Raw genomic sequence first — 134,998 nt, 5'->3', positions numbered from 1 at the left:
CCTGGATGGAATGTTGGGGGGGGGGTAGTGGACTATAGCGGGGGCCTCTTTGGCCCTCCCTGCCTGTGTTTTGTAGTCCCATTTCCAACACCTCTGGCTAAATACTGTACAAATAGGCCAAGTCTATGTCTATTGCTCCCGAGTGGCACAGGGGTCTAAGGCACTGCATCTCAGTGCTATAGGCGTCACTACAGACCCTAGTTTGATTCCAGGCAGTATCACAACCGGCCATGATTGGGAATCCCAAAGGGCGGCACACAATTGGCCCAGCATCGTCCGGGTTAGGGTTTGGCTGTGGTAGGCCGTCATTATAAATAAGTATTCTTTAAATAAATAAAAAATCGAATTGTATGTGTCCTAAGGGTTTTGAGCTGTAAATTAGTATATAGTATCAACATGTGGAGGAGATCTATCAATGGTTTACAGTTAGTTGCTGATCAGACTGAAAATGCACATGACAGATTTACATTCTAAGCATTAGAAGCATTCAAGTTCAATGTCCAATTGACTGTATGGACTGGAATCAGTGCCCAACATTGTCTTTACTAGTATTACTGGCACACAATGCTCATCATTCTATCAATGCTTTATTTAATTTGAATTTACAGAACCAAAGGGCTAATCTTAATGCTTTATTTTTTAATCTGAACAAATAAACATCTTTAAACCGGTTTATTAATAAAGATATCCCAGAACCATCAAAGAGGTAACTCCAGGTATTGTGAAATGGGATTATCAACTTTGTGATACCTAAGTAAATGTCTAAAATCCCATCATGTCATCTGTGCTGCCAATATTGTATGACTTCATGATGGCAGTTCAACTCACACTGAGTCACTCAATGATACACAGAGCACATGGAGTGTTCCCATATGCACTAGCCTATATGCTGGTACTGACATAGAGGTGGTGTACATTGTGCATATATGAAGGTGTACATCAGGTGAAACATACTATTTCCATTGACAGGACCCTACTGACTACTAGGTAACGTGTCCTTATACGTATGTAAACATATGTGAACCTGTCTGTCTCTTCCTGTCCGAATGGCTGTCTGTCTGGGCCTCCGTGTCAATAACAAGACATATTCATCTTTATCCCTCAGAGGTTTGAAATAGTCATTGAAATAAATATTTCTGTCTGTAAAATATTACATTCAATGAAGATGATATCTTGATAGTACGTTTATGGAGGTCTGTACAACTCATGGGGTCATGTCTAATAGTAGACCATTTGACAATGATAATTGATAGTCATAAGTATTTTACAGCACAGTAAAGAATGAATGCAGGATATGGATGAGGGACAATGGGATTTATAAAAATACTAACTCATGCACGTTTGGACTCCTATTTTCCCCACTAGATGGCAACACTTGACCGGTTAAGTTACCAGTAAAATAAATCTGTAACTTTTGTGCTTTATGCTTTTTAGCCGAGTCATTTTATGAAATTTCATGGAAAACATAATTGAACAGTCACACACCCACATGTCTGTGGACACTAGTCTATTCCACTGTAAAAGTTATTCCATATCCACATTCTTCCACCTTGGAAGGAAGAGTAATTCCATTGGAGAGAAAAGGGTTACACTCCATAACTAGTTAAATATATGGTTGATAGACTCCATAACTAGTTAAATATATGGTTGATAGACTCCATAACTAGTTAAATATATGGTTGATAGACTCCATAACTAGTTAAATATATGGTTGATAGACTCCATAACTAGTTAAATATATGGTTGATAGACTCCATAACTAGTTCAATATATGGTTGATAGACTCCATAACTAGTTAAATATATGGTTGATAGACTCCATAACTAGTTCAATATATGGTTGATAGACTCCATAACTAGTTCAATATATGGTTGATAGACTCCATAACTAGTTAAATATATGGTTGATAGACTCCATAACTAGTTAAATATATGGTTGATAGACTCCATAACTAGTTCAATATATGGTTGATAGACTCCATAACTAGTTCAATATATGGTTGATAGACTCCATAACTAGTTCAATATATGGTTGATAGACTCCATAACTAGTTAAATATATGGTTGATAGACTCCATAACTAGTTCAATATATGGTTGATAGACTCCATAACTAGTTAAATATATGGTTGATAGACTCCATAACTAGTTAAATATATGGTTGATAGACTCCATAACTAGTTCAATATATGGTTGATAGACTCCATAACTAGCTCAATATATGGTTGATAGACTCCATAACTGGTTAAATATATGGTTGATAGACTCCATAACTAGTTCAATATATGGTTGATAGACTCCATAACTAGTTCAATATATGGTTGATAGACTCCATAACTAGCTCAATATATGGTTGATAGACTCCATAACTAGTTAAATATATGGTTGATAGACTCCATAACTAGTTAAATATATGGTTGATAGACTCCATAACTAGTTCAATATATGGTTGATAGACTCCATAACTAGTTCAATATATGGTTGATAGACTCCATAACTAGTTAAATATATGGTTGATAGACTCCATAACTAGTTAAATATATGGTTGATAGACTCCATATGTAGTTAAATATATGGTTGATAGACTCCATAACTAGTTAAATATATGGTTGATAGACTCCATAACTAGTTAAATATATGGTTGATAGACTCCATAACTAGTTCAATATATGGTTGATAGACTCCATAACTAGTTCAATATATGGTTGATAGACTCCATAACTAGTTCAATATATGGTTGATAGACTCCATAACTAGTTCAATATATGGTTGATAGACTCCATAACTAGTTCAATATATGGTTGATAGACTCCATAACTAGTTCAATATATGGTTGATAGACTCCATAACTAGTTAAATATATGGTTGATAGACTCCATAACTAGTTAAATATATGGTTGATAGACTCCATAACTAGTTAAATATATGGTTGATAGACTCCATAACTAGTTCAATATATGGTTGATAGACTCCATAACTAGTTAAATATATGGTTGATAGACTCCATAACTAGTTAAATATATGGTTGATAGACTCCATAACTAGTTAAATATATGGTTGATAGACTCCATAACTAGTTAAATATATGGTTGATAGACTCCATAACTAGTTAAATATATGGTTGATAGACTCCATAACTAGTTCAATATATGGTTGATAGACTCCATAACTAGTTCAATATATGGTTGATAGACTCCATAACTAGTTCAATATATGGTTGATAGACTCCATAACTAGTTCAATATATGGTTGATAGACTCCATAACTAGTTCAATATATGGTTGATAGACTCCATAACTAGTTCAATATATGGTTGATAGACTCCATAACTAGTTCAATATATGGTTGATAGACTCCATAACTAGTTAAATACATGGTTGATAGACTCCATAACTAGTTAAATATATGGTTGATAGACTCCATAACTAGTTCAATATATGGTTGATAGACTCCATAACTAGTTCAATATATGGTTGATAGACTCCATAACTAGTTCAATATATGGTTGATAGACTCCATAACTAGTTCAATATATGGTTGATAGACTCCATAACTAGTTCAATATATGGTTGATAGACTCCATAACTAGTTAAATACATGGTTGATAGACTCCATAACTAGTTAAATATATGGTTGATAGACTCCATAACTAGTTCAATATATGGTTGATAGACTCCATAACTAGTTAAATATATGGTTGATAGACTCCATAACTAGTTAAATATATGGTTGATAGACTCCATAACTAGTTAAATATATGGTTGATAGACTCCATAACTAGTTAAATATATGGTTGATAGACTCCATAACTAGTTCAATATATGGTTGATAGACTCCATAACTAGTTCAATATATGGTTGATAGACTCCATAACTAGTTCAATATATGGTTGATAGACTCCATAACTAGTTCAATATATGGTTGATAGACTCCATAACTAGTTCAATATATGGTTGATAGACTCCATAACTAGTTCAATATATGGTTGATAGACTCCATAACTAGTTCAATATATGGTTGATAGACTCCATAACTAGTTCAATATATGGTTGATAGACTCCATAACTAGTTAAATACATGGTTGATAGACTCCATAACTAGTTCAATATATGGTTGATAGACTCCATAACTAGTTCAATATATGGTTGATAGACTCCATAACTAGTTAAATATATGGTTGATAGACTCCATAACTAGTTAAATATATGGTTGATAGACTCCGTAACTAGTTCAATATATGGTTGATAGACTCCATAACTAGTTCAATATATGGTTGATAGACTCCATAACCAGTTCAATATATGGTTGATAGACTCCTAATGCTTTTTGCTCTACTTCTATGGATTTCTATTTATTGGAGCATAAGGCATAGACTGAAATTCAGAAAACCTGAAAGTTAAAATATCATCGGTAAGAACAAGAAAAATTACAAATGAGGGTAATAATATTATTTTGTAGTTTCTTAAAATAAAATATTCACTTGATACAGTCAAATTACAGGGGTTTAGAAAACGTTCAAATAAATTAGTGGATAAGTTGTCTAATTACAGTACTAATAATAGTAGGTACAATAAAACTTTCCATATGAGGAAGGAAGGAAAGGGGGATATTTAGTCAGTTGTACAACTGAATGCATTCAGTTAAATGTCTTCCGCATTTAACCCAACCTCTCTGAATCAAAGAGGTGCGGAGGGCTGCTTTAATCGACACCCACGTTGTCTTCCCAGATGACTGTATCAGGAACCACAGAATGACACAAAGTTCCTTGGAATTACTGGTATGTTCGCATTTCCTCAATGCAATGTTATTGGTTATAGAGGTGTAGCAAGCAGTGTGTTCCAAACAAGCCTCAACTAAAATGTCAATAGAAAAACACAAGAGGCACTTCATAAAAAATAATTTTGCTCTCATCTTGCTCCCAAACTCCAAACAAACGAACTCAAATAAAACAAATTATTAAATGAATCCATGTTCCAAAAGTGATAGAATCTCCTCAAACATTGACATAGGACTTATGCTCTGCAGGTGAGGCCAAAACGTACATGTCGACCATCCAGTGTTTACTGACCAGTTAGAAAAGGGCCGAAGGTTAAGAAGAAGAGAGTACCCAGGCAAAGTCAACACAACAGACTGTGAAAGAGTCCAGCCGGGCTCAAAACACTGTTGTGAGAGAACGCAACCAAGCTCAACACCCTTCACACTGTCCACCACACCAGCTTTTCGACCTTTGGACCATTTCACATAAAGACAGGGAATGGACTAGTGCTTCTGTAACAACATACACAGTTCTATTTTGCACTTATTTTCTCATTTGAGATAGAGATGCTACAATGTGAAAGTTTCTGGGGACAAGTTTCAACAAGTTTCGACTCTCTTTCATAACCCTGTATGAAAATGAGACGAAACAGCAAAGAATTTAATCAATGTGCTCTGAGTTTTTAACACTGGACAAAGGATATTCAGGAAATTCTGCCACTTTTCATCCTCTTATTATCTCCAGCACCAACTCAGTGTCTACATACTGTACAATGCCTTCAGAAACCCCTTGACTTTTTCCACATTGTTGTGTTACAGACAACATTTTAAATGGGTTAAAAGTACAATATTTGTTGTCACTGGCCTACACACAATACCCCATAATGTCAAAGTAGAATTAGGTTTTTGGAAATGTTTACCAAAATGAAAAGCTGAAATGTCTTGAGTCAATAAGTATTCAATCCCTTTGTTATGGCAAGCCTAAATTATTTCAGTAGTAAAAATGTGCTTAACAAGTCACATGATAAGTTGCATCTCTGTACCCCTCACATAAAATTATCTGTAAGGTCCCTCAGTCAAGCAGTGGATTTCAAACACATATTCAACCACAAAGACCAGGGAGGTTTTCCAATGCCTTGCAAAGAAGGACACCTATTGGTAGACATTGAATATCCCTTTGAGCATGGTGAAGTAATTCATTACACTTTGGATGGTGTATCAATACACCCAGTCACTACAAAGATAAAGGCGTCCTTCCTAACTCAGTTGCCGGAGAGGAAGGATACCACTCAGGGATTTCCCCATGAGGCCAATGATGACGTTAAAATAGTTACAGAGTTTAATGGCTGTGCTAGAAGAAAACTGAGGATGGATCAACAACATTGTAGTTAATCCACAATACTAACTTAATTGGCAGAGTGAAAATAAGGAAGCCTGTACAGAATATAAAATATTCCAAAACATGCATCCTGTCTGCAACAAGGCACTAAAGTAATAATGCTAAAAATGTGTCAAAGCAATTAACTTTTTGTCCTGAATACAAAGTGTTATGTTTGGGGCAAATCCAATACAACACATTACTGAGTACCACTCTCCATATTTTCAAGCACAGTGGTGGCTGCATCATGTTATGGGTATCCTGGGGAGTTTTTCAGGATAAAAAATAAATGTAATGGAGCTAAGCACAGGCAAAATGCTAGAGGAAAACCTGGTTCATTCTGCTTCCACCAGACACTGGGAGATGAATTCACCTTTCAGCAGGACAATAACCTAAAACACAAGGCCAACTATATACTGGATTTGCTTACCAAGAAGACAGTGAATGTTCCTGAGTGGCCGAGTGTCAGGTTTTGACTTACATTTACTTGAAAATCTATGGCAAGACATAACCATTATCAACAACCAATTTGATAGAACTTGAAGAATAAAAAAATAAAAAAATGGGCAAGTGTTGCACAATCCAAGTGTGGAAAACTCTGAGAGACTTACCCAGAAAAACTCACAGCTGTTAATCACTGCCATAGCTTATTTTAGAAAGTAGCGATTGACTCAGGGGTTGAAGACTTATGTATATGAGATATTTCTGTATTTCATTTTCAATAAATTTGCTCAAATTTATGAAAATATGTTTTCACTTTGTCATTATGGGGTATTGTGTGTAGATGAGTGAGAAAAAAACATATAGTTAATCAATTTTGAATTCCGGCTGTAACACAACAAATGGTGGAATAAGTAAAGGGGTATGAATACTTTCTGAAGGCACTATATGTGAAAAAAGCATGTTTCCCTGATCTGTGGTTAAAAATATAAGAAAAAAGGTCCTAAGAAATGCTTCTCTGCAAGAATTCAACCTTTGTGAAGGAATTGTGCAGGCGTCCTGCAGGATTTGTCCCTAATGCTCCAGCAGGACTCCTGTAAGAGTATTGCTTGTCCAGCAGAAATGTTGAAAATCCTGCACAAACATGACAATTCCTGCAGGACTACTGCAGGACCGAACCCTGCAGGATTTTGATATTCCTGCAGGATATGGCAATACCTGCAGGACCAAGTAAATTGCTACAGGAATCCTGCAGGACAAAAACCTGCAGGATTTTGATATTCCTGAAGGATATGGCAATTCCTGCAGGACCAAGTAGATTCCTGCAGAATTCATGCAGGACTGAAACCTTTAGGATTTTGATAATTGTACAGGATATGGAAATACCTGCAGGACCAAGTACATTCCTGCAGTATGTGGCAATTTCAAGTTAACTAGAGGATTTGAGATACAGTATGTTGTGATAAAAGAGAAAATATACTTTTGAAATATAGTGCAATGTCAGACATTTCAACTCAGCAGATGAGAAATGTAATAAATGACAATGTCCACATGCAATAAATATAATGAATGTTATTTTTATTTGATAGATATCAACACAATTGGTAATGCTTTCAGTAGGCCCACAGTTCAGTCAATGTAATAATGTATTTATATACAGAGCATCTGGAAAGTATTCAGACCCCTTGACTTTTTCCAGATTTTGTTATGTTACAGCCTTTTTCTAAAATTGTGTCACAACGTCTACAGAAGGTGGCGCCTCTCCCCGTTCCGGCGGCGCTCGGCGGTCGTCGTCGCCGGCCTACTAGCTGCCACCGATCTCCTTTTCATTTTCATTTGGTAATGTCTGTTTAGGTTAGCACCTGTTTTGAGTTAGTTATTAGTGGGGGTATTTAGTCTGTCGGTTTTGGTTTGGGAGTGTGCGGGATTATTTGTGTCATTGTATTGTAGGGTGGGAATTTGAGTTTTTACTCTGCTGTTCGGTTTGAGGCACACGGGTTGGTTGGGCTGCGTCCCGACTCCGTTTAGGGTTCTTGCCTGTTGCTTGATTTTTACCCTGCCTTGTATTTACGGCACTCTTGGACTGTGTTTATTAAAACGTGTTTTTCCCCACGTACCTTAGTCTCCTGCGCCTGACTTCACCCCTCCTGCATGTTAGAGTCGCATGCCAAATTGATTAAGTAAAAAATGTTCCTCATCAATCTACAATACCACATAATGACAAAGCGAAACAGGTTTTTAGCTATTTTTGCAAATGTATAAAAAAATTTAAACACTTATTTACATTAGTATTCAAACCCTTTGCTATGAGACTCGAAATTGAACTCGGGTGCATCCTGTTCCCATGAATCATCCTTGAGATGTTTGCACAGTGCATGTCAGAGCAAAAACCAAGCCGTGAGGTCGAAGGAATTGCCGTAGAGTTCTGAGACAGGATTGTGTCGAGACACAGATCTGGGGAAGGGTACCAAAACAATTCTGCAGCATTGAAGGTCCCCAAGAACAGTATGAAATTAAGGTGGTATGAAATGAATCATTAGGTTAGCAGTTGTTAGGTCTTTCTGATATTGTTAACATGTTGTGGAAGCCATCTAATGTGTTTCCAGCTCTGGGCATCAATAATTCACTTATAGCTTGTCAATGAAAGATTACTTTCAAAATAAAAAAAAACAAAGAAATTGTTATTTTGTGTGTGCTTGATCTTGTGTGTTTTGAACTATGTAACTCCTATCTTTGGATGATTTCCTCATAATCTCCCAGGTGTCCTCTTTACAAATATAAGTTTTGCCATGTCAGAATCATGTAATTAATGAATATCAGTTACTTTGGGTGTCTTTTTAGGCGGAAATCTACATTTTGCCATTACATCTAAGAGGTTAAGAAAAAATACTTTAAAGTACTACTTAAGTATTTACTTTTGTATCTGTACTTTAATTTACTATTTCTAATTTTGACAACTTTTACTTTTACTTCACTACATTCCTAAATACAATTATTTTTACTCCATACATTTTCCCTGACACCCAAAAGTACTAGTTACATACAGTCCAATTCACGCACTTATTAAGAGAACATCCCTACTGCCGCTGATCTGGCCGACTCACTAAACACATGCTTGTTTGTAAATTATGTCTGAGTGTTGGCTATCCGTAAATTTAAATAATTAGAAAATGGTGCCGTCTGGTTTGCTTAATATAAGGAATTTTAAATGATTTGTACTTTTTCTTTTGATACTTAAGTAGATTTTAGCAATTACATTTACTTTTGATACTTAAGTAGATTTAGACTTTTACTAAAGCAGTATTTTACTGGATGACTTTTACTTGAGTCATTTTCTATTAAGGTATCTCTACTTTTACTCAAGTATGACAATTGGGTACTTTTTCCACCGCTGGCAGATACACTCTAGTGAACTCATTACCCTTTTCTACTACTTCTCATTTGTGATAGCCCAAACCACAGCCCCACAAGAATGATGTGCTTTGCTCTTAGGTTTGGGGGAAGTTAATTAACTATGACTTTTAGGAGCCAGATGTGAAAGGGAGAGGACTTGAATATTGGAATGCCTTCCACATTCCATGAGAGTGAAAAGTTCATTAAATCAGTGCCATTAAGGGCGTATTTTGACTTGTATAGTGCACCACCAAAAATGTAATCTATACTATCTGGGCTGCTTTTGGACCAAGAATACTTATATTCTAATGCATTGCAGAATTTGGGATCTGATAACCTTTCCTCTAGTTGTTTTTTGACTGACAATTCCATAAACACTGACCTACTCTTGACAAGAGATGGCACATCCCCAGGGAGGCAAGCACATGATGTGCAAAGATCTGGCACTTCACTGCCAAAGAAATACTGGCATGTTGGACAAATATACTGCATTTCAAAAGTGTCATTATGGTCAAAATACTTCTTAACACCCGCCAGCATAACCCGGAAGCCAGCTGCACCACTGTGTCAGAGGAAACACTGTTCAACTGGCGACCGGGGTCAGCCCGCAGGCACCCGGCCCGTCACAAGGAGTCGTTAGAGCGTGATGAGCCAAGTAAAGCTCCACCGGCCAAACCCTCCCCTAACCCGGACGACGCTGGGCCAATTGTGCGCTGTCCTATGGGACTCCATGCCACGGACGATTGTGGCACAGCCCGGGAAATTAACCTGGGTCTGTAGTAACGCCTCTAGCACTGCATGCGATGCAGTGCCTTAGACCGCTGCGCTACTCGGGAGGCCCCCACCAATCAGGGCTTTATGGTAGAGTGGCGTGACGGAAGCCTCTCCTCAGTAAAAGGCACATGACAGCCCGCTTGGAGTTTGCCAAAAGGCACCTAAAGTACTCAGAACAGGAGAAACAAGATTCTCTGGTCTGATGAAACAAGATTGAACTCTTTGGCCTGATGCCAAGTGTCACATCTGGAGGAAACCTGGCACCATCTCTACAGTGAAGCACGGTGGTGGCAGCATCATGCTGTGGGGATGTTTTTCAGAAGCAGGGACTGGGAGACTAGTCAGGATTGAGGGAAAGATGAACGGAGCAAAGTACAAAGTTCCTTGAGGAAAACCTGCTCCAGTGCGCTCAGAACCTCAGACTGAGGGGAAGGTTCACCTTCCAACAACACAATGACCCTAAGCACACAGCCAAGACAACGCAGAAGTGGCTTCGGGACAAGTCTCTGAATGTCCTTGAGTGATCCAGTCAGAGTCCGGACTTGAACCCGATCGAACATCTCTGGAGAGACCTGAAAATCACTGTGCAACAACACCCCCCATCCAACCTGACAGAGCTTGAGAGGATCTGCAGAGAAGAATGGGAGAAACTCCCCAAGTACAGGTGTGCCAAGCTTGTAGCGTCATACCCAAGAAGACTTGATGCTGTAATCCCTGCCAAAGGTGCTTCAACAAAGTACTGAGTAAAGGGTGTGAATACTTATGTAAATGTGATATTTCATTTTTTTATTTTTATACATTTGCTAAAAATACTATGAACCTGTTTTTGCTTTGTCATTATGGGGTATTGTGTGTAGATTGAGGGGGCATTTAAAAAAAATCAATTTTAGAATGAGGCTGTAAAGTAACAATGTAGAAAAAGTCAAGGGGTCTGAATACTTTCCGAATGCACTGTATATTCTGCAGGATTCCTGCTGGATTGTTTTTGTGAAGGGCTACCTGCATAATTCCTACATACAGGAATTGTCTTACAGGAAAGTTGCCCCGAAAATCCTGTGGGATATCCTGCAGGACTTCCCTTACAAAGAATTCTGCAGGAATCCTGCAGAATATATGTCCTGCAGGATTCCTAATCACAACGGCTATAATGGAAACAAGAAATGTGGTGGGATCTTTTTGTGTCAGTAAAATAAATTGTGATGGAAACGATTTATTGCGCAATTGTTGATAGAATAACCATCATGTTGAGGTAAATGTGCTGTCACGCGATGCTATGTTGTATGGTCCTCCCACTACGACTTTAATAAAGCATTTTATTAAGCTACAGATTAAATAAATTATGACTTTCACAGGATGGTAAGTGCATGGTGATGAGCTTGATGCTCCTTTCCAATAAATATTGAGGGTCTTAATTTGTATAATAGTGACATGATGATCAGTCCTTAGCTGCAAATGAGTAAATAAGAATAATCTTGCTCTTTCTTATCCATCTCATCATATAACCTAACCCCATACTCCACTGGCGGACCGTGATCCGGACCCAGAACGGAGTTAATACCGACCATAGGCCAATAAATATATATATATATATACACACACAGGACCAGTCAACAGTTTGGACACACCTACTCATTAGCCAGCTAATTTGCGATTAGCATTAGCAGCTAACAAGAGTTAGGGTCAACTTGCTAAGAAAAGACAAACTAGCTGTTTGCAGATGTAAGAAACACAAAGTAATGGTGTAATTATAGAACGCTAGTGGATTTATATTAAGAAGCATGTTGCATGTGCTGCATTGAGCATGTAGACTGAAGGCAAGTGTCTCATGGTCGAGGAACAACAAATGTGCTCCTTGAGTGACGGGGCGGGGTGGGGCTATGTCTGAGAGCGGAGATAGATGACTCCAGTAGCAAAGTAAACTATAAAAAATGTATGTTACACACAGCGTATCACATTTAACAAACCAAACATTCAAAAACCGTTATAGAAGGTAAAGTAAAAACCCAAACCGGTCCGTGCATCAATACCGGTATGATTGTATGTATGCATGTAAACTACCGGTCAAAAGTTTTAGAACACCTACTCATCCAAGGGTTTTTCTTTATTTGTACTATTTTCTACATTGTAGAATAATAGTGAAGACATCAAAACAATGAAATAACACATATGGAATCATGTAGTAACCAAAAAACTGTTAAACAGAGATTCTTCAAAGTAGCCACCCTTTGCCTCGACAGCTTTGCACACTCATTGCATTCTCTCAACAAGCTTAATGAGGGATGCTTTTCCAACCGTCTTGAAAGAGTTCCCACATATGCTGAGCACTGGTTGGCTGCTTTTCCTTCACTCTGCATTCCAACTCATCCCAAACCATCTCAATTGGGTTGAGGTCGGGTGATTGTGGAGGCCAGGTCATCTGATGCATTACCATCACTCTCCTTCTTGGTCAAATAGCCTTTACACAGCATGAAGGTGGGTTTTGGGTCATTGTCCTGTTGAAAAACAAATAATTGTTCCACTAAGCGCAAACCAGATGGGATGGCATATCTCTGCAGAATGCTGTGGTAGCCATGCTGGTTAAGTGCCTTGAATTAAAAATAAATCACTAACCGTGTCACCAGCAAAGCACCCCCACACCATCACACCTCCTCCTCCATGCTTCAGGGTGGGAACCACACATGCAGAGATCATCCGTTCACCTACTCTGCATCTCACAAAGACACGGCGATTGGAACCAAAAATCTCCAATTTGGATTCATCAGACCAAAGGACAGATTTCCAACGGTTTAAGGTCCATTGCTCGTGATTCTTGGCCCAAGCAAGTCTCTTCTTATTTGTGTCCTTTAGTAGTGGTTTCTTTGCAGCAATTTGACCACGAAGGCCTGATTCACGCAGTCTCCTCCTACTTGAACTCTGTGAAACATTTATTTGGGCTGCAATCTGAGGTAGTTAACTCTAATGAACTTATCCTCTGCAGCAGAGGTAACTCTGGGTCTTCCTTTCCTGTGGTGGTCCTCATGAGAGGCCAGTTTTATCATAGCGCTTGATGGTTTTTGCGACTGCACTTGAAATGTTCCAGATTGACTGACCTTCATGTCTTAAAGTAATGCTGGACTGTCGTTTCTCTTTTCTCATTTGAGCTGTTCTTGCCACCATATTATAGACTTGGTATTTTACCAAATAGGGCTGTCTTCTGTATTCCACCCATACCTTGTCACAACACAACTGATTGGCACAAACGCATTAAGAAGGAAATAAATTCCACAAATTACATTTTAACAAGGCACAGCTGTTAATTTAAATCATGAAGCTGGTTGAGAGAATGCCAAGAGTGTGCAAAGCTGTCATCAAGGCAAAGGGTGGCTACTTTGAAGAATCTCAAATATAAAATGTATTTTGAATTGTGTAATACTTTTTTGGTACTCAGTAATTCCATATGTGTATTTCATAGTTTTGATGTATTCACTATTATTCTACAATGTAGAAAATAGTAAAAATAAAGAAAAACCCTGTAATGAGTGTGTTGACTGGTACTGTGTATATATACAGTATATTTTGTTTCCTCTGTCGGACTTCGACCCCTTGTAGTGGTATCATATACACACACACAAGACATGGAAGAAATGTGTACAAGTGCAAGAAATTTGCTTTAAAATAGAAACATTTCTCTCCGCCAACAAGACGGGTGTGAACAGTTTGGGGTCGCATGGGTTGGGAGGTGTTTTTTTTTAAAACTCTGCTGATAAATGACATCCATCCAGACCTTTGCCACCTAGGAAATTTGTGTGACTGGACCTTCTCAAATAGTACTTGAGTTCCCCTGACACCCATCCACTTCATCAGCAAACTAGAGAGCATGCGCTTAAACCAGATTGGACAAGTTTGGCATTCATCACAAGATTGTGTGACAAAACAAAACCATGCATAGAGTGGAAAATGCAATGCAAATACATTGACTTTTAAAAAAAAAAATCTGATACATGAGATCTTCAGCGCAAAAGTGTGTTTTTTATGTGCACTACGTCATCACGGACAGCCTTTTCTCTGCAACAAATCTGTTTTGATGGAAACAAACCTTTGGTGGGAAAATGTGCATATTTGTTTAATACAGATTTTATAATATTTGCATGAACATCTCTTGCAAATTGGATGGAAACCTAGCTTGTGACATCACAGGGTAGAGTAAAAAGTGTATTTCAAAACTTGTAAAGTATTTCTAGCCAGAGGGAGGGTATTTTCATGCTCCCCACGTCACTGCGGATCTCAGATTGTAATCGGCTAGAACTTTATATTTTCTTTCTACAAAATGTAGAAATGTGCCGTTTTCACATGTAGACACTGGTATTGTGCTGAAGATAATGTAAATGAGGTTGAAAAGTGGTGGAATTGACCTTTAATCTTCATAATTAAAACACCAATTATAGTATAAAAATACAAGTCTCTAATACAGTAGACATTCACAAAATTGAACAAATAGCTAAAACATACATCTTTAAGCTTGGTCTTAGTTATAACACATTATGGTAACAGACAGTTGGCTGTATACTGCTAATATACTTTAAAACCCATAAAACAGGAGATAGAGAAAAGTAGTCTAGGTCTAATTCCAAACACAATGTACTCAACTCTTTTGAGCACTTGGTCCTACCATCATCAACTGACAAACTTAACCAGGAAACTGGTAGTAAACTTGCATATAATCTTGGACCTCGAGGGCTGAAGTTGTGCACCTCATCCACTTCAGAAGGATGCTACGAGTTGTGTCGTTGTTGGTTGGTCATTGAGATGCACTCTGGGATGTGTAGTCCATTTGGAGTCAGGAGCTGTAGGCTGTCAGGATCAGGTTCTGTCTCTGGGTCTGGGGTGACCTCATCTCCTGCAGGGCAGGTGGAGAGCTGGGTGAGGCGTTCCTCAGACTGCAGGATGTGGGAGGTCCACTCCTGACACACCTCCTCCATGGAGGGGCCACTGCCCCCGTACTCCTGTGGGAGGATGTCTTTGGAGAAGAAGCCACTCAGAGTCTCTTTGAAGTTACTGCCGTGCATGTGGATCTAGGAGTAAGAGAAGGGAATTGACATGAATTAGTATCACAGTTGTCATGATCAACATTGTAATTGTTGTCATTATTATCATCAGAGGCAGCATTATCCTCATTATCATAATGGGTTATAAGCACCTGCTCTAAACAACATCTTGAGGTCACTATCATCATCTCCATCACTCCTGTTGACAATGTATGAAAGTTGTATCCAGGTGAAGCAAAAGTCATAGTGCAAGAACATAAGAATGGTGACTGACCCGCTGTTTGATCTTATCAGTCAGGAATGGACGGATCATGGCGAAGACGGGTCTGAAGAATATGGGCTCATTGATCAGATGGATCCCTCGCACCTTCAGAGGAAACGAGTCCTGACAAGATCACATTTACACAGAGGCTTATTACAGTATTATTATTATTACAGGCGTATTCACAGTATAGCTATTGAGTATGTAGCTATATTCTGTAAGAGTAACATGAGATATCTGCAATACAGACAACTCTGGATCAAGACCTAACCCTAACCTTCAAAAGTATTGATCATTCTAAGATTATTTCTGAAAGCAGTGGAGGGGCCCTTTAAAAACAGTAATACTGGGTTCTGTTCATTAGGCACCAAACTAAAGATAACAGACTGAAACAGGGAGGGACTACCTGCAATGGTTCAATAGGAAACTATTTTTGTTTTCAGTTGCAAAACTTTTAAAAACATTTTTCATTGGGTGTCCTAATGAACACAACCAAGTTCAACTTATAACCTACCGTGAGCACAGAGGACATCATCTTTGCCAGGGAGGAGTTGATCTGTAGGGCATGAGCGAAGCACCATCCCTGCATGTCGAAGATGGCCTTCAGTCCATTCCTCTGGGTCTCTGTCTCCTGGACGATCAGCTCAGATGTGATCAGACTGACACGGAACACCTCGTAAGCTGTGAAGTCTTTAGGGTTCCACTGACCTGAGGAGACAAGCCAACACATTGCAAATGACATCTAAAAATGACAACTTCTCAAATGACCCAGTAGAACAGGGTCCTCCAACCCTGTCCCTGGAGAGCTACCGTCCTGTAAGTTTTCACTCCAACCCTAATCTAGCACACTTGATTCTAACAATTAGCTGGTTGATAAACTGAATAAGGTTAGTTACAACTGGGGTTGGAGCATAACCTACAGGAGGGTAGCTCTCCAGGAACAGGGTTGGAGAGCCCTGCTGTAGAGTACATCAATTCTAATGTTGACATCGAAGCCAGTTCAACTGCTTTTTATAAATTCTTCCCTTCTATTCAGGGACTGATTTAGACCTGAGACACCAGATGGGTGCAATTAATGATCAGGTAGAACAGAAAACTAGCAGTGCTCTGGATCTCGTAGGGTAAGATTTGAATACACCTACTATAGAGTATACTATATTAAACCAAATACAGTAGGTATGCCACCTCACATAGCCCTGTGCCATGGGCCGATGTATCAAAATGAATAATGTTCAAAGTACATTTCAAGGTTGCTGCGTTGACGTTAGGGGGACATAGCAGGAGGGAAACTTCGGCGCAATTCCATACGATTCAAGAGATTACGTAACCCCAGGATACACATTGTGGGCGGTAACTGTAGATGACAAGGTATCTTTATTCATGTCAGGGGAATTTAGTGAATTAAGGTAGCTTTATTCACGTCAGGGGAATTTGGTGAAGTGCAGACCGAAACTCCATACAATTGAAGGTTGCTGCATTCACATCAGGGGAACACAGAAGGGGTGAACTTACGTACAACTGTCACGTCCTGACCAGTAAAGGGGTTATTTGTTATTGTAGTTTGGTCAGGACGTGGCAGGGGGTGTTTGTTTTATGTGGTTCGGGGTTTGTTGGGCTATGTACTTATGTAAGAGGGGTGTTTGTTTTATGTGTTCCGTTTTTTTTTGTTGGGCTATGTTCTATGTTAGTGTATTTCTATGTTCAGTCTAGTCTATCTATTTCTATGTTTAGTTCATTGGATTGACCTTCAATTGGAGGCAGCTGTTCCTCGTTGCCTCTGATTGAAGGTCCTATGTATAGGGGTGTTTTTGTAATGGGATTTGTGGGTAGTCTTTTCCTCTTTTGTGTCTGTGCACCTGACAGGACTGTTTAGTGTCGTTCTTTGTTTTGTATACGTGATATGTTTGTTTTTCCTTCTTTTGATTTAATAAAGAAGATGAGTATACACGTTCCCGCTGCACCTTGGTCCAATCCTTACGACGCCCGTTACAGCAACTCCATACGAAATGATATGTGGCAGGGGAGATGAGGAGTTAACGACTTTGGTGAAACTCCACATGATTATTGCGTTTTCGTGTGTTACATTTGTGTTCAGTAGCATCTATGAGTCACATGATTATGAACCAATGACACAGATTGTTCCTGATGTTGTGAAATGCTCTCTACAGAACTGGTGCTGTGAGATTAGGATATCAGGATTCAAGGATGCTGTGAGATTAGGATATCAGGATTCAAGGATGCTGTGAGATTAGGATATCTGGACCTGCTTAAACAAAGCAATTGTAACAGTAGGATTGCAATACATGAAAAAATGAATGGCTGCAGTATTGCCGTTATGAGTACATGATGCATGGAATGCTAAGGCAAATGTATGAACGTGTGTATTCTTATTTTAAATGCATGTAGTTATGTCCTTCAGCTGTAATTTGTCTAATGTTATTTATTATGTTATGATTTGTGTGGAACCCAGGATGAGTGGCTGCTGCTTTAGCAGTAGCTAATGGAGATCCTAATAAAATACTACAAGTACTAAATACCATTTTAGGTGGTTTTATGCAGTTGTGCCATTTGCCTTGCCTGACACCGAGACCACACCATATCAGACCATATAGATGAGAACTAACCTATCCTATAGATGAGCACTCTGCTGCCGCTGAGGTCCCGGTCCCTCAGCACTCCATGGTAGTTATTCTGGAGGAGTCCCAGGACAGAGGACGGGTGCAGGTTGGCATTGATCTCTGGGCACTCTCTCCTCCAACGCTGGTAATTAATTAGTAGCTATAAGGATGGAGGGAGAGAGGAAGCGAGAGAAAGAAAGATGGGAAAGAAAACATATTTTAGATTGCAAACAGAAAAACAGCCAGCGGTCAGCCTGTCAAATCATGTCAAGCTATTGAACCAAGCATGACAATGAAAATGACATTCTGAAACGGGAGGATAGAGAACGATCTACACCTTTTACTTTTTTTGAGATTGAAATCAAAATAAAGAATTTAAAAAAAAATTATCCGTCTCATCTACATTTTTTTTTTAAGTCGCTAGCAACGATTCGGAGGTAAGTTAATATAATACTTTTGTCATTTAGAAATAAACATAAAAAATCCTCAGCAATCTACACACAATACACCATAAGGTTTTTTAGAAATGTTTGCAAATATATATAAAATTAAAACAGATCCCTTATTTACATAACTATTCAGACCCTCAAAATTGAGCTCAGGTCCATCCTGTTTCCATTTATCATCCTTGAGATGTTTCTACAACAGGGGGGTCAGTTACCCCAGTACTTGGGAAAAGCGCCTCTTTTCTAAAAACATTGAATCAAATAACGTTAACTTAAAAAGTGTTAAATGCTGTCACTCATTTCCCTTCATAGGCAAACTATGTGTGACCATCGTCCACATACCTCATGTTTACCAAACTGTTTTTTTTGTGTAAGCAATTGGGACATTGTTCTTGGGGGCATCGACCCAACTCTCCTTCACTGACAGTTTTGATTCCAAGTTCTAAACAACTGCTAAATACATTGAAAACATGTCCTAAATAGTTAGATTTTACAATAGTTAACCCACCGCGGATACCAACCTTCAGTGACAGCTCAACATCAAAGTCTCTCGCTCTCAGAAACTTTATTAGAAAACTGTCCGACCAATTCAACCTGTCCTGCGGGTCGATGATGTCTTTCTGTGCCCTCTGTCTCAGTTGTAATAAATAACGCTGGACAACATTGGAGTCGTCGGGTAAGCTATTTAGGTCTCCTTCGTAATAATTCTCTTTTACAGACATGTCGGAACTGTATGACATTTCCCGCCCACCACACACAAAAGCAGGCTACTCTATTTACGTCGAGGAGAATGGAGAAACTTCCGTTCATGCAATCAGAATGCAACTGAAATCATTTCTGCTCTTCAACCCGCATGCGGCTCACCTAGGCCCTACTCACCGCTGTGCAACTAAGCAAATAATCGAAGCCCGTGTCAACAAACATGATGAAATCAAGGCAACTGTACAGCCTATTGGTGGTGAGGGGTAAACCTTTGTTTTCAAGTACTTCTCGACCTAAAGTCTACTGCCATGATACGTTGCAGCAAGGCAAGACAGTGGAAAACGTGGAATAGGCCAACGAGCTGTTATTCGTATAAATAAATTGTTCTGTTATGCTACAATTCAAACACTTAATAACTCGGGCTAATTAAACAATAAGGCCCGAGGGGGTGTGGTATATTGCCATTTATACCACTGTTAAGGGCTGTTCTAAGTCACGATGCAACACAGAGTGCCTGGATACAGCCCTTAGCCGTCGTATATTGGCCATATACCACAAACCCAGTCTTATGAACTGGTTACCAACATAAAATAAAATGTTTAGTCATACTCGTGGTATACATCTGATCAGCATTCAGGACTCGAACCACCCAGTTTATAATACACAATACAAAAGTATGTGGACAACTGCTCGTCGACCATCTCATTCCAAAATCATGGGTATTAATATGGAGTTGGTCCCCCCTTTGCTGCTATAACAGCCTCCACTCTTCTGGGAAGGCTTTCCACTAGATGTTGGAACATTGCTGCGGGGACTTGCTTCCATTCAGCCACGAGCATTAGTGAGGTCGGGCACTGATGTTGGGCGATTAGGCCTGGCTCGCAGTCAGCATTCCAATTCATCCCAAAGGTGTTCAATGGGGTTGAGTCAGGGCTCTGTGCAAGCCAGTCAAGTTCTTCCACACCGATATCAACAAACTTATTTCTGTATGAACCCCGCTTTGTGCACGGGGGGCATTGTCATGCTGAAACAGGAAAGGGCCTTGACCAAACTGTTGCCACAAAGTTGGAAGCACAGAATCGTCTAGAATGTCATTGTGCTGTAACATTAAGATTTCCCTTCACTGGAACTAAGGGGCCTACCCCGAACCATGAAAAACAGCCCCAGACCATTATTCCTCCTCCACCAAACTTCAGTTGGCATTGGGGCAGGTAGCGTTCTCCTGGCATCTGCCAAACCCAGATGGTGAAGCGTGATTCCTCACTCCAGAGAATGCATTTCCACTGCTCCAGAGTCCAATGGCGGCGAGCTTTACACCACTCCAGCCAATGCTTGGCATTGCGCATGGTGATCTTAGGCTTGTGTGTGGCTGCTTGGCCATGGAAACCCATTTCATGAAGCTCTTGACAAAGTTATTGTGCTGATGTTGCTTTGAGGCAGTTTAGAACTCGGTAATGAGTGTTGCAACCGAAGACAGACGATTTTTACGTGCTACGCGAATCAGCACTCGGCGGTCCTGTTCTGTGAGCCTGTGTGGCCTACCACTTTGCAGCTGAGCCGTTGTTGCTCCTAGACGTTTCCACTTCACAATAACAGCACTTGCAGCTCTTGACGAGCTGACTTGTTGGAAAGATGGCGTCCTATGATGGTGCCACGTTGAAATTCACTGAGGTCTTCAGTAAGGTCATTCTACTGCCAATGTTTGTCTATGGAGATTGCATGGCTGTGTGCTCGATTTTATACACCGATCGGCAACGGGTGTGGCTGAAATAGCCGAATCCACAAATTTGAAGGGGTGTCCACATACTTTTGTGTATATATAGTGTATCTATTTGGTCATGGATCACTCCCCAAACTGAATTAAATACTTCCAGAGAATGAAAAAGCAGAGTGTACCGTTACAAAAGTGTCCATAAAATGTTACTTTGTCTCTACAATCTGTCATATAATTGTATCCTTTGGCATTCCACACAAGAGGGCTGTAGCGGACATCCCAAATAGGCATGGGCATGTTTTCTGGTGTCAAATCTGTGGCTGACCTTGGCCTATACAATACATTTTCCATTTATAGGAGAAGCATGGGAGGTTTCAGCCTGCCAAGCATGGACATGAAACTACTACTTTGAGTAGCTATAAGAAGACATTTCTTTGACACCTCCCTATGCAAAAGAAACCAAAATGTATAGGAAAATATTCACAACAATCTACATTCAAACATTATAAATGCCCTCGCGAGGTCATAGAAACAGCAGCACCTGCTGGACAAAGAAATTACGGAAGAGAATGAATAAAGAGGACATAAACAAGTACAGAAGGATAGAAATAAAGAGCTACGAGTCCAGTCATTTTTTGTTTGATATTTTTTTTTAACTCAAAAACAGAATAACAGGGTCAGGGAGGCGATCCAGGCGCCTAAGTTAGCAGAGAATGCCAACGAGTACTCATGACGAGTACTCCTTTAAAGTTGTAGTTAGTGACCAGAAGTACAGGGTACGATGACAGTACATAGGGCGAGCATGTCCAAAAACTGGAACATAAAACAACGCTCGCGGGACACATGGGACATGTAAGTGTCGTCCGTTTCATAAAATCCATACAGGGTCTTTATTAAAGTCTTTATAACGTTCTAGGCATAAGGGAAACATGGTTTACGTTTCACAAAACATTCTAAAGCGCTTTGTTTTGGTCCAGGCTTTTGCTACAGTAGATTCCACTCTTCTTCCATGGGAGGATCCATTTGAGTGACAGCTCTGAGAGATTCAGTGATCCAATGAGAAGCGACAGGGAAATGGGTCCAACGCAACTCCAATCTTAGCATTCATTGATCAGCTGGGTCATACTCCAAGCAAGGTGAGTGTGTGTACAGGGTATGCTTGTAAGCAGGGTGTGTGTAAGCACTTCAGAGTGTGTGTATATTTACAATATCTCTGTGTGTGGGCCCTCCATATCACTCTCTCAAGGGTGTGGACGTTACTTTAGGAATGTAACAAAATGATAAATATTTGCTTATTCCCCCACTAGGTCCATTGGTTGACCTAGAGAGGTGCAGTCTTCAGACCTGTAGAGACCACAATATCTGAAAATGTAACAACAGATGGGCATCACCATCTTAACGGGCGGGGGACCCAAGGTCACACAGGGTGTTGACTCGTTACTAGTTGTGCCCCATCTTTCGCGTTTTCGTCATGGAAAAAAAAACAAATGAATCGCTCGCTTATGCGGTGTCGATAATGGTTCTTATATAGCAGCTAAAGTGCGCAAGTAGGTACACATTTATGGCAAATCATTTATTTTGGTCAGAAATTGGACAAATCGGATGAGGTGGAATCTAGTTAAATATTGACTCATTGATCTACAAAGCACTGAGGCCCAATGAAAATCAACAGTTTGCCCTGAGACACTGGGGTCCCCTCCTCCCTCGGGTACAAACATTGCTCAACACTTATTAAGACTTATTAACAGGGATTACGCATGGCCGTTATTGTTCACCAGCTCCATTCAAGTCTATGGGCCTCTGTGGAGAATCCCATCTGAGCTGGGCAAGGCCGACAGGAAAGCTCAACCGTAAAAAGACGGGGCATATCTCAAATGACACCCTATTCCCTATACAGTTCAAATATTGCATGCTACTTCTAGTGCACTATATCAGCAATAAGGTGTTACTTGGAACTGAGACACTAATAGATCACCATGTTGTCTTCTCTTGGTTCTCTCCTTCACCACGTTATTTAAGACTAGTTCCCCCACACCACATTTAAGCTCCATCAGGCTTTCCACAATCACCATTACAGTTGACCTATGAACTACGAAACGCAGCTTGAGAAGTAGGGGCCAAATCCTAACCTGAGATATACTTGGGTTAACTCAAACCTTTGAACATCGTGCATTGATATCAATGGGAGATAAGTTATCTGGGCATATCAAGTTAGGAGTCCGCCCTATACGATTGCTTATATCTTTACAGTGTTAGTAAATCTACCTGGTTATACAGAGTGGGGGTTAAAACCCTCAGGTGGCTTTTAGGAAGGGAGGGATTCTGGGAAATGGTTCTTACTCAGTAAGAGCAGAACGCTTAAAGCTTTTGCCTTCATTAGAACTGTGAAACGCATTAGATGCATTCTAATATTCAAGTCTCCGTAGGTGAGCCAATGCAGACCCTTCTCTTTGGAGTCTTTATGTGAGAGCATACACATTGCATTTCTTGGCTGGAGTTACTAACAGAATGATACATTCAACAATTCTCCCCCCAAAGTGAGAAGTGTCCGAGCTAAGAACACATCCAAGGCTAGGAATAAAACGTAAAAATAAAAAACTGTCTGGATGGAATGACTTCGATTTCTGCTACAGAGAAATATGCTGTTCTACAGCAGAATTCAACAACTACTAATATTAAGGGCAGGTGAAGAGGCCAACCCCTGCACATCCCCAGATACACATGACACCTCACTCCTAACTGGCATTGGGTGTTCAGCCCTGCGATCTAATGGGATGGCAAGGACCAGGAGTTTTCCAAACTGACACCTGAGCAGGAAAAACGCTGGGCCCCAAGTATAACAGAGTCAGGGGAAACTGACCCTACTGATGGAAGAGAGCTGGGCTTTCAGAACAGACCTGGGCCGTGGTGCTTAGTGGACGCAAAGCAGCACAACATTGCATATAGAACTAGGATGTCTAGAACAGACGTAGGTATCACAGGTGGCTGGTGGCACCCTTAGGATGTGATTTTCTCTAGAAAAAACGAATGTCACACGGCCAAGAAAAAGTAAGGGCCCTAATAGTGAAATATCTTTTCTATAGATTTCATTTCTATCTGCTGTGCGTTATACGGAAAAGGTGCTGCAAGGATCAATCTGACGTCTGCGTTGGCCGTGCAGCATCCTACGGTGACGCGGCCTCTGCAGAAGTCTGGGCGTTCATTATTCTTGCGCTTCGCGGAGCAGCGCAGAGCTGTTGTGAAGGAAGTTGTCAAGGAAGTGAGTTTGTGTGTATGGAGCTATACGGAGCCATCCGCATTGTTACAAAATTTGCGAGGTGCACGGTGACGCTGTACGGAGCTCAATTTGGCCTCTGCGTGTCTCCGGATGGTCCGCAATTGCATCACACCCTCCATACGGAGCCTCCGACCACATTTTCGGATCAAGAATAAATGGGCTTTTATTGAAGCGTTACGCTTTGGAAGCACAGCCCAGCTCTCAATGGAATGTTTCAGATATTTGGCTAGCTCTAAGAGCAATAGTCGTAAATTCTGTCATTCTCACACCTACCACGGCTTACTGAGAGAGAGACTGTGTTAGCTCACACTAGTAAATAAAAAGAAGACATCCAAGATTTGGCATGAAAGTAAACAATGCTACATTTGAACCATATTGGTATAGGGGTCGTTCCATGTGATTCCAATCACTTTCTGACTGCACCCCTTTTGATTGGAACAAAACCTTTCATTCATGTTTGCCCATGGTGGAAGTGGTCGGAAAAGTGACTTTTTGGACCTGAATGTCAAAGCATTCAGGAGATGGAGGTGCTCAAAGCTGACCCATTTTGCATACCCCAACCTTCCATGAGACGTCCACATCACTGGGAAAAAAGTGTGATATCATTTGAAAGCTTACAAACAGGACTGTTAAATGATATGATTTCATTTAAGAACGTTCTTACATTTCCATTTACGCTATAAAGTCTATCTAAAATTTTGTAGCTTAGACCAGTGGTTCCCAAACTAAAGGGGTCGGCGGCGGGACGAAGACGACGACGATTGTCTAGCTTTCAAATTACTCTTGAATGCGCAAGGTGCAATTTTGAAATTGGGTCGTGATTCATCAGTTTTCCTCTTGTTATGTCAGTCATTGCAGACCTTTAGAGCTATTTATCAACTAGTCCATGTCAGCTAACGTTTTTTTTAGCTAGGTCTTTTAGCCCATTGATTTTGTTGTAATGTTTGAGTCACTCAGATATCACATGAACACGCAAAATATGTAGAACTGCAGGAAATTAGCTTTAAAATGGCCAAAAACATCTTCACCCCATGGCAGAATGTGTAGAATTACAGGAAATAAGATTTAAACCTGAAAAATCCTCTCCGCCATCAAGAGGGGGAGTGAACAGTTTTTGTCATGGAATGTCCTTGTGCCCATAGAAATAGACATGGGGGGGGGATGTTCCACAATGATGGGAGGGCCCCTCCCTATAAAGGTTCTGAAGACCGGGAAGGGGTGGGCTTGTTTTGAGAGAATTGTCCAATCAGAGCCTCCTGAGGGTTTTTTGAACATACAATGTCATTTTAGAGGATTGAGATGCCCTGAAGCACTGGTCTCTGATCAGCCTTATATTCAGACCGACCCATACTGAACCATTAGAACAAACTCCTCTCCCCCTTACTAACAAGTCTTTGGAACAGTTCTTATGGGCAACATTAGGCAGACACTTTAGCAGCCATCTCAAATCAGAACCTCCCCCATTTCACTACCAAATGTTTTAGGCATCTCTCCCCTCACATAAATAACAATTTAATTAAAAATAAAATAAAAACCATGGTATTCGTGGAAGAACTTATCACACATGGAAAGGACAGCCACATCAATACAGTAATCTTCATCATGTTCATCAAAAAAAAGGGCATAAGAAAGTCTTGGACCAGACTGATTACAGAGGAGTGTCTGATCACTGTTCAGAGTCCAACGCTCTCAGCCATCTTGAAATCAACAGTCCGTTCCCCGTTTGTTCTTCCTGATATTTACATCCACATTTACACAGTCTTGGTGTTTCGTCTATGCCCCATGAAATATAAAAAATGACGGGTGACGTCGACTCAGCACTAAATGGTCCATGAACGTAACAAAACAAAGTGGCTTAAAAGTAGCTGTTCCAAGGTGTGTGTGTGTGTGTGTGTGTGTGTGAGATATTTGTCTCCAGTTGTTATCCTCTGTATACGCCTTTATTCGTGTCTTTGCACGCTGTGTGTTGATGCAGATAGGCAGCTCTGTGATGGACTGATGAGGGGGGCGGGTCATCAAATGATCGATGGACTGATTGATGGGGGAGGAGGGGGGGAGGGGGTATGCCCCTACGAGGGACGTGGTCCTTTAAAGAGGTTCTGAACCCATGCTATGGATGCAATGGGTCTGGCCTGATGTCAGGTATCATCGTCTGTGTCCTCCATGAGAACTTTGGTGTCCCGGGTCTTGGTCCTGAGGAGAGAGAGAGAGAGTTTAGTAGAGGGGAACACAGCCATACGTTATTACCATACTGTAGCTTTGTGTGTGTGTGTGCAGCTGTTAACCGTACTGGGAAGCGAGGCGTGGCCGTCTCAGGGACATGCTGTAGGAGCGTTTCCAGTTCTTCTTGCCCAGGCGGTTCCGGACTCCGTCCTCCTGGTCCATCATCTGCTCCAGCAGCGTTTGGTCGTCAGCGTTCAGCGGAGCCACCGAGATGTCCCTCACGGCTCGGAACTCACCACAGTTATTCAGGTGCTCGTTCTCCAGACGGAAGAAGTTCCACACAAAACGTCTGCAGTGGAGAGGGGGGGGGGGAGGAGGAGAATCGAGTGAAATGTTGTTGAGGGAGGTATTTAGTGGTTAAATGGTCGCCGGTTGAAACCTTCAGAAGGGCTCTACCTAGTTACCACAATAGTAGGCATAGACTGAAATGTTAATTCAATGAGAAAGGAAGAGAATGCAAAGAAAATATAGGAGAGAGAATAAAATAATGTAATCTCACCTGAAGACCTCCAGAGGGGCGAGGATGGTAGCAACAATGTCTGCAGCTGAGGGTATCCCACTCAGGGAGAGGGGTATTGTCCAGGCAAAGCGCAGCAGCACATCCTCCAGTATGGCACAGTAGTAGTAGGCCTGAACAAACACACGCCTGTATTATCATCACATACACATCTTCTGACATTACAGAAGAATAGTAGGCCTGAACATATTTTAACGATGATTTACTACATTAGCAGACATCCTCTTACGGCTGGGCGATATGGCCTAAAAATCACATCTCCATTTATTTCCTAACTTCTGGACTATTTACGAAATACGTTTCTAAATAAGCTTTGTTGTACAATTAAAGGTCAAACCCACTGCATTTCAAACAGTCAACAGTAATCTAATGAATTCAGGGCTTGTGAAAATACACCTAGGCCTTCCACAACCATTAAACCAACTAATTAAATAATTAAATGATCAAAATAGTTTAACCTGTTTTTTTGTTGTTGCAATAATCACTGATCTGGCTTTCAGGTTTGTCGAGGAAAATATTTTGTTACAAATTTAACCAGAACCATGTATAAAGCACATTCACTAATAATGACTAACCTCTTGTAGCAGGCATTATAAAACAGGTCTCATAATCTCTCTAGCACAAGCCCACGAGCTAGTGAGTAGCCAGCTAATCTTTATATTTCAAGTTTAGCCAACTTGGATCTATTTTCTAGTTAACAAGGCAGAACAGTTTAATTGTTATGAACACACCCTTCTGTCCTTCTCCAACTGTTTGAACAGCAGGCTAGCTTGTCCACTTTGTTCACATGTTGAAATCAAGTGGCCTACATTCTTTCTCAGAATGAGAACGAGTTGCCAATTCCTTATATAAATTGTGTTTTATGTTTATTGCGCATTTATAAAACACAGATAATAAACTGGGTGGTTCGAGCCCTAAATGCTGACTGGCTGACAGCCGTGGTATATCAGACCGTATACCACAGGTATGACAAAACATGTATTTTTACTGCTCTAATTACATTGGTAACCAGTTTATAATAGCAAAAAGGCACCTCTGGGGTTTGTGGTATATGGCCAATATACCACGGCTAAGGGCTGTATCCAGGCACTCTGCGATGCATCGTGCCTAAGAACAGCCCTGAGCCATGGTATATTGGCCACATACCACACCTCCTCATGCCTTATTGCTTAATTAGACAACTAGTATAACAGTCTGTGGCTAAAATGCTGCTAGCGGTACTGCGATGCCGTGCGCGACACTGAGAATTAATTTTCCAGAATCAACGTTCATTGATACTCCTGTTTTAGTACTGTTAGCTCTGTGTGAACTTTGAGCAGTTGAGGGTATCGTTAGAAAAGTGAACTTGTCCTCTGTTACAGTAAAATAATGTCTCAATGTGTTTGTGTCCATATGACCCATTCTGTTGGACCAAACCTCAAATGCAAATAGCGAGTTAAAACTGCTTGTCAGAGAGGAAGAAGTGATCTCTCATTTTGTGGGAGTGGCAGGGGGAGGGGCTTGATGTCTGTGTGTGTGTGTGTGTGTGTGTGTGTGTGTAAACAGAGGAAGAGGCAAAAGTGAGAGGTTTCACAAATAAGCCAAATGCTTTTCTATGGGCTTATTTCGGACCTAAGCTTGTTGACTGCCTTCGCGCCTCCCTCGCGCCTCCCGCTCCCATTGTTAGGGCGGAGACATGAGCATCTTGTCATTATACTCCGATCGCTGGTGTAAATGGAAAGGTGCACACACAGCAGAGAAGGAACGAAGGAGACGAGACCAAAAAGACAACATGAGAACAATCGGACATAAACGCTCATGAAAACTAAAAAACTTGATTCTTGCGATACAGGCATTTGGAATATTGCGCAGAAACATACATTCAAATGAGTTACATATCGACCAGCCCTACATCCTCTCTGTTCCTCTTTGAGGCATATGTTTTTCCCGAACAGTGTGTGTGTGTATTTCTGTACATAGACGATTACCGCTACCCATCTTATATTCGTCATTATGGTCGTTATGACCAAGAGGTGTACACTAACTTTCTGGGGGTAGACGATCTCCTCTCTGAGTATGGTGTTATCTCCTGCATTGCGGTCAAACAGGCCCCAGTCCATCTTCAGATCCCACACCAGGGTGTAACAGGAACTGACTAATGAACAGCCAATCAGCAGGTAGAAGAAGATCTGGGTGTCCTCATGACGCACAGCTAGGAGGGGAGAGGCATAGGGGTCAAGGGTCATATTCAATCACTCAAATCACTGATCAATCAACAAAGCAACCGCTCAATCAACGATTCAAGCGTTTGGTCAATCAATCAACGTAGTGCATACGAATAAACTACAAACGTTAGATTGCAAATACCATTACTGTACCAATCTCTCCTCGTTTGTTGTTCCATTGTTTGTGGATCCTCTCTCCTCTTATGAGAATCACTGGTATATGCATGTCAACCGTCGTAGTGGCCCAAAACAGTTCTGTACTTACGATATGTCATTTAGATCCCTATAGATGGCTATAAACGTTCTCTCCATACCTTTGTGGGTGCTGTAGAGGGCAGCGAAGGTGACCACAAAGAAGGTGGTGGAGTATTTCCCTGCGTTGACCAGGTGTGGGAAGGCCCGCTTGGAGTCGCGGTAACGCCGCAGGCACTGCACAAAGCGGAACCAGGCCGGCAGACACTGGATCACTGCCCGCACGCCGTACGAGTACGAGTGACACACGCCTCCGCCTATCAGAATACACATCGATTAGGAATTAGACAATCAAATTCAGCACACGTTATACGAGTAGGAGTGACAAACACCAGCACCTATCACAAAGCACATGATCAGTCGACCAATACAATCTGCCTAATACGTTCCATTTCAATTCCTGTCTGTTGGATCGGACATAGAATTTATTTAGAGGAATTCAATATCCTCATGAGTTTTAGCTGGAGTTGACTCCAACACTTAACACCCATGCAAAGAATAACATCAACGGGATAAAATGCGCTTGAACAAGGCTAGTTGGTGGTGTGTATGTTTATTTGGACTGGATAGTGTTTGGAGTGAGCTGTCTGTGGACCAGGTTATGTTTGTTTGGACAAAAGTCTTGAGGGTATGTTTAGTGTGGGCTTGTTTTGACTGAGATTTGTATGTTTGGATAAGGCTGCGTGTTGTGATGAGTGAGAGTGAGAAAGAGAGAGGAGACGGGGATAAAGGAGAGGAAGAGAGAAATGAAAGTAGCCACCAGAAATTAGAAAAGCCCTGATTGTTCAGCTGACTGATTGAAAGTCAAACTAACAAACTTATTTTCCATAGAGCTTGGAGTGTGTTATTGTGTGTGTGTGTGTCCGTTGCTTACTGTCGTGCAGTAGCCCGTCTTGTTGCTTCCAGTCGAGCTCAAAGCTGTAGAAACAGATGAGGTACTCCAGGTCCATCAGAACCACCCCTAGAGAGTTCAGCTGGTCGGCCAGCCAGAAGTCTGCAAACTCTACCCTGTGGAACGGGGCTGTCACCACACGGAACTGGAGGACAGGGAGGATTAGGGAGAAAGGTAGAGAGGTGGGGAATGGAGAGAGGGAAGAGAGAGATCGTGAGAGGGAAAGAGATATATATTACTGACTAAGGATGCATAGGACAACAAAGACAGAGCATTTGGCAACATAAAATGTTGCCCTTCCCCCATCATGATGACAGGCACATGTTCAGACATGTTCAGAGCCCATATAACATTTGACAGTGCACTTCTACATTCATTCTGAGCGTCTCACCAGCAGTTTGAGGAGCCAGAAGCGTGACTTGTAGTAGAGGGTCTTGAAGGGGTTGATGAGGAAGAGGAAGAAGAAGCCGTAGAGGACCAGCGGGTTGGCCTGCATGGGCACCAGGATGGACTTGGAGAACAGACAGGACAGGATGCTCATACACCACAGCACCCCCAGGAAACCAGCAATCTATGTGGAGGAGAGGAGGGAGGTTAACTGGTGTTGGAATTTGATTGAAAATGCTATCTATTACAGTGTCATTCCGTTCTACTGCTTATTGCTATTGCAACAGTTGATTTGCTCCTTTCATGCCAATAAAGCTAGTTTAAATTTAAGAGAGAGAGGGAGAGAATTCAAGCAAATGACTTGATACTAACGCGAAAAGCTAGATTCAGTAACACTACACTAAATGTGACCATAAAAAGCCACATAGGTAGAAGTAATAATCAGAACGATATGACTAAAACTCAACCAGTATCCAACAACAAACTTCTGGGACCAAACTACTATATACGAGCCATTCAGAAGACGCTTTTATCCAAAGTGACTTAGTTATGCGCGCATACATTTTACTTACGAGTGGCCCCGGGAATCGAACCCAAAAATCCTGACGTTGCAAGCGCCATGCTCTCCCAACTGAGCCACGCGGGACCAAACTCTTACCTCAAAGAGGTGCTGGTGGGAGAGGTTGTTGCGGGGGTTGAGCTCGAAGATGAGCACATGGTTGACCCCCGCCTGGCGCCAGCCGTACGTGTTGATGCCCAGCAGGAAGAGGAACTCGATCAGCAGGAAGCCGCCGCGGTAGATCCTCACCAGTGGCCACACGTTGGCATTCTCTATCACAACCGCAGCTAGAGGGCAGGATGGTTAATAACCCATTAATAACATATTAATAACAATAACCCATTAATAACTCTTTAATAACCTTTAACCCATTAATAACACATTAACGTTAGCTTTCTGTCAACAACTGAGCTGTCAAATCCTGAACTAGCGCACTTAGGCCCGTAGAAATGGGGAGGGAGGGAGGGAGGGAGGGAGGGAGGGAGGGAGGGAGGGAGGGAGGGATGACGGTCGTACCTGTGATGACGACGGTGACCATGAGGACGAGGAAGACGCCACAGTACAAGCCGACCCTAAAGGTGGTCCACGCCGGAGCAGGCTGTGCAGCACCCAGTGGGGGCACTCGTAGTCTCTTCATGGCTCTCTGTCTGTCTCCTCCCTCCAACTCTTGTGTTACCAGGGCCTGAGGGAGCGGTGGAGACCGAGCGAGAAAGGAAGAGATTGTGTCACAGCTAAAAGACAAGATGATAAGCGAATAAAACTGAAATGATTATAGTACATTGCTACTAGCCAATGCTTTTCATTGATAAGAGGGGGAAACAAAATGGCTGTCCAGTCCAGTACCTCAGTCTCAGAGATGAGCTGGGTGATCTTCTTGCAGGTGTAGAAGGGGGCCACCTCCACGTGGGCCACGCGCCAGTCGGCCCCCCGCGACGTCTCCAGGATCTTATCATGCTTCTTCAAGATCTTACGGAAACCTGTGAAGTTCAGATTCTGGGGAGAGGAGAAACAGTTGAAGGGTTATAATAGGAGTCTCCCGGAGAATTTTTAGGACGAAAACTTGTTGCAATGGATCAGAAGGTGACACAGGACAAGGTTAGGGTTAGCGGTAGTGTCTAGGGTTTGGTGATTAGGAGCTGGTACCTAACTTGGTAGTTCTGCAGCAGGATGAGGCTGAGGTAGAATCCTGAAATAGTGTATAGGGGGTAATATCTAGGGGTAGTGTCTATTAGGTTGGTTGGTATACCGTATACCGGGGTATTTGGAAAAAAGGCCACGGGAATGTTTTTCGATACCGTCAAAACTATTTCTTTGACGTTTTTCAATATGTTGTAATATTTGTAGCTACCTTTTTAACACCTGCAGTCAACATGTGCAATACATTCGAGAGATAAAACGGATTGTGTTCTTCATTTCACCTGTTTCACATGATCTTACAATATGAAGCTTACTGTAGTTCCCCAGAACAGTTATGCCAGTCACGTGTTTGTTTGTAAATAGCACAACGGGAGAAAGCGAGAGCTGGTGAGTCCATAGCAGTCTATCTATCGACGAGTCTCTGTTGTGCAGCGCACATGAGGTGATGAAGTTACAATTCAATTCACTACTAAATGTTTGCCATCAGATATCTCATAATGGCTTTCTGCCAGAAGTCAAAGAGCTCTGGATGAGTTCTGTACAGCTGCCATTTTTTCCCTGTGCTTCCTACTAGCGTTTTTTTTTGTCTCCTCCGTTCTTCTCCCCTCTGCTCCATGTACACATGCTGCTCTACCTTCAGAAAAGCATGCATCACAACTTGGCTCATTTGCACAATTTCTCTCGTTCACGTTCGCTTGTAAATGTCCACACTCACCGAAAATTACATTTGGTAGCTACTAGCTATGCTTGCATAGCTTTATGAGCTGGATTTGCCTGTCTTTGAAATTAGTTTGTTCGTTTTCGCACGTTAGCATTTAGCTAACAGCGTCTATGTGTTTTCACTATTAGTTTGTGCTACTTTTGTTAGTATTCTGGTAATAGAGGCCCAATGGGCTTTTCTTGTGTTTTTAGCACCCCCTTGTGCGCTATGCCGGTAATACCTTAAATCCCTGGATGAGTGAAGCCCGGTTTTACAATATAAAAATCTGGATACCGCCCAAGGGTCTAACTTTGTAGTTGTGCAGCAAGATGAGGCAGTGTCTAAGGGGCAGTGTCTAGGGGGTAGTGTCTAGGGGGCAGTGTCTAAGGGGCAGTGTCTAAGGGGCAGTGTCTAAGGGGCAGTGTCTAAGGGGCAGTGTCTAAGGGGCAGTGTCTAAGGGGCAGTGTCTAAGGGGCAGTGTCTAGGGGGCAGTGTCTAGGGGCGGTGTCTAGGGGCGGTGTCTAAGGGGTAGTGTCTAAGGGGTAGTGTCTACTAACCTGGTAGTTCTGCAGCAGGATGAGGCTGAGGTAAAACTCTGAGAAGGCCAGTTGCAGGTCTTTGATGTTGCGGTGTTTGCAGCGCTCCTGCTGGGACAGGTGGAAGACGGCCTTGCGGCGGCGACGGAGGCCCTGCATGCTGCTCTCCCGCTGGGCATCCAGTGAAGACTGCAGCTCATTCTGCAGCGTGGCGAAACGGCGCTGGGCCTCGGCTAGCTTTTCTGGGAGAGAGAGAGAGGGGGGGGGGGGAAGAGAGGGAGAGGCAGGGTCATGGGAAGAAGGGGAGAGAGAGGGAGATTGAGTAAGAGAGACCGGGAGATTGTGTAAGAGAGAGGCAGTCTGATTCGGTCTCTGTTGCCTAACTATTGGTCTTTGGCAGGAAGACTCAGTCCCTAAGGGATTCATGTTTGTCTTCTGACCAGATGGGTCATTAGTGGCCTAGACCTGTGGAGGAGAATGTGACTGTTTGCTAGTAATGCAATGTGAATGTGCTGTTGGTCTTTTTTTGGTACAATCATAGAAATAGGCTAGCTAAGTAGAGAAACAAACTGTGGTTTGGTTATATCAGGTGCATGACATCGAGCAACATGCACAGTTACCAGAGTAGAATGTGTTGATTTTGGCCAGCTCCTTCTCGCACGTCTGAAAGAACTTCTCCTCAAACTTGGCGTAGTACCTCTTGACTGTGTCCTCGTCTGTGACTGGAAAGACAGGAGAAGATTTGAAGCACAAGGAAAAACGAGGTGATATTCATCTTCTCTCTTTTCCAGACAAGCTGATGTTTGCAAATGTCTTTGAGACCTTGCTATTTTTCCCACGTGTGATATTGAGCAGTGGTCCTTTCGCCAAAGATAGCCTCAACCCAGTCATTTCACATATTTGATGCATTTAAACACTAGCAGCCCATATTTAACTATCTAGTCAACTTAGAAGAAAGCTTGTTTAGAAGGGAATACATCAAAACATGTGAAACGACTGGAGTCTTAAGTAGGGACGTCAAACGTTCATCCTGCTGCACAGACCCTATGGACGCTCTAATCTAGAGCGCCTTGTTAAAATTGTGCTTAGGAGCATTTCTAAACTCTCTCCATGGTTAAAGTAGAAAGAAATGGATGTCATTATTGTAAATGTGTGAGTATGCTACATTTACTATCCTCATATATTGGGGCGGCAGGGTAGCCTAGTGGTTAGAGCATTGGACTTGTAACCGAAAGGTTGCAAGATTGAATCCCCGAGCTGACAAGGTAAAAATCTGTCGTTCTGCTCCTGAACAAGGCCGTTTAACCCACTGTTCCTAGGTCATTGAAAATAAGAATTTGTTCTTAACTGACTTGCCTAGTTAAATAAAAGGTAAAAAATATGGAAATACTGAATTAATTATATTAAATTACACTCATTTCCATATGGTGGACAAAACATATTACTACATTACACAAGCTTGCATTTTCACCACAAAGTTTAGTGGAATGAAACATCCGTTTTACGTCAGATTGGAGATGTTATTATAAAGAGTGTATAGTCATCACGCCAACACTAAATGGATTGCTTCAATCAGATTCACATATTTGGTTAGGTGCCGTTGATTTTGTCATACGCGTCTGTCCGTCGCCGGACTTAACGACATTGTCATTTTCAAACTTGAAATAGCACAGACAATTCGGGGCGTTCTCTGTATAAAAGTCGCTGGCCACAAACTAATACACGGATTTGACAGTCATCACTGAAACGAAAGCAACCCGTCACTATTTAGAACTACGTGTGGAGAGACGATTCGTTGAAATGATCCAGTCAAAAAGTTTTTGCGTTTCCTATTTCATATCTACCATAAACATTTTCCTACAAGGAGATGAGTTGATAAAAGCCTACTACAGGTTCTCATCTATCGACAGTTACATGTTGTATACCCAGGTTTGTTGTGGTTTTTCTTTTAAAAGGAGCGCAAACTATACCTGTCCCAGTTCCATTGATTTCAATACAATATCGATGCGAGTGATTCATTTGCACGCTCTATTGATTACAGTAGAACAAGCTAATCAATTTCAGTCTAGAGTGACCGATTGGTAAATATTGGCGCCTGAGCAGTTTTTCAAATGGTACTAATTTTGCAAAATACAGTAATCTGAACACAAGTGTGACGTGTGTGTAATTTTTGTCTTCAACATATCACAACTTATTGCAGCATATTGATTATTATATTATATTTAAAAACAGTGTTTTGACACTGCTATAATTACAAATCCATGACAACAAGAAGCAGCAATTTTCAACTTATGTTTTAGTAATATAAACTGTAGCTTTTACATTATTCTTCAGGATTCTACTTAATCAGGCCAGAACTAATGAACTTGCCCAAAAACATATGATATATTGATTTTGATGATATTAGTGTCTTGCCTACCTAAGTCTGCATTGACAGAGGCTGTCCTAAGAGATGGTACGGTATTGTGAGGCTCCGTAGAGAGCAAGTTTTCTGTACATACATTACACTGTCATTACTTAACCTCTCGAAGTTAGCTTATTCAGCACATTCAGGTGGCATGACATGGTGGAGATGACGTGGACAGTGTTATGACAACAGACAGCAGTTCTAGTACGTTCATAACGCTGAGAGCTGCAGAGGTCTTTTCGAACGTAGAACAGCTAGCCATGTCGGAGAGTTCACACACAGTAGAGGGTGAGAATGTTTTGATAGAGGTGAAAAGCGGCTTTGCAATGTTTTGAAGGAAGAGAGCTAATGTTTCATAGAAGGCTAATATTTTCATGCAGAGAACACAGCAGTGGTTAGAACACTAGACTGCTGCGAGAGACTGAAACGGTTCCAATTTCTACGGGAAGAAAATGGACGGACATGTACGACGTGTTCTTTACTCCTGGTCCTCCCGGAGGCCCTGCAGTGTGTGCAGGTTTTTGTCCCAGCTTAGCACTAAAACACCCGATTTCATATTGTGGATTAGTTGAATCAGGTGTTTAAAACGGTGTTACACTTGAGACTGAAGCCTGCACACATTTCAGCTTTTTAGGAACACTGGTCTAAAGCAGGGAGGGGTATTCAACCGGGGGTCTGGGGGTATTGTATGACATACCTACAGGAGAATATCTTCTTTCTAATAACGTCAACTTTATTTCTCAACTCCTAATATTGAGCAAATTGGGTGGTTCAACGAAATGAGTGTCTTTTGCATCCCTTTGATATTTTAAGTATAAATTGTGCAGCAATATTGAATTTTAAAAGCCTGTTATATTCCATGAAGTGCCCTTTAATATAGACCACATGGAGAATTCAATAAATCAGATTTTCTTTTATATGAAGAAAGATTTACTAAATTGCCAACATTCTGCATTTTGACATGCCCTCCGTGCAACCTCTGACTTCTAGGAAGATTTTAACCACCATTTCTCCAAGTTTTCACCATCACTGTGAAGACCTCGTTATTTTGTTGCTTTGTCAAAGTCATTTCTGAAGATTATTATTTACTTGTGATTCAAAATCTATACCTCATTTTAAAGGTCAACCCTGTTACCTTAAAGTGTGGTGTCAGGAAAATAACCTCACACTCAATGTCAACAAAACAAAGATAATCGTGGACTTCAGGAAACAGCAGAGGGAGCAGCCCCCTATCCACATTAACGGGACAGTAGTGGAGAGGGTGGAAAGTTTTAAGTTCCTCGGCGTACACATCACGGACAAACTGAAATGGTCCACCCACACTTCTCCTTGCCATTTTTCATTCACCTGATAAGACATTTTTGTATTTTTTGCTAATGTATGATGGGGTTCCCTGGGCCGCCGGTTTAACTGAGAGGGGGGGGTCTAAAGTCATTTAAAGACAGTTTAGTATGTGCCTCGATACAGTGCCGCCTCGATACAGTGCTGCCTCACTCCTGTAATACCTCAGAAGGCCAGCAGGAGGAGCCGTTGGAGAGAGGGCAGCGGGATGGTTCAGAGTAATTCCCAGTGTTACAGTATTATGTTCACTTACAGTAGAGCTATGGGTAGTCCGTCCAGACAGGTGCCTCTGACTCAGTGTCTGAGCACTATCTGTGAGTCAGAACAACCAGACTGTGGTCTGGAAAACACTGGGTGGCTGTCAGGGATATTTCAAGGAGTCTACCTTCCTCTTACGTGCTCATGTAGGGTTCCATGTACGTTTTTAATCAGGTGCATTTGTGCTTGGATAGATTAGAAACTGGCACATACTGTGGCCCCCCCCACTGGAGTTAAGGAAAATTACATCCTCGATGACTTGGTTTCCTGAAATCGGTTTTGAAACTATGGTACAAAATCCCATGTATTTTGTAGGACCAAAGATGCTGAAATGAACTAGAAATGTGATAGGCTGGGATGATCTGAGAGGAAAGGATTCATCACCCTAGTCGCTTTTTGCCTTAGATGAGAAACGCTGATTCATAACAAAACGCTCATCCTTCCACTTTCTGTAGAACGAGTCTATCATGAATACATTACACACGCAAGGACACATGCATTCAGACATTTGCAGCAGAAGATTAATCACTGGAAGGGTTTTTTTCTGGATCAAAATGGGGCTTAGACAAAGGGTGTGGTCAGCCAGTCAGAGCAGCTGAATTCTGTCCGGTGCCTGGGCAAGAACATTTGAGGCCCCCATCTTGGCGGTGTAGTGATTTGTTTTTGCAGTTTTAAAGCAAATTTCCTGCAATTCTACACGTTACCATGGAGCTGAGAAAAAAGGTTGCCAATTTCATGCATTTTGCCATGGCTAATGCAGTGTTCTAATGCTCAAACATAATAACAAATTCAATACTCCTCAATTCATAGTTTGGGGAATTTTCAATTGTCCCTGACTGTCTAGCTTTTATTTTGTTGTTAGTCTTCAAAGATTATGTAAGAAAAAAAAAAGTATATAGGTCCATATCTTTTCTACATACTTCATCTGGTTTCAGTCATTTAAGTTTACACTGAAAGTGTTTTTTATTTATTTTTTAAACTCCGTTTGGACTTAGGCAGCCCGAAAAAAAACATGTAGGCAGCCCGTCCAAGGATTTTCTATGCAGAAAAATCCCCTGCACTGGTCTGCAACAACAACAAAAACTGCTATGAGAGAGGTCATCGTTAGTCTGAATCCACTGGAGGAAGAGAGGATGGGGAGACTGATGGATGAGTGAATGGATATAATAGCTAAAAGAGACAACTCAGAACACTCCCTGTAGAACTGTATGCTGAACAGGATGTTAGTCTGTGCTAGTGCTGTTGGCGGGAAAGTCTCCAAATATCCCTTTTACTGGCCTTTCAGGCTCTCTCTGTTTTGCACGTGTCTTCAGTCAAAAGGTCGTAGAGAAATGTAAATTAAATGTTTTTATAAAGGATCTTCACAGTGCTTTCCCCCTACTGTCCTCTAATAAGCTTCGGTGACGTCTCAGTTCGCTAAATCTAGCGGATGACAAAAACAAGTTCAAAGTTTTGAGGGAGAAATACATTTTACGTAGATGGGTAATGACATGATTTTAATTTCTTTCTTCACATAAATGTATGTGTTATGACTCCAGTTTCAATATACAGTGACACATGATGACCAAATCTGAGTGGGGACTATCCAAGAGGGGTTGTTGTGACTCTGCAGATTAAATAGAGCTCATTTTATTAAAAGATATGCTATTTTATCTCAGACAGGGATCCTGACTGTGGCTGAATCATGGACTAAATTGACAGTTCTTCCTCAATGTCCCTTTTCTTGTTTTTCCATTGTCTTAGGCCATATATACAGTATCTCACAAAAGTGAGTACACCCCTCACATTTTTGTAAATATTTGAGTATATCTTTTCATGTGACAACACTGAAGAAATGACACTTTGCTACAATGTAAAGTAGTGAGTGTACAGCTTGTATAACAGTGCAAATTTGCTGTCCCCTCAAAATAACACAACACACAGCCATTAATGTCTAAACCGCTGGCAACAAAAGTGAGTACACCCCTAAGTGAAAATGTCCAAATTGGGCCCAATTAGCCATTTTCCCTCCCCGGTGTCATGTGACTCGTTAGTGTTACAAGGTCTCAGGTGTGAATGGGGAGCAGGTGTGTTAAATTTAGTGTCATCGCTCTCACACTCCCTCATACTGACTGGTCACTGGAAGTTCAAAATGGCACCTCATGGCAAAGAACTCTCTGAGCATCTGAAAAAAAGAATTGTTGCTCCACATAAAGATGGCCTGGGCTATAAGAAGATTGCCAAGACCCTGAAACTGAGCTGCAGCACGGTGGCCAAGACCCTACAGCGGTTTAACAGGACAGGTTCCACTCAGAACAGGCCTCGCCATGGTCGACCAAAGAAGTTGAGTGCACGTGCTCAGCGTCATATCCAGAGGTTGTCTTTGGGAAATAGACGTATGAGTGCTGCCAGCATTGCTGTAGAGGTTGAAGGGGTGGGGGGTCAGCCTGTCAGTGCTCAGACCATACGCCGCACACTGCATCAAATTGGTCTGCATGGCTGTCGTCCCAGAAGGAAGCCTCTTCTAAAGATGATGCACAAGAAAGCCCGCAAACAGTTTGCTGAAGACAAGCAGACTAAGGACATGGATTACTGGAACCATGTCCTGTGGTCTGATGAGACCAATAAACTTATTTGGTTCAGATGGTGTCAAGCGTGTGTGGCGGCAACCAGGTGAGGAGTACAAAGACAAGTGTGTCTTGCCTGCAGTCAAGCATGGTGGTGGGAGTGTCATGGTCTGTGGCTGCGTGAGTGCTGCCGGCACTGGGGAGCTACAGTTCATTGAGGGAACCATGCCAACATGTACTGTGACATACTGAAGCAGAGCATGATCCCCTCCCTTCGGAGACTGGGCCGCAGGGCAGTATTCCAACATGATAACGACCCCAAACACCCCTCCAAGACGACCACTGCCTTGCTAAAGAAGCTGAGGGTAAAGGTGATGGACTGGCCAAGCATGTCTCCAGACCTAAACCCTATTGAGCATCTGTGGGGCATCCTCAAACGGAAGGTGGAGGAGTGCAAGGTCTCTAACATCCACCAGCTCCGTGATGTCGTCATGGAGGAGTGGAAGAGGACTCCAGTGGCAACCTGTGAAGATCTGGTGAACTCCATGCCCAAGAGGCAGTGCTGGAAAATGATGGTGATGGTGGCCACACAAAATATTGACACTTTGGGCCCAATTTGGATATTTTCACTTAGGGGTGTACTCACTTTTGTTGCCAGCGGTTTAGACATTAATGGCTGTGTGTTGTGTTATTTTAAGGGGACAGCAAATTTACACTGTTATACAAGCTGTACACTTACTACTTTACATTGTAGCAAAGTGTCATTTCTTCAGTGTTGTCACATGAAAAGATATACTCAAATATTTACAAAAATATGAGGGTTTGTACTCACTTTTGTGAGAGATATATATATATATATATATATATATCTCGCAACTGTACAAAGGTGCAGAAGATGTTGCTTGAATACCAATGGGATCTTAATATTATTGAATTGCTATGAATCCCTCAATAGGCTATGGGCTGCCTCTGCTATATATCACCCAATAAAACCCTTTTCTGGTGTGATGTTGTTTATCATGTTCAATGTACACAAAGTGTACAAAACATTAAGAACACCTTCCTAATATTGTGTTGACCCCCCCCAGTGTAAGAAGTTAACGTTAATCAACCCGGGAGTTTATCAACTGCCCCAGGGCGTGGTAACAGTCACTGTAGTACTGGTAGCCAGCCCCTGTTTAACTGGTTTGGGTAACTCTATATAGCTCTACAGAACTGGGTCACTGAGGCCGTCTGGGCCCCGAGGAGGGCTGACAAGATTGGAGATATACACCAACCAATCTACACACAGCTGGGTGACACACTGCCAAATCACAGGAGAGGCTGACTAGTAGGCACACATTGTTGGCCTATTTGGTTGAAGAAAGACCCTTAAAACTATTTTGACACGGTGGGTAAGATGGTGGTGGCAGTGAAGTCAGACTTGTGAGCGTGCTGGTGAAGTGACATCATGATGTCTGTGTGTGAAAATTAACGGGCGAAACCAACCTCACAAGTCTGCAAACCTCAGCTGTTTCCAAGGACCATCATTAACTTTTCAATTACATTCAATTTAGCCTAAAATGGGCCTGTGATTATCGTTAGTCTGCCATGGCAAATAACAGCTATTTACACCCAGTTCTGGCACACACACACACGCGTAATGGCACGAAAACAGCAGCCGAGATAATCAACACACACCCACACACATATTCATAAGCAACAGCCATTCATAACTGTCATTTACCACACGTGGGTAGGTCGCATCCTCGCTCCCGTTCTCTCTGACACACTCACACAACACACTGACGAACAGCTGCAGCGATCACAACAATCACAGTTCTATTATCATGTGTTGATTGGAAGAAAATAAAAACGGTGCCTTTCGGCCTAATTCATGTAGTGAACGCATCTACGGCGTATCATAGCGATGAAAACAAAGACGACTGCGGTCTGCAGTTGAGAGTTTGGAAAGAGTAGGCCTACTGAACAAAGAGCTAAGGGTATTAACAAAAATCAAAAACACTTGGTTGAGAGTTTCACGGTGTGCGGACTGCGGTGTCTTCTTGGTTATATAACACCAGTTGGTTACTACATTGCTATTACAGTAAACACACTGGGAGCTTAACAGTGTCCCAATACTTTTTTGCCGACAGCACTGATGAATCGAGTTTCAACTTGGGCAACACTTCAGGCCACGTGTCCACTGTCCAGCCATAGCAACAGCACCTACAGACCCAGAGATCGACTCGCTCCAATCCTATCAGTGGCAGTGATGTTGAACTATGAGCGCAGATGAACACAGGAATCTGTGTTTGTTTTTGCGCCGAAGAAACCCAGGGATATCCAGTGTCTTCAGAACATATTCAACCCCCTTGACCTTTTCCACATGTTGTTGTGTTACAGCCTGAAATGAGATGGTGTCACTGATCTACACAATACCCCATGATGTCAAAGTGGAATTATGTTTTTAAGAAACGTTCACAAATTAATCAAACATTAAAAGCTGAAATGTCTTGAGTCAATAAGTATTCAACCCCTTTAGGCTTGCCATAACAAAGTTCAGGAGTAAAAATGCTTAACAAGTCACATAATAGGTTGGATGGACTCTGTGTGCAATATTAGTGTTTTTTTTTAATGACTAACCCATCTCTAGACCCCACACATACAGATAATTGTTAGGTCCCTCAGTCGAGTAGTGAATTGTAAGCACATATCCAACCACAAAGACCAAGGAGGTTTTCCAATTCCGTGCAAAAGGGCACCTACCTAATGGCACCCACCTACCTTTTTAAACATCCCTTTGAGCATGGTGAAGTTATTAATTACGCTTTGGATGGTGTATCAATACACCCAGTCACTACAAAGATACAGACGTCTTCCTAACTCAGTTGCTGGAGAGGAAGGAAACCGCTCAGGGATTTCACCATGAGGCCAATGGTGATTTTAAATCAGTTACAGCGTTTACCTGGGGCGGCAGGTAGCCTAGTGGTTAGCGCATTGGACTAGTAACCGAAAGGTTGCAAGATAGAATCCCCGAGCTGACAAGGTAAAAAAAACTGTCGTTCTGCCCCTGAACAAGGCAGTCATTGAAAATAAGAATTTGTTCTTACTGACTTGCCTAGTTAAATAAAGGTAAAATAAAAAAATAATAGCTGTGATGGGAGAAAACTGAGGATGGATCAACAACATTGTAGTTACTCCACAATAGTACTAACCTAAAATATTCCAAAACATGCATCCTGTTTGCAATAAGGCACTAAAGTAAAACTGCAGCTTTGTCCTGAATACAAAGTGTTACGTTTGCGGCAAATCCAACACAACACATCACATTCCAAATACTTCATATTTTCAAGCATGGTGATGGCTGCATCATGTTATAGGTATGCTTGTCATCGTTTTTCAGGATAAAAAGAAACTGAGTAGAGCCAATCCTACAGGACAACCTGATTTCAGTATGCTTTCCAACAGACACTGGGAAACAGCAGGACAATAACCTAAAACACCAGGCCAAATATACACTTGAGTGGCTTTCCAAGACGACATTGAATGTTCCTGAGGGGCCTAGTTACAGTTTTGACTTAAATCAACTTGACAATCTATGACAAGACTTGAAAATGGCTGTCTAGCAATTATCAACAACTAATTTGACAGAGCTTGAAGAGCTTTAAAAAGAATAATGGTGAAATATTGTACACCTCCCCGTGCGCAAAGTTCTTAAGAGGCTTACCTGTTAAAACACCCCTAGAGTAATTTGATGTGACGTCACTTTGAATACTGAATGTGTGTTTATGCTAGAGACGTACAGTTTCTTTCAGTGGTGTTCGTTTTTACCCTGTTATTTAGAACCTGACGGACAACTATAAAAGCTCAAACCAAGTGTAGTCACCCACTGGCTCAGACAGCTGAACAGACAAAGACATGTTCCCACCAGCACAATTTAGGTGAAGTCTCCTCCTCCCCTCTAAACATCACATATTTATTGCTAGGCAGGAAGCTAAGTGATGTGGCTAATAAACTGTTCCTTCTTTCTCCTGACCTCAGCCCCCATTCCTCACTAATCCACAGCTCTCCACCCTATCAGTGACCGCAAGCATGTGATTGCCTTTCCCTCACACAGTAACATTCCAAGCCCCTGGCTCATATCCAACCTTAATTGACTCCACCATATACATAACCAATAACTTCTGGTGTAACAACCAGACTGTGGCCCTTCTCCTTTTCCATAGGATATAACAATATTTCAAGTTTAGACGTCAGAACCCATCAGTGGCAACAGCTCAATCCTCTTTCTGACGGTTTTATAAAGCTTGCGCCAATTCCATAACATGGGGCGTGTGAAAGGACACTCTTACGACAGTGTTGTTTGTTGTGCTCTACGACATCCACAGGCTTTAACGGCAGTCATCTGAACATTGACGGCCAGGTCCTAATTTCCAAGATGTCTTCTCACAAAACCGACTGTCCAGACTGAACCGTTTGAGCTACAAAGGAATAAGTCAACAACATGGACAGGTAAGACTCTCACAGACATTTAGCTCTGACGCACACAAGCTTTAGGGGAGTTGGCACGAAGCTAACCCAGTGCCGGGCCTTAAAAATCACACAACGTGAATAGGGTGCAAAAGTGCCATAACCAAAGTGACTAAATACGGGTGTAACAAATAAATCCTGAGTTTGCTTCTATCGCCTAGATATAGGACGGACACGTCAACCTTATTCCTTAGGATTCATTTTTTTTACTCTGTTTTGCCATTTTATGAATGTGTTATTGAATGCGTTTCTATGGGCTATAGCAGTAAAGGCCAAAATCAATATAAAAAATAAATAATAATATATACTTTTTATTATAAACTGGGTGGTTTGAGCCCTGAATTCTGATTGGCTGAAAGCCATGGTATATCAGACTGTATACCACAGGTATGACAACACATTGGTAACCAGTTTATAATAGCAATAAGGCTCCTGGGGGGTTGCGGTATATGGCCAATATACCACGGATAAGGGCTGTGTCCAGGCACTCCGTGTTGCGTCGTACATAAGAACAGCCCTTAACAGTGGTATATTGGCCATGTACCACACCTCCTCGGGCCCTATTGCTTAAATATACCTACAGGGGTCCTAAAATTCTAAATCAAATAGCTAAATGATCCATGGTATGACCATCTTAATATATATATATATATATGTGCGTGTGTGTTAGCTTAAACCTATAGGAGTTATTCATTTTTTATTCCACTTAGAGTATTTTGTGTAGATCATTGATAAAAAAAAAATAATAATACAACTAAATCAATTTTAATCCCACGGTGGGTGGCTAAAGTATTTGAAATAATTTCAAATAGTATTTGAACCCAGGTCTAACACACAGACATGCACACGTTTGATAGAAAACCATTTCTATCCCTTGAAAGAAGCTACACTGTATAATACTCAGCCTACATGCCTCCTCAAGCTTTGACTCGCCTAACGCCTCTAACTTCAGGCACATCTCAGGGTTGATAGATACCAACTCTTTTCACCCTAATCAGCTACACTATACAATCCTCCACCTACATGTGTGTACCGCAGTTCCCTCCAAGCTTTGACTGTGTTACAGACCTCAGGCTCCTACAAAAGGTGTTGACGGGCGAGTGGAACAAAGTAGCCTCTGTGGCCTGGTCAAACGTAACAAGCTGGATTAAGTCTTCAAGCTCACAATACCACGCAGACACCACAGGGAACTCTTAACGACCATGCTGCGTTGCACTGAGAATCACGCTGTAGAAATGGATTAGCCGTCCAAGAAACTGAGGACAGCTATGATGACGCCAGCGACGATAGAAAAGGTCTGGAGCAAAGCATTCTGTCATTCTCCTTGCTGTTAGACCAAAGACTGATGGACAGAAGCTTCATTTAAAGAAAGAGGGGTATTTGAGGGATGAGGTTTGCTTATTGTGCACTTTTCTTCCTCTCCCTGGCTCAACACTCTTCCTCCGCTCCGTCTTTCCTTCTCTCCATTTTCCACTTTGCCCAGCGCTTTTCTCTCCTGGTCTATCTAATGCAGGTGATTGACTTGTTCTTGCATTGATGTCTGCAGCAGTTTGATACTGAAAGGCCATTGGTTACCTAATAGTGGTGTGTTGGGGGGGAGGGTTGGGCCCTAATAGTGTGCAATATGCACGTTCGCACGCGCACACACACACACACACACACACACAGAGCTTATTTTACCTTCGATAGAGGGGGCCTGGTCCTGGGCAGAATACAGCATATCCTTGAAAGCCTGCAGAGCAGAAATAGAAAAACAAGAAAGGGGTAAATAAAATAATAAGAATAATAATCACTAACCTAACTAATTGGATGACACACAAAAAGGCCTAATGCACTGCAGACATTTTGTTTCAGGCGACATGACTTATGTTTCAACATGTAAACACTTTAAATGATGCACTTTAGGTGCACACATGTAAGCCTGCAGCACAATGTGTTATAACAGCACATGATACAGTGTGACTATTTTACTCGCATATGCGCCTAAATGTTTTGCTGTGCGTCCCAGATTTTTTTTATTTAGGAGCACCAGTGTGCCTAGAAATATGAAGGATTATTACCTCATATTTTTCATTCTCCTCAATGTCTTTGTGTCCGCCTACATTTCTTTTTGTTACTTAGCCGCACACGTCCTCCTGGTAAAAAAGCTCAGCGTAGAGCCCTGTGATGTGCTGTAGTGTATGACTCACGACGCTGCCGCTCCTTAACATGGGCAACCAGATTACTCCACTGCTGACTAGCTAAAACAGCCAGGCAATTTCTGCCCAGGAGCAAGTAAGCAGGCAGGCAGGCACTGAGGTAGACAGACAGAGGCCAGAGAGAGAGACCAGAGACAGTACAACCAACCAGCCAGCCAACCAACCAACCAACCAGCCAGCCAGCCAGCCAACCAACCAACCAGCCAGCCAGCGGAAGCAGCCGAGCTGCGTGATAAAAACGGGTCATGCAAATCTAACAATAGAGAAGAAAGGTGAAGAAGGGGAAGTGTTCTGTCCCAGCTTTCCTTGGCATCAGGATGACAAAGGAAACAGTCAAGGTTATTCTGGTGCATCACGGAGCCAATCACACAGAACAGAAGGTGCTTTTTCGAAGCCCTAGCCCCCTAGCCAGAGTCCAGACAATGGGTTCAGAATAGACAGAGTCAGCAGCAGATAGCTACTGCAGTCTTTCTACATCTCTGTGTGTGTCCCGCAGTGCAGAGAACAAGAAGCCACTCGTTATTGTGGAGAAGCCAGTGAGACAGACGACAATACAAGTCCTCGGTGCCAATAGAGCCGCATGGTCAAGGTCACTCATGCTCTGCTGAATGAGTGGATTCAGTAGATGTACAAACAAGAGCAATGAATGAAGAGAACGAATGGACAAATGATTGGGAAAGAAGTCTAGTTCACTGGAAGACAACCTATTGGTTGTTCTACCGACGTGGACAAGTGCAAACAGGAGTTTCATAGTCCTGTTTTATTTCTGCCCATGGTGGATGATGAGCATGTGGTGCTGTCTGTGCATGACCTGGGATCAGCCATTGCGCTCTGGGTTCATTGGCATACTTGTGTTGTGTGGGAGTGTTTGGAGTTTCTGTGTGTGTGTGTGTGTGTGTGTGTGTATTATCTTACAGTGGGAATCGCAAATCAATCATTCCCAATCATTCAGTGTTTGCTGGTTCTTTATCAGGGTTCCACACTGTCACCTTATCCAACTTGTGTGTGTGTGTGTGTGTGTGTGTGTGTGTGTGTGTGTCCAACACTGCCAACCCCCACTGTTCCCAACAACAATGATGTAGGCAGATCCATTCTCACATGCTTGTTTTCTTCTCTCGTCATGTGACTCCTTGGAACAACAGCTTCACCATCAGGCTACAATAACAGGCATCCTCAGTTCCTCAGTCCAAGAGATGCCTTTTAAAGTGTCCAGATAAATGTTACTCCTAGGCAAATAGCCTGGGGTCAGTTTTCGCTGCTATTAGACACTATTAGAAATACTGTACTTAGAGTCTACCCTACCTGGGGGGGCTACCCTACCTAGATGGAGGATAAAATGACTTGCACTAGTTCATGCCTATTCCCTTAGAACTTGGCTAGATCAGATAGAATCTCAGAAACAGTCAATAGCGAGACAGCGTGAGAACCAACAGACTAAGGGGGCCCATCTGTGTATTCCTCCATCTTAACTGTGGTCTTCTGTGAGGGGTCGGTTGTGTTCCAGCCCATCTCCACACAGTCGGACCGTACATATAATAAGACTGCTAGCCTTTATCATATTAATGTGGTTCCGAAGATGTAAAACACTTCAAGGCATTGTGAGATCTGATCATTTCGCACAGTGCGGCGGGCTGGAACGCGACCAGCGTCTTTCTTACTCTGCCCTGTAGCTGAGCCAGTTGATGACAGTGATATGACCCCGCCGTGAACCTGGTCCCTGCTCTGCACCCCACGAAGGCGGTCACAGGACTGTCCCTGTGAGAGCGAGGGCTAATATAAAATGGAACAGTCCACTGTTGAACGCTCCAGTAGTTTTATTAGAAACAGTCAGTTTGACCACACGGGAAGGCCTGAAGAAGACCCTTGTGGTAAAATCATTGCTAGTAAGTAAAACCACGGGAACATTTCGCTCCTAGGCTTAACCGTGAGAAAGTGTCTTCCTCTTTTTCACATGACGTTTTGTACCTTTTTTTTTTTTTGCACTACTTTCTAACTAGCAGTCCAGTGTTTCCCTAGGCTTGTTCGGTTTTTAAAATGGTGACAGTGAGGGACGGTGTTTTGACTGAGCAGCAAATTGTTTGTGGCACAGATGGTAGGGACGATAACAGCAACAGAGGCAGCGATGGCATGACGTGGTCTGCTTACAAAGCTCGCCAACTGTCATGCGATGCTCAGCATATAGCCTTACAAGACAGGGCGCCGGGCTACTAGTGTAGCGAAAGCCCACGCTTTCCCACACTACCCACGGTGTGTGGGTGTGGGTGTGTACGTGACAGAGAGGGCAACTGCCCCTTGCTTGAGCCTGTGTCTGTGCAGTAAGTGTATCAGCGGGTGCTAAAGTGTACATTTCCTAAAGAAAGCAGAACACTACAGGCAGGCGATTATCCCTTTAACCCAACCTCCCTCCATCCTCCCTTCTCTGACGCTGTAGTCCTGTTGGCCTTTCACAGGTTCGTGGCATCTTCGCATATGGCTGTACTCACACAGCATGGACCGTAATACAGGCCAAACAACAACACAAGGCCAGCCAAAATCAAAGCAGTGTGGACGGTGGAGGTGTGTGTGTGTATTTGGCTACACCAGGAGGAGTCTAGGAGACTGAGCCTGGTTAGAATGAACAGAGTCAAGTTGAGTGACTTCTGACTACAACTGACCACTCACTCTGTCTCCAATTTCACTGCATTCGTCTCCCTAATAGGCTACTAAGCTAAAAGAAAACTGATATATATATATTTGGGTGTCACGCTTATAATAGGATTATATCTACTCTATGACGCACAAGCCAAGATGAAGGCGTAGGTTGTCTATAAACTATTAACTACTGGTGAGTTAGCCACTGCATCTCCAATGTGAGCTTGTAAACCGTAATCAGGGTCATATTCATCGAACAGAAGAAAAGAAATGACTGAAAAAGGAAGGCACTACTTGAACGTGTCCAATAACAAACTTGTTTTTGTTTTCCGTTGCAAACCGTTTTGCCCTAACGAATACGACCCACCCTTGCTTTCTGCAAAGACAACAGCGATAATCATAAACTGTGACTTTAATGGTTCGGTGTAACTCGCGTCAGGTGACAGCCAGCAGCCAGAAAAATCGGCTGACACCAGCGTTCCACAAGAGCGAAAGACACAGCAGTGTAGACAACAACAGAGGTCACACAGACAGCACTAAGACTGGCACTGGTTGTTATTCTCAATGACAACCATAACCACAGTCACATACACATGAATACAGACAGACATGAATATGGCACGCAAACACATGAATGCGCACACAGTCACACAGGGTCATTCCGACGTCTGCATTGGCCGTGCAGCATCCTACGGTGACGCGGCCTCTGCAGAAGTCAGGGCGTTCATACTTCTTGCGCTTCGCCGAGCAGCGCAGAGCTGTTGTCAAGGAAGTTGTCAAGGAAGTGAGTTTGTGTTTATACAGGACCTCCCGCCCTCACCTACTATCAACCAATCATGTCAATGCGGAGCTATATGTAACACTCCGGATTGTTACAAAATTTGGGGCGGCGCAAGCCGATGCGGTACAGAGCTCCATTTGGACTCTGCGTGCTACCGGGGGCTCCGCAATTGTGTCACACTCTTCATACAGAGCCACCAACCACATTTCAGGCATAAATCGGCTTTAAGCTTCAGCCCGTTTCCCTGCTGAATCTAATTCAGAGGCAGTACAGTGCTCTGCTCATACAGAATGGTGAGTGCAGAGGCCAGCTTCCCTCTTGCCCTGAGAGAGAGAGAGATCAGTGAACAAATACAACACCTATATCTCAGAGCTGCACATGCATGCACTCACACACATGCATACGTGTGTGTGTGTGTGAGAGAGATCACACTCAAACAAACCGCACACACACACACAGCTAGGCAGAATCTAACAAACAGGTTCTCATAAATAGGCAGATTCTCAGAATTCTCAAAACCACTACACAAGTGATAATTCGTCTCTATGTGTTGTGCAACTCTAGCCAACAGCCGGGAGTGTGGAAAGACAAATTGTGTCATCATTGTGTAAAGAACTGACCCCCGCAAGAGCCAAAGAGCCATCATTCCGTGTCTGTTCCAGCCCTGCCAATCTCTAATCGGTAGGCTAATCCCACGAAGGAAACCTCCGCAGCACTGAGGTTAGATGATTAAATTATATGTACTGCAGATGGTCGAGAGTGCTATTTTCTGAGGGAGAAGAAAAGGGGGGGGCTGGGTGTGGTGGACACATAACTACTCCATATTTCATACATTTTTAAGAATGCCGGCCTGCACACCTGCGTAGATCAATATTCCACAAATCTATTTGGTATGCTTATTTCATAACAAAGATCCATTTTGTTCACACACTGTCCAGCAGACTGAAGTCCTGGGGGAGGGCAAGCTGACCCTTTACAGAGATGTTTTAATAAAAATCCGTGCAAGAAGCAGCAATGCGTAGATTAGAACTGGAAGCAGCTGTGGCTCAGTCTGACTGAGGACTGCAGCCGTCGTCACCTCCAAATGCAGGTGCTCATTGCAGAGCTACAGTATGTTGCTGCATTCCACACTGGTTCCATAGATTGCAGGTCTTTTCAATCATCCCCATTGAACAGAGGCACTGAGTTTGTTAGTAGCTGTGATGTAGGGTTCAGCCAGAATAAGACTGTAACGTAAGTAACAAAATGTGGGAAAAGTCAAGGGGTCTGAATACTTTACGAAATCTTATAGTTAGTCGTTTTATAAATTGATTATAATTCTTTTGAAAAAAATATAATTAATTTTAAGCCTTATTCATACCGTTTTGTTGAATAGGAAATACATCAAATATTTGTACTGTGTACTTGAGCTTCTATCCTCAAAAGTGACTACACCTCTGCAATTTATATCAGTTTTTACCAGAAAGGTGAGATTTTAACCTTTCTTGGAGTATGCAGCATTACTAGTTATTGTTTATTGCACTCATGATAAATAATTACTTGGGGGATTACGTAGATTACATTTTCAATTACATATAGTTACATTTCAGAGGTTAATTCCTCAATCTAAGTCCTGTGCATCCCAGCGTGTGACAAAATCAATGGTACAAAACCAAAGACATTGATCTGTTTTAAGATTGATTGCTTATGTCATTGTGATGACTAACTTTGACACCAATCGGAGGTTAAAAAAAAGGATGTGTAATTCCACTCAATTTTATGGGGTGAAAACGCAAGCTTGTGTAAGGTAGTAACACAAACTGTCCACATTAGGGAAGTTAGGGCAACATATACAATCATTTAATATGGCAAAGTAATTCAACATGTCAATTTAAAAGGTGCAATATGCAGAAATCGATCTGCCATTCCCTGGTTGTTAAAATTCTAATAGTTCGCCTAATTTCAGTTTGTGACAAAACAAGCAATCTAAACCAGGGTTCCCGAAGCCGTGAGTTCGCTACACCCGCAATAACATCTGCTAAACATGTGTTCAGTGTGACAAATACATTTTGATTCGGCCTTCCAAGATTCTTTTTTATTGTTGGACATAAACTGTAAAAACACCAGGAAATCAGCTATTTAAATTTTTTGAAAACTGTTCCCAAGTATTCCCACGCATAATAGAGACATTTGTAATCGTATACAAATAATAGATAGGATTTATATAGCACTTTTCTACTAACTGACGGTCCTCAAAGCGCTTTACGTACTCAGCTCATCCACCATCAAAGTGTAGCACCCACCTCAGTGATGCACGGCGACCATTTTTATTCCAGAACTCCCACCACACATCAGCTATCAGCTGGAGAGGTGAGGAGTGATATATACCAATTAGGAATGAGGGGGATGATTAGGTGGCCTTGACAGAATGTGACCAGGTTGGGAATTTATCCATGACACAGGTGTGAACACCCCCTACTCTTACAATAAGTGCCATGGGATTTTGAATGACCACAGAGAGTCAGGACACCACGTTTTAACATCCCATCCGAAAGACTGCACCCTATGCAGGACAATGTTACCAAATGTAATCAAGGTTTGAAAGAATTATGTTTTAGTCAAAAACAAAAAATAATGATTATGTTCTGGCCCCCCTACCATCCGCTGAATAACAAATTGGCCCACGGCTGAATCTAGTTGATGATCCCTGATCTAAACCCTGTGAAATATATTTTCAATTGTAATTTCCGCTGTTTGAAGCTGGTGTACAAAACCGAAAGTAAAAGACCCTAAAACGAAATTTAAGAAGGGAAGCATAGAAATAGCGCACATCTACCGCTTCTTAGATTTGCTTTCAATAAGAATGACATTTATAATTCACATTTCTGTGAATTTCGTCGGTTGCCCAAGAAAGTTACATATTGCAGCTTTAAGATTATAGTACATGTTGCCCACTCACCAACTATTGCGACAATGACATCTATTTCTCACTCTATTTCTTAACCATTTAGAGGGTTTAAAAATGCTCTCACACACAATTTAACTGGTCGCTCTAGTCTAGACTGAAGCATCCACAGCGTCTGTGCAGAAACCTGAACGCCTGAAGTCTCTAATCCTAACCGATGAAACTCAACTCCACGATTTACAATGGAGTTGAGCGGCGACTAATTTAGTGTGGGCGGACTGGAGCTCCGACGTCTCATTAAATGAAGTTTTTATCCAAAAACTGCTGATTTCAGCACCCAAATAGCCTGCAATTACAAACGACATTGTTCTGTGTAATTGCAGGCTACTTCATTGGGTGCTGAAATCAGTCGTTTTTCGTAAATCGTGGAGTTGAGTTTAGTCGGCAAGGATTCAAACTAAACTATTTTCGATACTGGCGAGGTGGTTAGCGAGATAAATTGAGCAAGCTAACCCGATATTACTAGTTGGGTTGGCTATTAAAAAAACCAAGTTCCGTTAAGAAAACCCCCTTTTTGGCACCTACTGTAGCTAGCATAAATTAGCTAGCTGTGCGAGCCAAAAAGCAAGACCGCTAACGTTAGCTAGCTAGCTATTTACCTCATACTGGATGTATTGTTTTCTCCATTCAGGAGTGATGTGCGCCGAAAGGTGCTCCGTGAATTTCATCCTTCCTCAGCGGTTCCCCTCCCGGGGTTTCGACGATGAAATACTAGCTGTCAAGCTGACTTTCTTTGTGATGAATGGATATCATGCAGCTAGCTTTTTTAAATAAAGGCAGCATGGATGATGTGACAGAATCACCACTGAGCGATGTTTGTCATCCAGATTATGACTGTGCTACTTCGCTCCAAGATCCCCTTTTTCTCCGTCTCACATTATGGTCGGAGAACGTTGGCGGGACAATCCCGAAACATAACTGCCAGATGATGCTCCTCTCCTCCTTTATCTTAACTATGTTGTCACTATAATACACTGTTATTTCGCCTTTAGTTGTTACTTTGACAATATTGTTTTTGTGGGAACACGGGTCTAGCCTCTTGTGCTGTAAAATCGTTCAGTCGCCATCATTGGGTAGAAAGTGACGTCCTTGTGTCGTCACCGCTCATAGAACGCACCATTCTGTTGCAAAACGTTTCGTTTGTTGTGAAACGTTTTGCAACAGAAACCATTTACTCCAAACATATTTATTTTTTTTGCAACAGAAACCGTCTACTACAAACGTAAAACGTTTTGCAACGAAAACGAGAAATTATATTGGCTAAATTCAGGTAGGGCCGTCCCCGTTTCGGTCCGTTTGTTCTGATTGCTTCCGTTTGGTTCTTAAACGGTCAACGGTTTAATTTGTGAGACGTAATGAATACACCACAGGTGGATTGTTTCCTCCAAACTCTCACCGCTCCCTACATTTGGAATAAATTAAGAGCATGTGCAAATTGCCACTGTGCCTTTCCCACAATTTATAGTCTAAACAAACCACTGATTTTGCTGTGAGGTATAAACCCTTGCCAGATGGTCGGACATCATATATTTGTTGTGAACATCAGTGTCGCCCAGAGCAGTGCTATATTTATCAACGGACTATGAGTCGGAGCTTGATTGCCCCAAGTAGGTCTGGCACCAAGGCGTTATGAACAGAGCTCAGACTGTTCCTTGGTATGCAACCAACAGAATAAGACATCGTGACGTAGTCACTAGATGGCCATGCAATAATAAGGACACATGTAGTGTAGGGATTGAGGGAAAGAGTCACAATAGGATTTGAACCAGCAATCCTGCACTTCCAGGGCAAATGAACAACTACCTATAAGGTCTAGACTTCTTCGTACAGAGTAGGCTATGCTTACAGTACACTATTCCCGCTCTCTCAAAACGCGGAACGTGAGTTTCTTTTGACAACAGCGCCCTCATGTGTCAATATCAGATATGCCTAGAGCATAACGTCACCAAGCAGTGCCCACAGGCACCGCCAAAATTGGTGGGCCGTTTACTATAGAACAAATGTTCACAGTTCTGGTCTACTTAATTAAGGGGTGGCTCTCCCAAAGGCACCAATGCGATAGCAGCTGAGTCTAGTCTAATTAGTTAATTGACTGTAGGCCTATATGAAAGTCTCTGGTACAGCTACCCCTCATATTGCCTAATAAATCAGACTGTGATACCAATTCTTGGTATACAATCTGAAACAAAACACAGCAGAAAATGTTTAATTGTCTGCGTTTAGTCCTTCATCTGATCAACATTTTTTGCATTTTTTTTTTTTATATCCAGAGGAAAGTATTATTTACCCAACTTTTTAGAGGTCCAGTACTGCCTTTGAAATGTATATTAATTGGCACATGCGCAAAACCATGTAAACGCCTGCAGTTAGTATGCATTCATCTCGTGCATGTACTTCCGTCATAAGCAAACAGATTTTGATTGTCACACACAGAGACCCGCGTTTTGAAGTCGGTTTATTTATTCTTTCCTGTGAATATGTTGTCTCAAATGTTGACCAGCTGAGAGACCTACCCCATGGGCAATTGGCAGAGTAAGTTCAAACATAATTGTATTCAACATTTGTGACAGACAAGGGAAGTTTCGTATTTTTTCAACGTAAATGTGCGTGGCTATGCTTTTCAGGCAATGTAAAGCATCGCCACAATCGGGATCTCCCTGGACTCCTCTGGCTGCTAGTAAGATGAATATCTCAAATAAAATACAACTATATACTCTTTGCGGACAGGGATTTTACTCTGTAATTCTCACAAAAATCATAATTTCTGTGTAAATGTTTAGTTTTTCTTGTAAGGATTCAAAATACTGTTGTGAATAGGACAGCTAGTACTCACCCCAAAAGAGGGTTGTTTACATGCTAAGTTAACCCTATATTAAAGAGTGACAAGTCCCCACAAAGTTAAATCCTCTTGGTCATGAAAATGAATGAAAGTTGAATTACTGGAATTAAACTCAGGAAATGAGCTTCGCTGCATGCGTGATGATTTTTGATTGTGTGAATATGCTGCAAAGTCAGCTCCACCTCTGTAGTGTGAAACTAGTTCTGTTATATAACTATTTAGTGCTTGAGTGTGTGCGTGCATGCGTGTGTGCTTGAGTGTGTGTGCTAGTGTGTGCGCGAGAGTTTGAGAGATCATAAATACCTAAACACAACTTTTTTTCTCAATAAATCTTTATTAGGCATGAAGTTAAAAAACAGTGATTTTCAAAAAACAGTGGGCCTAACACACCATGCACAACGAAGGACAGCATTTGAGATGGATTACTCTTGCCTTTCAATTACATAAGAGTTGAGTTTGCTTTGTTTTGACGTCAACATCCGCTCTAGGCAGCCAAAGGCAGACTAGCAGCATGATGACACTGGCCCCATCGGCCTCTGGTCAAATTCAGCACCATGTGTCGTGGACAGCGCCTCTGTGCCGCACCACACCACACCACATAATGCTGGCTTGAAATGGCAAACATGTGTCTCCCTGCAACGATAACGAAGTGAAATCCGTATAGGAAATTATATTTGGTGGTAGAATTACTAATTTAAGCGTTATTGATTAGGCTACAGATGCAATGCTTTTAATAATAAGCCCCCGAGTGGCGCAGCGTTCTAAGGCACTGCATCTCAGTGCTAGAGGCGTCACTACAGACCCTGGTTCGATTCCAGGCTGTATCACAACCGGCCGTGACTGGGAGTCCCATAGGGCGGCGCACAATTGGCCCAGGTTCGGCCGGGGTAGGCCGTCATTGAAAATAAGAATTTGTTCTTAACTGGCTTACCTAGTTGAATAAATAAAAATAAAAAACAGCTTCGCGCAAAAGAATGGCGCGTCCGCGTCCATTTAGTGCTGTAGGCAGAGGGCTCGGCTCTTGGCATTCACCGCGTGCCTTAATTGAATGACTTTAAATCAAGGTCCGCTGTGAACACGGAGAGCCGGAGTCTAAATCATGGATGGAGAGAAAAAGGCGTCACCGGTCTCCATTTTAGGCAATCCTATCCATAATCTCACCAAAAGAGAGAACCGGTCCTTGTCCCTTCAGATGGGGGTGCATTCCATATAGCGTAGCCTCATTTCCATATAAGGTATTGCAGCCAATTGAGGCGGTCAACAATAACTCAATTGTCTATCCCTAAAACCTGCGTCTCGAATTTGGATAATGTTTGGGCCATGAAATTTCGTTGACTCAACCTCGGCTATTCATAAGGAGATCACCAATACGCCTACGAGATAATCCACGGCAGCCATTATAAGAGAATCAAGTTGGTTAGGGACGGCCGTGCATTTTAGTCCTTGTAGGAAAGGGTATGCATTGCTCTGAATTTGGAGGTTGTAGGCTACCACAATGAAAACGCCTTAAGGTGAAAAGAGGTGGCACATTTGATGTCCTTACGCGCCTGTCATGCAGCATAAGCAAACATGTTATTTACCATAGTAGTATGACTAGAATAATCCTATAAAAATACCAAGGCCGTTATTCCTCAGACATTCATTCAGAGATGGAGGGGAGATAATCTAGGCCAAACAACAAACACCATAGCCCGCAACACCACTAATCCGACATTGAATGCAAACATTTGACAATTCTGCAACGCCCTAATTCACTGAAAAACGCAAAGAAGAAAAATACAAAATACAGAAATAACCTAAAGGATGACACGTTTAGCCCGTGTCTGGTTGAAGGGCAACAATGATAAGGGTAAATAAAATAATATAAAAATGCTGCCAAATACCAACCGTGCGAGAAATAAAGAGAAATAACATCATCTTATTGAAATACAACCCACATAAATAAAACGACACAGGTTTTAACTGCATACAGGCTATTCTGGTCCATGGCGCATTCTTTCCTCAGGAATGATCCCCAGTCGCGTAACACTTCTTATCACGTCTGAGTTCGTCTCCAGAATTCGAGGGATTTTGATTCGATGCCGGAAAAAAATATTTTCAAATCTAATCTAATAGCCTACATCCTCGTTCGACATTCTTCTTCGGTGAGAATTGTACTATTATATGTCGTTCCAGACGATAGCAATTTAGCATCCTTTCAGCGCGAGAGGATTACGAGCAGGGTCAGTGACGTCACCATGCAGACAGATGCTCCAAAATCCCTCTCATCCTCATCCAATGCCCTTGAGACTGTTGCTGCGCTTGCAATTTTACCAGCCTTTTCTCAAATAGCTATTTGCAAAAACGTCCATCTACATTTTTCTCCACAAGTCAGCAATATTTTCAAATGCCGAGTGTGAACATTTGTGTCCAGGCTTGGCTTGCACATAACTGTGCATGATGACACGTGAATAAACGAATGAGTCAATTATGTATAGGCCTAATTCTAATTGGCCGACTCTCGTCAGATACTCATGCAGCACACACTTTGGGTCTTTTAGCAACAGGCCTATCAGAATATTTACAAACTATATCGAGATTTACACGATTTAGGAGCCATCCAAATAAACTCTGCATAATTCAGCGTGGACATACCGATCTGAGTTTGCCACTAGAGAGCAGTATAGCCACACAAAGCACCTTGATGCAAAGTCCATAGGAATTCAGCCACACTGAAAAAGGTTAGATTTGTATTGATTAGTCAGGACTGATGAGCTCAGTTTACAGATGCCTCTGGCCAGCCATGGATGTGCATGTGTCCAGTCTAAACACATGATTCAATGGCTCTATTCTTCAGATACAGTGGGTCATTCCATTATAAACCTGTCACCATATTCGGTACATTGTGCACTCTGTTCATCAGAACATCTCACCATATAACATGGTTGAACAGAAATGCTATGGACAGAGAAAGACATTCCCATGATATTCTGCTTATTCTTTTCCTCTCTTCCTAGTTTTCACTTTCAGTCATTAGTTCCCTATGATGGAACCACATCAGTTCTGCCTTAAGCTGACATCAAACCATGTGACTCTTTGTGGAACAGCAGGCTATACCATATCCAGTTTATCTAGCTGGACAGTGGCCTTGTGATTTCACCAATGAGGAAGGAAATGAGCAAAGGATGAATGCTTTGGCTTACAAAACATACTCCACTTGCTTTTAACCCTTGATATTGGGGACGGGCCGATATTGGATGAAGGTGAAATCCCAAGTTGCATGCGGTCACACACCTTAGTTTTTACTCTAGTTAAATCTTGAATAGCTTTATCAGCTGTTACACAGTACAGACACAGTTTCTGGAATGATTTTTTTGTTTACTACTTAACGTCACAGTAATCCTGCTTTCCTGAATACATGAGAATTATGACCTCACTCCTTTTCTCTTAACAGTAGCAGAACAGTATGCTCATCCCTTTCAAGAGATTAAAACAGATCCAGATCTCAGTGCTGTCCTTCCCTTATGACTGCTTGAGGCAGAAGTTGCCCTTACACACAGGTCTAGGATCAGATTACTTTGCATACCTGCAATTCTAACATCTGACTCTGCGCTGGTGGTTGGGGGCAACTACCCACTCCTATATGACCACTGATACATACAATAACCGGATAGGTATCCACCATATTGCTCTCAAGTGATCAGTGCTTTCAGATCAGTGTTAGTGAAGGAAAGGATGGAATAAAAGGGAAGGAAAGTTATAAAGCCTCAGTCAGTGTGCTGAGGTGTCCAGGGATGTAACCAGGCAACCAATTCCTGATAGTGAGGTGTGCAATACCTGAAGGTCCCAGCTTTACCTACTGAGTAGTGTCTCATCTCAACTAGTTCCCACCGGCCATGGGATTAGTATCCATGACTGTGTGTGCTAGGCCATGTTTCCATGACCCTGTCTAAGCTCTCACCTAATTGGTTAATTAGGGCAGATGGTTCGGAGATAAGAATAGATTGAACCGTCTACATGTCAGGCATGATATAGGGGAAGTTTAGGGTAACCAGTACACTCCAGAGAATGTTGCACAAGTCTACTTTTAGATTTAGACCTCAGCATACTAAGACTGTAGGGGAAATCATCTCAGTCTCGCTGTATAAATTACACTCATCTTGGATCAGGGCCATGCACAGAACATACCTTTCATGGGTCAGGTGCTCAAAATAAAAGAAAAGAGGCACCCTGCTTGAAAAAATAAACTATTTTTGATGTTGTTGCATATGCCTATTTCTGCAACAACACCCTCTGTCATCATCACAAATTGTAAGCAAGGCAGTTAGTTAGTGCCTCCTAAACACATGATTGACATCAGGAAAAGACGGTGGGCTATCAGATGATCATTGATGTTGATGATTGATGTAGGAAAAATCTGCTAGTTAGCTAGACCGATTTTCTTTTACTGATTGTGTCTTTGAGCAGTCCCAGAAGTACCGATATTTTCAAACATGTTGGATTTTCTCGGTACAAAATCTGCAATGCTCGTCTAGTGTGAGATGTGCAACAACACGTTTTGAGAACGGTTATCAGCAATAGCCAATGAGAGCTAGATCACCAGAGAAGAAGCCAGTGAGATGAAGTTGTTTCGCATCACCCCGAATGACTCGAGCAGGAGCGATGACTAGGCTACTACTAGCATGCGTTTGTACTTGCCTTAAACCAAAGCGTCAAATTGTTACAGCTCTAAAGTTCACAAGCAATGTTATTCAACTTAAAATGTTGGCTAGATATTTCAATTCTGAATAGCAAGCGTGACTGTATGACTGAACTTTTATGAGGCTGCTTTGAGACACCGCTAGTTCTAGCTACATTAGGGATTAATACAAATAACAATGCCTGTAGCAAACCTGTGTTTATACCCGTGAATATCGACTTGACCACTTCAGCATGGTTTTGTGGCACAGTTGATGCAATGCAGGGCTATGGGCCAGAAGGTTAAGTGTTCGCTGACCACTGAGGAGCTCATTCTCCCTGCCGGTTTCATCTCATTACACTACGATCAGAGATGGATGCAGACAATGATCAGCTAGGGGGAAATCAGATTATGAACATTTTGATGCTATATTCAATGGCGATTTTTAGCATGTGCATCTTGGTGGGGCAAAAAAATAAAAATAAAGTGGGATGCATGCCCACAAAGCCACTACACAACACAACACTAAACAATACATTAATTGCACTGTAACGGTGACAAACGGTGCCCACAAACTGTTAGGGCCTACATAAAGCTGTCCCAACAGCAGTCTCAACATCTTACCACTGCTACACCTGGCTATCATCAGAGCCTTGTCTGGCAGCGAAACAGTTCATTCAGCCTCATTTACTGCCTTTAAAAAAAACATAGCTGATATGGATGACTTGCTTAAACAAATGTGGTTTCTAATGACAATTGAGATGCACAAACTATGGCATAAGGGGACGACAAGTGGATAAGAGGCAATCCGTAATTTAGATTAAGATATTAATGAGTGAACTAGGATGGATGTAGTCAATATAATTATTTGTTTAGCACTTTTGAAATGTACAGCGACAGAATTCAGACAATGGGCCGTTCTTACAGTGTTCTCCCTGTACACCAAGTCAGAACCGTAGGATAAATAAAGGGGGCATATAAGCAGACAATGAAAGCTCTTACAAAATTTGATGATTACATTTCTCTAAAACAGGTTATAGGCTACATGTGCACCACCAAGTCAGAACAGTAGGCAAAATTAAGAGGAGTAAATAGACCAAATTATTAGGGTGAGGCACATGGGCTACTAACAGCTTACTACACAACATACACTTATGTATACTGTAGCTAAGAAAGTAATAATATCTCCCTGGCATATTACATAACTTATGCAGCAGCATACAAGACATTTTTGGGCTCACCTTGTTGTGCTGTGCTCACTTGAACAGGAAGGTGGCGCGGCGGTCCTTCGTGGGCAAATGTTGTCATCAAAGTCTGGCATTCTCTGGATTTATGGTGCTTTCAAGACAACTGGGAACTCGGAAAAAAACAAGGTTGAATCATGATGATGTCATTGATCTTCAGGTTGTAGCTCTAGAAAGAGGCCAGAGTTACTGATTTACAATTCCAAGTTGGATGACCGTTCAAAACGTATTTCCCAGTCGGTACAATTTTTTTCCCAGAATTCCAAGTTGTCTTGAACTCACTGAAGTCAAGGTTTCGCAGTTCAGAGTTAACAGTTGTTTTGAGCGCAGCACAAATCATGCTTCATTGACAGCATGGCCAATGTTGAATGTTTATAATTTTAAACTTGGAAAAGAGACACTTAATCCCAGATTTGGGACCATACAGCCACTCCACTGAATAGCAGGCTAGTGATTTATTTGCAGTGCTTGCAGTTAGCCACTGTCACTGATTCCTTCCAAACCACATATTGTTGAATTTGCGATTTCCAACTTGTTGTGTAATGTTTATGTCCAATGGCTGATGAGCATCGATACATTTTGTCTATAATTTCTCTTCATTATTTATCTTCATATGACAAGGATTAAAAAGGATTTGCCAGTAGCTTGTTGACTTGATTCATGATGACCGCTAGCTAAGATTTTGAAAGTCTGATGTTGACATGATCCGTCCAATTAAAGATACTGTAGATATAACGTGATTTGACATAATCTTATCTGTGGCCACATACCTTGAGCCTTCTTGGATGAGCACTTCTAATGTAACTCTATGGCAGCACCCAAGAGGCTTGAATTTTCGAGGTCTACCCTTAGACTTGGCGGTGACGTAGTGTCCCCATGAGTGACAGAACACTGAGCTAATCATGGCGCAACTGGAAAACATTATCAACACCTATGCTTTGTATTTTCCGCTGGCTGCCCCAGCACCACAGAAAGCACTGAGCTAATCATAGCGCAACTGGAAAACATTATCAACACAGAAAGCACTGAGCTAGGCTGAAAAACCAGCATTTTGGAGCTGCCTTCCTCAAGAAATCAAAAAAGAGACCATGTTCGTATGCGGCTTTATCAACTCAATGATTTATTTTTTTACATTGTTTTCAAACTGATATGTGACACGTATTAATGCCAAAATAACATGTGGGGCTCAAATACACCTGTCCTGAATGAAGGGTTGCCACTGGCTATATTTATAATTATTTAAAATATATGTAACAAATTTTCCACCAACAGGTTTCTGTGTCAATGCACCACACACAACCCAAAAGCAATGTATAACTGCATACCGATTGCCGACTTTGAGTGCTTCATCGTGGTTTGGCAACATGATAGTGTAACGACCCTGGGTTTATAAGCGCGGAAATCGACTCTGCCGCTGGAGCATGCTTTTGCGGCACAGTCGATAGCGCGCCGGACTTCGGGCTTGAAGGTCGAGGGTTCGAGACCTGCTCCCTGCCAGCTGTTTCATTACAATATCTTCGTCTGTCCCACTCCCATTCACAAGGGGACGATAGCAAAGTTTTTAATTTTTTATTTTAATTTTATTTTTGTCTTTTCAGTTTGTGAAAACAAGGAAGTCACCTTCCTTTGCTAGTAAGTGCTAGCTGTCAGCTTCGCTAGCTGGCTTTAGCCTGGCAAAAAAAAACATACCAAGCTAGTTAGCCTTTTTAGTTTCCCACATCTCCATGTGAAATAATCAGATTTATAATTAAAAAATATTCCCTGGCAAATACTCTTATACTTGCTTTTGTAACCTAAAACATTTTCCCAGTTTATGGTGCTTGTGTATTCAGTCCCATATCAGTTTTGGTCAGGAAGCTCTTCAGCTGTTGCTGGTCGGTGGGGGTGTGCCAGTCTCGGACAGCCCCCACTTTGTCCTCCATGGTGCTGATACCCTCCTTCCCCACTTGGTGGCCCAAGAAGGACAGCTCTCTCCTCATGAAATGGCACTTCTCGGGGTGGAGCTTCAGGCCTGCAGCAGCCACCCTCTCCAGCACACGCTGTAGCACACCCAGGGCTGACTGGAATGAGCTGCCATGGGCCAGGATGTCGTCGATGTATACCAGACACTCCTGTCGGGGTATTCCATCCAGCACCCTGTCCATCAAACGCTCAAAAGTAGCTAGAGCGTTGCACAGGCCGAAGCACAGGACCTTGAACTGCCAGTGTTCTCTGTTAGTGGAGAATGTAGTTTTGGCTCTAGCCTCTGGGGAGAGGGGCACCTGCCAGTAGCCACTGTGGAAGTCTATTGAGGAGAACCCTGGAGGACCCCCTAACCAGGTCCAGCGACTCATCGATGCGTGGTATGGGGGATGAGTCCTTCCTGGTTACCTCATTCAGCCGCCTGTAGTCTGCACAGAACCTCAGCTTGCCCCCCTTAGGAACCATGACAACTGGTGCCGCCCAGGGGCTGTCTGAGGGCTCGATGAAGTCTGCCCACTGCATCGCCAACACAACCTTGTCTGCTGCATCCTGGCATGCCAGCGGGATACAGTGGGGACACATCTTGATGGGCAGAGCATCACCTGTGTCGATCTCATGCTGCACCAGATGAGTCTGACCCACCTCTTCCTCACTCAGAGCAAAGCCGTCTCTGAACTCAAACAGCAACTGCCACAACCGTTCCTGCTGCTCGGTGTCAAGACCAACACAGTTCCTCCCCCATATCTCCCTCACTGCAGACAGTGTCCTCTCCTCTCCCATCTGGGGTAGCTGGGCTGGAGGGACATGGACCGGGCTCACGGAGGGATGTGTCATGGAGGTAGCTGGGGAACTGTAACACACACACAGTCGTAGGTGACACAGGGGCTGGCATGAGTCTCTGCTGCTTTAACTGTTGGAGTAAGGGGTTATTTGGTTTTGTGAATGTGACATTAGGGGGGGCCATGGTGACTGCCGGCCCTCCCTGGAAGCTCAGTGCGCCCCCATTTAGGCCTAACTGGCAGCCTGTGCTCCTAAGAAAGTCCAACCCCAGGATACAAGGGTCTTGCACAGCCGCCACCCACACAGGATGACGCACAGACCTGCCCCCTACTGTCAGAGTCATTATTCCCTTCTCTTTCATGGGTGCCAGCTCACCTGTAACTGTGCCGAGCTGCAGAGTTGTGGGCTCAGACTGGCACAATATCCGGCCTCACAAGGGTTACTGTGGACCCAGTGTCCTCTAGGGCAGAGCAGGGCACCCACTCCACAGTGACAGGGACACGACAAAAGTCCGGCCAACCACAACAACAGGATCCAGCTGCACTCGTCTTACTCCACTGTCCAAGACGAGCCTTGCTCCCCCGTCTGTGCCAGTGGGCTCCTCCTGGCGATGGTGGTTGTTGGGAAAGCGAGCCAGGGGTCTGCACCGCCCCGTCTATGCGGACCCCGAGCAGTTTCCCTGAGCTCTGGGGGACATGGGGCAATTCCGGCACAGATGGCCTGGCTGGCCACACCCTCAGCAGACCATGGGACCAGGGCGTGTGTTGCCATCCACCTGTGCTAGCTCGCTCTGCACAGAGGGGGGTATGTGAGCATATGCCCGCTGAGAGACACTCCTAATGTCATTAGCTAGCACTCGTAGTGGCTCTCCAGGCTGCCTGCGTCTATTACTCGGAGCGCAGCAGCCCAGGCTGTACACACTGTCAGAAGCACCTCCTCAGTACTCCAACAAAACCCCCAAAATCACGTCTGTCCTCGGGGCTAATCAATATCAAACAAGACAGAGCATCATCCGTGGGGCACAAAGCCAGCTGCAGTGCCCGATCTTCATTCGACCACCCCCCAAAATGAGCTAACAGTTCAAACTGAGCATGAAAAGCTTCCCAATCTGCCTTAATGGTGTACTTCGGGGTCTTCACAGATACGGATGCAATCGGGGACTGGGCGCCGCCATGTTTGTTTACATCCTGAGCTCCAGCCTCCTCGTCACGCAGCGTCGACCTCACCCCTTCGGTCCGCTGCCCAGAATCCGTGCGAAGCACAGTCGCAGAAGCATCCATGCCCGCTTCAGCCGCCATCCTAACGGTCACCCTCAAGTGGCTTCTGTGCTCCGATGCCCTGGCGATCCCCTCGGCCAGATCCTCCGATGTCCATGCACAAGCACCTCCTTAGCCATAATCGTCTCCTGCCTCCTCCTCCACTTTCGGATTCCCTTCAAACATTTTCAACCCCTGTTCTCCACGTAACGTTTGCTAGCCACGGTAGTCAGCTAGCTTGCCGGCTAACTTTTATCTACGTTTTTACTTCTGACACCAATGTAATGACCTGGCTAGATCAGAAATGGACAAATGTCTAGACAGAGGATTGCGTTTACGAATTCCCGGTTTATTAACCAAACTCAACACAGGCTACTGTTTGGCCGTAGCCTACACCAAATAAACCAAGGAAACCAGTATCAAACAATGGTGACCCATCTCTTGTTAAGACCAGCCATAAAAGAGGGAGAACAATGGCTAAGCATGGTCTTAAACTTGCGGTGGTCCACCCCCTTCCAACCCCCCGTCGCTCCACCAACCACAAGGATGGCCGGCACCGGAACATTGCAGGCATTCCAGTGGTTGGCAGATCGCAGGGTCCGACATGCCAGTCAACCTGCTAACACTGGGTACTGGTAAGTACAATACAACAAACGAACATCATAACTCATAACGCACAGCTGTCTGTGCGGGTCGCTACACTATCGATGTTTACATTGAGCTGGGTGATCGGAATATGAATGACAGTCATCTAATATGCTGTAATAGAAATAGGGCCATGCTTATTAAAAAAAATATATCATCCTCCCTCATCTTAAACGGCACCGATCTCCACCGCTACAGATCAGATCAAGGAACCAAGCGACGACAATGCCTCCATGGCTGCGGAAGGAATGATAAGCTTGTCTCAATTTTCAGGAAGTAAAAAAATAATGTTGAATGCCGGAGCTTATTACAAGGAGATCTCAAGGTGTGATCCCTTTTGTGACGAATAATGACATTGCAACATTCCAGATCTTGCGTCTGCGTTGAGCTCGTAGTAAGCTTAAACTGTCCTGAATAACTGGGCCTGATGAGAGCATAGGCCTAGGATGACTTGGGAGAATAAGGATTGGCAACAGACAGCGCATTAGTATCAGAAGTACAAATACAGCCAGACTGTTCTGTACTGTACCTTTTCTAGACCTTACAATCTGTCGAGAGTAGACCCACAACTGATCCAAATGGAATGAGACATTCAAATAACAGGGCTTTTGTACCATTATTTAAATGATATTTTCACTACAGTTTACGTCTAGAATAGAATTGTACTCAATTGTACTCACTTGAAAACAATAATGCAATATTCATTGCATTGTGTTGTTGTAAGCTAGTCTAGGTAGAGTAATTGTATTGTCCCCAAGGTCATACAAATGTAATTAACTGTATAACGGATACAAAAAAATAAAGTGAGGTGAGCCAGTGGAAAAAAAAGAATCATAATAAGAAATAAAATAAAATGTAATAATACTAAACAATCTGTGTACAACACCTAGCGGCCTCACCAAGAGATTTTAGCCTTCTGGAATTCCCACTTCTGACACCAGTGTAGTAAACGGCAGGACAAGGAAGTGCAACCGGCTCCCTGGTGTGAAAGGCAAACACCCTGTGCAGTTTTAGACACAGTACATTTGTGTTAGGCTAGCGGTGTTTCTGTACTGCACATGTGATGGCAGAGTATGCAATACAAATTTGATACAAATCATCATGATATCATTCTGCCAGGTAGGCCTACTTTGCAGTCAACATTTAATTACATCTTACCTTTTAGAAGTGTTTACTTCAGGCTGACTACTAGCATCTATTGAATTGATATTTCCCATAAATTCAATGTGCAAGTCAACTTAAAGTAGTGTATCTACGAAATGTTTTGCAACGACACAATTCGAAAGGAAGGTTACAGCTACATTTTTCCTTTTACTGTTTGCGATTCACAAATGACTATTTTGATGGGCATGATTCGATTCACCGAGACCTGACCTACTACAATGGTGAAGAACATCATTCAGTTAGTGAATAATAATCTTTCAAAAAGAATTGATTCATATTAATGAAATATTTTGAGAAATGTGAAGAGGGGAATCAGTTCTACAGTAAATTACATTTGTATGGACGAAACAAGATCAATAGCAAAGCTTTTTGAGCTGTGTTTCTCATGTCTTGACTGTTATTTTATGCGCAGTGACGCACCTGGCCTCTCCACTGCCTATCAGCTATTCAAATCAAATTGTATTAGTCACATGCGCCGAATACAACAGGTGTAGACCTTACAGTGAAATGCTTACTTACGAGCCCTAACCAACAATGCAGTTTAAAAAAAAAATACAGATAAGAATAAGAGATAAAAGTCACAAGTAATTTAAGAGCAACAGTGAAATAACAATAGCGAAACAATATATGGGGGGGGGGTAACGATACAGAGTCAATGTGCGGGGGCACCGGTTAATTGAGGTAGTACTGTATGTACATGTAGGTAGAGTTATTTAAAGTGACTATGCATAGATGACAACAGAGAGTAGCAGTGGTGTGAGGGGGGGGGACTGCAAATAATCTGGGTAGCCATTTGACTAGATGTTCAGGAGTCTTATGGCTTAGGGGTAGAAGCTGTTTACAAGCCTCTTGGACCTAGACTTGGCGCTCCGGTATCGCTTGCCGTGCGGTAGCAGAGAGAACAGTCTATGACTAGGGTGGCTGGAGTCTTTGACAATTTTTAGGGCCTTCCTCTGACACCGCCTGGTATAGAGGTCCTGGATGGCAGGAAGCTTGGCCCCAGTACAATTAGTGTTGGGGGTTTTAAACACTTCAGTGGCACGTCCTGCCTTGGAGAGGTAGCAAGGCCTAATGGTAGTCAGGTGGGAAGATATAGTTGGTTAAAGGACTGCATCACATGCCACAGGGAATGCCAAGCACACACACCAAGATGAGTGTGCCATTTGTGTTGGTGGCTTGCACCTTACATCACTTCAATGTTAACCACACTGTAAAAGTGACTGTTTTACAGACTTACAGTTAGGTCTATGTACTTTTAATTCAGACATATCAAAACTAAAACTGACTGAAAAAAAGATTGTAAGATGACTATTATAAGACTTCAAGTGGAAACAACTGAAATATGACACACAAATCCACAAAGAACATTCTTGAATCCTTGTGCGTAAAAGACGTGACACTAATTGTACTAGGCTAGATGAGTAACCATCACTGCGCAGCCCAGACACTTAACAGGGGATTTACTTCTTAGGTCAGAGCCGCCTCCTATTAAATGCTGATTGGTCGGACTCAACTAAACCATAGCGACGTGCCCTGTGTTGAGGTTAGGCATATAGTTACTTTAGATGCGTCTCGGACGAACTGGATTTTTCAGCCAACTTCAATTGAAACTTTTTTGTTGAAGAACAAACTAAATTGTAATATAGAACATAATCCAATCTAAATTCTAGGGAAGAACTTGAAGCCGTGCTGACAAGTGAGGAGAGTTGTCCCAAGTTGGATATGGTCACATTTGTTCTTCTCTACATCCCTTTTGCCTGCGACATAGTTTTCGGGTGTGTCGAGAAGAAACATACGTTTTATTGACTCTTCATTAGTTCGTCAATATAAGATAAGAGGAATATTTCGTATTGTGTGCTGTAGTTTAGTTCAAAATGGGGCGCGTATAAATAACTTATTTTGCACCAACAATTTGCGCCCTCCATCTCCAATTAATCTGTTGAAGGACCCTATATCATTTTGAGATTTTAACAACGACGAATGAAATGGCAGATGATTATGTACTACTTGGAGCGTCCGAGTTCATCAAAGGTAACAAAAATAAAAGTAGTTGCGCAACTTGGCTTGAATAACATCCACTTATTGCGCGAGAGTTCATGGACGTGTTGGTCAGGCACATCCTTAGATTGCTTTCGCCCACAAACGTTTAGAACGTGATTTAACAGCTGTTTAACTCATTTGAATGTGGAATAAATGCTTTTCATTCGTGTAGTTAGTTTCTATGAGCGTTGTTTGTTCAGTTTCTAGTGACTTTAGTACTTTATTACTCTCCTAGAACGGAAATTTGATTGCACCAGCCAAAACATAGGCCTACATGGACTCACATTTGAATGATGATAACTTTATATTTTGGGTGTTAATTAATGTTGTTTGATGTTTTGGAAGAAACAAAGAAGGCTAAATGGAAAGAGTTTAGAACCACTAATGTGGGTCATTGAGCATGGGAAATTAAATATTCTTCTTATTGTTGTTGTTGTTGTTGTTGTCTCTTTGCCTTTGTTTTACATTGTCTTCATTCTCTTACAGACAGGTTGTATTTTGCAACCCTTAGAACCAAACCGAAAACTACAGCAAACACTCACTACTTCAGCACAGATGATGAATTTCTCTATGAGAAGTAAGTAGGCCTGTTGTATGGACTACCCTCTTCAATTCAAACCACAGGTTTTCAATGGGTTTCATGTCCAGAGACCGAGAAATACTGGATACATTTCATGATGTAGTTGACCTTAACAAGTTGTGTGTGTGTGGCCAATCAGCACTATTTTCATGTAATCTGACCAAAGCAGCCGTACCAATCCTATGCAGTTTACCAAACTCCAGGGGTTTACAGTGCATTCAGAAAGTATTCAGACCCCTTCACTTTTTCCACATTTTGTTACGTTACAGCCTTATTCTAAAATTGATTAAATAAAACATTTTCCTCATCAATCTACACACAATACCCCATAACGACAAAGCAAAAACAGTTTTTTTTAAATGCTAGCAAATGTATTAAAAATGGAAAAACTAGTATTACAAAAACTTGTATTCAGACCCTTTACTCAGTACTTTGTTGAAGCACCTTTGTCAGTGATTACAACCTCGAGTCTTCTTGGGTATGACGCAACAAGCTTGGCACACCTGCATTTTGGGAATTTCTACCATTCTTCTCTGCAGATCCTCTCAAGCTCTGTCAGGTTGGATGGGGAGCGTCGCTGCACCGCTATTTTCAGCTCTCTCCAGAGATGTTTGATTGGGTACAAGTCCGGGCTCTGGCTGGGCCACTCAAGGACATTGAGACTTGTCCTGAAGCCACTCTTCCGTTGTCTTGGCTGTGTGCATAGGGTCATGGTCCTGTTGGAAGGTGAACCTTTGCCCCAGTCTGAGGTCCAGAGCGCTCTGGAGCAAGTTTTCATCAAGGATCTCTCTGTACTTTGCTCCGTTCATCTTCCCTCAATCCTGACTAATCTCCCAGTCTCTCCCGCTGAAAATCATCCCCACAGCATAATGCTGCCAGCACCATGCTTCACCATAGGGATGATGCCAGGTTTCCTCCAGACATGACGCTTGGCATTCAGGCCAATCTTGTTTCCCATGGTCCGAGTCCTTTAGTGCCTTTTGGCAAACTCCAAGCGTGCTGTCATGTGCCTTTTACTGAGCAGTGGCTTCCGTCTGGCCACTCTACCATAAAGACCTGATTGGTGGAATGCAGCAGAGATTTTTGTCCTTCTGGAAGGTTCTGCCATCTCCACAAAGAAACTCTGGAGCTCTGTCAGAGTGACCATCGGGTTCTTGGTCACCTCCCTGATCAAGGCCCTTCTCCCCCGATTGCTGAGTTTGGCCAGGCAGCCAGCTCTAGGACAAGTCTTTGTGGTTCCTAACTTCATCCATTTAAGAATGATGGAGGCCACTGTTCTTGGGGACCTTCAGTGCTGCAGACATTTTTTGGTACCCCAAAAATGTGAGCGTACAATATAGATCAGCATTTAAATTATTTATTTTATACAGTAATCTTTGCTCACCTTTATCAAGTGTATCAAAAATTTCAGAGCCAACTGTTTATTATTAGAATGTTTTATTTTACCTTCATTTAACTAGGGAAGTCAGTTAAGAACAAATTCTTACCCTGGCCAAACCCTAGCCACGCTGGGCTAATTGTGCGCCGCCCTTTGGGACTCCCAATCACGGCCGGTTGTGATACAGTCCGGAATCGAACCAGGGTCTGTAGTGACGCTTCTAAGCACTGAGATGCAGTGCCTTAGACCGCTGTGCCACTTGGGAGTCACTCAGGACACTGTAGCTCACATAGATAAAACACGTGTTGACTCTGGATTTAGGCTAACCAATAATCAGTAGGCCTAGGCCTAATGGCAACCGGTTACCATGTGTAAAATTGGATTTTATAACCTGATTTCGAATAAAAAAAAGTGTATCGCATGTACCTTATTCTGTAATTGTTAATTTACAGTATTCAGGCCTACATAATATTACCTTCCTCCACTGAAGAGTAATAGTTATGCTATTACTTTAGATACATTATTTACATTTGCTCTCTTGGGCTTGTGTCTCAGCTTCTATGCTGACTTTGGACCCCTGAATCTGGGCATGCTGTACAGGTACTGCTGTAAACTGAACAAGAAGCTCAAGGTAAGACACAGATACATTACCATTACTACAAGGGGGTTTCCTCAATGTGCACTTTACTTTCTTTCCCCTTTTGATAACCCTTTCCATTAAGTTGCTCCTGTTACTGTGTCATTGCAATGTAATTTTCAACACAATCTTTCCTATAAAACCAAACATAGAAGCCGTTTAACAAACACCTCATGATTTGAAATGTTGACAGTCTGGTTTCTTTCAGTCCTTCACTCATTCCAGAAAGAGGGTGATTCACTACACCAGCTATGACCAGAGGAAGAGGGCCAATGCTGCAGTACTTATTGGTGCCTATTCTGTGAGTGTTCATCTTCTTGTCTTTTATGTAATTCTCGTAGCCTCTTATTGTCTCTAATGCACATGCACGCGTCTGTTTCAGGTGATCTATTTGAAGAGAAGCCCAGAGGAGGCCTACAGGACCCTCATCTCAGGAAACAATACCGCATATCTGCCTTTCAGGTAAATAAACAAAACACCTCTCCAGTTAACTATTCAGTTACTCTATCGCCCAATCTTAAATGTAGAGGTCGGTAGGCTGATGCTGTGTACATAACACCCTGCATGTATGGTTCATATACAAATACTGCCAAACTTCATGCCGAATGCCTTTATGCCTAACATTTGTCAATGATAATGTTGAAATAGTGTACTGCTGAAAAAAGGAGAATATTTGTTGTTTCTTTTCTATAACTGGTATCAATGTGCTCGCATTAGACTCCGATATGCCGCAAATCACAGTTTAGCCGGGCTGTGCCACTGACAGAAATGACTCTGGCACACACATAAATACTTGCAGTTGCGCACGCACGCACATACAGTTAGAAATGAGTTGAGGTGAGAATGTGGATGAATGATGCAAAATTCCTGCAGAACTTTCTAGATTCCTGATGACTCAATGCCACATTGTAACCCCATCATCCTGACATCACAGGATGACACAACACCATACCAAATTACACTGTCACCGTTTGGGTGTATGTTGAGTAAATATCATTGGAAAAGCTTATGAGGTTAGCTGTTGAAGTGACAACCATTTCATGTTCAACAGGATGGTTGCAAATAGTGCTTTTGTCACAAGCGTTGTAGTGAACAGACCAAGGCGCAGCGTGTAGTGCTCATTCTTACTTTATTAAATGATGACACTTCAACAAAACAACCAAACGACAGCTGACAGTTCCGTAAGGTACTCAGACTATACGGAAAACAGGCTGCCTAAGTATGGCTTCCAATCAGAGACAATGAAAGACACCTGCCTCTGATTGGAAACCATACTCGGCCAAACATGGAAAACGAAACATAGAACTAGGAAACTAGAACGAATTCCCCTAGAAACAAACAAACCCCAAAACACACAAAACAACCCCCCTGCCACGCCCTGACCATTCTACTATGGCAAATGACCCCTTTTACTGGTCAGGACGTGACAGCTTTTCCATCAAGAATGTTAGGCCATTTCAACACACTGTGATGCATAGCCAACAGTAGTCTCTAAATGTGAAATTAACTCACCATTTGTTCTTCTCTTTTAGGGACGCTGCTCTCGGAGACTGCACATACAATTTGACCATCCTAGACTGTTTACAAGGAATACGCAAGGTAAAAATGCATTGTTTATTTTCAGTTGAGCCTTGGGTTGGTATTTACTATAAATAAGGATTTATTATTACTCTGTCCCTCTTGTCATGGGTATTTGGTGTCTTCCAATGCTTGATATTAGTTAGAACTGTCAGTAATAAGCATTAATAAACTATTTATAAGTAGTACATACTCTTAATAAATGAGTATTCCATCATGTATAAACAGTTATGGCATTTACAATGGTATAGCATTTAAAAATCTTATAACATATTACCCAGCCTTTTTATGAGTTTGAAAGGACCCATAGACAGGTTAAATGGCCTCAAGAATCCATTTTCTTTCTCAATTTCCCCGTCTCCCTCCCTCCCTCCCTCTCTCTCTGTCTTGTTCGCAGTGTTAATCTTTTAGTCCAATTATGCTCACAGGGAGAGAAACATGGTTAGCATGTATCAACATGGAGGAAGGGTTACATCATGGGTTCACTACAGAATGTTCCGTTCAGATAGAAATATAGTATCTAGAATGGACATGATTCTCAACTATGTAGAATATGGACTCATCTTAGTTCTCTGCGAAACATTTCTATCTGAGCATTTCAAAATGTTGCTCGCCTGAATAAATGTGCTGGTGTGCGGTGCTCACCCTAGCCTTTTAGTCTGGGACTCAATTCTTCACACGCAACCTGGTGTGTGGACTCTATATCCAGTTAATGGATTGGTTAACCAACCAATCAAGTGCCAGTGAGATGTGAAGACCAGAAGGGTTGTGCAATGGAGTGCATAATCAATAATTGAAAAAGAGAAGATGAGGAAGAGCGTCAATTTCTCCTGGCCCCAGTTTGACACAGGTCCTTGTGACTCCAAGGATATGTCTATAGTAATGACTGTACAGTGTATGTAAGTGGCTCCTAAGTACTGATCTTCTTGTGAACAACAATTAATGTCAGGTTTGATTTAATACCACCCTGTGTGCTTTTTGTTTTTACATCCGTAGGCCCTGCAATATGGATTCTTCAACTTTGAGACATTTGATGTGGAAGAGTATGAGCATTACGAGCGGGTGGAGAATGGAGACATGAACTGGATTATTCCTGGGAAGATGTTGGCCTTTAGTGGACCTCACCCAAGAAGCAAGATAGAGAATGGTGAGTTTTCCTCAGTGTCTATACATGTTTTTCATGGTTTATGGTTTTAAGAGACAATTACAGCGCTTGTCATGTCACAGGAAATGGAATGGCAGTTGATAGTACCTACATTTATTTTGCCTTTATTTAACTAGGCAAGTCAGTTAAGAACAAAGTCTTATTTTCAATGACGGCCTAGGAACAGTGGGTTAACTGCTTTGTTCAGGGGCAGAACGACAGATTTTCTACCTTGTCAGCTCGGGGATTCGATCTTGCAACCTTTCAGTTACTAGTCCAACGCTCTAACCACTAGGTTACCTGCCAACCCAAATGACTGTCCTTCATCAACCTCCACTATAATGGCACTGACCCCAACCCTGTCCCCCCCCCCTCCCTCCCTCCTCCTCCCAGGATACCCTCTCCATGCTCCAGAGGCCTACTTCCCGTATTTCCAGGAGCATCATGTAACCGCCGTGGTGCGGCTCAACAGGAAGATCTACGACGGACGGCGGTTCACTGACGGCGGCTTCGAGCACCACGACCTGTTCTTCGTGGATGGAACCACGCCCAGTGACCTCATCACACGACGCTTCCTCCACGTGTGTGAGAGCACTGAGGGTGCTGTGGCTGTCCACTGCAAGGGTGAGAGGCTGTGTGTGTGTATTAAGGACTTCATAAAGCCATCATGTACGTCATACTTAACTCTGCTGTCTGTTCAGTAGCAAATAAGATCATTATTCAGTGTTGGACTCTAGCATGCAGTGATACAGAGACTCATCACTAGAGGGCAGCAATAGGCTGATTTATCAACAGTAGGCTTACTCCTTCTCTCTCACCATTACTCTCTATGTCAAGGCTCAGGAGAAGATCCAGATGCAGACTGTTTCGAAGTAACAAAGGTTTATTACAGAAACAGGGGGGCAGGCAGACGACAGGTCAAGGGCAGGCAGAGGTCAGTAGTCCAGAGCAGAGTCCAAAAGGTACAGAACGGCAGGCAGGCTCAGGGTCAGGGCAGACAGAGGTCAGTAATCCAGGGTGGTGTGACAAGGTACAGAACGACAGGCATGGTCAGGGCAGGAAGAATGGTCAAAACCGTGAATGCTAGAAAACAGGACCTAGAGACAGGCAGGAGCACGGGACAAATGCTGGTAGGCTTGACAAAACAAAACAAACTGGCAACAGACAAACAGAGAACACAGGTATACGTACACTGAGGATAATGGGGAAGATGGCCGACACCTGGATGGTGGTGGAAACAAGCACAAAGACAGGTGTGACACTCATAAAGAACTGTCTTTTCTCTTCACTCTCACTCTTCCCCTCTGTCCATTCACAGCGGGTCTGGGTCGTACAGGGACTCTGATAGGTTGTTACCTGATGAAGCACTATCGTTTCACAGCGGCTGACGCCATCGCCTGGATCAGGATCTGCAGGCCTGGATCCATCATCGGACCTCAGCAGGACTTTCTAGAGGAGTAAGGAATAAACCCCAATATTTCACACTAAGACCCAGTGAAAGATACAGTGCATTCAGATCCCTTGACTTTTTCCAAATTTTGTTATTTTACAGCCTTATTCTAAAATGGATAACTTTTTTTTTTCTTCCTCTCATCAATCTACACACAATACCCCATAATGACAAAGCAAAAATGGACATATCACATTTACAAAAGTATTCAGACCCGTTACTCAGTACTTTGTTGAAGCACCTTTAGCAGCAATTACAGCCTTGAGTCTTCTTGGGTATGACGCTACAAGCTTGCACAACTGTATTTGGGGAGTTTCTCCCATTCTTCTCCAGATCCTCTCAAGCTCTGTCAGGTTGGATGGGGAGCGTCGCTGCACAGCTATTTTCAGGTCTCCAGAGATGTTTGATCGGGTTCAAGTCTAGGCCACTCCAGGACATTCAGAGACTTGTCCCGTAGCCACTCCTGCGTAGTCTTGGCTGTGTGCTTAGGGTCGTTGTCCTGTTGGAACGTGATCCTTCGCCACAGTCTGAGGTCCTGAGCACTCTGGAGAAAGTTTTCATCAAGGATCTCTGTGCTTTGCTACGTTCATCTTTCACTCGATCCTGACTAGTCTCCCAGTCCCTGCCGCCGAAAAACATTCCCACAGCATAATGCTGCCACCACCATACTTCACCGTAGGGATTGTGCCAGGTTTCCTCCAGATGTGACACTTGGCATTCAGGCCAAAGAGTTTAATCTTGGTTTCAACAGACCAGAGAATCTTGTTTCTCATGGTCTGAGAGTCCTTTAGGTCCCTTTTGCCAAACTCAAGCGGGCTGTCATGTGCCTTTTACTGAGGAGTGGCTTCCGTCTGGCCACTCTACCATAAATGCCTGATTGGTGGAGTGCTGCAGAGACGGTTGTCCTTCTGGAGGGTTCTCCCATCTCCACAGAGGAACTCTGTCAGAGTGACCATCAGGTTCTTGGTCACCTCCCTGACCAAGGCCCTTTTCCCATGATTGCTCAGTTTGGCCAGGCGGCCAGCTCTAGCAAGAGTCTTGGTGGTTCCAAACTTCTATTTAAGAATGATGGAGACCTTCAATGCTGATGGGGACCTTCAATGCTGTAGACATTTCTTGGTACCCTTCCCCAGATATGTGCCTCGACACAATCCTGTCTCGGAGCTCTACGGACAATTCCTTCAACCTCATGGCTTGACATGCACTGTCAACTGTGGGACCTTATATAGACAGGCGCGTGCCTTTCCAAATCATGTCCAATCAATTGAATTTACCACAGGTGGACTCCAATCAGGTTGTAGAAACATCTCAAGGATGATCAATGAAACAGGATGCACCTGAGCTCGAGTCTCATAGCAAAGGTTCTGAATACTTATGTAAATAAGGTATTTCTAAAAACCAATTTCCGCTTTGTCGTTATGGGGTATTGTGTGTAGATTGAGGAGGAAAACAATTAATTTAATCAATTTTAGCATAAAATCTGCCTCTTATATCTGTGGAAGTTTAGTACAGTAGAATATTTTTCTCCTCCTGACTCCTTATCTCTCTCTTTAGTAAGCAGCACAGTATGTGGGTGCAGGGTGACATGCACCGCACCAAACAGAAGCAGCAGCAGCGTCGCCAGCGGCCAAAGCTGGACCAGGAAGTGACTTGCCTCGTCTCCAGCATGGACGACCTGTCAATCAACACCATTCTTTATAAGTCCTTCAGCCTGGATGAGGTGAGTGACTTTGGCAGTAGTTCTTTGTATGCAGGGTTGGGTAGGTTACTTTGTAAATGTAATCCGTTAGTTACCTGTCCAAAATTGTAATCAGTAATGTAAATTTGGGATTACCCAAACTCAGTAACGTGATCTGATTACTTTCTCTTTAAGAGCATTTCCGTTATGCATCTTGTCCTGGAGGCAACTCTGCAGAGTGGTCACTAGGTGGCATACAGTAGCCACAAAGTTATACAATCTGATTTTAAACCTTAACCCTAACATTAACCACACTGCTAACCCCTAGTGCCTAACCCTAACCTTAATTTAAGACCAAATTGTATTTTTGGTTTTCATACATTTTTACAATATAGACAATCTGTGTTCTGCAGCTGGCCCATCTAGTGGAAATGTCTCAGTTCTGCCTCAAGGACAAGACTCATCCCAATAAACATCAACCTGCTTAAGAGGCATTAGAAGAAGACATAACTCAATATTACCAATTGAACAGCATCCATTGCAGGATAAATCAGAGTTTACATAGCTGGTAATAAATGGATGTTGGGTTTGACATGTAGGCTTCTTCTAACCCATTGCTTTCTTTTTGCTTGTGAAAAATGTATGCCATATGCTATAGAGGCCTATTGTTTACGTTTTTGTTGGTGACACTGATATCTTGATAATTTGCAGCTGTTTGAGTCTATCAAAAGTGTGCGAGTTTGAGCATTTGTCCGTCAGGCCTATGTATTTTTTATTTTTATTTTTTATCAGCATTTGATTGAGCAATAAAATACCCACTCGTGGTCTTATTAAATTAAACTTGTTTTTGACAGTACAGAGCACAATACCACAGGGGAGTTTAGAAGGGAGGAACTCCCTCAAACTTTTATTCCATAAACTGGGATCTGCACTATGCAGCTGTTGCAAGTGCACATTTTATACTGGCTGTCCACTGGGTCATATTAATTACGCCGATTCTGTTACAAAACGGGAAGGGACCTACCTGAATTTTCTGATAGAAACTCTTATTTTGCTCTGTTTGGTTCTTAAACGGTAAACAGATTTCTTGCTGAATACACCCCTGGTCACAAAAACAATGATTAATAATCAGCTTAAAATTCTTCTTTTCAACTATTATTGGGTTAAAATACACATATACATTTGTGAACTGCCATCCACATTCACAATCCGTAAAGCACAAATAGCTAAATGAGAGAGCAGCAGTGTGATTCACATCAATGCCCTACGTACACTGAACAGAAATACAAACACAACATGTAAAGTGTTGGTCCCATGTTTCATGAGCTGAAATAAAAGATCCCAGACATTTTGCATATGCACAAACAGCTTATTTCTCAAAAATGTTGTGTACAAATTTGTTTACATCCCTGTTAGTGAGAATTTATCCTTTACCAAGGTAATCCATTGACCTGGCAGGTGTGGCATATCAAGAATCTGATTAAACAGCATGATCATTACACATGTGCACGGGACAATAAAAGGCCACTCGAAATTGTACAGTTTTGTCACAACACAATGTCTCAAGTTTTGAGGGAGCGTACAATTGTCATTCAGACTGCAGGAATGTCCAACAGAGCTGTTGCCAGATAATTTAATGTTCATCATAATGCACTTGATGTTTCAGCATAATGCACTGCGCCATGTCGCAAGGATCTGTTTGTTCAGTGATGTTAAGATGAGGGAGGATGTTTTTTTTGGTTTTTTTTACGACCATGACCTTATTTAAATTACAACATATTGGATGATATCAGGTATGACGGGGAGACCGAGATGCAGACTATGTCGAATAAACAATAGTTTAATATTCCAACAGGAGCAGGCAATAGACAGGTCAAGGCAGGCAGGGGTCAGAAAACCAGAGGTCGGGCAACAGTACCGGATGGCAGGCAGGCTCAGGGTCTGGGTAAGGCAGAGGTCGGTAATCCATAGGGGGGCAGCGGTACAGGTCGGCAGGCAGGCTCAGGGTCAGGCAGAGTGGTCAGGCATGCGGGCTCAGAGAGTCAGGACAGGCAAGGGTCAAAACCGGGAGGGCAAGAAAAGAGAGACTAGAAAAAGCAGGTGAGACAAAACGCTGGTTGACTGGAACAAACAAGACGAACTTGCAACAGACCAACAGAGAACACAGGTATAAATACACAGGGGATAATGGGGAAGATGTGCCACACCTGGAGGGAGGTGGAAACAATCACAAAGTCAGGTGAAACAGATCAGGATGTGACAGATGACTTCATATTCCATTCACCCAGTTCAATGTAACAGCAATAGGTTTAGGCTACTACATGATACTCAAATTTTCCCTATACCCATCATGAGGTTGCTACAACCTAGCCTATGAATGAAAGTTTACAATGTACAGTTGAAGTCGGAAGTTTACATACACCTTAGCCAAATACATTTAAACTCAGTTTCACAATTCCTGACATTTAGCCCTAGTAAAAATTCACTGTCTTAGGTCAGTTAGGATCACCACTTTATTTTAAGAATGTGAAATATCAGAATAATAGTAGAGTGATTTATTTCAGATTTTATTTCTTTCATCACATTCCCAGTGGGTCAGAAGTTTACATACACTCAATTAGTATTTGGTAGCATTGCCTTTCAATTGTTGAACTTGGGTCAAATGCTTCAGTTAGCCTTCCACAAGCTTCCCACAATAAATTTTGGCCCATTCCTCCTGACAGAGCTGGTGTAACTGAGTCAGGTTTGTAGGCCTCCTTGCTCGCACACGCTTTTTCAGTTCTGCCCACAAATGTTCTATAGGATTGAGGTCAGGGCTTTGTGATGGCCACTCCAATACCTTGACTTTGTTGTCCTTAAGCCGTTTTGCCACAACTTCAGAAGCATGCTTGGGGTCATTGTCCATTTGGAAGACCCTTTGCATCCAAGCTTTTACTTCCTGACTGATGTCTTGAGATGTTGCATCAATATATCCACAACTTTCCTCCCTCATGATGCCATCTATTTTGTGAAGAGCAAAACACCCCCACACCATGATGCTGCCACCCCCGTGCTTCACGGTTGGATGGTGTTTTTCGGCTTGAAAGCCCCCCCTTTTCCTCTAAACATAACGATGGTCATTATGGCCAGACAGTTCTATTTTTGTTTCATCAGACCAGAGGACATTTCTCCAAAAACTACGATCTTTGTCCCCATGTGCAGTTGCAAACTGTAGTCTGGCTTTTTTATGGCGGTTTTGGAGCAGTGACTTCTTCCTTGCTGAAATAGGACTCGTTTTACTGTGGATATAGATACTTTGCACCTGTTTCCTCCAGCATCTTCACAAGGTCCTTTGCTGTTGTTCTAGGATTGATTTGCACTATTCACACCAAAGTACGTTCATCTCTAGGAGACAGAACGCATCTCCTTCTTGAGTGGTATGACGGCTGCGTGGTCCCATGGTGTTTATACTTGCGTACTATTGTTTGTACAGATGAACGTGGTACCTTCAGGCGTTTGTAAATTGCTCCCAAGGATGAACCAGACTTGTGGAGGTCTACAATCTTTTTTCTGAGGTCTTGGCTGATTTCTTTTGATTTCCCCATGATGTCAAGCAAAGAGGCACAGAATTTGAAGGTAGGACTTGAAATACATCCACAGGTACAACTCCAATTGACTCAAATGATGTAATTTAGCCTATCAGAAGCTTCTAAAGCAATGACATTTTCTGGAATTTTCCAAGCTGTTTAAAAGGCACAGTCAATTTAGTGTATGTTAACTTCTGACCCACTGGAATTGTGATACAGTGAATTACAAGTTAAATAATCTGTCTGTAAACAATTGTTGGAAAAATGACTTGTGTCATGCACAAAGTAGATGTCCTAACTGACTTGCCAAAACTATAGTTTGTTAACAAGAAATTTGTGGAGTGGTTGAAAAACGAGTTTTAATTACTCCAACCTACAGTGGGGGGAAAAAGTATTTGATCCCCTGCTGATTTTGTACGTTTTCCCACTGACAAAGAAATGATCAGTCTATAATTTTAATGGTAGGTTTATTTGAACAGTGAGAGACAGAATAACAACAACAAAAAATCCAGAAAAACACATGTCAATAATGTTATAAAATGATTTACATTTTAATGAGGGAAATAAGTATTTGACCCCTCTGCAAAACATGACTTAGTACTTGGTGGCAAAACCCTTGTTGGCAATCAGAGGTCAGACATTTCTTGTAGTTGGCCACCAGGTTTGCACACATCTCAGGAGGGATTTTGTCCCACTCCTCTTTGCAGATCTTCTCCAAGTCATTAAGGTTTCGAGGCTGACGTTTGGCAACTCGAACCTTCAGCTCCCTCCACAGATTTTCTATGGGATTAAGGTCTGGAGACTGGCTAGGCCACTCCAGGACCTTAATGTGCTTCTTCTTGAGCTACTCCTTTGTTGCCTTGGCCGTGCGTTTTGGGTCATTGTCATGCTGGAATAACCATCCACGACCCATTTTCAATGCCCTGGCTGAGGGAAGGAGGTTCTCACCCAAGATTTGACAGTACATGGCCCCGTCAAATGATGCAGTGAAGTTGTCCTGTCCCCTTAGCAGAAAAACACCCCCAAAGCATAATGTTTCCACCTCCATGTTTGACGGTGAAGATGGTGTTCTTGGGGTCATATGCAGCATTCCTCCTCCTCCAAACACGGCGAGTTGAGTTGATGCCAAAGAGCTCCATTTTGGTCTCATCTGACCACAACACTTTCACCAGTTGTCCTCTGAATCATTCAGATGTTCATTGGCAAACTTCAGACGGGCATGTATATGTATTCTTGAGCAGGGGGACCTTGCGGGCGCTGCAGGATTTCAGTCCTTCACGACGTAGTGTGTTACCAATTGTTTTCTTGGTGACAATGGTCCCAGCTGCCTTGAGATCATTGACAAGATCCTCCCGTGTAGTTCTGGGCTGATTCCTCACCGTTCTCATGATCATTGCAACCCCACGAGGTGAGATCTTGCATGGAGCCCCAGGCCGAGGGATATTGACAGTTCTTTTGTGTTTCTTCCATTTGCGAATAATCGCACCAAATGTTGTCACCTTCTCACCAAGCTGCTTGGCGATGGTCTTGTAGCCCATTCCAGCCTTGTGTAGGTCTACAATCTTGTCCCTGACATCCTTGGAGAGCTCTTTGGTCTTGGCCATGGTGGAGAGTTTGGAATCTGATTGATTGATTGCTTCTGTGGACATGTGTCTTTTTTACAGGTTACAAGCTGCGGTTAGGAGCACTCCCTTTAAGAGTGTGCTCCTAATCTCAGCTCGTTACCTGTATAAAAGACACCTGGCAGCCAGAAATCTTTCTGATTGAGAGGGGGTCAAATACTTATTTCCCTCATTAAAATGCAAATCAATTTATAACATTTCTGACATGCGTTTTTCTGGATATTTTTGTTGTTATTCTGTCTCTCACTGTTCAAATAAACCTACCATTAAAATTATAGACTGATCCTTTCTTTATCAGTGGGCGAACATACAAAATCAGCAGGGGATCAAATACTTTTTCCCCCCACTGTAAGTGTATGTAAACTTCCAACTTCAACTGAAGGTGCACACAGGTCGAGAGAAGTTTCTTTTGGACAAATTCAGGTATGTTTATCCCCGTTTTGTTCCATTTGCTTCCATTTAAGAAACGTTTTTCAACATAATCGGCAGAATGAATACACAACCCTGATCATGCGTAAACAGAGTTCACTCTCATAACAGCGATGTTGTATTCCTTCTCTTCCCTTCGTTTGTGGACTTCAATGCACAACAAACACATCAGCTATATGTGACCAGGCGAATATACCTTTCCAAGCCAAACTGCTACACACAGCCTACATCGTTGTCACCATATTAGCTAAAGTAACGTCATAGCTGATAGAACTAACGCGTTAGTAAACCTGCTACAATCATGCATTTCACTGGCGGGCCCCGGTGGCAATACATTTGTAATAGCAAAAGCTTACCTTGACTTGGAAGAGTTCCAGTGTTGTTTTGGACAGTCATAGCTACCTAGTTAACATATTATCCCTCCGTTTGAGCAGGGTGTTTCAGTAGGCTAAACTAGCTGCATTTGCTAGCTAAGTAAGTGAAAGTGGAGAAAAAAATCTTTCTCTCTTGCTTCTCCATCATTTTAGAAGAAATGAATTTGTTCAAAACTGTTCAACTATTGTCTTTCTCTCTCTATGTCAACTACTCACCATATATTATACACTGCAGTGCTAGCTAGCTGTAGTTTATGCTTTCAGTACTATATTCATTCTCTGATCATTTGATAGGGTGGACAACATGTCAGTTCATGCTGCAAGAGCTCTGATAGGCTGGAGGACGTCTTCCGGAAGTTGTAATAATTACTGTGTAAGCCTATGGAAGGGCTTGAGAACCATGAGCCTCCTAGGTTTTGTATTGAAGTCAGAGGAGGATGGAAGCTAGCTGTCCTCCGGCTACACCATGGTGCTACCCGACAGAGTGCTTCTGAGGCTACTGTAGACCTTCTTTGAAAAATAGTGTGTTTAATCAGTTATTTGGTGACGTGATTATATTTAGTATAGTTTTATCCAAAATGATCACTTTTTTTGGGGGGGGGGGTTCGCCCAGGGAGCCATACAAGCTAGAACCGCCACTGCAAGTCACGACCACTCACACTGTAGCCTAAACGTAGTCCAGTTCAAAGTGAATGATCTATATATGGCAATGGCTATTTACATATAGGCCTACTGCAGCTCTGATTGGTTATGGTGCACCGGTTTGTGTAGAGTACAGGCCGGATTCATGCCTGTCAATGCAATAGAATCCTACTCCAATGCGCTCTACCTACAAGACAATCTCTAGCATAGTAAATTTAGCATACTATGTCTTCATTGTTTGTTTTGTTACGGTATGTTACATTGAATGTGGCTAATATTGCCACAGTAAAGCGAAACGTTGATAGTGTTAACTAAAGGGGAAAACTCTGGAAAATTGAGTGAAATTCAATCTAGTGCTTCTTTGCGAGGGCTGAGGGGAGCTGAGCGCCCACGTATGTGTGCAGCTTAGAGGAACATTGCCATTGAGCATGTTTTGGATGCTCTGGATCGACGTGTACCACAGCGTGTTCCAGGTCCTGCCAACATCCGGGAAATGGTGGTGACACCAGATACTGACTGGTTTTCTGATTCACACCCCTACCATTTTTTTTTAAGGTATTTGTGACCAACAGATGTGAAATCCAAATATTAGGGCGTAAATTAATTTATTTCAGTTGACTGATTTCCTTATATGAACTGTAACTCAGTAAAAGCTTTGAGACTTTTGCATGTTGTGTTTATATTTTTGTTCAGTTTAGATAATAAGTGATATCCGAATCGCCCGTAGGCTACAGCACTGCAGTCGTCCTTACCTCCAAGCATTTATTCAAGTTGGATAATCTTTGATTGCTGACAGCAGTCACTCCATTGGAAGACATAGCTTGGACTATAGCCTTCAAAAGCCTATTCCTGCTCTTTTCCCGAGATCCATCAAACGCATGGTGTGTCATCATAGTGGTCTCTGACTTGTGGTCAGACTCGCTCAGGCAGAACATAAACTTGAGCCTTTTTTCAATGCTGATTTGAATGTCATTGAGAAAACAAAAAGGTGTCCCAAAAAAATGATGACAACATCCTTTCTGAATTTAAAAGTAATCCTAGAAGTAATCATCTAGTTTTTCAACAGTATCTGTAATCTGATTACTATATTTTTGCTGGTAATGTAACATATTAGTTAGTTTTTTTGTAATCTGTTACATGTAACGAATGACATCTAATCTAATCCGTTACCCCCCATCCCTGTTTGTATGTTTTACTTTATTTATAGACCTAGACAGTTATAACAACAAAAACAGTACAACCCCAACCCCTCATTCACTCCCTCCCTCCCTCCCTCCCTCCCTCCCTCCCTCCCTCCCTCCCTCCCTCCCTCCCTCCCTCCCTCCCTCCCTCCCTCCCTCCCTCCCTCCCTCCCTCCCTCCCTCCCTCCCTCCACACCCTCCACACCCTCCAAACCACCCACCCACCAAAGCAAGTTAAATAGGACAGAAAAACAGAAACAAACAATAATAGAAACAAAAACAATGGGGGAAAAAGTTCTATAAAAATTCTTATCAGCACAAATGGCCACTAGAACAGACATGACCGCTTACCAAACTATGCAAGTTACACTAAGTAAAATACTTTCCACGTATTGTGTTAATGGGGACTAGGTTAAGTCAAACTATTGTTGGGACCCATGCACAGTGTACCTAACCTTATCCAGAGCAGAGATGACATCACCTCCTTAACCCACTGCATAAAGGAGGGCAGCTATCGCATTTGCCTGATGCGTGATAGCATTCTGGTCTAGGGGAAGTACCCCAAAAATGGCAGGGACCGGGTTAGTGCTAACAGTTGTATTACACATATGTGAGAATGCCTCTCAAATGGGGTCCCAGAAGCCACTCAAAGATTGGCATGACCAAAACATATGTCCCACAGTCGCTGGACTCTGGTGGCATCTCAAACACTTGGTCAACATTTGGGTGTATTTTTCCCAATCTGTCATTTGAGTAATGGAGACGGTGCAAAAGCCCATGCCTTATGCAAAATGATGATGTGTGGATACATTCAATACTTTAAGTGTCAGGTAGATCGCCACCTATGTCTTGCTCCCATGCAGATTTTGTATTTGCAAAGGAAGGCGGATTAATATTCTGTATTATGTCGTATAGTCTGGAGATTGTGCCCTTCAGATAAGGGGTAAGATCTAAGCACCTCTCGACTGGACACTTAGTGGGCTCAAGTGGAAATAAAGGGAAATGTTTTTTGGCAAAGCTGCGAGTTTGCAGGCATCTAAAATAAGTGTTTTTTGGGAATATTATGGTCAACCCTCAGAGTATCGAATGAGACGAATGTGTTATCAACAAATAGGTCACAAAAAAACACCAGACCGTTCCAATGCCAGAACTAGAATGCCGTGTCAATCTGTGACGCTGGGAAGAGATGATTAGATGTTAATGGAGAGAAGCCACCTGCTTGTTAAAGGCTAAAGTGACTTTGGAATTGGGACCAGATTTTAAGGGAGTTCTTAACAATGGGGTTCAAAACATGGGTGCCAAGGTTCATGGGCATTGGGGAGTACAGGAGCGAGACCGGAGAAGTTGGAATGCTTGACTGTAACTCTATGATGGCCCAAGTTTTCAAATGTAGAAACCCAATAAACACATTTAGATATATTTGCTGACCAGTTGTAGTGTAAAAAAGCCTGCGGGCTTAGGTCTGTCTAGATATACCTTTCTCATTCGTGGATTTGACTTATTCCAAATGAAGTTGGAAATGTAGCTGTCCAGTTGTTTGAACAACGACTTTGGCAGAAAAATGGGAATCATTTGGAATATGTACAAAAACGTAGGCGGTACAGGCATCTTAACAGAATTGATGCGACCTGCTAAGGAAATGGGAAGAGACAACCACCTTATGAAATCCTGCTCAGTGCGCTCCAGGAGTGTTTTCAAGTTATGTTTAAACAGAGCCTTAAATGAGCGTGTGACCTTTATCCCCAAATAAATAAAGACCTGATGCTCCACCTTAAATGGGAAATTGGCATCCCAATTCCTTCTGCGAACTGAGACGAAGGAGCACACTTTTTGTTAGGTTTAGCTGATAACCAGAGAATGTCCCAAAACCTGTCTAAGCATGTCTAAGAGAGAGGGCATAGACTCCACAGGGTTAGAGATGTATAAAAGAAGATTGTCTGCATATAAGGACACCTTGTGAGTTATGTTGCCCCTTAGTATTCCCTTAATCCTCTCCTCCACCCGCAGGACGATAGCAGAGGCTTATACAGACATAAGCAACCCTGCCCTATAAGCAACCCTACCCTATACGGATAAACAGCAACCCTGCTTGGCCCTCTGTGGAGAGGGAAGTAGCTGGAGGTAACATTGTTGGTGCAAACAGAAGCCACGGGGGACGAGTACAAAATCTTAATCCAGGAAAGGAATGACGGGCCAAACCCAAATCTCTCTAGTACTGCAAATAGATATTCCCAGTCAACCCGGTCGAAAGCCTTTTCAGCATAAGAGATGACAACCTCTGGCTGTAGAGCTGAGTGGGCAGAATAAAGAACATTAAATAGGCGCCGAATATTATAGATAGATTGCCTAACTGAGATAAATCCTGTTTGGTCAGAGTTAGTTTGTATGTTTTTTTTATTTTTTTAAATGTGATTTTACAATTTGAACGGGGTGTCCTGGGTCTTGTTCTGGAGGGTGTAATGTCACAGAACTTTCAGATAGAAATGTATTGTGCAACACAGGGCTGCCAAACTCAACCAGTGCACGGGCCATATTGAAAAAGCTCAACGAATTTGCGGGCCAGACATAGCCTATTATATTTGTTAAAACATTTTTTTTGCATAGTCCTACTTGCTACCCAAACTGGCCATTGTACTATTACAAAAATGATGTCCCTTTTATAATGTCCACTTATCTACGTAGGATTCTGCATATCGCATTTTAACATATTGAAACAAAAGAAGAGATATTTGTCCAGTCTTTGCTGCTACGCTTGTGCATTTGTCTATATCCTGTGACCTTAATCAAAAAGTATTTCATAACTCAAAATAACAAAAACATAGCTTGGTTGTTGTAACATTTAAGCTTAACGTTTTTTTCATTTCTTGCACTGCATGGATCACTGGTGGGGTAGAATGCAGCATTGCTGGTGCACTCAAAATGTCTTGCGGTTGAGTAGCTAGCCTAGGCTGCTTCTCAAATAGGCCTGCATGTTTCTCCTTTGCATGGTGTTTTGTTTTTTGGTTAGTCATTGTCAAGCTGCAACATATTTGCCAGACCGCAACATATACTGCTCAAAAAAGACAAGACCATGGTGATTGCCTACGGAGCTGTGAAGGGAACGGCACCTCCATACCTTCAGGCTCTGATCAGGCCCTACACCCAAACAAGGGCACTGCGTTCATCCACCTCTGGCCTGCTGGCCCCCCTACCTCTGAGGAAGCACAGTTCCCGCTCAGCCCAGTCAAAACTGTTCGCTGCTCTGGCACCCCAATGGTGGAACAAGCTCCCTCACGACGCCAGGACAGCGGAGTCAATCACCACCTTCCGGAGACACCTGAAACCCCACCTCTTTAAGGAATACCTAGGATAGGATAAAGTAATCCTTCTAACCCCCCCCTTAAAATATTTAGATGCACTATTGTAAAGTGGTTGTTCCACTGGATATCATAAGGTGAATGCACCAATTTGTAAGTCGCTCTGGATAAGAGCGTCTGCTAAATGACTTAAATGTAAATGTAAATGTAAAAAAATAAAGGGAACACTTAAACAACACATCCTAGATCTGAATGAAAGAAATAATCTTATTAAATACTTTTTTCTTTACATAGTTGAATGTGCTGACAACAAAATCACACAAAAAGAATCAATGGAAATCCAATTTATCAACCCATGGAGGTCTGGATTTGGAGTCACACTGAAAATTAAAGTGGAAAACCACACTACAGGCTGATCCAACTTTGATGTAATGTCCTTAAAACAAGTCAAAATGAGGCTCAGTAGTGTGTGTGGCCTCCACGTGCCTGTATGACCTCCCTACAACGCCTGGGCATGCTCCTGATGAGGTGGCGGATGGTCTCCTGAGGGATCTCCTCCCAGACCTGGACTAAAGCCATTTATTGACATTTATTGTCAATCAGTGTTGCTTCCTAAGTGGACAGTTTGATTTCACAGAAGTGTGATTGACTTGGAGTTACATTGTGTTGTTTAAGTGTTCCCTTTATTTTTTTGAGCAGTGTATATAGAAATGATAGAAATGTATCACGGGCCAGATTTGGCCCGCGGGCCTTGTGTATGACACGTGGTGTTACATATAGGACTATCTGTCAGGTACAATAATGATTCAGGTCAGTTTTATTCATTGCATTATAATCTGAAATGTTCTGACCCTGTCTAAGTCTCTTGAGGGCTGGTATTTTGCTAGGATGTGAAATGATTGCGACTGCATGTCTTGGTTTGTCGCCCTCCCTCTGTCATCTGCAGAATAACTACAGGGAGTGTCTGACCCAAGGAGATAAACTCAGGGATTTGAAAGGTCGTCGCTCATCCAGGTCTGCCACCACTTCACGGTATGTGCGTGCGGTGTGCGAAAGTGAATGTGTTAAAACATCCATCAGTACTTCGTTGACATTGTTTGCATAGTACATCGACAGACATAACCCTGCGTTCATCTTTAGAGCTATACTTTGAATGTATTTTTAAATGGTTATAAAACCTTACTGTTTGTTGTACCATCCTTCTCCAGGTTGAATTTGACAAAGACCAGTCAGACCTCTATCACCCCTCCCAAGTGTTCCAAGTTATCTCAGGTCCCTGTCCCCTTCTCCTCCTCCTCTTCTCCCAAGAGGCTGGGGCAAAGCTCCTCATCCTCAGCTAGTAACCTTAAGAGGTGAGTTTCTGTGTGTGATGTGATGTGTGTTTTTGTGCCATCTTCATATGTTCAGGTATGTACAGTTGAAGTCGGAAGTTTACATACACTTAGGTCATTAAAACTTGTTTTTCAGCCACTCCACAAATTTCTTCTTAACAGACTATAGTTTTGGCAAGTCGGTTAAGACATCTACTTTGTGCATGACGCAAGTCATTTTTCCAACAATTGTTTACAGACAGATTATTTCACTTATAATTCACTGTATCACAATTCCAGTGGGTCAGAAGTTTACATACACTAAATTGACTGTGCCTTTAATCAGCTTGGAAAATTCCAGAAAATGAGGTCATGGCTTTAGAAACTGCTGATAGGCTAATTGACATCATTTGAGTCAATTGGAGGTGTACCTGTGTATGTATTTCAAGTCCTACCTTCAAACTCAGTGCCTCTTTGCTTGACATCATGGGAAAATCAAAACAAATCTGCCAAGACCTCAGAAAAAAGATTGTAGACCTCCACAAGTCTGGTTCATCCTTGGGAGCAATTTCCAAACGCCTGAAGGTACCACGTTCATTTGCACAAACAATAGTACGTAAGTATAAACACCATGGGACCATGCAGCCGTCATACTGCTCAGGAAGGAGACGCGTTCTGTCTCCTAGAGATTAATGTATTTTGGTGCGAAAAGTGCAAATCAATCCCAGAACAACAGCAAAGGACCTTGTGAAGATGCTAGAGGAAACAGTTACAAAAGTATCTATATCCACAGTAAAAGGAGTTCTATATCGACATAACCTGAAAGGCCGCTCAGCAAGGAAGAAGCCACTGCTCCAAAACCGCCATAAAAAAGCCAGACTACAGTTTATGACTACACATGGGGACAAAGATCGTACTTTTTGGAGAAATGTCCTCTGGTCAGATGAAACAAAAATATAACTATTTGGCCATAATGTCCATCGTTATGTTTGAAGGAAAAAGGGGGAGGCTTGCAAACCGAAGAACACCATCCCAACCGTGAAGCACGGGGGTGGCAGCATCATGTTGTCGGGGTGCTTTGCTGCAGGAGGGGCTGGTGCACTTCACAAAATAGATGGCATCATGAGGGAGGAAAATTATGTGAATATATTGAAGCAACATCTCAAGACATCAGTCAGGAAGTTAAAGCTTGGTCGCAAATGGGTCTTCCAAATGGACAATGACCCCAAGCATACTTCCAAAGTTGTGTCAAAATGGCTTAAGGACAACAAAGTCAAGGTATTGGAGTGGCCATCACAAAGCCCTGACCTCAATCCTATAAAAGATTTGTGGGCAGAACTGAAAAAGCATGTGTGAGCAAGGAGGCCTACAAACCTGACTCAGTTACACCAGCTCTGTCCGGAGGAATGGGCCAAAATGCACCCAACTTATTGTGGGAAGCTTGTGGAAGGCTACCCGACACATTTGACCCATGTTATTAAACAATTTAAAGGCAATGCTACCAAATACTAATTGAGTGTATGTAAACTTCTGACCCACTGGGAATGTGATGAAAGAAATAAAAGCAGAAATAAATCATTCTCTCTACTATTATTCTGACATTTCACATTCTTAAGATAAAGTGGTGATCCTAACTGACCTAACACAGGGAATATTTACTCAGATTAAATGTCAGGAATTGTGAAAAACTGAGTTTAAATGTATTTGGCTAAGGTGTATGTAAACTTCCGACTTCAACTGTATGATTTCTCTCTCTCTCTCCTTCTAGTCCCTTTAGCCTGAGTATGTTCAGCTCTAAGGCTACTGCAATTCACTGAGCCCGCGTTGATCACTGACTTTTCACCTTTGACCTTCTGACCTTCCAGTTGACCCCAGGAGACAGGAGGTTAACCCCCTCAACCGCTGGAGAAATGTGCACAATTGTCTCTGTTATAAATGCACGTTAAATGACATTTAATAATACAACAAAAAAATCGAATCCACCCCTGAGACACTGTAAAAATCCTCTTTGTAACAATTGGATTTCTAGACATGATCTCGTTTCAATCAATGTAATTGTTTGATTTCAAAATGGGTTTGTTATCATTTTAATTGTGTGCAAGGAGATTCTTTATCATGGCTTTCTCTTTCTCTTATTCAGTTATTTAATTATCTATTGTTTGATTGACCCTGTAAAAGAGGACATATCCTACTGTACACTCAATTGATTCATGAGTGGCTGTCTTATGAATGTTGTCGTTCAGGAGATACATTTGTTTTATGTGAATACATATTTGGATTGTAGCAGAAGTGACTCTGGTTGAGCACTTTTTTTCTGACTTGTTTTTACGACTCTGTTGTTGACAGGCTTGAGACAATTGTTTGTTTTAAATAACTTTAAGTAGTAGGCCTGTATGGTGTTTATGGAGTGTATTTCTGCAAACTTTGCAGAAATACTATTGGTACATTGTCATTTAAATTTGATTAAAAACATTCCTTGTCAAAATAAGTTGTCTTTCTCTGCAAATGTGATTTGACTCATAAACATGGCAGGTTAAGACACATTTTTCGGCTTATATGAATATCTCCAACTCAGTAAGATGGGGACCATGTATAGCAGTTGTAAGGGCAGGAAATCAACAGATGTCAAGGCAGATTGAAGTGCTACCTTTTTTTATTTTTTTTGTTTGCAGATCTTGTGTTTACACAGTCAGCCCAATTCTGATATTTTTTTCCCGCTAATTGGTATTTTATGATCAATCAGATTTCTTCACAAGATGTTTTTCAGAATTTATCTGATTGATCAAAATACCAATTAGTGAAAAAAGTATCAGAATTGGGCTGCCTGTGTAAACGCAGCCTTAGTGATCCAATGGTGAATATGCCATAGGCCTACTTGGCCTCATACATGACCATACCATTACCAAATTGTAAACCAATAAACTGGTTCTACAATGTAAAAGGAAATTTACATATACGTCTTTACTTTGATACATTTGTGTATATCAGAAATAACATCACAGTTCATAAATTGAACACTTTCAATACTTTTCTCACAACTCCTAGTAACCTCCCTAGGCTTGGACTCCCAAATGAGGAGCACAGGCCATGTATATACATATACTTATGACCAATTATATCAGATCTTTTGCCAATAATTGGGCAAAATATATCAGAATTGGGTTGCCTGTGTAAACGCAGCAAGAGAAACTAGACTCATGCACAGATGGAGCACTCCAAACAAAAATACATAAATGTTATGTAATAAATCAAAACTTCTTTCTCACAAGTGTAACGTAGGCCTAGTTTGTGAACACTGCAAACAATGTGTCCACTCCATAGCCGTGGGAAGATGTGGGGGTACTGAGAATTATTTTGAAAAAGTTTTCTTTGCCCGTGCTTCAGATGACTATATTGGTCCGTTAATTCAGGACTAGTGAAGGCCCAGTGCGTAACTTTCGTGAACTATTTCATTTTTTATGTTGGCTAACCGAATGCTTACATTCTAGAACACTGGGTATGACGGGGGCTAACGTAAATTCATTATTGCCGATTTATCAGGTAGCCTAAATTCAAATCAAATCACATTTTAGTGATATACATTTAGAGTGCATTCCTGGTGAGAGGAGCCAATTTCATTAACAAACATATTTATAATATACAATGTGACGAAAGTATTTTTATTTAGACGTGTCATTGTTTGTGAAAACGTGAGTTAATAGTTGATTTAGGGGATGGTCCTTGGTTACCCTTAATCACTTCTTCCTACCCCTCAGAGGGGCATACGCATTAGCCCTGTGGATTGGGAAATTCCATTAAACTCTGTTTGAACTTTAGTCACCCAACAACAAAGGGACCAAATGAATGACCAGCTGTACAGATTTCATTCATAGCATTCTTCATCTTGCCCCAGAGTAACCCCAGTTCCAGTTAAATGACCTCACACAGACACTCTCCCAACCCCCGCTTGTGACACAAATCAATGATTGCATCTCTGCTCAAAGGTCACACTTTCAATTGTTTTGAATGGCTCTCTTCTTAGGTTTACTTTAGGCTGGACTGGTGGGAAATCTTCACTTAATCTCAGATCTGTATGTGCTTTAAGCCAAACTAAGTCCCAAACGGTCATTTTGTACATGTCATGTCAGGCTAAAGCACATAGCTACAGATCTGGTGCCAGGCTACGGAACGTTGAACCAGAGTTATGAAAGTTTCTGGCATTATGGTGACATTTGTAAGAACTAAGACTGCAGTGTATTTCCAGGAGTCTCTAACATGAAATGATTTGTATAACACCTCCAATAGCCTAAAGTTGTGAAGAAAGACTCAATCTTTAAAGTTATCATTAATAAATATGTTATCCTGTCTTTTGTATTTTTAAACATAGTTCCGTTATACAGTACCATGGTATTGGTATATGATTGATGGTAGCCCACAGTGGCAGATTTGGGTCTGAACTGTGGTAAACTCAACTGTTTAATTTGATGGCCTTTACTAACAGCTCCTGCATCAGCTGAAGATAAGGAAATGTTTGCTCTCTGAAGAGCAAACAAGCAATTCAACAGTAATATTTCAACAGCAAACACTGCAGTACAATTTAATCACAAGTTAGTTTAAACGAGATTCAACCTGGACACGTGTCAATCTAAGCGTACATGTTCACTTCTGAAGTGTCATTAGTGTCAAGGATGCGCTTTTGGGTGTAGGTTATAGCTAACCAGATCAAATTCCAAAGAAAGGAAGCTAGATGGGTTCTTCGGTTAGAACACTACAGCGAGAACATCATCTTGGGTTTAAATCAAGCACAGATATAAAACAACAAACAGATAAAATAGGATGAAAGTTATTCATTGTGTCGCAGTCATTAAGGCAGCTCAGCCAAGCTGTGCCAAGGCATGAAATGCTCATCCAATAACTACATTCACAGACGGTAGTGCACAAATGCACCCGTTGGCCTGTTGGTGAGACAGCTGTGCTGACGGCAGCAGCTGGGGTTACGATGTGCCAGTGACACTGTGCCTACTGGTTCTCTTATCGTCCTGGGGTTGATGTCTTGCCCAGCTGGCACACATACAGTCAGGTCCATCATTATTGGCACTCTTGATGAAGATGAGAAAAAAATACTGTATAAAATAAATAATTTCAAGACTGAGGTATTATTTTGTTCTCAAAAAAAGGGAAAATTATATTATTTTATACGAATACAATTGCTTAAAGAAATATATTTTATTTAAGAAGTAATAAAAAAAAAATATAAAAACGATAGGGGTTAAAATTATTGGCACCCCTCTTTTCAATACTTTAGCACCCTCCTCTTGCGAGGATAACGACACTGCCTTTTTCTAAAATGTTTTATGAGACTGGAGAACACATTGGGAGGGATCTTAGATCATTTCTCCAAACAAAATCCTCCCAGATCCTTGATATCCTTTGTCTGCTCTTATGGACTGCCCTCTTCAATTCAAACCACAGGTTTTCAAGGGGCTTCAAGTCCAGAGACTGAGATTCACCCCAAAATGTTGATTTTGTGGTCAAATAACAATTTCTTTGTGGATTTTGATTAGTGCTTGGGGTTATTGTCTTCCTGGAAGATCCACATGCGGCCAAGTGTCAGTTTCCTGGCAGAGGCAACCAGGTTTTTGTCTAAAATGTCCTGGTACTTGGTAAAGTTACTGATGCCATTGACCTTAACAAGGGCCCCATGACAAGTGCAAGTTAAATAGCCCCATAACATCAAACATCCACCACCATATCTTACCGTAGGTATGACGTACTTTTATGCATATGCTTCTGTTTTCAACGACAAATCCACCACTGGTTTGTGTGGCCAAAGATCTCTATTTTCATGTTATCTGACCATAGCATCTGTTCCAACCCAAGTGCCAATGGCGTTTATCAAACTCCAGGCGGTACTATGGTCAGATAACATGAAAATAGAGCTCTTTGGCCATGCACACCAATTGAAGAGGGCAGTCCATTAAAGCAGACAAAGAACGACACTTTTTGTTGGTGCGCCAGGACCATTCACAGTTGAGCTCACTCAGTTTAGCTCAACACTGATTGGCTATTATTTTATACTTTTTTTATCAAGGGAGGCCAAATTCTCACTGTATTAAATACTATGGGCGGCAACAATGTCATGCTCTTTTTGACCAGACAACATTAGATAGATGGCCTACACATACAGAGACAGAGGGGCGCTGTTTTGCTGATTCGGATACTTTCTCTGGTGAGATACATTCAGCCTCTTGCGAAATGAAGGAAAATTATGAAACATACAGAGACGAAAGATACATTATTTTATTACTTTACATTATTTTATTACTTCTTCCTCTGAGCAATTGTATAAAATAATTGATTTTCCCGTTTCTTACATACAATATAGCTAATTTCATACAGTATTTTTTGCTCATCTTAATCAAGGGTGCCAATAATTATGGACCTGACTGTATCTATGTAACGATCAATGTTTTATGATCTAATGATGACTGGACAAGTTACCGCAGGATATTTGTTCTATAGGTCTACTTACTGAACCGTGTCATAGTCTTGACATCTTCTAATTAAAACCCAAATAGTGGGGAACAAAATGACGCCGTAGAGAGAACACGGTGTTTCAGCGAGCTCACGCGGTATTCGTAAATTTATATTCTTACATTAATCTCCTAGCTTGAAAAAGTGGCAGAATTGGCTAAATAAGTTACCCTACAATGAGTCTTGGCGATTATTTCTCAAAAATCTCCGACAACATGCCCAACAGAGCTACTAAGAAGTCGACCAAAACCGCCATCCGTGTAGATGTGCAGGAGGAGCTAGCTAACGTTAGCGAATCTAACAACATTACAGATCCAGGCACAATGGACCTGGTGATTCAAAGGATGACGGATAACATTACTAAAGTGATCGATGTTAAGATAGGAACGGTCCTGGAAGCAATAGCAGGCCATTCAGCTGAACTACAGAGGGTTGTCAAACGTGTTGATGAGGCGGAAGGAAGAATTGCTACTGTGGAAACTTCAACTACATCCATGGACACTAAGATAAAAGCACTTGAGAAACAGGTGCGCGAAATGGCGGAGCACATTGACGACTTGGATAATCGAGGACGCAGATGCAATATACGTGTTGTGGGACTCCCGGAAAATTCTGAAGGGACACGTTCAGTAAAGTTTTTTGAGGAATGGATCCCTGACTACCTACAAATGGACACTAAGGCTGGTCGGGTTAAGCTAGACAGAGCACATCGCTCTCAAGCACCGATACCCGGTCCCAATCAGCGCCCACGACCAGTGGTTATAAAGTTCCACAACTTTACCGACAAGCAGCGCGTCATGGATGCGGCTAGAAACATCGGTTCTGACGGTAGTCAACGTAAAGGTCCAAAGGTCTCATTCTTCAATGATTATTCCACAGCGGTTGTACGAAGGCGCAAGGCGTTTGATGAGGTGAAGGCTCGACTCAAGAGAATGAAGATCGACTACGCACTGCTGTACCCGGCCACATTGAAGATTATGGTCAACGGATCGCCTAAAAAACTCTACACATCTGAAGAGGCTGCTGCGTTTATTGACTCTCTTGGGTAAATAACCTTAAGCTGCACCTCTGCAGCATTGGATAACGTCTTATTTTATTTTGAATCTGATCATGAAACAGTGGTGTAAGTTCTCATGTGCTCCTGTTCAGTAATATTCGTATCGTTATTATTTTTCTTGCTAAAGTAACTGCCGCCGTAGCTCAGACTGAGATATGTGTGAACCTATATTGGTGCCCAGGCTTGGTTTTAGGTGGAATAGCCTCAATCTTCTATTGATTTTAATTTCCACATATATAAAGGATGAGGCTATTGAGTGGCAATGCGGACTTAAGAGTCTACATTGGAAAGTTGAAATCCCCTGCATGTTAGCTAGTGGGAAAACCCCCTTTTGGATCTTTTCATGTTTCATTTTTGGGTTTAGTATAGTTCGAGTTCAGGGTTCATATCGTTTGTTTACGCTCAGTGAGATAGAGGAGAGTTCAACACATGGAAAAAGGTACCACCCCATTTGTACAGTAGGATTCAGTCTGGATATTGAATGGTCAAAGCGCAATGGCAGGTAACAGACTACGTGTATGTACATGGAACATTATAGGGAGCCATAACCCCATTAAAAGGAAGAAGGTACTGTCCTTTTTGAAAAAAGAAAATATTGATATTGCCCTGTTACAAGAAACTCATTTGAATGATAAGGAGCATCTGAAATTACAACAAGGGGGGTTTGGTCAAGTGTTTTTCTCATCATTTACATCCAGAAGTAGAGGTGTAGCAATTCTTGTGAAAAAGAACCTACCACTTAAGGTCTTGAAGTGTGTGAAAGATAAATTGGGTCGCTTTGTTATAATTAATGGTACTTTACAAGGGCAGAGCATTTCCATAATGAATATTTACTTCCCCCCCTGCCCACCCCCCCGACTTCCTCACTAAGGTATTTCTGGACTTTTCAGAATGAAACTCAGACACTGCAGTGGTTGGAGGAGATTTTAATTGTTTGTTGAACCCCCTTATTGATAAGCTTTCCAGTGGTATAGCCTCACTCTCTCTTCAAGCTAAGTCACTTACAGCTATTTGTGATGATCTGGGGTATGCTGATGTTTGGAGAGCTTTTCATCCCTCCAACAGAGAGTTCACTTTTTTCTCTGCACCTCATGGATGTCAGACTAGAATAGATTACTTTTTTATGCCCAGGACGTCACTGCAGTCGGTTTTATCTGCTAGGATAGGAAGCATAGTCATATCTGATCATGCGGAGGTGATCCTGGACATAAAACTCAATGGGGCATTCAATCAGTCAAGACATTGTAGGTTGAATACAACCATTCTTAAAGACCATACATTCACATCATATGTTATTACAGAGTTTAAAGCATTTTTCTCTATTAACTCTCAATCAACAGATAACCCCTCACTCCTTTGGGAAACCTGTAAAGCGTACGCCAGGGGTCTGATTATGTCATACGCAGCCACTAAGAGGCGGAAAAAGCGTGAAAAGCAAAAAACACTTGAGGGTGAATTAGGAACTAAAGAGAAGGACTACATTGAAACTCCCACTCCTGCCCTATTAAAGGAAATATCAGTCATTAGATCAACGTTGGACTCCCTCCTAACACAGGACGCTGAAAAGAAAATGAGATTTGTCAAGCAAAAGCTATATGAACACGGCGATAAGCCAGGAAAGTACTTGGCGTACCTAGCTAAAAAGAGAGCTGACTCACAGTCAATTGCGGCTATTACTGATTCTGATGGCAATCATTTACATGAAAATAAATTGATGAATTACTCATTTAAGAAATTTTATGCAAATCTTTATGCCTCAGAACTGCCAAATGACGCACCCAAGTTAATGGAGAACTTATTTTCTAAGATTGAGCTCCCTACTATCTCCAAAGAACAGAGGTCTCTCCTTAATGCTCCTATTACTGAGGAAGAGATAATGTCCGCAATTAAGAATCTGCAAAATGGTAAGGCCCCAGGACCGGACGGGTTTTGTAGTGAGTTCTATAAAGAGTTCCATGGCCTGATCCTTGAGCCATTGCGTGATATGTTTAACCACTCATTTTCAAATGACCAGCTCCCCCAAACGCTGCGAGAAGCCAACATATCACTTATTCTCAAAAAGGGAAAATGTCCGGAGTCTTGTTCCTCGTACAGACCAATTTCCCTTCTGAATGTGGATAGAAAATTGCTTTCTAAAATTCTAGCCACAAGATTAGAGGACTCACTGCCACTAATTGTGAAAGGAGACCAAACTGGCTTCATTAAGGGACGTAGGTCATGTAACAATGTCAGACGGCTTCTTAATGTAATTGAAGTCTACCAACGAAGTGCTATGGATGGTCTTGTGCTCTCCCTAGATGCTGAGAAAGCATTGATCGTGTGGAGTGGTCTTACCTATTCTTTGCTCTAAATAAATTTGGTCTGGGGGACAACTTTATAAAATGGGTGAAAGTTTTATATGATGATCCTCAGGCTGCTGTCCTTACTAATGGACTACGGTCAAATAGCTTCCCTATACACAGAGGTACCAGACAGGGCTGTCCTTTGTCCCCCCTCCTATTTGCACTTGTTATGGAACCACTGGCCGAGGCCATCAGGGTAACGCCTGCTATACAGGGGCTGCTCATTGGTGATGTTCACCATAAAATAAGTTTGTATGCTGATGATGTCCTGATATTCATTTCCAATCCCGAGACTTCAATCACATCTCTTATTAATATTATTGAGTTATTCAGCGAATTCTCGGGCTACAAGATTAACCTAACTAAATCAGAGGCTATGCCACTTGGTAACCTTCACTCTGTACCTAATACTTCTCCCCCCTTCCCTTTTAAATGGTTTCCCTCAGGTTTTACGTATCTGGGTATATCTGTAACTCCTAAATTCCAGCAAATGTACAAAGCCAATTTTGTTCTCTTGTTCGACACAATAAGACAGGATCTGGAGCGCTGGAACTCTCTTCCGATTTCATGGTTGGGTAGAATATCCCTCTTGAAAATGAACATTTTACCTAGGCTACTCTACCCAATCCAAATGATCCCAGTATTACTCTCCAATAAGGTATTAAAGGATGTAAATGTATGGCTAAGTTCCTTTATATGGAGTAAACGCAAGCCAAGACTTAAGATGGCAATATTGCAGCTGCCAAGTTCTATGGGTGGCTTGGATCTGCCCAATATCAGGTTCTATCAGTGGTGTGCCCACCTATGTTATATCTCAGACTGGATCACAAACGATGACTCCTCTATTTGGTTAGACATTGAGACTTCTCTTTCAAAATACCCTTTACAGGATCTTTTGTTTTTCACAAGTTTCAAGTCTGTAAAAGATCATTGTAACAACCCCATTACACTTAACACACTCAAAGTATGGAGGTCAGTTCAACGTTTCCTGGGAAGGTCCAAACTAACCTCTGCTCTTACCCCAATTCTTAACAACCCAGATTTCGCCCCAGGATTGCTGGATGCTGGCTTTAACGTTTGGCTTAATAAGGGCATACACAGACAAAATTACTTATTTGCGGATAAGATTTTATTGTCATTTGAGCAGATGGTCGAGAAATATCAACTCCCAAAGCAGGACTTTTTCAGTTTCCTATAAGTAAGACATTATATTCTGAAGAGCACCACCTTAATTGGCAACCCTGATGTGTCTGTCATTGAAAGAATGCTTTTTTTCCCACAAAGGAAAATGTCTGTAAGTCTGTTTTATGATGCTTTAAGGTCCTTTTCCGCTGTCGATACACAAAGGGTGAAACAAGTGTGGGAGAAAGAACTGTCTGTTACTATTGACGAAGAGATGTGGGAGGACATTTGGAAATATGCAAAAACAATATCTATATGTAATCGTACTAGAGCAATTCAATTAAGAATAATACACAGATTGCATATATCCCCAAATCGCAGACATGCTTTTAGCCCCTCTTCCTCTTCTCCTCAGTGTCTTAAATGTAAAACTGATACAGGCACCCTAACACATTGTTTATGGTCATGTACCAAAATACAAAGATACTGGTCTGGTGTTCTGCAAGAAATTGAAAAGATCCTAGGGGTCGATCTAGAATTGGACCCAGTCTCTCTACTGTTAGGTCTCCCTAGTAGGCATGTAACTTCTGTGGGTAAGAGGAGGCTTTACAACATCCTCACCTTCGCAGCGAGGAAAAACATACTTTTACAGTGGATTAGTGATAAGGTTCCCTCTATTAAAGATTGGCATAAGATACTGTTTGAATGGGTGCCGCTGGAATATCTGACATGTACATTGCATTCTAAGACAGATCAGTTCTACAAAGTATGGGAACCTCACCTAAATTACTTAGAACCTGAAGTATCAGCTATTATGCTGCAAGGTTTCTCTTAGAATGGTGGTCTATGTATTTCAGAATTACACTGTACGTTCCATGTGGGGAACTCAACTTCTTGGTTTAAACTGAGCTTTTTTTTATTTTATTTTATTTTATTTGTTTATTATTTTATTTATTTTTTATTTATTTTTTTTATCTCTGTTTATGTTTGTTTAAAATGTATGTATTGAGAGACGCAATGAGGGGGATGGGGTGAGAGAAGCGCTGAGCGGGGAGAGGGAAAGGGTGTGTGTGTGTGTGTACGTGCGTGCATACATACGGATATGTGTAAGTGAGTGCTGTTTTTTTACCTTGTCTTTGTTGTTGTATCTCTTAATATGGGTGAAAATTGTGAAACTCCAATAAAAATACTGTTACAAAAACCCAAATAGTACTAACCACAAAGCCCTTATGGACCTGAGATGGGACACCAGAATCTGATGTACGACATTACCTTCCAATGTAGAAGAGAGAGAGATACCTTATCTGAGGTTTATTGAATTACCTAATACCATGAGAGTGTGTGTAACGACTGTTGCAAGGAGAGGACCAAGGTGCAGCGTGGTACGTGTTCATGATGGTATTTATTTTATCTGAACACTGAATCAAAAACAAAGTGGACCAAAACGCACAGCTCTGTCAGGTGAAAAACACAAGACAGAAAACAACTATCCACAAAAACCCAGTGGGAAAAGGCTACCTAAGTATGGCTCCCAATCAGAGACAACGATAGACAGCTGTCCCTGATTGAGAGCCATACCCGGCCAAAACAAAGAAATACACAAAACATAGAAAACGGAACATAGAATGCCCACCCTAGTCACACCCTGGCCTAACCAAAATAGAGAACAAAAACCTCTCTATGGCCAGGGCGTGACAGTGTGGCTTGTCTTTGTGTATGTTTGTGTGAGTAGTGATCAAACTAATGAACAAATGAATGACACAATATACCATTATAGAAATGTATTGATTTTATACTAGTTTTATAAAGTATATCAAAGTAAACATTGCATGCATTTTAATACTTGTTTTGTACAGTATATCAAAGTAAACATGAATACAGATTACCAAAATGTATTTCATCCTAGCAGAGGGAATCTTTCAATGGAACTACAATGTACATTACTCTACTCAGTCGGTGTAGTTAGAGTCATTCAACATCACAGTAAATAGTGGCATTTACCAACTAACTACTGATAGTTAGGGTCACAAACAGAATTACCACTCAAATGTTGAATGATTTCACAGTTCAAAGATAGAGGTCGACAATAATGATACAGTTATGATGATTAACTGGAAGATGCAGTAAATATTACTGATAACACTTATATGGAGTATCATCAATGTCACTTTCGAAACGGGACTCCTCCTAAAATGGGCTTTTCGCCAGTGCTACCATTCTGAGGTGATCACAAACCACTCTGTGGCTTTTGTTTTGCCTATCAACTTCAAAAAGACATTATAACAACACATTGCAGCCTATGTACATCATTGTGGCTTCAATTCTTAAATATACAATATGTACAATTTACATTATTAAGAAAGTAGATCAGTGGAGTCCGTCTTACTGAGTTTTCAGTTTGTATCGAAAGTCAACGTCATAGGTGGGCTGCAGGATCCCCAGACCTGCACGTGATTGGTCGAGAGGAGGCACTTTAACGGCTGAGTCTAGGAGCTCCATGTTGAAGTAGGACAGAACCAGCGCCAGGAACTGCTTGATCTCATGCACAGCGAAGAAGCGCCCGGGGCACTTGGTCACCCCCGAGCCGAAAGGCATGTAGTAGTACCGCAGTTTGCGTCCCTCCCTGTAGAACGTTGTCTTCTCCTGGCCGTTATCATCAAGATATCTGTCGTATTTGTAGGTCTGTGGATTGACAGAGAGAGGGGAGTTAGAGGAAAGACTGACAAACTTCTAACCCTAGTTATATGGCCTTTCATCTTTAAAGGAAAGACACTGAGCATCACTCACCAAGGGATCCTCATATATCTTGGGGTCAAAGTGGAGCATCTGGGGGTAGAGGGCGATGACGTCATCTTTGCGGATGCGATACGACTCCTGGTTATCAAGGTGAAGCAGGAAGTCCTCTTTGGCCACTCGGATGTTCATTGATGCGCTCGACAGACGCATGGCCTCCTTGATGATGCTGTCTGCAGGGCAAGAAGACATGGTTCTTTATAATACCATATTCACTGGACAGCTTGACTTTGGTGTCAAACATGATTTTGTAAAAATATCTACTAAATCAGTTTTGGCATATTGCAGCTTACCCTTACCTATTACAGGCATGTTGTCCAGGTCCTCCCGGGAGAGAGTGAGTTGTGGTTTGCTAGGGTCGACACGCTGACCTGAACTCTCCAGAATATTCTTCACCTCCTCATTGGCTGCTTTCATAGCCTCTGGACTCCTGAAGAGGCAAGACAAGATGAAGGGTAAGTCAAACCATCAAGTTCAGACTATACAGATCATGCATCACAATATTCCCAACATGCACTTTGGACAAGGTTGTTCTCTGCAGCTCTATGACATAAAGGGAATGCTATGTTTCTCCAATGAGTGGTTCTTGGCACCTCTGTTATCGCAGGAGTTACTGTGAGCTAGCACTAAGTCGCAGTCAGTAGATGAGAATGCCAATTTACTGTACAGGACTGTTACAAAATACATTACTCAGCCCTTATCTCCACCCTAATGAGCATAGCATCTATGTTTGAACAAGAAAGCTAAGCTGATCAACAGTCTCGCTTGGCCAAACTTACCCAGACTTGTGACACAAGTCTATGGTGGATACACTAAGGATGGGAATGAGACTAAGCCCTGCTGTACAGATGTAGGATCTTAATTTGATCACTATTTTGTTGCTGAGAATTTCTTGCAATGCAGGAAATGCAAACTTGTATTGTATTTGAGTTTTAAAAAGGATTGACATTTCAGACTTGTTTTGCCCTAACGAAAAATGTATCAACCCCTATAAAAATGTCCATGAATTATAATCCACATAATAATTAAAATGTCCTGTTGCTGCAGGACACTTTTCCTGCTGTAGCAAACTGGCTCAAATTAAGATCCGACATCTGTACATACCTAATCATGTGGAGCAGGCTCCAGAAGGCAGTGGGGAGCGTGTTGGCCTGCGAGGCCCACAGCAGAGCCACGTGGGTACGGGCCTTGCTCAGGTCATTGAAGGTTGACAGGGTGTCATTCAGCAGCATGCGCAGTGAGATCAGGTCCGATACATTCTCGCGTTTGCTCAAGTTCTCAGCCAGCATGGTCTTAGCCAGGTTCTCCCTTGCAGAGTGGGCACTCTTGAACACATGGATGGGCAACCCAGCCACCAGCGCCGGGAAGATCTTGTCGAACTCCTTGAAGTTCTCCAGGGTGTTGAGGACCAAAGCCTTCTGGGCCTGCTGGCGCGCAGCATTCTTGTCGTTACCTAGATCCTTGCCGAAGAGTGTCAGGTAGCTCGACTCAAACATGACCTTGTAGCAGAAGGCGAAAATGCCATCCACGTCCCAGCGATCCTTGCTCGGGCTGAGGGTGTCTGACTGCAGCATGACCGACTGCAGGTTCTCCATCATGGTCTCGATGAGCGAAGGGAGGGCTTCACCCTGCAAGGTCTTCATGAAGGTCTGGTGGAGGTTCTCTGTGGTGTAACCGTGTCTGGGGTCCATGCTGTCATGGCCGAAAGCCTGGGTGGAGACAAAGAGAGGTTTCATTTAATACTCTTGAAAGCCTGTATTGACAGATATGGAAAGATTAACTCATCATCAGCAAATGTTTAGTTGAACAACAGTTCATAGCATTGGCATGTCTTTACCTTGACCGAGGTAGAGAAGTGAAACTTCTTCCAGTCCAGATGCCTCCCTTGGCGGATGACGGCGTGGTAGGAGAAAGGGTCGCACAGGAAATGAAAGTACTTGCCAGCGATCTTGCAAGTGAAGATGTGCCCATATTTATTCTGTCGGCTCCGGAGAAACTCCAGGGGGTTGGCTCCAAACTGGACGGCACAGCCGAGGTATGGGATCAAACCATTTTCCACTGGTGGTTCACCTGGTTTTCTTGAAGAGCAACAACAATCATTTAGCATCATAACAATGATAAAGCAATGCCCAAGCAAGCCATCGGAAATATTTGAACATAGGAAACACAAAGGTGATGTTTAGACATGAGATGTATAAAATACGTGAGTTAAGCAACATCCAAAGGACACTTAAAGATGTCCAATGAATCCATACTTGTATCTGAACCCAATTTAAATGTTGTCTTCTAAACTCAAAGAAAACAACAACAAAGTAATGTCAGAATAGCTCTAGTGATGTGCAAAAAATATGTACTTTTACACTTTTACAAGCCTTCACATGTAACTATTATTATTTGACCATGCTAGTCATTTATGAACATTTGAACATCTTGGCCATGTTCTGTTATAATCTCCACCCTGCACAGCCAGAAGAGGACTGGCCACCCCTCATAGCCTGGTTCCTCTCTAGGTTTCTTCCTAGGTTTTGGCCTTTCTAGGGAGTTTTTCCTAGCCACCATGCTTCTACACCTGCATTGCTTGCTGTTTGGGGTTTTAGGCTGGGTTTCTGTACAGCACTTTGAGATATCAGCTGATGTAAGAAGGGCTATATAAATATATTCGATTTGATTTGATGTACTCAAACTAGAGTCCCATCCAGCAGAACAAAACCCAATGCCACTGCATCAAACTCAGAATAACACTACCACTTATTCATAACTATCAGGTTTGTACAATAAAATAAAGTACTGCATGTCAAAAACATGAAATTACCACTGGCTTTTTTGGCAAGTAGACATCACTCAAGTCTCCATAAAAATGAATAACCTTTTGCAACATGGAACCCATTTATATTTTAAAAGCAATACAGGCGACACAAATATAACCACATTACATCAACGGAAGAAAACAATAAAAGGGTCAGCAGTAAATCTTTTGTTGTTGCACAATTTAAACAGGAATACCACACCCAAGCCTTCACATTACCTGCCGCGTATTCCATTCCACAATGTTATGCTGTGTTCTTCATTAGAGTGTTCACCGTCAAACATTGAATACCATTTAACATTTTGCACGTAAAGACATTTTACTATAAAATGCGTGGGTCTCTGCTTACCTCTTACGGATCCCCAGAGCAAGCCACAGACAGCAGCAAAGGCTGATCACCACAACCCAAATCAAAGAGACGGTGATGATCATGGTTGCTTAAGATGCTAGTGGCAAATACCTGTGTGGAGAATAGACCAAAAGGTGCCTGGTGCTAGAGAGGGCTAATGGTCAGGTTTAGTGTTAACTCCCTAGCAGAGAGAACTCAGCTAGATGACAGTGGAGGTTCTGGAAACTGTGCTCGTGGCATCCTAAGCTCTGATTCAGGTTATTTATATGGTGCTCCACACAAGCCATGGGGAGGGACATGAAGCAAAAGAGCAGTGGAGATGACTGATTGGCAAGTGCAGCCAAGACACCGCCCTCCTGTTACATGTTTGCCAGTGTTACCTATTACACTAGATGTCTCTAGGAAATCCATGGAGGTGTGTGTGTGAGTTGTACAATGGCCTTGACTGTAGTCCATGGACAACTCCACCTGAAGGACATCAGACTGTACCTGATAGCACCGCTGGGTGGGCAAATAGCTTTCAAGGTCTTTGATGCTTTTTGTTTGTGTCTCTCTCGCACTGTGTTTGTTTGTGTGTGTGTGTGTGTGTGTGTGTGTGTGTGTGTGTGTGTGTGTGTGTGTGTGTGTGTGTGTGTGTGTGTGTGTGTGTGTGTGTGTGTGTGTGTGTGTGTGTGTGTGTGTGTGTGTGTGTGTGTGTGTGTGTGTGTGTGTGTGTGTGTGTGTGCGCGCGCTTGTTTTGACCCGTAGAGATCAGTAACTAGGTGGAGGAGGCAAAGTATTATTTTTCAGCTACTCTTAGAACATATATATCAAAAGAATTCATATTTTCGCACTCAAGAGGTAATTATCTTGAACAATAACTGTTTCCCCATACCTCATTAACCCTCAGTACAGAACATTTACATGCAGTACATTATTATTACCCTCAGGTGGTGACCAGTCCATTTCCAGCCTTTTATAGATAACAGCTGTTCTTGTATCTCCAGCTTAGGAGATTAGTCAGATATGTGGAACCAAGTATATAATTAGAGAGAAGTGAAAGAGCATCCAATGTTTCAGCAGCATGTTAGGTTTGGATGATGTAAGCTTTTTGGAAAGAGCCTCTCTACTACATGGTTGTTTTGGACAAGTGACTATGTCCATGCAGTAAGTGTGAGTCAGACACACGTGCTTGAACAATAGGAACCCTGTCATGTCAGGAGCTTTGTGGTTGAACAATAGGTGTCATTTCATCAGTAAAGACTATGTAGTGCTGGCACTGAGTGACACTGCTCTTAAAATAGGGTTTCTTTCTCAAGATTAATTCATATTCAAAAGTGTGACAATTTGACCACAGAGTGACACATTTTTGGTGGAAAAATAGTGTGTGGATTTCCAGGATTTAAGTAAAATCTTGAAATTGTAAGAGGTTTGTTGCATCTTTCCTCATACATTGTTAGAAAGATTTATTTCCCCTATATTCTCCAAACCACATGATGATGCTCTGATGAAAATAAGTAACTAAGATATTCATTTATGTTCATCCATGTCTGCCTGACTAGGACTATGCTTATTTTCTTCCCATCTCACCAAATGCAGCCCCTATGCACACACAGCAGACAACTGACAGTTCAAGATGAAATCATGAGGTTGATTAAAGAGGAAAAGTTGGAATGAACCAGGGAAGATGTGAACAGGATGGGACTTGTCCACCTGATGGAACACTGAAATACCTGTGATGGTGTGTGTGTGTGTGTGTGTTTGTTTCAACATTAAGTTATCCGTTCACAAAAGAGATGACATGTATTTCGTCTTTGACAGATTGAAAGGACTTGCTGACACAGGTTTTGTCCTTATACCTGGCGTCATGCCAACTGATAGTTTCAAGGTTAAAGTATTGTTCATTGTTTGTATTATATTCCTTGTAGTCTATCCGGTCAGATGGAAAAGTGTTTTGCTACATTTTTATTGTAAACTTTACAATGCGAAACTTTTAAAACATTCCCTAATAGACGTACTAAAAAACAGACACTCAAATCAGTTTATCAGATGAATCCATGAAATATTCTACAAAATTCTGCACTTGTGTTTACACAAAACCACACCAAACTTTCTTTCTTTCTTTCTTTCTTTCTTTCTTTCTTTCTTTCTTTCTTTCTCTCTTTCTTTCTTTCTTTCTTAACTAACTCCCTACTTTACGTAGCTTCAGATTTACTGCAAATGTCAGTCATCAACCAAAAGCCCCTCCTGACCATTGATGTGGTGGCATTGCATCACCACTTTCCTGACAGCCTGCCCTTTGAGTTTAGACTGTAGTAACCTAAATCCATCCACCTCCACACGGGTCACTCCTGGATAAAAGGTTACTCCCGTACCATGGTTGTGGCAACCTGTGGCTGATGGCTCTCATATCATTCAGTTAACAGTCAGGGCAGTCAATCATTCCTTAATTTGAGCTATCACCTACTGCAGGGATGGGCAACTTTGATGGGGGTGGGGGCCACAACAAATCTGAACTCGCAGTGGCTTGCAGGTCTGTGTACCCACATATGCAGTCAGAGCCAGCCCTAGCCTTTTGGGAGACCCTAAGCAAAATGTTGTGTATTTTACTATTCTTACTCTCAACAGTAAGTTGAGACCCCGACTGAGTCTACCATTTTTGAGAATGGTTATGTTGGTGGTTGTGAATCCTGTTAATGCTTGTATTAGGTTGGTGTCACAATTTGTGACAGAATGTATTTATACGCTACTCTGTCAGGCAACTACAGTGCCTTCAAAAAGTATTTACCGGTACACCCCTTTACTTTTTCCACATTTTGTTGTGTTACAATTTGGGATTAAAATGGATCAACACAAAATACTCAAAGTGGAAGAAAAAGTATATATTTTTTTAAAGATGAATGAAAAATAAAACACTAATAGTGTATCTTGAATAGATAAGCATTCAATCTCCTAAATCGTTAGAATCACCTTTGGCAGCGATTACAGATGTGAGTCTCTAAGAGCGTTATTTAACTAGGCAAGTAAGTTAAGAACAAATTCTTATTTACAATGATGGCCTACCAAAAGGCAAAAGGCCTTCTGCGGGGACGGGGGCTGGGATTAAAAATAAAATGCGAACATAGGACAAAACACACATCACGACAAGAGAGACACCGCAACACTACATAAAGAGAGACCTAACACAACAACATAGCATGGCAGCAACACAAGACAACACAGCATGGTAGCAACGCAACATGACAACAACATTGTAGCAACACAACATGGCAGCAGCACAACATGGTAGCAGCACAAAACATGAAACAAACATTATTGGGCACAGACAACAGGAACAGCAAGAAGGTAGAGACAAGAATATATCACGCGAAACAGCCACAACTGTTAGTAAGAGTGTTCATGATTGGAGTCTTTGAATGAAGAGATGGAGATAAAACTGTCCAGTTTGAATGTTTTTTGCAGCTCATTCCAGTCGGTAGCTGCAGCGAACTGAAAAGAGGAGCGACCCAGGGAATGTTCGTGCTTTGATGACCTTTAACAGAATGTGACTGGCAGAACGGGTGTTGTATGTGGAGGAGGAGGGCTGCAGTAGGTATCTCCGATAGGGGGGAGTGAGGCCTAAGAGGTTTTCATAAATAAGCATCAACCAGTGGGTCTTTAATATGTGCTGAGAGAAGGACAGTGTACCATCTAGCCATACTCCCAAGTACTTGTATGAGGTGACTACCTCAAGCTCTAAACCCTCAGAGGTAGTAATCACACCTGTGGGGAGAGGGGCATTCTTCTTACCAAACCACATGACCTTTGTTTTGGAGGTGTTCAGAACAAGGTTAAGGCCAGCGAAAGGCTGTTGGACACTAAGAACACTTTGTTGTAGAGCGTTTAACACAAAATCCAGGGAGGGGCCAGCTGAGTATTAAACTGTATCATCTGCATATAAATGGATGAGAGAGCTTCATAACTGCCTGAGCTATGTTGTTGATGTAAGTTGAGAAGAGCGTGGGGCTTGGGATCGAGCCTTGGGGTGCTCTCTTGGTGACAGGCAGTAGCTGAGACAGCAGCTGTTCTGACTTTATTCACTGCACTCTTTGAGAGAAGTAGTTAGCAAACCAGTCCAAAGACCGTTCAGAGACACCAATACTCCTTAGCCGGCTCACAAGAATGGAATGGTCTACTTTAACAAAAGCTTTGGCTAAGTAAAAACAAATAGCAGCACAACATTGCTTAGAATCAAGGGCAATGGTGACATAATTTAGGACCTTTAAGGTTGCAGTGACACATCCATAACCTGAGCGGAAACCAGATTGCATACCAGAGAGAATACTATAGACAACCAGAAAGCCAGTCAGTTGATTATTGTTAAGTTTTTCAACATTTTTGATAAACAGGGCTAAAATAAAATTGGCCTATAATAGTTAGGATCAGGCCTATAATAAAGGACGCACCGTGGCTGCCTTCCAAGCAGTGTTTAAGGAGCTCCTTTAGCACCTCGGACTCAGTGATAGCCTGCAGGGGGAAACTTTGTTGCGGGCAGGGGAAAAAGAGGGAGGAGCATTGGGGCTAGTCGCGTTAGGGGTAAGAGAGGAGGAAACGTTGGACGGGCAAGAAGGCATGGCTGAGTCAAATAGGAATCCTGACTTAAAGAAGTGGTGATTAAAGAGCTCAGCCATGTGCTCCTTGTCAGTAACAACATTACATTTACATTACATTTAAGTCATTTAGCAGACGCTCTTATCCAGAGCGACTTACAAATTGGTGCATTCACCTTATGATATCCAGTGGAACAACCACTTTACAATAGTGCATCTAAATCTTTTAAGGGGGGGGTTAGAAGGATTACTTTATCCTATCCTAGGTATTCCTTAAAGAGGTGGGGTTTCAGGTGTCTCCGAAAGGTGGTGATTGACTCCGCTGTCCTGGCGTCGTGAGGGAGCTTGTTCCACCATTGGGGTGTCAGAGCAGCGAACAGTTTTGACTGGGCTGAGCGGGAACTGTGCTTCCTCAGAGGTAGGGGGGCCAGCAGGCCAGAGGTGGATGAACGCAGTGCCCTTGTTTGGGTGTAGGGCCTGATCAGAGCCTGAAGGTATGGAGGTGCCATTCCCTTCACAGCTCCGTAGGCAATCACCATGGTCTTGTAGTGGATGCGAGCTTCAACTGGAAGCCAGTGGAGAGAGCGGAGGAGCGGGGTGACGTGAGAGAACTTGGGAAGGTTGAACACCAGACGGGCTGCGGCGTTCTGGATGAGTTGTAGGGGTTTAATGGCACAGGCAGGGAGCCCAGCCAACAGCGAGTTGCAGTAATCCAGACGGGAGATGACAAGTGCCTGGATTAGGACCTGCGCCGCTTCCTGTGTGAGGCAGGGTCGTACTCTGCGAATGTTGTAGAGCATGAACCTACAGGATCGGGTCACCGCCTTGATGTTAGTGGAGAACGACAGGGTGTTGTCCAGGATCACGCCAAGGTTCTTAGCACTCTGGGAGGAGGACACAAGGGAGTTGTCAACCGTGATGGCGAGATCATGGAACGGGCAGTCCTTCCCCGGGAGGAAGAGCAGCTCTGTCTTGCCGAGGTTCAGCTTGAGGTGGTGATCCGTCATCCACACTGATATGTCTGACAGACATGCAGAGATGCGATTCGCCGCCTGGTTATCAGAAGGGGGAAAGGAGAAGATTAATTGTGTGTCGTCTGCATAGCAATGATAGGAGAGACCATGTGAGGATATGTCAGAGCCAAGTGACTTGGTGTATAGCGAGAATAGGAGAGGGCCTAGAACAGAGCCCTGGGGGACACCAGTGGTGAGAGCGCATGGTGCGGAGACAGATTCTCGCCACGCCACCTGGTAGGAGCGACCTGTCAGGTAGGACGCAATCCAAGTGTGGGCCGCGCCGGAGATGCCCAACTCGGAGAAGGTGGAGAGGAGGATCTGATGGTTCACAGTATCAAAGGCAGCAGATAGGTCTAGAAGGATGAGAGCAGAGGAGAGAGAGTTAGCTTTAGCAGTGCGGAGAGCCTCCGTGACACAGAGAAGAGCAGTCTCAGTTGAATGCCCAGTCTTGAAACCTGACTGATTAGGATCAAGAAGGTCATTCTGAGAGAGATAGCAGGAGAGCTGGCCAAGGACGGCACGTTCAAGAGTTTTGGAGAGAAAAGAAAGAAGGGATACTGGTCTGTAGTTGTTGACATCGGAGGGATCGAGTGTAGGTTTTTTCAGAAGGGGTGCAACTCTCGCTCTCTTGAAGACGGAAGGGACGTAGCCAGCGGTCAAGGATGAGTTGATGAGCGAGGTGAGGAAGGGGAGAAGGTCTCCGGAAATGGTCTGGAGAAGAGTGGAGGGGATAGGGTCAAGTGGGCAGGTTGTTGGGCGGCCGGCCGTCACAAGACGCGAGATTTCATCTGGAGAGAGAGGGGAGAAAGAGGTCAAAGCACAGGGTAGGGCAGTGTGAGCAGGAGCAGTGTGAGCAGTGTCGTTTGACTTAGCAAACGAGGATCGGATATCGTCAACCTTCTTTTCAAAATGGTTGACGAAGTCATCCGCAGAGAGGGAGGAGGGGGGGGGGGAGGAGGATTCAGGAGGGAGGAGAAGGTAGCAAAGAGCTTCCTAGGGTTAGAGGCAGATGCTTGGAATTTAGAGTGGTAGAAAGTGGCTTTAGCAGCAGAGACAGAAGAGGAGAATGTAGAGAGGAGGGAGTGAAAGGATGCCAGGTCCGCAGGGAGGCGAGTTTTCCTCCATTTCCGCTCGGCTGCCCGGAGCCCTGTTCTGTGAGCTCGTAGTGAGTCGTCGAGCCACGGAGCAGGAGGGGAGGACCGAGCCGGCCTGGAGGATAGGGGACAGAGAAAATCAAAGGATGCAGAAAGGGAGGAGAGGAGGGTTGAGGAGGCAGAATCAGGAGATAGGTTGGAGAAGGTTTGAGCAGAGGGAAGAGATGATAGGATGGAAGAGGAGAGAGTAGCGGGAGAGAGAGAGCGAAGGTTGGGACGGCGCAATACCATCCGAGTAGGGGAAAAGTGAGAAGTGTTGGATGAGAGCAAGAGGGAAAAGGATACAAGGTAGTGGTCGGAGATTTGGAGGGGAGTTGCAATGAGATTAGTGGAAGAACAGCATCTAGTAAAGATGAGGTCAAGCGTATTGCCTGCCTTGTGAGTAGGGGGGGAAGGTGAGAGGGTGAGGTCAAAAGAGGAGAGGAGTGGAAAGAAGGAGGCAGAGAGGAATGAGTCAAAGGTAGACGTGGGGAGGTTAAAGTCACCCAGAACTGTGAGAGGTGAGCCATCCTCAGGAAAGGAACTTATCAAGGCGTCAAGCTCATTGATGAACTCTCCAAGGGAACCTGGAGGGCGATAAATGATAAGGATGTTAAGCTTGAAAGGGCTGGTAACTGTGACAGCATGGAATTCAAATGAGGAGATAGACAGATGGGTCAGGGGAGAAAGAGAGAATGTCCACTTGGGAGAGATGAGGATTCCATGCCACCACCCCGCTGGCTCGATGCTCTAGGGGTATGCGAGAACACATGGGCAGACGAAGAGAGAGCAGTAGGAGTAGCAGTGTTATCTGTGGTAATCCATGTCAACAACCACATCATCAACATTAAGGGACATGGGCAGCTGTGAGGAGGAGGGTTTATTCTCCAGGTCTTTAACCGTTTTTCAGATCTTCTTGGGGTTAGACCCACAGAGAGAGAACTGCTCCTTAAAGTAACTAACTTTGGCCTTCCAGATAGCCTGAGTGCACTTGTTTCTCATTTGCCTGAACTAGAGCCAGTCAGCCTGAGTATGCGTGTGCCGAGCCTTTCGCCAAATAGAATTCTTGAGGTGTAACTCTGCAAGATCACGATCGAACCAGGTGCTGAACCTGGTTTAAATTCTAATTTTCTTTATGGGGGCGTGTTTAGCGGCGTGTTTGGGAGCGTGTTTGTTAACAATACCACTGAAAATATAAAAAAAGAAGGTCCAAGCGTCTTCGACAGAGAGGATCAAGCTGATTCTATACCAATTTACAGAGGCCAGGTCATGAAGGAAGGCTTGCTCATTAAAGTTTTTTAGCAAGCGTCTATGACAAATCAGGACAGGTCGTTTCACTGAGCAGCCATTACGAACACAGGCTGTAAAATAGTGATCACTAAGGTCATTACAGAAAACACCAGACTGATACTTATCAGGATTATTTGTGAGGATAACATCAAGAAGAGTAGCCATTTCTGGGTGTTTGGAGTCATACCTTGTGGGATTGTTAATAATCTGAGAAAGATTTAGGAAGTCTCATTGCTTTAGGACTTGGTCAGGGGGTTTAAGCATGTCACCGTTCAGGCCACCTAGCAGGACAAATTCAGACTTAGTGTAAGGGGTCAGGAGAGAGTTTAGGGCAGGTAGGGTACAGGCTGCTGATGGTGGATGATAACACCTAGCAACAGTCAACAAAGAGCTATTTGAAAGTTTAATGCTTAAAACCAGTAAATCAAACTTTGTTTGGGGACAGACTTGGTGGAGACAACCGAGCACTGAAGGTGTTCCTTGGTAAAGATTGCCACTCCACCACCTTCGGAAGATCTGTCTTGCCGAAAAAGGTTATAACCAGAAAGGTTAATATCAGTGTTCAAAACACTCTTTCTTAACGACATCTCAGTAATGACCAACACATCTGGATTGGAGCTGTGAACCCACACTTCCAATTGATCAATTTTATGTAATAAGCTACTAGTGTTAGCAGAGATGGCGCCAGAGGAGAAGGCTGCTACCATCAGTCCTATTAGCCAACGTGCAATCACTGGATAAAAAAATGGATGAACTCCGATCAAGACTATCACACCAACGGGACATTAAAAACTGTAATATCTTATGTTTTACCGAGTCGTGGCTGAATGACGACATGGATAACATACAGCTGGCTGGGTTTTCGGTCCATCGGCAAGATAGAACAGCTGCCTCCGTTAAGACAAGGGGTGGTGGTCTGTGTCTATTTGTAAATAACAGCTGGTGCACGAAATCTAATATTAAGGAGTCTCAAGGTTTTGCTCGCCTGAGGTAGAGTATCTCATGACAAGCTGTAGACCACAATATTTACCAAGACAGTTTTCATCTATATTTCTCGTAGCTGTCTATTTACCATCACAAACCGATGCTGGCACACCAACGCCTATTCCCCCTCAGGAGACCGAAATTATTTGGCATGGGTCCACAGATCCTCAAAAAGTTCTACAGTTGCACCATTGAGAGCATCCTGACTGGTTGCATCAACATCTTGTATGGCAACTGCTCAGCCTCCGACCACAAGGCACTACAGCGGGTAGTGCATACGGCCCAGTACATCTTTGCTGTCAAGCTTCCTACCATCCAGGACCTCTATACCAGGCAATGTCAGAGGAAGGACTGTTCTCTCTGCTACCGCACGGCAAGTGGTACCGGAGCGCAAAGTCTAGGTCCAAAAGGTTTCTTAACAGCTTCTACCCCCAAGCCATGAGACTCCTGAACAGCTTATCAAATGGCTACCTGGACTATTTGCCCCCCCCCCCCCCACACTTACCTGTGCCCCCCGCACATTGACTTTGTACCGGTACCCCCTACTGTTATTTTATTGTTGCTCTTTAATTGTGTTATTTCTAAAAAACTTTTTTTATATATTTCAGTTTATTTTAGTAAATACTTTAACACTTGTTTTTCTTAAAACTGCATTGTTGGTTAAGGGCTTCAAAGTAAGCATTTCACTGTAAGGTCTACACGTGTGACAAACAACATTTTGATTTATTAACGTGCAGAAAACCTAGGCTTTTACGAAAGCAGAAATCAGTGAAGCAGATATTAGAGCACAAGTCAGAATTGGGGCTAGCAACAGTAGATGGGCCAGAATGTACATAGACATTTACAGATATCATCAGCAGTAATACAATCAGGGCACGGCAGAGGACAGGGAGAGCTCTGCATTGTTGATTTTTTATGACATTTGAATGTGAATCAGAAGGTAACAAGATCATATTGTACAGAAATTTCATCAGGTAACATGAATACAAAGCTGGCGAGAGGTTGTTAGAATAGGATGGGAGGCCAAGAGTCCATGTAACCAATAGAGAGTTAGAGTCGTGAGTGTGGGAACAAACATTGTCTGTCCCACGGTCGGGTAAACAATCAAGTTTATAGTCAACTCTGTGGGCGTTCAATTAAAAAAATAAAGCACAAGAAAAAAACTTGGGGCTTGGGGCTAGCCAATGTAAGTTCAAAGAGTCACTCGCCCCAACAAGATAACTTTGCACACCTGGATTGTACAATATTTTCTCATTATTATTTTTAAACTCATCAAGCTCTGTCAAGTTGGTTGTTGATCAATGCTAGACAGCCATTATCAAGTCTTGCCATAGATTTTCAAGCCGATTTGAATATTAACTGTAACTAGGCAACTCAGGAACATTCAATGTCGTCATGTGGTGATGCGCAAGTTGATTTATAACCCACCAGCGGTGCGGATGGATTTAGGGTAATTAAATATTGTGTGGATGAATTGCAATTGGGTGGCGAGTGGGTTGAATAAAGAGAAAACAATACCTTAAAAATCCCTTAAATGTATAATTCTTGTGCAATTTATATCTACAGGTGACATTGATGTTTTTCTTTCATTCTTTTAGGCTAACTGGCATTATTGCATAAGCCTAAACTTTAGGGTCTAACTGTGTGCGAGCCAAATAACCCATTCGCCAATTGTCAATCGCCAAATACATTTTATCTCAATCCTTGGAGACAAAAATGACAATGTCAGAGTTTCATTCAGTAAGAGAAAAGCTGTGAATGGAGAGTTGAAAATAGAGATGGGAGGGCCAGAAAAGTAATGTTAGGGAAAGATTTGGTGAAGTGGTAAAAGAGGATGATAGCAGTGTTGTGTGTGATGATTGTGAGGCTCTATGAAAATTCGACAGTCACAAGATGGGGACTTCAAATAGAGAAGTTCAAGGGAACTCTAGCCTACTGTTCAGATGGATTAAATGGAAACTGAAATCTGGACGCTGACTGTATGTCTGTAACCCCTCACATAGTCTTAATATTAATTCCTGCAGAATTAAACACTTCTTGCAGTAAAATTATACACCAAATGTAGGCAACATTTTGACTAGGGAACAGGAGTGGAGAAATATGGCTTCTTTCTTAAAATGCTAATGCTCAGTTAGATACCATCTGTGAGAGGTGTTATCTTTATCAGCATCATAAAAGCTGATAGTATTTCAACCATATAAAATATGCATCCAAGCCAAACTGAAATCTTATCAGGTACATATTGGGTTGTTTTGACAGCTTTCTATTTCCTTACATAAGATGACAGAGAAAATTACAGATGTCAACTAGATTAAAGCATTCATTTTATCAATTTATGACATTCTGGTGACCAAGGTTTGTTTTAGTCTTCTGGGGCAACATATAATGACAGAAGAGAAGCTGCATGTATCTAATTATAGACAAGTTGACTAACAAATAACCTACCAAAATGTTGGAAATTAGTAAGAGAAACATATATCTAAATCAAGCAACAAAAAGTCCTGTACCCCCTTTCAAAAACTGTTCTGCAGTATTTGACTGTAGCCTACAGCACATTTTCTATATTAGCGCGTTAGGGTGCAGGCCTCAGATTTTCACTTTATCACATAGGCCTAGTTGGGTGGTTGCGGATGGGTTATTAGCAATTGCGGGTGGGTACATGTGAACAAACAGCTGACCCCTGCACCACTATCATCTTGGTAAGCAACTCCAGTGTACATTTGGCCTTGAGTTTTAGGTTATTGTCCTGCTGAAATGTACATTTGTCTTCAAATGTCTGTGGAAAGCACCTCTACACTAAATAATTTTCTCTGGGTGTGCGCCAGCTCATGCTTTTTATTGGAAAGCAGAATGAACCAGGTTTTCGTCTAGGATTTTGCCTGTTCTTAGCTCTATTCTGTTTTTTATTTTTGCGCAAAAAAACCTACCTAGTCCTTGCCGATGACATGATGCAGCCACCACAATGCTTGAAAATATAAAGATTGGTAAAGTAGGCTACTCAGTGATGTGTTGTGTTGGATTTGCCCCAAACATAATGCTTTGTATTCAAAACAAAAAAGTTAATTTCTTTGCCACATTTTTTACAGTTTTACTTTAGTGCCTTATTTCAAACAGGATGCATGCTTTTGAATAGTTTTATTCTGTACAGACTTCCTTCTTTTCACTGTAATTTAGGTTAGTATTTTGGATCTATGTTAATGTTGTTGGTCCATCCTCAGTTCTCCTATCACAGCCATTAAACTGTTTTAAAGTCACTATTGGCCTCATGGTGAAATCCATGAGCGGTTTCCTCCTCTCCGGCAACTGAGTTAGAAAGTAGGCCTGTATCTTTGTAGTGACTGGGTGTATTGATACACCATTCAAAGTGTAATTAATAATTTCACTATGCTCAAAGGGATATTCAATGTCTGCTTCTTTTTTTTTAACCATCTACCAATAGGTGCCCTTTGCGAACCATCGGAAAACCTCCCTGGACTTTGTGGTTGACTCTGCTTGAGATTCACTGCTCGACTGAGGGACCTTACAGATAATTGTATGTGGGTTACAGGGAAGGGGTAGTCATTTAAAAATCATGGTAAACACTATTACAGAGTGAGTCCATGCAACTTGTGAAGCACATTTTTACTCCTGAACTTATTTAGACTTGACATAAAAAGGGGTTGAATACTTATTAACTCAAGACATTTAAGTTTTTCATGTTTTATTAATTTGTAAACACTTCTAAAATCACAATTACACTTTGACGTTATGGAGTATTGCATATAGATCAGTAACACAAAATCTCAATTTAATCAATTTTAAATTCAGGCTGTAACAATAAAATGTGGAAAAAGTCAAGGGGAGTGAATACTTTCTGAAGGCACTGTATTTCTTATCTTGACAATGGCTAACACTGACATGGTATAACGGGACTGGTGAAAGTAAACCCATCTGTTGGCCTCCTATTGCTTTGACACATCTACAGTAGGGCTGTAACGCCCTGGCCATAGAGAGGGGTTTTTGTTCTTTATTTTGGTTAGGCCAGGGTGTTACATTGGGTGGGCGTTCTATGTTCCTTTTTCTATGTTTTGTATTTCTTTGTTTTGGGCCGTGTGTGGCTCCCAATCAGGCACAGCTGAAGTTCGTTGTTGCTGATTGGGAGTCACACATAAGGAGCATGTTTTTCCTTTTGGTTTTGTGGGTAATTGTTTCTGTTCAGTGTGTTACCTGTCAGTACTGTTTGGCTGTCGGTTTTCTTGGTTTTTTTGTATAGTGTTCTTTCGTCAATTAAACGTCTATGATGAACACTAACTCCGCTGCACCTTGGTCTACTCTCTCTTCAGACAGCCGTTAGAAGGGCTCCATTTTGACATGGCATCTAGCGGGAAAGCTTAGTATAAGTCTGAACATTAATATACAGTTGAAGTCGGAAGTTTACATACACTTAGGTTGGAGTCATTAAAAGTTGTTTTCAACCACTCCACAAATTTCTTGTAAACAAATTATAGTTTTGGCAAGTCGGTTAGGACGTCTACTTTGTGCATGACAAGTCATTTTTCCAACAATTCTTTACAGACAGATTATTTCACTGTATCACAATTCCAGTGAGTCAAAAGTTTACATTCACTAAGTTGACTGCCTTTAAACAGCTTGGAAAATTCCCGAAAAGGATGTCATGGCTTTAGAAGCTTCTGATAGGCTAATAGACATTGTTTGAATCAATTGGAGGTGTACCTGTGGATGTACTTCAAGGCCTACCTTCAAACTCAGTGTCTCTTTGCTTGACATCATAGGAAAATCAAAATAAATCAGCCAAGACCTCAGAAAAAATATGGTTAATCTGGTTCATCCTTGGGAGCAATTTCCAAACGCCTGAAGGCACCACGTTAATCTGTGTAAACAATAGTACGCAAGTATAAACACCATGGGACCAGGCAGCCGTCATACCGCTCAGGAAGGAGATGCATTCTGTCTTCTAGAGATGACGGTACTTTGGTGTGAAAAGTGCAAATCAATCCCAGAACAACAGCAAAGGACCTTGTGAAGATGCTGGAGGAAACAGGTACAAAAGTATCTATATCCACAGTAAAACAAGTCCTATATTGACATAACCTGAAAGGCCGCTCAGCAAGGAAGAAGCCACTGCTCCAAAACCACCATAAAAAAGCCAGACTATGGTTTGCAACTGCACATGGGGACAAAGATTATACTTTTTGGAGAAATGTCCTCTGGTCTGATGAAACAAAAATAGAACTGTTTGGCCATAATGACCATCGTTATGTTTGCAGGAAAAAGGGGGAGGCTTGCAAGCCGAAGAACACCATTCCAACCGTGAAGCACGGGGGTGGCAGCTCATGTTGTGGGGGTGCTTTGCTGCAGGAGGGACTGGTGCACTTCACAAAATAGATGGCATCATGAGGGAGGAAAATTATGTGGATATATTGAAGCAACATCTCAAGACATCAGTTAGGAAGTTAAAGCTTGGTTGCAAATGGGTCTTCCAAATGTACAATGACCCCAAGTATGCTTCCGAAGTTGTGGCAAAATGGCTTAAGGACAACAAAGTCAAGGTGTTGGAGTGGCCATCACAAAGCCCTGACCTCAATCATATAGAAAATGTGTGGGCAGAACTGAAAAAGTGTGTGCGAGCAAGGAAGCCTACAAACCTGACTCAGTTACACCAGCTCTATCATGTGGAATGGGACAAAATTCACCCAACTTACTGTGGGAAGCTTGTGGAAGGCTACCTGGAACGTTTGACCCAAATTCAACAATTTAAAGGCAATGCTACCAAATACCAATTGAGTGTATGTAAACTTCTGACCCACTGGGAATGTGATGAAGGAAATAAAAGCTGAAATAAATCATTCTCTCTACTATTATTCTGACATTTCACATTCTTAAAATAAAGTGGTGATCCTAACTGGCCTAAGACATGGAATTTTTACTAGGATTAAATGTCAGGAATTGTGAAAAACTGAGTTTAAATGTATTTGGCTAAGGTGTATGTAAACTTTTGACTTCAACTGTAGATAATCAAATCCTTGAGAAGGTTCGGCATTGGCCAAACCAGTGTATACATGTGTGGTTTCAGCACAGGTTTATGGGTTTGGCCGACAAAAGAAAAGGCCTAGGGTGGACCATCTCAGGGTAGGTTTCATGCCAGTAGGTACGTTTGAGATACAAGTTATGATAGGAGGTTGTTCTAGAATGTTGTGGTTTTTAGTCAGGTCACGTACAACAAAGGAAAAGGAATAAGGACTTGTTTTACCAAACAGTAAGGTAAAACAAGCTGCTTATATAGGTGAGGAAGGGAGTGGAATGGTGATTATCAGAGCCAGTTCAGGCGCGGTGAGTTGGCAAGAGTTTTTCAATATTTTTATTCTTTAAAGACTTCCTTCTTTTCACTCTGTCAATTAGGTTAGTATTGTGGAGTAACTACAATGTTGTTGATCCATCCTCAGTTTTCTTCTATGACAACCATTGAACTCTATAACTGAGTTAGGAGGGAGGCCTGCATCTACAGTACCAGTCAAAGTTTGGACACACCTACTCATTCAAGGGTTTTTCTTCATTTGACTATTTTCTACATTGTAGAATAATAGTGAAGACATCAAAACAATGAAATAACACATATGGAATCATGTTGTAACCAAAAAAGTGTTAAACAAATCAAAATATATTTGATATTTGATATTTTTCAAAGTAGCCACCCTTTTCCTTAATGACAGCTTTGCACACTCTTGGCATATGTGTTATTTCATACTTTTGATGTCTTAACTTATTATTCTACAATGTAGAAAATTGTGTAAAAGTTGAGAAAAACCATGGAATGAGTAGGTGTGTCTAAACTTTTGACTGGTACTGTATGTAGTGACTGGGTGTAGTGATACACCGTCCAAAGCGTAATTAATGACTTCACCATGCTCAAAAAGATATTCAGTGTCTTTTTTTTTACCATTCTCCTTCTTTTGGAAAACATCCCTGGTTTTTGGGGTTCAATCTGTGCTTGAAATTCCCTACTCGACTGAGAGACCTTACAGATAATTGTACTTGTGGGGTACTAAGCTAACATATGGGTTTTAAGATGGTCATACCATGGATCATTTAGCTATTTCATTTTGAATTTTAGAACCCCTCAATATTGAATTTGGCCCTTACTACTATAACCCATAGAATATATAAGAAAGGTAAGGAAATATTTATGTTTTTTCAACACATTTAGCCCCTTTTTTTGGACGCTGATTCCTAAGGTTGCAAGTTCAAGTACAGTGTTTTAAGCTATCCCAAACCTTAACCCTTACATTCACCATTTGGAGTTAATGCCTAACCTTAAGATGTCAGAGTTAATGCCTGAACTTAACCCTAACCTTAAAAATTAGTTTGCAACAACTTTGACACGTGACGTTTGAGAAAGAAAGATGAATGTCTAATTCTGACATGAGACTGTGAGAGCTAGTTGCCACCTGATCAATGGAACAAAAAAACTCAAGGCAAATTTTTTATTACACTACTAGGTACAATTTCTGAATGGCCAGACATTTATTAGCTTGATGATTACTGGTGAGGTTCAATAAAGATATGCTAACACTTTGCAAGTCAGATCTGATGTGTCCCTTGTCAAGCTGCCATGGAGCTTCGGTTCAGACTGTTGGTTGGATAGAGAGAGATAACTCACTGCACCCTACTCCCCGACCAACAGTCACAGCGATTAGCAAGCAGTCCAGGGGACTGTTGTAAAATGGAGATACTTTAAAAAGTGAAAGGAATGCAAAAAGGAAGAGAAAGAGGAGGGCAATTAATACTGACAACGTTCTTGCAGTCTTGTGCTGTCTTGTGCTCCTGAAGATAACGCACACATTACCCTTGAGGGGATTATTTCAGTGGTATTATCCTGTATTTTGTTTTACTAGACAAGGATGACTTGAAACAGTTTCGACGTGGATACTTTATCCAATCATATTGAAGTTCGAGTTTACAGTAAATCTGTAGCTGTTACATACCCAATATTTGTTCAAAGATTACATGATAACAACATGATAGACTACTTTTTTGAACTTCAGTAAGTAAGTACTGTAAGTATAAGTAATTCAATAAACAGTAATTATGTAATTCAAATAAATTAAACAGCAAGTAAGTAATTAAACAAACATATTGTTGTTTCAGTGAAACCAGAAGAAAAATTATTTGTTTGGTTATAATAACATTGCAGTTACTTTCACAGGGCACCGTACTTTCAGCATATTGTAATAAGTAAGTGAAATTAAGGGGACAAGAGCTGATGTCCACAATCGGTGCTACTCCAGTATCTATGATTCACAGATAGACTTATGGGTGTAGTAGGGTTATCATAGGTCTTGGATGTGTTCACCTTGAACTAGCAAACAATAGGACTGGATAGAAAAGGAGGTGGGATTAGGGTTGGTACAGTTGGGATGATTATGGAAATACTTTGATACTATGTTGTCTTTGTTATGTGATCATTTATGATTACGCACACACACACGCACGCACGCACGCATGCACGCAGCCCCCCCCCCCACACACACACACAGCTGCACCTTGACACAGACAACAGATGATAGCTGTGAATAATTGGCCTTGACAGTAATGCTGTGTGGAGGATAATTGACCTTGACAGTAATGTTGTTTGACAGATATGAAGCTTTATCTGCCAACTAGAAATTTATCTCAGCTATTCTTCCTCTGAAATACAGTAGTACTGTAAAGCAGGCAAAGGTCTGGATAAGAAGAGTGAACGACTCATGTAATGGTGATCCACAATCTCATATAGATCTTGTCTTGAATTCTGCTATTCAGATTTAGACCTGGAAGACCTGTGGACTTCCTAGCTAATCAACAACCTTGATCAGTTACAGTTGAAGTCAGAAGTTTACATACACCTCAGCCAGATGCACTCAGATGAACTCAGTTTCACAATTCCTGACATTTAATCCTAGTAAAAATTCCCTATTTTAGGTCAGTTAGGATCACCACTTTATTTTAAGAATGTGAAATGTCAGAATAATAGTAGAGAGAATGATTTATTTCTGCTTTTATTTCTTTCATCACATTCCCAGTGGGTCAGAAGTTTACATACACTCAATTAGTATTTGGTAGCATTGCCTTTAAATTGTTGAACTTGGGTCAAATGTTTCGGGTAGCCTTCCACAAGCTTCTCACAATAAGTTGGGTGCATTTTGGCCCATTCCACATGACAGAGCTGGTGTAACTGAGTCAGGTTTGTAGGCCTCCTTGCTCGCACACGCTTTTTCAGTTCTGCCCACAAATATTTTATAGGATTGAGGTCAGGGCTTTGTGATGGCCACTCCAATAACTTGACTTTGTTGTCCTTAACCCATTTTGCCACAACTTTGGAAGCATGCTTGGGGTCATTGTCCATTTGGAAGACCCATTTGCGTCCAAGCTTTTACTTCCTGACTGATGACTTGAGATGTTGCTTCAATATATCCACATAATTTTTCTCCCTCATGATGCCATCTATTTTGTGAAGTGCACCAGTCCCTCCTGCAGCAAAGCAACCCCACAACATGATGCTGCCACCCCCGTGCTTTACGGTTGGGATGCTGTTCTTCGGCTTGCAAGCCTCCCCCTTTATCCTGCAAACATAACGATGGCCAATATGGCCAAACATTTCTATTTTTGTTTCATCAGACCAGAGGACATTTCTCCAAAAAGTATGATCTTTGTTCCCATGTGCAGTTGCAAACTGTAGTCTGGCTTTTTTATGGCGGTTTTGGAGCAGTGGCTTCTTCCTTGCTGAGCGGCCTGTCAGGTTATGTCGATATAAGACTTGCTTTACTGTGGATATAGATACTTTTGTACCTGTTTCCTCCAGCATCTTCACAAGGTTATTTGCTGTTGTTCTTGGATTGATTTGCACTTTTCGCACCAAAGTACGTTCATCTCTAGGAGACAGAATGCATCTCCTTCCTGAGCGGTATGACGGCTGCGTGGTCCCATGGTGTTTATACTTGTGTACTATTGTTTGTACAGATGAACGTGGTACCTTCAGGCATTTGGAAATTGCTCCCAAGGATGAACCAGACTTGTGGATGTCCACAATGTTTTTCTGAGGTCTTGGCTGATTTCTTTTAATTTTCCCATGATGTCAAGCAAAGAGGCACTGAGTTTGAAGGTAGGCCTTGAAATACATCCACAGGTACACCTCCAATTTACTCAAATGATGTCAATTAGCCTATCAGAAGCTTCTAAAGCCATGACATCATTTTCAGCTGTTTAAAGGCACAGTCAACTTAGTGTATGTAAACTTCTGACCCACTGGAATTGTGATACAGTGAATTATAAGTGAAATTATCTGTCTGTAAACAATTGTTGGAAAAATGACTTGTGTCATGCACAAAGTAGATGTCCTAACCGACTTGCCAAAACTATAGTTTGTTAACAAGAAATTTGCGGAGTGGTTGAAAACAAGTTTTAATGACTCCAACCTAAGTGTATGTAAACTTCCAACTTCAACTGTATATGCAAGGGAGGAAGGGAAACACATAGACTAGAGTTGAACAATGTGAGCTATGATATGCCTCATATAGGTTGTGAACTATTGATCTTCAATCCTGATCCTTGGGACTCATAGGGCATTCAGGCTATTGTTCTATACGAATTCTAACACATCATCAAGCCCTTGATTAGTTGAATCAAGTGTCTTACTACAATGTAATGTATAGGTCATGTATAGTTTACCCATCTCCTTATTTTGGAAAATCTCTGTGGTTTTTGTAGTTGAATCTCTGCTTGAAATTCACTACTCAACTGAAGGACCTTACAGATAATTGTATTTGTGGGGTACTAAACTAACATATGGAATTGTTTTAAGATGGTCAAACCATGGATCTATAGCTATTTCATTTTGAATTTAGGACCCCTATAGGTATCCCCCAAAAATATTGAACTTGGCCCATAGAAACGCATTTAATAACACATTCATAAATGGCAAAAAGACAGTAAAAAAATAAATAATAAGGAATATGGTTTTGAAGTGTCTATCCTTATCTAGGATATATAAGAAAGTTCAGGAAAAAAATTATAAAATTGACACACATTTAGCCCCTTTTTTTTTGTTGCCACAAAACTACCTTCATACTTCAATTTGTTTGTATCGGTTACCTTCAGACGAAACACTTGTGGGGCTCGGATTTTGATGGAGATTATTTTATTGTGTTACTTCATACACCACCGTGATTTACAATAAGGCCGTGACAACAAAAAGATATATATATAGGGAATTATATATATATATATATATATATATATATATATATATATATATGTGTAACGGCTGTCTTCTGTGGAAATAGACCAAGGCGCAGCAGGTATGTGAATACTCATCTTTAATAAAAATAAAGGAGTAGAGCATCCACTTAACAATACAAACAAAATATAAGACAGGAACAGTTTTGCAGGCACACAACACGCAGTGCAAAAACAACTACCCACAAAACCAAGTGACAAACCTACTCCTACATATATGACTCCCAATCAGGAACAACGATCCCCAGCTGTTCCTGATCAGGAGTCACAAGACCAACACAGAACAATCACACACACAAGACTGCCACGTCCTGACCCCAAAACTACAACAGCGCCATCTGCTGGTCAGGACGTGACAGTACCCCCCCCCTCAAGGTGCAGACCCCGGAATGCACCTAACAACGAAAAAACACCAACAAACAAAATCCCCAACAAAACCCATAAACAATAACCCCTAAACAATAAGGGAGGGAAGGGAGGGTGGCTGCCGTCAACGACGGCACTGTGCTACACCCTCCCTCCCCAACCCACCTATCCTGGAGGTGGCTCCGGTGCAGGACGTGGACCCTGCTCCACCCTCGGCGTCGCCCACTTCGGTGGAGCCGATAGCTGCGCCAGGCAGACGGGCCCCTCGGGCCGGGCCGGGGGGCAGGAGGGCCCCTCGGGCCGGGCCGGGGGGCAGGAGGGCCCCTCGGGCCGGGCCGGGGAGCAGGAGGGCCCCTCGGGCCGGGCCGGAGAGCAGGAGGGCCCCTCGGGCCGGGCCGGAGAGCAGGCGGGCCACTCGGGCCGGGCCGGAAGGCATGCGGGCCACTCGGGCCGGGCCGGAAGGCATGCGGGCCACTCGGGCCGGGCCGGAAGGCATGCGGGCCACTCGGGCCGGGCCGGAAGGCATGCGGGCCACTCGGGCCGGGCCGGAAGGCATGCGGGCCACTCGGGCCGGGCCGGAAGGCATGCGGGCCACTCGGGCTGGGCCGGAAGGCATGCGGGCCACTCGGGCTGGGCCGGAAGGCATGCGGGCCACTCGGGCTGGGCCGGAAGGCATGCGGGCCACTCGGGCTGGGCCGGAAGGCATGCGGGCCACTCGGGCTGGACCGGAGGGCAGGAGGACCACTCGGGCTGGACCGAAGGGCAGGAGGACCCCTCGGGCTGGACCGAAGGGCAGGAGGACCCCTCGGGCTGATCCTGACAGGCCGGGCACCCTGGCAGATCAGTGCAGGCGGGCACCTCTGGCAGAACCGGGCAGTCTGGCCACCTCTGGCAGAACAGGGCAGTCCGGCCACTCCGGCAGTTCAGGGCAGTCCGGCCACTCCGGCAGTTCAGGGCAGTCCGGCCACTCCGGCAGTTCAGGGCAGTCCGGCCACTCCGGCAGTTCAGGGCAGTCCGGCCACTCCGGCAGTTCAGGGCAGTCCGGCCACTCCGGCAGTTCAGGGCAGTCCGGCCACTCCGGCAGTTCAGGGCAGTCCGGCCACTCCGGCAGTTCAGGGCAGTCCGGCCACTCCGGCAGTTCAGGGCAGTCCGGCCACTCCGGCAGTTCAGGGCAGTCCGGCCACTCCGGCAGTTCAGGGCAGTCCGGCCACTCCGGCAGTTCAGGGCAGTCCGGCCACTCCGGCAGTTCAGGGCAGTCCGGCCACTCCGGCAGTCCGACGACTGTTGACTGGCGGGCAGCTCCGACGACTGTTGACTGGCGGGCAGCTCCGACGACTGTTGACTGGCGGGCAGCTCCGACGACAGCTCCGACGACTGTTGACTGGCGGGCAGCTCCGACGACTGTTGACTGGCGGGCAGCTCCGACGACTGTTGACTGGCGGGCAGCTCCGACGACTGTTGACTGGCGGCCAGCTCCGACGACTGTTGACTGGCGGGCAGCTCCGACGACTGTTGACTGGCGGGCAGCTCCGACGACTGTTGACTGGCGGGCAGCTCTGACGACTATTGACTGGCGGGCAACTCCGGTGACTGTTGACTGGCGGGCAGCTCTGGTGACTGTTGACTGGCGGGCAGCTCTGATGACGACTGTTGACTCCTGATGCGTGGGGCAGGTATTGGACGTACCAGCCTGGAGACACGCACCTCCATGCTAGTGTGTCTAGCGGGAAACACCGGACCGAAAGGGCGCACTGGCGGTCTTGAGTGCAGGGTTGGCATCACCCCTTCCGGCTCGATGCTCCCCTTGCCCTGGCACCTGCGGGGCGCTGGTACTGGGCGCACTGGGCTGTGCGTCCGTATAGGCGAGATGGTGCGCACCTCAGCGTAACATGGCGCCCTCCACCTCGTACGCACCTCCCTGTAGTCACGGGTAGCTGGCTTACGGCTCTTCCCTGGCCTGGCCAAGCTACCCGTGTGCCCCCCCCCAAAAAAATCTTGGGGCTGCCTCTCGGGTTTCCTAGCCAACCGTGTTCCAGCGTAACTTTCCCGATGGTTCCTCTGTCCAGCTGCCTCCACTCTCCTGAGTGCCTCCACCTGTTCCCATGGGAGGCGATCCCTTCCGGCCAGGATCTCTTCCCAGGTGTAGGCTCCCTTGCCGTCCAGGACGTCCTCCCATGTCCATTGTTCCCTTTTTCTCTCCTGTGGCCTCCTCCTCTTCTGCTGCTTGGTCCTTTGGTGGTGGGTGATTCTGTCACATTTGTTTTCGTCTTCGTCTTCTGACGATAATGCGAAATCGTCATCAGAAAATGTGGACCAATACGCAGCAGGTATGTGAATACTCATCTTTAATAAAAATAAAGGAGTAGAGCATCCACTTAACAATACAAACAAAATATAAGACAGGAACAGTTTTGCAGGCACACAACACGCAGTGCAAAAACAACTACCCACAAAACCAAGTGACAAACCTACTCCTACATATATGACTCCCAATCAGGAACAACGATCCCCAGCTGTTCCTGATCAGGAGTCACAAGACCAACACAGAACAATCACACACACAAGACTGCCACGTCCTGACCCCAAAACTACAACAACAGCTCCATCTGCTGGTCAGGACGTGACAATATGAGCTTTCTTATATCTCCTAGATATAGGACAGACACTTATTATGTATTTTCTGCCATTTATGAATGTTTTATTCAATGTGTTTCTCTGGGCTTTAGTTGTAAAAGCCAAATTCTATATTTTATCAAATCCTTTTTTTTTTTCTTTTTTTTTTGATACCCCCCAACGGCTTAGATTTACAGGGGTTTTAACACACTGAAAGCAAACTTAAACATACTAACATGTCACGTCCTGACCAGTAAAGGGGTCATTTTGTTATTGCAGTTGGTCAGGACGTGGCAGGGGTGTGTTTGTTTTGTGTTGTTGGGTTTTTTGGGTTAGTTTTATGTTATGTATTTCTATGTTTGATTTTCTAGTATTTCTATTTCTATGTGGTATTGTTTGGGATTGGTCTCTAATTGGAGACAGCTGTTTCTCGTTGCCTCTGATTAGAGGCCATATTTAAGTAGGGGTTTTTGTCTTGTGTTTTGTGGGTGGTTGTTCCATGTATAGTCATTAGTACCTTACAGGACTGTTTTTCGTTGTTCTTTTGGTCAGTGTTCATGTCTTTAATAAATTCAAGAAGATGATTCACATTCCCGCTGCAGTTTTGTCCGATCATTACGACGCTTATGACACAACAATTTAGTCCAATTTAGTCCAATGTTGCTAAATATCATGTGGCTGTCCATGGTGCTGATTTCTGTCTTTGTGGGCATGTGTGCTTGCATGTGCAAGTAAAAAAATTAAATAATACTCACCCTAATTGTAGACTAGTTAAATGCCAATGCCATCCACCTCTCTTTCATGTTGCAAAGCGGTCTATGGCTCTGTCATACAGCACGCTTTTAGTTTTTGTTTTTATAGGCTACCTAGCTAAAATGCTTGCTAGACTAACTTCGTCTCATGGGCAACAATGAACCAGCTATGTTAACTAGCTATACTGAATAAAAATATAAACGCAACATGTAAAGTGTTGGTCCCATGTTTCATGAACTGAAATTATTATATTTTTTTAAATAATCCATACGCACAAAAAGCTTATTTTTTGTACGTATGGATTTTGGGCACACATTTGATCACATCCCTGTTAGTGAGCATTTCTCCTTTGCCCAGATAATCCATCCACCAGACAGGTGTCATATCAAGAAGCTGATTAAACAGCATGATCATTACACAGGTGCACCTTGTACTGGGAACAATAAAAGGCCACTCTAAATTGTGCAGTTTTGCCACACAACACAATACCACAGATGTTTCAAGTTTTGAGGGAGCGTGCAATTGGCATGCTGACTGCAGGAATGTCCACCAGAGCTGTTGCCAGAGAATGTAATGTTATTTCTCTAGCATAAGCTGCCTCCAACCATAAGCCGCCTGGCTACCAAGTGCTTCTCCCAGTCCCTGCTGCTGAAAAACATTCCCACAGCATTATGCTGCCACCACCATGTGTCACCGTAGGGATGCTCTCAGGCCCACCCATGCCCAATCATGTGATTAGTGCCTCATTAATTTATTTAAATTGACGGATTTCCTTATTTGAACTGTAACTCAGTAAAAAATGTCAAATTGTTGCATGTTGCGTTTAGATTTTTGTTCAGCATAGTTAACATGAGCCTACTAGGCTACATCTAGGCTACACATTAAACTTCAATCTTCTCAGGCCAGTGGCACAATATATGCATTTATGGTTAGATCGGAATTGCCGTTATGATCATTGGTCTGTACAGAGAATTAAGTCAAAACCACAAGTCCAAATTCCCATCTACAACCATGGTTTAGGAAAGGGCCGATTTAGCAAGCTAACTACTGAAAGACATCAACACAAGCAGACTAGAAACAGACAACATTTTCTGATAATGATGACGTTTTGCTTAGGATGTGATTCGCCAGGACAATACACGGTTGAGCTCAGCTTAGCGCTGATTGGTTAATTCTTTAATAAAAGTGTTATCAATGGAGGACAAATTCTGGTTGGCATCAATCAATCAAATGCTACGACGGTAACATGTCATACCCTTTTGTTCCTGACTGAATCAGATATATGGGCTACACATACTGAGACAGAGGGGCGCTGTTTCCCACGCTCTGATGATTTGTCCGTTGAGATTCAGCCACTTTCGAATTGACCGAAAATGATAAAACACAGAGACGAAAGATAAATGATTTATATATTTTTTTTTTTATTGTTCAAATATTTGGGGAAGCCTGGCTTCCCTTGGCACCCATGAATACACACCACTGCATAAAGGTTCCTTTTTATAAAATCGAATTAGATTCTGATTGTCTGAAGGACTAGTCTGTAGTAAAATAACACGGCATTTTATGTATAGTAGCCTATTTCTATAATTCTTTAACTTTGTTGTTAGATCTCTTTATCAAAACATCTTTCAACTTTGTTAGACTACTTTGCAAAATGAAACATATTATTTGCAAAATTCTTTCAATATGTAAAATGTGTCAAAATGTTATTCTAAAACGGATATTTGGGAATTGTACCAATGGCAGTATCAAAACCTGGATTAGCACATTCATTCACTGTAATGGACAACCTGTTTCAGGGCCAACTCGATGACATTCCCTGTAGCTGCTGATGTGAAGTCAGTATCGCTTTTCCTTCCCTAACGATTAAGGTTCAAATTTGGGGAAGGTAAGCTGACCCTACATCAATGCCTAAAAGCAACCACAACCGGCAGCGTGTCGGGAACTCTGGGTTGGATTGTCATGTTACAAACTTGTTTTTCCTTGTGTGTGTGTGTGCTGCCCCCTTCTGGTGAAACAGTACAGTACTAGTAATAGCTTACATCCAATAGGTATCAGGTATAACAGATAAGAGTACAGCAGCGAACCCCCTAATGATATCTGATTCTGTGTGCAAAACCAACATCTCTGTGCTCTAAACATTGCTCCCAATGTTGTGTTTGTCCATCAGTGTGTCATCGTACAGTCATCATGACCTTCAATGAACAAAATAATTTAAAGAACATAATGTCAAAATATTGTTGCCTACATGTTTTTTTTACTTACTAAATAAGCAATAGAAAAATAACTAGCTTGCTTGTAGATGATTAATCTCCAATTAATTATATAGTCTCCTATTAATATATTTATTGCACAGATCCATTGCCCGTAGCTGTTATGCCCAAAATGACACTTTGTCGACTCAACATGTTGTCAAACTGAGGATGTCAAACTAATACACCATTTCGGTGCTAAAGGCCTTACAGAGTAGGGGTTGGATTCTGGACTCTGGACTGGAAAGAAAGCTTTTTAGGTCAATTATACCCTGCATGACTGCCCGTCCAGGATTCAGCAACCTCGGACACACAACCGTATCAAACCCCATTGATTCCTACCCAGTCTGTCTGAGAAACATACAATTTACCAAGCTAAAATTGCTAAAATTGAGAAAAGTACATAGAATATGAATAATACTTAATGTGTTAAGAATCTAATGGTTCTGACTTTTTTAGGTTCTTCGGAATGATAGATTTATGTTTGAATGTGAAGTAGAGTTAAAAAAAAAAAACATTTTCAAAAACAAACTCTGTATCGTTGATGGTCCTGATTAAACACACCATGTTTGAATCAAAACACAGATACACCAATTCCACTACAGAATTACCCACGAACCCATCTCCTGTCACCCACTGACATCCTAAACAGGGCTGTGGTCAGTGGCTAAATTCTCCTAACAGCCACTAAATAACAGTCACTGTATTTATCTCTCAGTGTGTTTACAAATGTAATCTGCAGCAGTAGTGGTCAACTAGTCATTTCAGAATGATCAGGCCATTTCAGAATGATCAGGCCATTTCAGAATGATCAGGCCATTTCCTCAGAAACTGCATCTAACAGTTCGTAATTCCGATGTACCTTCATGTAGTATTCCAGAGCATCGTGGGAATTCTTTGGAATTCTAGAAGATTTGTGGGAATCCTGTTTCTTGGAAAGCATGGTACCAGAAGTCTAGTCTGAAACCACACTGTATTGTTTCTTTATATATCCCAATTTCGATTACTGAAA

At 42.5% G+C, this 134,998-nt stretch overlaps 4 protein-coding genes and 1 long non-coding RNA gene across 10 annotated transcripts; 1 reads left to right on the top strand and 4 right to left on the bottom strand.

Annotated features, from left to right (window-relative positions):
• Nucleotides 1-14,616: 14,616 nt before the first annotated feature.
• Nucleotides 14,617-19,706, bottom strand: LOC100196332 (tocopherol (alpha) transfer protein (ataxia (Friedreich-like) with vitamin E deficiency)). 3 transcript variants are annotated; one of them, XM_014139498.2, is made up of 5 exons: nt 19,468-19,706; nt 18,149-18,302; nt 16,039-16,232; nt 15,537-15,647; nt 14,617-15,289 (listed from the first exon to the last, which is right to left on the bottom strand). In XM_014139498.2, the coding sequence occupies exons 1-5, from the start codon at nt 19,510-19,512 to the stop codon at nt 14,990-14,992; spliced, it is 804 nt and encodes a 267-aa protein (XP_013994973.1). In that variant the 5' UTR covers nt 19,513-19,706; the 3' UTR covers nt 14,617-14,989. The 3 variants fall into 3 exon arrangements, with proteins under 3 accessions (XP_013994973.1, XP_013994974.1, NP_001134833.1); XM_014139499.2 differs by lacking the exon at nt 19,468-19,706 and adding an exon at nt 18,727-18,898; NM_001141361.1 differs by lacking the exon at nt 19,468-19,706 and adding an exon at nt 19,110-19,338 and having other exon boundaries at nt 14,621-15,289.
• Nucleotides 19,707-22,562: 2,856 nt separating this feature from the next.
• On the bottom strand, nt 22,563-54,410 carry LOC106568876 (xenotropic and polytropic retrovirus receptor 1 homolog). The gene is made up of 14 exons (XM_045693983.1): nt 53,906-54,410; nt 46,433-46,484; nt 34,309-34,410; nt 33,710-33,930; nt 32,159-32,308; nt 31,832-31,997; nt 31,415-31,602; nt 30,761-30,940; nt 30,352-30,514; nt 29,540-29,734; nt 29,046-29,212; nt 27,004-27,134; nt 26,572-26,793; nt 22,563-26,474 (listed from the first exon to the last, which is right to left on the bottom strand). Exons 1-14 carry the CDS (start codon nt 53,972-53,974, stop codon nt 26,420-26,422), a joined length of 2,061 nt encoding a protein of 686 aa, XP_045549939.1. The 5' UTR covers nt 53,975-54,410; the 3' UTR covers nt 22,563-26,419.
• Nucleotides 44,609-93,254, top strand: LOC106568875 (dual specificity protein phosphatase CDC14AB). Of its 3 annotated transcripts, none has more exons than XM_045693985.1 (13): nt 44,609-44,734; nt 70,380-70,470; nt 72,407-72,482; nt 72,697-72,789; nt 72,871-72,950; nt 74,021-74,087; nt 75,063-75,213; nt 75,604-75,834; nt 76,529-76,667; nt 78,215-78,380; nt 90,395-90,480; nt 90,657-90,800; nt 92,527-93,253. In XM_045693985.1, the coding sequence occupies exons 3-13, from the start codon at nt 72,441-72,443 to the stop codon at nt 92,573-92,575; spliced, it is 1,248 nt and encodes a 415-aa protein (XP_045549941.1). In that variant the 5' UTR covers nt 44,609-44,734; nt 70,380-70,470; nt 72,407-72,440; the 3' UTR covers nt 92,576-93,253. The 3 variants fall into 3 exon arrangements, with proteins under 3 accessions (XP_045549941.1, XP_013995118.1, XP_013995119.1); XM_014139643.2 differs by lacking the exon at nt 44,609-44,734 and adding an exon at nt 68,847-69,884 and having other exon boundaries at nt 72,682-72,789; nt 92,527-93,254; XM_014139644.2 differs by lacking the exon at nt 44,609-44,734 and adding an exon at nt 69,824-69,884 and having other exon boundaries at nt 92,527-93,254.
• Nucleotides 75,985-76,660, bottom strand: LOC123726658 (uncharacterized). The gene is made up of 3 exons (XR_006758752.1): nt 76,567-76,660; nt 76,402-76,431; nt 75,985-76,307 (listed from the first exon to the last, which is right to left on the bottom strand). It is a non-coding gene; the product is annotated as an uncharacterized lncRNA (long non-coding RNA).
• A 10,304-nt stretch (nt 93,255-103,558) lies between the features above and the next one.
• LOC106569008 (cytochrome P450 7A1) lies at nt 103,559-108,007 on the bottom strand. 2 transcript variants are annotated; one of them, XM_045693982.1, is made up of 6 exons: nt 107,741-108,007; nt 106,423-106,663; nt 105,690-106,294; nt 104,879-105,015; nt 104,580-104,758; nt 103,559-104,474 (listed from the first exon to the last, which is right to left on the bottom strand). In XM_045693982.1, exons 1-6 carry the CDS (start codon nt 107,821-107,823, stop codon nt 104,175-104,177), a joined length of 1,545 nt encoding a protein of 514 aa, XP_045549938.1. In that variant the 5' UTR covers nt 107,824-108,007; the 3' UTR covers nt 103,559-104,174. The 2 variants fall into 2 exon arrangements, with proteins under 2 accessions (XP_045549938.1, XP_013995415.1); XM_014139940.2 differs by having other exon boundaries at nt 104,885-105,015; nt 107,741-107,976.
• Between the last annotated feature and the right edge of the window lie 26,991 nt (nt 108,008-134,998).

This window comes from Salmo salar, chromosome ssa14, assembly GCF_905237065.1.
Source record: "Salmo salar chromosome ssa14, Ssal_v3.1, whole genome shotgun sequence".
Taxonomy (NCBI): Eukaryota; Metazoa; Chordata; class Actinopteri; order Salmoniformes; family Salmonidae; genus Salmo; species Salmo salar.
The sequence above is the reverse complement of the archived record's forward strand: the minus strand, read 5'-3'. Positions and strand labels throughout refer to the sequence as shown.

Excerpts from the sequence above, each read along its gene's own strand:
- LOC100196332 (NM_001141361.1), bottom strand. The coding sequence starts at position 19,328 with ATGTCATACAGTTCCGACATGTCTGTAAAAGAGAATTATTACGAAGGA. Across the intron at positions 16,233-18,148 it reads AGTGCTCATCTATAGGATAG|GTCAGTGGAACCCTAAAGAC; the intron begins GTTAGTTCTCAT and ends TTGTCTCCTCAG. Across the intron at positions 15,648-16,038 it reads TGATGTCCTCTGTGCTCACG|GACTCGTTTCCTCTGAAGGT; the intron begins GTAGGTTATAAG and ends TGATCTTGTCAG.
- LOC106568876 (XM_045693983.1), bottom strand. The coding sequence starts at position 53,974 with ATGAAATTCACGGAGCACCTTTCGGCGCACATCACTCCTGAATGGAGA. Across the intron at positions 34,411-46,432 it reads CCAGGCCCCCTCTATCGAAG|TCACAGACGAGGACACAGTC; the intron begins GTAAAATAAGCT and ends CTGTCTTTCCAG. Across the intron at positions 32,309-33,709 it reads TCCTGCTGCAGAACTACCAG|AATCTGAACTTCACAGGTTT; the intron begins GTTAGTAGACAC and ends TCCTCTCCCCAG.
- LOC106568875 (XM_014139643.2), top strand. The coding sequence starts at position 69,839 with ATGGCAGATGATTATGTACTACTTGGAGCGTCCGAGTTCATCAAAG. Across the intron at positions 75,835-76,528 it reads TGTGGCTGTCCACTGCAAGG|CGGGTCTGGGTCGTACAGGG; the intron begins GTGAGAGGCTGT and ends GTCCATTCACAG. Across the intron at positions 90,801-92,526 it reads TCAGCTAGTAACCTTAAGAG|TCCCTTTAGCCTGAGTATGT; the intron begins GTGAGTTTCTGT and ends CTCTCCTTCTAG.
- LOC106569008 (XM_045693982.1), bottom strand. The coding sequence starts at position 107,823 with ATGATCATCACCGTCTCTTTGATTTGGGTTGTGGTGATCAGCCTTTGC. Across the intron at positions 106,664-107,740 it reads GCTCTGGGGATCCGTAAGAG|AAAACCAGGTGAACCACCAG; the intron begins GTAAGCAGAGAC and ends TTGCTCTTCAAG. Across the intron at positions 106,295-106,422 it reads ACTTCTCTACCTCGGTCAAG|GCTTTCGGCCATGACAGCAT; the intron begins GTAAAGACATGC and ends GTCTCCACCCAG.